At 41.0% G+C, this 144,179-nt stretch overlaps 1 protein-coding gene across 1 annotated transcript; it reads left to right on the forward strand.

Annotated features, from left to right (window-relative positions):
* Nucleotides 1–27,494: 27,494 nt before the first annotated feature.
* SAMD5 (sterile alpha motif domain containing 5) lies at nucleotides 27,495–88,241 on the forward strand. Its single transcript, XM_025861439.2, has 2 exons — nucleotides 27,495–28,193; nucleotides 83,453–88,241. Exons 1-2 carry the CDS (start codon nucleotides 27,738–27,740, stop codon nucleotides 83,513–83,515), a joined length of 519 nt encoding a protein of 172 aa, XP_025717224.1. The 5' UTR covers nucleotides 27,495–27,737; the 3' UTR covers nucleotides 83,516–88,241.
* Nucleotides 88,242–144,179: the final 55,938 nt, after the last annotated feature.

A 144,179-nucleotide genomic window follows, 5' to 3' on the forward strand; every position in this document is an offset into this window, starting at 1 on the left:
ATTTTTGGAATTGTTAGAGAAGAATAGGTATTAATTCTTCTTTTAATGTTTGGTAGAATTCACCTGTGAAGTCATCTGGTCCTGGATTTTTGTTTGTTAGGAGTTTTTTGATTACTGATTCAATTTCCTTATTGGTTATTGGTCTGTTCAAATTTTCTATTTCTTCTTGCTTCAGTTTTGGTGGTTTCTATGTTTCTAGGAATTTATCCATTTCTTCTTGGTTGTCCAACTTGTTGGCATATATTTTCATAATCTTGTATAATTGTTTGTATTTCTGTGATTTTATTTATTTGAATCTTTTCTCTTTTTTTCTTGATAAGTCTGGCTAGAAGTTTATCAATTTTATTGGTTATTTTTCAAAGAAGCAGCTCCTGGTTTCATTGATCCATTCTATGCCTTTTTTTTTTTTTTTAGTTTCTATATAATTTATTTCTGCTCTAAGAAATTATTATTTCCTTCCTCCTGCTGGCTTTAGGTTTTGTTTGTTGTTCTTCTTCTAGCTCCTCTAGGTGTAAGGCTAGGTTGGTTTTGAGATTTTTCTTGCTTCATGAGGTGGGCCTGTGTTGCTATAAATTTTGCTCTTAGAACAGCTTTTACTGCATCCCAGAGTTTTGAGACCATTGTATGTTCATTGTCATTTATGTCCATGTACTTTTTAATTTCTTCTTTGATTTCCTGGTTGACCCATTCATTGTTCAGCAGTGTGTTATTTAACCTCCAGGTATCTGGAGGTTCCAGATTTTTTCTTGTGGTTGTTTTCTGGTTTCATAGCCTTGTGGTCTGAAAAGATGCAGAGTATGACTTCACTGTTACTGAATTTGTTGAGGCTTGTTTTGTGGCTTAACATGCGATTTATTCTGGAGAATGTTCCATGTGCACTTGAATGTGCATTTTGCTGTTTTAGGATGAAAATGTTCTGAATATATCTGTCAAGTCCTTCTAGTTCAGTGTGTCATTCAAAGCCATTATTTCCTTGTTGATCTTCTGTTTAGATGATCTATCCATTGATGTGAGTAGGGTGTTATTGTCCCCTACTATTATTGTATTATTGATTAGTTCCTTTACGTTTTTTATTAACCATTTTATGTATTTGGTTAATGATTTAAACTTCTTAGCTCAATCTAATTTTCTGCTTTTAGTGCTGCCATAGTAGAGAGAAAATATAGGATCATTTATTGTGATAAGTAGTATCATTTAGGCCAACATTTGCTATTTTGCTTTATATATGGGAAGGGTTTTCTTTCTGTTTAAATTTTTAAACTTAGCTTTAATCAGGTATAATTTATATCCAATGACATTCACTCACCAGAATTATCTGGTTCTATGAATTTCATTATACATGTACCATCCTTAAACCTGCACCATGATTAAGATGTAGAACATTTCTCTGACCCCAAAAAGTGCCTCCCTCTTCCTTTGCAGTCAAGCTCTGGTCCTATCCCAGCCCCAGCCCACCACTGACGTGCCCTGTACAATTGATTTCGCCTTTTGTACAATTTCATATAAATGGCTTGAGAGAGCAAGGGAAAGAGGCTGGCTCTGGGTTTTTATTGTGATTGTTGGGTGGGGCTATTGTGAGAATTCTTGCTGGAGGGAAAGGGCTTGTGTGGTTTAAATGTCGCGCTGGATCCGAAGGAGGGAGCACCTGCTCTTTCTGACCAGCTTGTCAGGACGTGGCACACAAAGGAAGGAGAGGTGAGGCCTAAAAGCTGTGGGCAAACATCAAAACTGGAGCCTGGGGCGCCTGGGTGGCTCAGTCGTTAGGCGTCTGCCTTCGGCTCAGGTCATGATCCCAGGGTCCTGGGATCGGGTCCCGCATCGGGCTCCCTGCTCAGCGGGAGGCCTGCTTCTCCCTCTCCCACTCCCCCTGCTTGTGTTCCTGCTCTCGCTGTCTCTCTCTGTCAAATAAATAAAATAAAATCTTAAAAAAAAAATAAAACTATAGAAATTAAAAAAAAAACAAAACTGGAGCCTGACTCTTTATTATAGCTACAAATTCAGTTTTAGAGGAGTAGGGTCCTCTAAACGTTTGGAAGCTTACCTGGAGAAGGTAATGTCAGAAATAACATGATTATTAAGAAAGGAGAATTTTTTTATTCATTTATTATTCCTTGTTTGTGTCTGCCCATAAATACGTTGTAATTGTAGAAAATGGAAAAAATACAGGAAAGTATAAAACAGAAATTAAAGTTCACTTATAACCTAATCATCCTAAAATAATCTCGGTTAACCAGTTAACACTTTTGCCGTCCCTTCCTCTAAGGATTATTTTGATAATTAGAAAAAAATAAATTATCAAAAAAATTAAAACACAAATTTTTTTTCTGGTGTACTTTTCAGTACATTTACCCTTTTCTCATCGAAGTCGTGGTATAATTGTTATTTTCAAACTTTTTAATAGAAAAGTTAACATTTCTTTTTTTAAGATTTATTTATTTATTTGAGAGAGAGAGAGAGAGAGCATGCTCACACATGCAAGCAGGGGGAGGGGCAGAGGGAGAAGGAGAGAGAGGGGGACAGAAGCAGACTCCCTGCTGAGCGCAGAGCCTGACATAAGGCTCCATCTCATGACCCTGAGATCATGACCTAAGCTGAAGTCAAGAGTTGGCTGCTTAACTGCCTGAGCCACCCAGGTGCCTCAAAAAGTTAACATTTCTATCCAACCTCGCTTACTGTCTCTGGTGATGCTTTTATCCTATTTTCCTGTTTTTATAAACATGGCAGATCTGAACCTACTGTATTTTTTAAAAGTTTGCAAATTTAAAAGTTTGTTTCTTTGTTAGAAAAGTGTTAATTTTACCACATCTATTTTCATTTTGCTGCCAAGAAACCGCTGGGATTCCAACTTGACCTTTCCCATTCAGTGCCTCTACCGGAGCTCAGAATCACCAGTGATGGAACAGTTCTACACAGTGCATTTGGATATCCACATTCTCTCACCACTTTCTTCTTTCAGGTGCGTAAAGAACTTGTCAGATTTGAAGGGAAAACCACAAACTTTCATGTTTCAAAGATTTCAAACAGGCTTAGCGATGATGCTTCTAACAGCTGACAGAGTTGGCTCTGTTTATCCCTGTTAATTCTCCCCTTTTCAAATTCCTTCCTGGTATACCTCAAGGTAGTTGCATTGCCCACCACTCAGGGGCAAATAGGAGAAAGAATTCTCTGTCACATCTTGCCTGTCACCTATCCTTCCTTGGTCATATCTCTTTTGCTGTATTCTATTTAGTGAATATCAAGCCGCATGGTTCAACTGTAAAATGAATGAAGTTAGCTTTATCATAAGGCAAAAGCAGCTATGGTCTTGGGTTTTGCAAAGAGAAATGTCAAATGTGCAAGGACACTCTGGTTCTCAAGGTGGTTCCCCGTAAATCCCCTTGTGGCTTATCAGATGAAGGCTGACGGTGCTCATGGAAAGTCTGTGACATGTTGCCCCTTCATATACATCAGAGACCTCTGTTTAAAGTATACTGTATAAATGTATGCAGACTGACAGGTTTTTTTTTTAAAGGGAGAAATTATGGACTCTGGAATCATCAAGCCGAGTATTTTTGGATATTTATGTAGCACACAAAGCCTAAAACATTTACTATTGGCCCTTTACAGAAAAAGTGTGTTAATTCCTGCCCTAATCATCCACGTTCACATAGAGAGAACTGTTGATGCCAGTATTTGTTAAAAATTGGTGGTTAATGTGACATTATAAGTAAATTTTTGCTAGTTACGGACTCATAAAATAATAAGATTATGCCCATTCAAAAATGTCTAGGAACGGGGAATTATCATTCCAGGGCAAGACATTGAAATTTTATGGTACGAAAAAATGAAGCAGATGACTTTGGAAGAAGGCATGTGGGATTGATGTTTAACTTATTCTTAAGGCCTCCTGTACCTAACCTATGTTGTGAGAAAAATAAGCATAAATTCTATATACCATTCAGGTAATACACAAATAAGTTTAAATTCATCAACAGATGTTAAGTGACCTTGGCTTTGTGCTCTGTATACAAAGATATATATAAAATAATATTCACCAACATTTATGGAACTCTTCCTATGTGCCAAATGATATTCTAAGCACTTTATCTGATTTATCTAATTTAATTCTGTAGCAGCCCTATGAAATAGGTACTATAAGCATTATCTCATTTTAAAAAGGAAATCCCATGGCTTCAAGAGGTTCAATAACTTGCCCAAGGCTATGCAACCATAGAGATTCAGGGTCAGGACATGAAACTAGGCAATGTAACTAAAAGCTCAGAGACCTAACTGCTCTGTGTACCACTTCCCCAGAGATTCCAGTCCTATGGGATAAATGCTCTGATCAGGGACCCATAATAAAACACCACGGGGAGGGTGGGGATATGGGCAAGGGCTTCCCAGACAGCAGAGTCTGGAATGACAAGATTTGGTGGTAATGGGAAGACACCTTTCAACCTTCTCAAGTAATTCTTAGCTTCAGACCTGAAGAATTTTGGGCCACAGACTTATCTCTACCTAACCTCTGAACAAATCCTATTCGAATTGGAAGGTATGTTGGGAGCATAGTAGGCTTCCTCTCCGCACCCTTTCTGTACTAAGCCTGTGTGAGACATGCCTCTCCCCCGCCCCGCCACTTCTCAAGTATGCCTCCCATTCTGGAGAGGGCTGCATCCCTACTTCCTCATTTTGTGTCTCCATTAAATGCTGTTGCACCATGTTTTTACCTTTCCCCCTTCCCAATACAAGTAACAGGTTGCTCCCTAGGCCCTATTATCACAAACAACATTGCAAGGAACATCCTTATAGACCCTCGTGAGAGTTTTTGGGGGATACACACACTGGAGTAGAATTGCTGAAGGTTTGAACCAATCTCTGCCCTGCCCCCAAGCAAGGCACGAAGGCTTCTATATACCGATTAATAGCAATATATAGTATAGGTATCAAATTTGACATTTTACTTACTTGGCGAGGTAATACTTGGCATTCTCTAGCTGATTCTTCACTTTGGCGTCAATATAGTCAAGCTGAAAACCACAAGTCAGATAGCTCATCATTACCTATGGCCGCAGGCCCAGATGCTCAGCTTGGAACTGCCTAGGCACCTGCAGCTCTCCATTCTTATAATCAGCTTAGCACTTATTTATTATGTTAATGTCAGCGTTTAGGCCTCGGTGCTTACCATTGTGCAGCAGGGCCTCCAAGGTGGTGAGTGAGTGGCTTTTATGTCCCTAGGGCTTTTCACCACCGCCTGTGTAGGGGTACTTAGTATAAGGTTGTTGACTCAATAAACAGAGAACAGAGGACAAAGAACTAACTTGCAAAGAAAAATGATTCTATTTGTAGCAGATGGAATTAAAGATCAATTTAATTAGTAGTGAGACATTATGTGCACTTGTCCTTCAGCGGAATCTAGAACTTTGGATTTAAAGCAAAAGACATAGTTTGGGGATGGAGCTGAGGATCAGTGAATTGTGTGGGATAGAAGTGTATTGAGTGGGTGAGGGAGCACAGGTTTATTTGGCAATCAGGCAAGGATGGTGGCTGCCAAGTTGGGGAGAGGGGAGGCTCCTAAGACAGGCTTACCAGTGGGAAGGGAATCAGTGCAGTGTTATCGCAGCTACAGGAGGTAGGGATGAGAGGAGGGACCGGTGTCCCATAGGGCAGGCAGTAGGCTCAAAATGAGACTAAGCAGGGCTGCTGGGTCTGAAAATTCGTATTTCATTGGTATCTTTGATAAAGCTCATTAATTTGTACTAATATTAAGAAACGTATGACCTTTTCTCCTACTTACCTACAGAGAATATTTTGAACTTCCTTTTGTCTTAACTGTTGTACGACACTTGAGATAGCTATATTAAAGGGAAATTTGGAATGCAATATTATTATAGGGAAAACGGAATTTTACTAAAAGAAGTCATGTTAAAATATTTGGCTTGTAGATTACTCTGTACTTTGTGAGGCCCTTTTTTAAAAACAAATAATTCCCTGTTTCATAATAGCACATAAGAGTTCCTTTGGAAGTGTAAGGGCTCTGTGTGTTTTGAAGAAAGGCACAGTGGTATTTTCTAGCACAGGCTAACATTGACATCACTGGCTTTAGAGAAATCTGCCTTACCTGAAATTCCATAGGAACTAGAAGATATACAGGCATAAATTCGTGTAGGGTTGCACAATTTATTGTTGTATTCTTATTTATCACCTAGTGTTCTCCTCATAGACTTTCCATTTTTTAATGGGCATACTGAGATTTTTGTCAAAAAAACTTAAACACTTTCTCCATTAATCTCATAGAACTTGTTGGAGAACATAGTTTTTTCAAAGATCCTAAATTTCAGTGTCTTTGGAAAAAGCCTACTTTATAGCTCTTATATTTTATAAATCTTTCATGGTATTTTTGTAAGTTATTCCCCTTCTTCCTACCAAAAGCATAATGTTTCAGAACTTTCTGGAAAGAAAAAAAAATTGCCTTAAGTCATTTTCTCTATTTCTAGGTATAGAATTAAATTAATGTAATAAAATTTAAAGAAGAAACTCTTCCTTTCATGCAGCTTTGATGCTCATTTCTTTTATTTCCTTTGTGCCTGAAGTTTATGTCCCTCTGTGCTCGCAGTGACTTGTAAATCATCTTTCCTTGTCTATGCCACTCATCTCAGGCCCTGGAAAAAAGATTTTTGAGTCCTGTGATTTCCTTCCCTGCAGCGCTTTCAGGGTGGTAGGTTATATTCAGGAATTTCAAATAGAATGTAAGTTGGGTTATCTGGAACTCTATCAAGTATAATCATCTTTTCATTGTCTCTCTAACATCAAGACTAGTACTTCTTTTACTAATACAGCAACTGATGCTCACAGTTATAACCCCAAAGTACCACATTACCTTCTGAATCAAGAAGGTTGCCAGGATGGTTGTGGTAGGTATTTTATTTATAATAATCCATTAAAAATTTATAATCGTAGGGGCACCTGGGTGGCTCAGTCATTAAGAGTCTGCCTTCAGCTCAGGTCATGATCCCAGGGTCCTGGGATCGAGCCCCGCATTGGGCTCCCTGCTCAGCGGGGAGCCTGCTTCTCCCTCTCCCACTCCCCCTGCTTGTGTTCCCTTTCTCGCTGTCTCTCTTTCTGTCAAATAAATAAATAAAATCTTTTTAAAAAAACTTTATAATCCTATACTACAAAGTTTTTTATTAGTCAGATCATTTGATTAACTAGATCAATTCTTTCTTTGCTCTATACCAGATAACAGACTGTTCAACTTCTAAGTTTGATTGTCCCAGTTTCTCATTTCTTATATGTGAATCCTGTATTGCATTTTACTCTTTGTTCTCCTCTTAAGTCCAGGTTTGGTCAAAGCAAATGCTCCACCAGCTCTGCCCCTGCACCTGAGCATCTCGACACAGCTGCAGGAGAACACACGGTCCTGCTGACTGCTCTCGTTACATTGATGACCATCAGCCTCAAATAGGACCCCAGGATTGCTGGCATCCCTGCAATATTTCTCTAGTCAAGTCACACTCCTGCACTCTAGCATGACTGAGTCTACACCATTTCTTAGCTCCCCTGCCTTCCTCCCCTTTCTTATCAGGTGACCTTGCCTTCCGTCCTCAATCAGAACTTCCACATCCCCTCACCACCAAATCTACTCACCTCCCTGTGTCCGTCCCCACAGATGCTGCTTTCACACCTCTAATGAATAAAGTGAACCAGCTGGGCTCCCCTGCAAGGCCAGACTCTCCACTCATGGATTCCTTCCCCCCACCCCGCCGCCAGCCACCCTAGGGCTCTGTTCTGGCATCTGCTGCTTCCCCTCTTGCTGGACCATTTTCTCCATAGTCCCGCATTGTAGCAATGTCTCCTGTCACTGAACAAGACCTTCCTTTACCAGGTATCCTGCTCTAGCCCTAGCCCCATTTGTCAGCTCCCTTACAGTTACACCTCTGAAGCTGCTGTTTACCTTGCCACCTCCACTTTCTTCCCTCAGCCTCTCTGGAGCCCACTTTGGCTGACACTGTTCCCAACAAACCAGAAACCGGCCTCCCAACCTGAGTCGGTTTTGGTTCCCGCCTCTCTGGATCCCTCAGCAGCCCTGGAAATAGTTGCTCATTCCTTTCTCGCAATGGCTTTATTCACAGCTCCCAGAGCTGCACCTCACTGGCTTCTCTCCTGGGGCTCCTCAGAGTCTCTTCCAGATTCTCCATGTTGGGGGGGCCCTAGATTTTCATCCTCCACTTTCCTTAATCCAGTCTCATTTCATGACTTTAAATACCAACCACAGGCTGAAATGGCCCATTTGCTTTGCTTCCCTACTCTTCTCCCCTAGCGACAACTGCCCCCCCCGCCGCGGCCCCCACAACTCCACTTAGATGTGTTAGGTCTCTGAAACTCCATGTGTCCAGACGAAGAGTCTTGCTTCCTCTCCACCACCACTCTCAGACTCACTGCTTTGTCTTCTCCATTTCAGAATGTGGCAACTCGTTCTCTTAGTTGCTCATGTCAAAAATTCAGGAGTCAGCCTTGGTTCCTCTCTCTTTCACAGTCCGCATCCACCAAGTACTACTAGGATATCACAAAGTCTGAACACTTCTGATCATGTTTGCCCCGGTAGTGGCCTAACCCAAGGCCTTGCTGGACCCCTTGAAGTAGTTTCTTGCATGGCCTCACCTCCTCTGCTCTTGGTCCCTGTGGTCTCTACTCCACCGAGCAGCCAGAGTAGTCTGTTAAATCACTAATCAGCTCAAGGTCCCCTGCTCAGAACCCTCCAGTGGCTCTCCATCACTTTGAAACAATCTCCAATGTCCTTGTGGTGATTTGGTCCCATCTCTCTTTCTATTCCAGCGGCCACCACTCTCCCCCACTTTGACTTTGCTCTAGTACACAGACCTTTTTGCTTCTCCCCAAATGCAGTATACTTCGCTGCCTCAGTACCTTTGCATTTGGGGTGCCTTCTATCCTGAACACTCCTTCCTCCAGGTATTTCAGGGTATTTTTTCTTCCTTTCTATATTTTTCTTCATATTATTTATCTTCATCTGAAATATAGAGCTATTGATTCAAGCTTCGTGAGGACAGACACTCTGTCTCTCTTAGGCACTGCTGTATCTCCAAGCTTAGAATGGTGCTTGATACATGACAGGCATTTAAGAAATATTAAATGACAAACGAAATCGTGTCATAAGGTATTTTTCTAATTTTTAAACTCTAGTTCTGCCCTACTGGTACACTGAACATGGACTGTATATAAAGCTTCTTTCAACAGTTCTGGTTCTGGTCCTTAACAAATCTGACCTCGACATAATATCTCTGATCTCTGTCACTGTCATTGCCAATTTCACCCTCCAAGAGATGGTAAGTGTTTTGTTTTAATTACAATAGGTCATCTTGTGTCTGTCTGCAGGGTTGCAGGTCGTCCCACAGGACAGTGTGAAGTTTGTATCACCTGTGTATTTGCTTAACTTGTTATTATGGACATTTGAAAAAATGTAAATAGAAAAGAAAATAATATAATGAACCAAATGTACTATCACCCAGCATCAACAATGAGCTCATGGTTAGTCTTATTTCATGTATTATCACATCTTACCTTTCCAGATTGAAACAAATTCCAGGCTTAATATCATTTCATCTCTAAAATTTTCATCTCTCTAGGATGTCTACATTTAAAAAAAAAAAGGAAAACACACATAACTACAGTACCGATATCACACATAAAAATCATCAATAATTTCTTAATATCAACAAATTTTTTAGTCAGTGTTCACATTTTTCTCATTTTCGTATAACAATATTTAATTGTGCTTACTTGAATCAGGTTCCAGAAAAAAAAATTCCATATTTTAAAATTGGCTGATTTGCTTACTTCCCGTGTCAAATCCTCTCTTTCTCTTTCTCTCTCTCTCTCTCTCTCAATTCCTCTCCCCACCCCAACCCTACGCTGCCATTTTTGTTCAAGGAAACTGGTCATTTTTTTCTGCAGAGTCTCCCTCAATCTGAATTTTGCTGATTGCATCTCCCACATTTTCATGTGGTGCATTTCTTATAAATCGGTAGATGTAGAGGCTCTGATCAAAATCGGGCTCCATATCACTTTTGGCAAGACTACTTCATAGATAGTGTCTACTTTCAATAGGAACTAATAATAATGTCTGAATGTCACTCTTTTAGTGATGTTGTCAGCCATTGACATTACAGAGCTTCTGTTTATGTGAATTTTATCTACTGATATTTCGTGTTAGAATAAAACTAAGAAAACTTAAAAATAGTTATTTGTTTAAAATAACAATAATAAACCCTTACATGTTAGCACAAATAACATCACTTCAAGGGAAATAACTATATTTTCCAAAATAAAAAGTTCATAAGAAAGAGAGCATTGTTTTACATTTTTACAAATCTCTTTAATGTCTAGTTTAATAAAATAGAAGACAATATTCTTCTATCTGCTTCTGTATTCAATCTGTTGCAATATGTTGCTTTAGTTGAAGTACATAAAAAAATCTAACATCACAAAGATGTGTTGTTGGAAGTTGAAGGATTATTTTAATACTTTTTTCAGATAATTGTAGATATTCTTCTTAGACATTATACCAAAATTTGACAAATGGTCATTTTCTAAAGGTTAGTTACAGTGTGAAATCTGAAACCATGTCAATGAGCTTTAAATTTTTATTGGAAAGCTTAAATCTTACCACTGGCCACAGAGTCATTGTCTTGACAACGACTTGTCATTCCTTAAAGTGAAAATAGTGTTCCATGAAGCAAGTGGCTAGTTCAGCTGGCAACTCAAACAATCATACAAGTGGTTTTCAAGGCAATGACCATCAGAGACAGTATTGAGCCTAAGTGCTTTATTTATGTTTCCTGTTTTATTACATGGAATACTTTTTTAAATACTCAAAGTCAAGATTTAATACAATTAATAATTTTTACTGCTTCATTAGGAAATTCTTAAATGAAACTGGCTTATTTTCTTCTTGTAGTGTGTGGTAGTAGGGCATGCAATCACTATTAGTAACGTTGGTGCCACTTCCTTGATAGGTAGGTGCTGAGGCACCAGTAGTTTTGCCCCCTGTTACATTTGGTACCATCAGTGTAAATATTAAGACAGTGAAAAAGGTCAATAATGTCTTCATATTGCCATGAAAATAATACTGAATTTTTGGTCCCCCTAAAAGAGTCTCAGGGAATCTTTGAGATTTACTGGTAAATACATTATTTTATTAGCAGTTACATTAGTGTTATTCTAAATTTTCATAGCTGGGATGCTCTATGAAGAAATTTCCCCCCATCAATTATTTTGTTTCCTGAGGTACAGATCCCATAGGAAAAACAGGAAACTACATTCATTCCCTTTATGTACCCGTTTTTAAAATAATGAAGTGCTTCTCTAACATCCTCTAAAGGCTACCAATTAGTGTTTTATTAAAATATCATAGGAACTTATGAATTTAAACATATTTGATCAGTTTTAATTCATTACACTTATAATCATGGTTATGCTCAAATTATTCCATCTTTGTCTAGTGCGAGCTTATTCAGTTGGTTCCTGAGTCATTTTGGCATGTCTAGCAGTCTTTGATAGATACTTTGCCTTCTGATATGACAAAACGCTCCAGAATAATCTTGATCATTTCCTTCCCCAAATCTGGAATCAGGCTTTTGTTGTTATTGTTGTTGTTTTGTTTTGTTTTGTTTTGATTTTCATGCATTTCTTTAAAGAACCACTGTTCCCTTTAGTGAGAAACAGTATTAGAAAACATAGTTTGGGTTTTAGAGGTCTCATTACTATAGGGTCAGTTTTTTTCTAAACCATTTTGTAGACAGAGCTAAGAAAATATTTTTTTTAAAGATAAAATACATCATGAGTTCATATTGACATTGTAGATAAAAATTTAGGACTACAGAGTTCTTTGGTTTTTTTTTTTAATTTATTGATCTTATAACTGTCTCCTTTCAGTTGTGTCAAAAATATTGGATCTCAACACCAGAAATTACTCATTTGACTTATGCCACATTATACACATAACAATCTCTGCATAATAATTCAAATACAACCAACAACAGTCTCATAACTGAAAACAATTTACTATCTTTGCTGTTCTTTTTTCCTCAGGGTAATCCCATCAGATGTGCATGGTCAAATTACTACTTTTAAAAGACTCCTGGATAGCTCCAGTCTATGTAGTTATGCCACTACAAAACAAACAATTTCATTTATTTTGTTTTATTTCTAATTTGGGGAGGTTACCTTTTAAAATTTAATTTTATGATTATGTTTCATGTTTTCACAGTCAAATCTATGAAACAAAATTATTTAAAGTCTAAGTCTTATTCCTATCCCTTCTACCCTTTCCATCCATCCATCTCTACTTGGGTAACCATTTCTGAAATTATAGGGCATATATTCATGCCTCCTCTTCCTTAAATAAAGAGTAGCATGCTATAAGTACTTTCCTCCACCTTGCTTTTTTTTTTTTTTTTTTCCAACTAGTGATATATCCTGGAGATCACTCTGTGCTAGTGTGTGGAGATAGCCTTCATTCCTTTTAACAGTTGCCAACTACTTCACTGTGTTAACTTATTCCATAGCTTATTCCATCAGTCCCTTATTAATGGACATTTGGCCTGGTTCCAAAATTTAGCTAATAAAAACAGTGCTGGGATGAATAGTCTTATCCATACTTAATTAAAAACACTTTTTCACTAATATTATTTTTGGGTCAGATTCATAAAAGTAGGATTGCTAAATTGAAGGGTAAATGAACATGAGATTTGCTGGACATTGTCAAATCCCCCTCCATTGGGGTTGTGCTGGTTTTTTTGTTTTGTTTTGTTTTTTTCATCTCTCCACCCACCATTTTATCCTCCACTTTGAGATGCCGGCCCTGGGACTCAGCACACCACATTTCTGCTGTACCAGCCGGCACCCTGTCAAGTTTTAGTAACACTGTGGTATAAGTAGACTGCAAGGCAGGAAAAAGGAGAGACTTGCAGCCTCTTCCTGTCAGGGTCACCCACAAACAGTTTTTCATCCAATAAGGATAGGACACAGCTTCTAACTTTCTATACTCCTAGAAGCCTCTCTGAGGTTTCCGCCCCAGCCAGTCTCTAACCCATTCTAGAAACCTAGGCTCTGTGGGGCCTTTTTGAACTCCTGGAGTACCTGCACCAGCCAGACAGTGCCCATTCCTCAGATGTCTGATCCTAGCTTGTGGGGTCCTTTCCCCTAACCAATCAGGTAGCACACCTTCCTCCTAACCAATCAGGCAGCTCGCCTTTCTCCTAACCAATCAGGCAGCATGCCTTTCTTAGGATTCTGGGTCCCAGTTCAGCAGAGCTTCCCCTCCAAGTTTTTGCATTCTAACCATCCCAACCTCTTTCCTTGGTTTCCTCAACTTTTAGGGATAATAGCTACTTCCTGGAGTTACTACATAATGATACTGTAGGGTTTACTTTTTGTCTTTTAGATTCAATAGTTGGTTAACAGTTCTCTTTTAATTAGATAATGTGAACTTTATTTTTCTGAGTCCAACTAACGTAGAAGCTTTATCATCTTGCATTTTTACTCTCAATCTGTGAGAATGTCTGTTTCTCTACAGCCTTGGCAACAGAGTTTTTTCCTAAACTTTCAGGTTTTTGCTACTCTATTAGGTAAGCCATGGTTTCTCAGTGTAGTTTGAATGTGCTTTTCTTTTACTGGGGGAAAGTAGAGAATAGGTTAAATGAATATCCGTTTGCATTATTCCTCAGAATTGTCTGTCCCATTTTCTCATAGGCTTCTGCCTTTTTCTTTCTCTATTTTTAGATTTTTTTTTTTATACTAAGTATATCAGTCTTTGGTTGTCATATAAGTTCTAAATATTTTTCCACAGGGTGTCATTTGTCTTTTTACTTTGCTAATGACAGTTGATTTTTTAATTTTTATTTTGTTTGCCATGCAAATATTTTTTTATATTTATGTAATCAAAGGTATTAGGTTTTTCCCCATTGCTTCTGGAAATTGAAGCAAAATTAAGAAAGTCTTCCCCATGCCTGGGTTATAGAGGAATATACTTATGTTAACTTTCTGATCCATTTGGAATTTCTCCTGGTGTACAACATAATGTGTCATTTATATTGTTTTCTGGGCAGGTCCCTGAAGACCCCCTTTCTTTGCTCATGACACTAGCAAGCTCTCTGAGGTCAGAACACCCTGACTAAGAGCATGCTACCAATACCATGACCATCCAAGGGGGGCTGGGCTCCCTCAGACAAGAGAGCTGAACAACCCCAAGAGAGAATCTGAAACATGACTTTGGTGAAACTGATAAACTGAAAAGTTTTACAGATGTAGTTAGAACATCTACTATTCCTAGATTTGTCAACCATTCTTTTAGGAATGGAGCTTTGCTATTCTAAGGATCTGATGCTCCACTCAGGTTTTATGGTGACATATTCATAAATAAAAGTCTGGGATTTCATACATATATCACAAGTGATCTCAAAGGTCGGAGTTTCAAAACTGCAAAGAACACCACCTATCTCCAAAGCTGGAAAAGTGACAAGATGTTCTAATTATGTGCCAATTTCTTGTAAGTCAAGAATTTAAGAGTTTTAGAGTATATTTTCCAATAGCAAATTTTTTCAAAAAAATTTATTTTTCAGTAATCTCTACACTTGACATGGGGCTCAAATTCACAACCCCAAGATCAAGAGTCACATGCTCTGTCGACTGAGCCAGCCAGACGTCCCCCAATAGCAAATTTAAATCAAATAAGAAGGAATAAAGATTTAAAAAAAACCACACACACACATGAAATTATTTTGCCTCCAAAGAGATGACCTACAACCTCCCAGTCATCTGGCACCAAGTGGATATCAGGAAGTAGTCTCCATCAAATTGTTTGTCCTAAGTCCTGAATGGCAGGCAAGTGTTAAATGGGGCCAACTAATATTTATTCAGTTTGTACACCTGGTCATAAATGGAGTGATTCCATAAATAACTTGCACTTGTCTGAAAGAGCTTTTATCAATATCATTTCACTTGTATGAGATTCTCCAACCTAACTTTAAGGTAATTTTGCTGACTTAGATTAAAAAAAGAAGAAGAAGAAGAAATAAAGAAATAAAGTCCTAAGAGCTGCCTATTGTTATCTACCAAAATACTCCACCTATATCATTTTTACCTTAGGAGACATTTTGTGGGTGCATTTAAAAAAAAAATAGACCGTGTGGAGATTACCAGAGATAAGACGATAAGAATTTTTAAAAACGAGTCTCATTTTATTGTCTATCACTATGAGCTTCTTGCTTGGCTCTCTTTCTGTGAGTGACCTCCCAGTCTCTGACTTTGTGAACATTTTTTCTTTTTACCCTTTGTTCCTTCCTTAAAGAAAGAAAGGCCTGTTATAATAGAAATGAATAATCTAATGGTATCCTGCTGCTATTCCCTACAGCTCAGCTCCTTGTCTCTCCTTCTTGCATGTACGTGTTGTCACACACAAGTATAATGTATACAACTCCGACATCTTAACAGACGCCTCTACCCAGCCTGCCCTGAATGTAGTTGCCAACCCAACACCTCACTCCCGGCCACTGGAGAACAGATTGCCCGTTACATCACTCAAGCTGATTGTTCTCATTTCTCCCTATGGTATATGTTCCTCCTGGATGCTTTTGAGCTCATAGTTGGGGAGAGGCGAAACGTATTCTGCGTTTTAAGATTAATATTATATGTACTTGACTTTTACAAGCCTAGCACACCCTAGGGACTGACGTTTAATAGATGTTAATGGAATTTAATTTTTACACACCCTATATGAGAACATTTATCTTTGAAATAAAATGCTATGAAACCTCACAAGAAAATTTCAAAACACATAATTTTTTACTCTATATCCTTAAATCAAGTTACAGAGTCTGAGCAAAGTGGAAAAGCTGTTTCTTGATATTTAGAATTTAAAACCTGAATATAATGATCATTAATTTATTACACTGAGAGTATCAATAGGCATTTTGCCAGACTTATTACCAACAAAAACAATTCTAAAATGGTGCCTAAAAAGAAAGTTTTTTTCACAATCTACTTTTCCATTGATTTTCTTTAGGCGAGAAGTTCTTTCTGCAATAAGTAAATGAATAAATAAATAAATCTGGCCCCAAACAAATTAAATAATAAACAGCATGATGAATGTTGCATAAATTTCTATGTAAGGAAAAAAACATCTAATAAAGCAATACCACTCAGAAGTACTTGTAAAATTGTAGGTACTTGACAGTGCATGTTGAGTAAATTAATTTGTTCTAAGACTATGCCTAGGAGCATAATAGCCACTTGTTTTTATAAGTACATTTTTGTCTGGATGTGAAATATAGTTTAATTTTAGATTTTTGGTTAATGTTATGATTCATAGAATTTGGATAATTAATTAAAGATATTAGAAAATATCACCTTTGTAATCTTCCTAATTCATGAACTAATATATTAAAAAAACTATCCATTTATCCTCTACATATTTAAAATGCTGAAATCTCTCCAGTTCCAATTAACGAAGAAAACTCATCTCTTTTTACTTCAGTGACTGGCACTGGAATGCCAACCTAATAAACATCTGATGAGTAAATGAATGATTTTGACAGGAGCCAGGCACTTACAGAAAAAATGAGGTAATACAGCAACCTTGCAAAGAGCATATGAGGAAACAGATCTGGTTCTTATCCTGGTTCTGTCATGGGCTAGCTGTGTGATCTTAGGTAAGTAACTTGACCTTCCTGAGCCTTGACCTCCTCCACATAAATGGGGATCTCTGAGATAATCTTGAATGGCCTCCTACCCCTCAAACCCTAGTTTGAGATATTAAAATTAGCCAATCATTCTTGCCAGTTTGACTTTGGACTTTAGCCATAGGTAGCGACACATTCAGGCTAAAAAACCTCTGTGTTTGAAATCACATGTAGTAGCCTCTAGAACTAAATCTGTTTAGGTTCACTATGCTAAGGCAAGTAGTAGAAGGACAGGAGCCTGGGTGCCTGGGTGGCTCAGTAGGTTAAGGGTCTGCCTTCGGCTCTGGTCATGATCTCAGTGACTTGGGGTCGAGTCTCAGATCAGGCTCTCTGCTCAGTGGGAAGTGTGCTTCTCCCTCTCACTTTGTGCTCTCCCCCTCTCTCTCAAAGAAATAAATCAAATCTTAAAAAAAAAAAGACAGCAGGGTGGGGGTGACGGAGCAAGATGGCGGAGGAGTAGGCGACCTGGATTTCATCTGGTCTCAGGAATTCAGCTGAATAGGAAGCAAACCATTCTGAACACCTATGAACTCAACAGGAGATCGAAGAAAAGAATAGCAACAACTCTCTGAACAGAAAAGCAACCACTTACTGGAAGGTAGGACGTGTGGAGAAGTGAATCCAAGGAGATATTTGGGAGGAGAGACGGCGGGGGAGGGGGGGCCTCTGTCGGCCGCTTCCGGCAAGTGCTAGAGCCGCAGAGCACAAAATCGGACCTTTTAGAAGTCGGCTCCGCTGAGGGACATCGCGCCAGTGGCTAAGCGGGGGGTGGAACCCTCACGGGACAGTGTGGTCTCAGGACCCTTGGGGTCACAGGAAGACCAGGGGTGCCTGAGTGCAGCAGAGCTCCCAGGTATCGGAGCGGGGAAGCCGGGGGCAGAGACGGAGCCGAGGTGTGGGCTCTCAGCTTGGGGTTGCCATAAACTGTGATCCGCGGCCCAGTGGGGCCACTGCCCCTCCAGCAGAGACCCAACAAGCGGCAGATCCGGGGAGCCTCCCCTTCCTCCCCAGGGAGGAGCAGCGCGGGAGCACACCGCAGGGATCTGCTGGGTTTGGAGACTCCACACGGGGTCGGGTGCCAGAGATAGAAACACTCGGTCACAGGCCAGGTGAGCACGGAGTGCAGCCGGAGACCGGGGAGACGGGAGTGACTGCTTTTCTCTGGGGGTGCACTGAGGAGCGGGGCCCCGAGTTCTCGGCTCCTCCGGGCGGAGATTGGGAGGCCACCATTTTCACTCTGGTCCTCCAAAGCTGTACCGAGAGCTTGCAGGGAACAAAAGCTCCTGAGAGAAAACCCGAGCAGCTTGCTTAGCCCGGACCGACAAGGGCGGGGCAATTCCCCCTCCGGCAAAGACATTTGGGAACCATGGCAAGAGGCCCCTCCCCCAGAAGATCAGCACGAACAGCCAGCAAGCCAAGACCAAGTTTACCGATCAAGGAGAACGGGAGAACTCCAGCGCTAGGGGAATCCTGCACATAGAATTCATGGCTTTTTTACCATGATTCATTAGTTTTTCAAAGTTAATTTTTTTAACTTTTTTTTAAATTTTATTTTTCCCTTTTTCAACCAACATCTTATCAATCCCTTTTATAAAAAAACATTTTTTATTTTTCATTTTTAGAGACATATTTTATCCCTTCATAGTAGTTACCCTTATTTTTGGCATATATATATATAAGTTGTTCTCTCTTTAAAATTTTGAGATACAGTTTCTTCTAACAGATCAAAATATACCCTAAATCACTAGTGTATGGCTTTGTTAGTCTTCTGCCTGATCACATTCTCTCCCTTTTTTTCTTTACTTTTCATTTTTTAAATCTTCTTCTTTCTTTTTTCAAACAACTTCTTATCTTATCAATTCCCTTTATAAAATCTTTTATAATTTTCATCTTTACACTCATCTTCCATCCTTTCATTGTATCAACCCTTATTTTGTACATATATAAGTCTTTCTTCCTTTTAAAATTTTAGGAGGCACTTTCTTCTAACAGACCAAAATATGCCCAAAATCTAGTGTGTGGCACTGATCTATGCACTAGCCTGATCATATTTGATCATATTCTGTTTTTTTTGTTTTGTTTTGTTCTCTTTTTGTTTGTTTTTGTCTTTTTCTTTTTCTTTTTTTTTCTTTTCTCTTTCTTTTTTCTTTCTTTCCCTTTCTTTTCCCCTGGTTTCAGGTCTTTTCTGATTTGTATAGAGTATATTTGCTGGGGACGTTGTAAACCTGTTAGCATTTTGATCTCTCATTCATCTATTCTCCTCTGGACAAAATGACAAGACGAAAAAAATCACCTCAGCAAAGAGAACAAGAGGTAGTACCGTCTGCCAGGGACCTACTCAATACAGACATTAGTACGATGTCGAACCTAGAGTTCAGAATCATGACTTTAAAGATACTAGCTGGGCTTGAAAAAAGCGTGGAAGTTATTAGAGAAACCCTTTCTGGAAAAATAAAAGAACTAAAATCTAACCAAGTTGAAATAAAAAAGGCTATTAATGAGGTGCAATCAAAAATGGGGGCACTAACTGCTAGGATAAATGAGGCAGAAGAGAGAATCAGTGATATAGAAGACCAAATGATGGAAAATAAAAAAGCTGAGAAAAAGAGAGATAAACAAATACAGGATCACGAGGGCAGAATCCAAGAGATAAGCAATATGATAAGACGAAACAACATTAGAATAATTGGGATCCCAGAAGAAGAAGAAAGAGAGAGAGGGGCAGAAGGCATATTGGAGCAAATTATAGCAGAGAACTTCCCTAATGCGGGGAAGGAAACAGGCATCAAAATCCAGGAGGCACAGAGAACCCCTCTCAAAATCAATAAAAATAGGTCAACACCCCAACATCTAATAGTAAAACTTATGAGTCTCAGAGACAAAGAGAAAATCCTGAAAGCAGCTCAGGAGAAGAGATATGTAACCTACAATGGTAGAAACATTAGATTGGCAACAGACCTATCCACAGAGACCTGGCAGGCCAGAAAGGACTGGCATGATATCTTCAGAGCACTAAACGAGAAAAATCTGCAGCCAAGAATACTATATCCAGCTAGGCTGTCATTGAAAATACAAGGAGAGATAAAAAGCTTCCAGGACAAACAAAAACTAAAGGAATTTACAAACACGAAACCAGCCCTCCAAGAAATATTGAAAGGGGTCCTCTAAGCAAAGAGAGAGCCTAAAAGCAGCATAGATCAGAAAGGAACACAGACAATATACAGTAACGGTCACCTTACAGGCAATACAATGGCACTAAATTCATACCTTTCAATAGTTACCCTGAAGGTAAATGGGCTAAATGCCCCAATCAAAAGACACAGGCTATCAGATTGGATTAAAAAACAAGACCCATCAATATGCTGTCTGCAAGAGACTCATTTTAGACTCAAAGACACCCCCACATTGAAAGTGAGGGGGTGGAAAACCATTTACCATGCTAATGGACACCAAAAGAAAGCTGGGGTGGCAATCCTTATATCAGACAAATTAGATTTTAAAACAAAGACTGAAATAAAAGATGAAGAAGAACACTATATCCTACTTAAAAGGGTCTATCCGACAAGAAGATCTAACAATTGTAAATATCTATGCCCCTAACATGGGAGCAGCCAATTGTATAAGGCAATTAATAACAAAAGCAAAGAAACACAATGACAAAAATACAGTAATAGTGGGGGACTTTAACACCCCCCTGACTGAAATGGACAGATCATCTAAGCAAAAGATCAACAAGGAAATAAAGACTTTAAATGAAACACTGGACCAAATGGACTCCACAGACATATTGAGAACATTCCATCCCAAAGGAATGAAATACACATTCTTCTCTAGTGCCCATGGAACATTCTCCAGAATTGATCACATCCTAGGTCACAAATCAGGTCTCAACTGGTACCAAAAGATTGGGATTACTCCCTGCATATTTTCAGACCACAATGCTTTGAAACTGGAACTCAATCACAAGAGGAAAGTCGGAAAGAACTCAAATACATGGAGGCTAAAGAGCATCCTACTAAGGAATGAATGGGTCACCCAGGAAATTAAAGAAGAATTAAAAAAATTCATGGAAACCAACGAAAATGAAAACACAACTGTTCAAAATCTTTGGGATACAGCAAAGGCAGTCCTGAGAGGAAAGTATATAGCAATAGAAGCCTTTCTCAAGAAACAAGAAAGGTCTCAAATACACAACCTAACTCTACACCTAAAGGAGCTGGAGAAAAAACAGCAAATAAAGCCTAAAAACAGCAGGAGAAGAGAAATAATAAGGATCAGAGCAGAAATCAATGAAATAGAAACCAAAAGAACAGTAGAACAGATCAACGAAACTAGGAGCTGGTTCTTTGAAAGAATTAACAAGATTGATAAACCCTTGGCCAGACTTATCAAAAAGAAAAGAGAAATGACCCAAATCCACAAAATCATGAATGAAAGAGGAGAGATCACAACCAACACCAAAGAAATACAAACAATTATAAGAACATATTATGAGCAACTCTATGCCAGCAAATTAGATAACCTGAAAGAAATGGGTGCATTCCTAGAGATGTATCAACTACCAAAATTGAACCAGGAAGAAACAGAAAACCTGAACAGACCTATAACCACTAAGGAAATTGAAGCAGTCATCAAAAATCTCCCAACAAACAAAACCTCGGGGCCAGATGGCTTCCCAGGGGAACTCTACCAAACATTTAAAGAAGAATTAATACCTATTCTCCTGAAACTGTTCCAAAAAATAGAAATAGAAGGAAAACTTCCAAACTCATTTTATGAGGCCACCATTACCTTGAACCCAAAACCAGACAAAGACCCCATCAAAAAGGAGAATTACAGACCAATATCTTTGATGAACATGGATGCAAAAATTCTTACCAATATACTAGCTAGTAGGATCCAACAGTACATTAAAAGGATTATTCACCACGACCAAGTGGGATTTATCCCTGGGGTGCAAGGTTGGTTCAACATCTACAAATCAATCAATGTGATACAATACATTAATAAAAGAAAGAACAAGAATCATATGATCCTCTCAATGGATGCAGAAAAAGCATTTGACAAAGTACAGCATCTCTTCTTGATCAAAACTCTTCAGAGTATAGGGACTGAGGGTACATACCTCAATATCATAAAAGCCATCTATGAAAAACCTACAGCAAATATCATTCTCAATGGGGAAAAGCTGAGAGATTTTCCCTAAGGTCAGGAACGCGGCAGGGATGTCCACTATCACCACTGCTATTCAACATAGTATTAGAAGTCCTGGCCACAGCAATCAGACAACAAAAAGAAATCAAAGGCATCCGAATCGGCAAAGAGGAAGTCAAATTCTCACTCTTTGCAGATGATATGATACTGTATGTGGAAAACCCAAAAGACTCCACCCCAAATCTGCTAGAACTCCTACAGGAATTCAGTAAAGTAGCAGGATATAAAATCAATGCACAGAAATCAGTGGCATTCCTATACACCAACAACAAGACAGAAGAGAGAGAAATCAAGGAGTCAATCCCATTTACAATTGCACCCAAAAGCATAAGATACCTAGGAATAAATTTAACCAAAGAGGCAAAGGGTCTGTACTCAGAAAACTATAAAATACTCATGAAAGAAATTGAAGAAGACACAAAGAAATGGAAAAACGTTCCATGCTCAAGGATTGGAAGAACAAACATTGTGAAGATGTCAATGCTACCTAGAGCAATCTACACAATCAGTGCAATCCCCATCAATATACCAACCACTTTTTTCAAAGAAATGGAACAAATAATCCTAAAATTTGTATGGAACCAAAAGAGACCCCGAATAGCCAGAGGAATGTTGAAAAAGAAAAGCAAAGCTGGCGGCATCACAATTCCGGACTTCCAGCTCTATTACAAAGCTGTCATCATCAAGACAGTATGGTACTGGTACAAAAACAGACACATAAATCAATGGAACAGAATAGAGAGCCCATAAATGGACCCTCAACTCTATGGTCAACTCATGTTTGACAAAGCAGGAAAGAATGTCCAATGGAAGAAAGACAGTCTCTTCAACAAATGGTGTTGGGAAAATTGGACAGCCACATGCAGAAGAATGAAACTGGACCATTTCCTTACACCACACACAAAAATAGACTCCAAATGGTTGAAAGACCTAAACGTGAGACAGGAGTCCACCAAAATCCTAAAGTAGAACACAGGCAGCAACCTCTTCAACCTCAGCCGCAGCAACTTCTTCCTAGAAACATCGCCAAAGGCAAAGGAAGCAAGGGCAAAAATGAACTATTGGCATTTCATCAAGATCAAAAGCTTTTGCACAGCAAAGGAAACAGTCCACAAAACCAAAAGACAACCGACAGAATGGGAGAAAATATTTGCAAATGACATATCAGATAAAGGGCTACTCTCCAAAATCTATAAAGAACTTATCAAACTCAACACCCAAAGAACAAATAATCCAATCATGAAATGGGCAGAAGACATGAACAGACATTTTTCCAAAGAAGACATTCAAATGGCCAATAGACACACGAAAAAGTGCTCAACATTGTTCGGCATCAGGGAAATCCAAATCAAAACCTGAATGAGATACCACCTCACACCAATCAGAATGGCTAAAATTAACAAGTCAGGAAATGACAGATGTTGGTGGGGATGCAGAGAAAGGGGAACCCTCCTACACTGTTGGTGGGAATGCAAGCTGGTGCAACCCCTCTGGAAAACAGTATGGAGGTTCCTCAAACAGTTGAAAATAGAGCTATCATACGATCCAGCAATTGCACTACTGGGTATTTACCCCAAAGATAAAAATGTAGGGATCCGAAGGGGTACGTGGACCCCAATGTTTATAGCAGCAATGTCCACAATAGCCAAATTGTGGAACGAGCCAAGATGTCCATCGACAGATGAATGGATAAAGAAGAAGTGGTATATATACACAATGGAATATTATGCAGCCATCAAAAGGAATGAGATCTTGCCATTTGCAATGAGGTGGATGGAACTGGAGGGTGTTATGCTGAGTGAAATAAGTCAATTAGAGAAAGACACGTATCATATGACCTCACTGATATGAGGAATTCTTAATCTCAGGAAACAAACTGAGTGTTGCTGGAGTGGTGGGGGGTGGGAGGGATGGGGTGGCTGGGTGATAGACATTGGGGAGGGTATATGCTATGGTGAGCACTGTGAATTGTGCAAGACTGTTGAATCACAGATTTGTACTTCTGAAACAAATAATGCAATATATGTTAAGAAAAAAAAAGAACAGGATAGCAGGAGGGGAGTAAGTAGGAGGGGAAGACAATGGACTCTGAAAAACAAACTAAGGGTTCTAGAGGGGAGGGGGGTGGGGGGATGGTTAGCCTGGTGATGGGTATTAAAGAGGGCACGTTCTGCATGGAGCACTGGGTGTTATGCACAAAATGAATCATGGAACACTACTTCAAAAACTAATGATGTAATGTATGGTGATTAACATAACAATAAAAATGTTTTTAAAAAAGTGCAGGGTGTGGAGTCCCAAGGCTGAGAACCATGTAAAAAAAAAAAAAAAAAAAGACAGAAGCCTGAGGGTTCACACAAAAGAGATGTGAGCAAGTGTAGGAGACAAGAGACCAGAAACGGCATTGTAGTTCACAAGCCTCCAGATACCAGGCTTTCTTAGAGGTAATAGTAAGCTTTATTTATGACTGATTAACAACTGATTAATTTATAAAAGGCTTCCCTTCCAAGGAGAGCACCAGAATGCTTTATTTCCTAATTGGATGGTGACTTTCCCCATAAATAAAAGAGAATCACTGCTTCTTGTTGGGGAGACAGTTTGACATGGCAGGTTTGTTCTTGTCTCTGTCCTGATTTACTGTATGACCTTGGGCCAGTCATTTATCTTCCCCCAAACCAGTTTTACTAATTATAAAATGGAAATAAAAATACTTGCTGCCTTCACAGAGGATTAATGAGACAAGGTGAATGTCTCAGCTCCCAGGGGGTAAAAGGCTGTAGATAAGTAAGCAGAGAACTGTTAAGTAGAAGTGCAGGACTTTCCACACCACTTGGGAAAGAAAAAAATCCACAACAATAAAACCCTGGAGCTGTAAGTTTCCTAGTCTAAAAAAAAGGAGGCATGCCTCTCTTACAAATGGTCCAATTTTCCCTCCAGCATGCACTGGAGCCTGGGAAGGTCAGCCACCAGGAGACAGGCGCTGAATTCATCCCTCCAGAGTTCTAACCCTTGCTCCATCGTGAACAGTGACATCCTGGGGGGAAAATTAGTGTTCTGCTTCCTCAATTTCTTCTTCTGTAAGATACTGGTTATTATACTATTTAGAGACATGGAGACACAGGTATAGATGCCTGACATATAGTGAGTTCCAAATAAATACTTCTGTCTTCAGCAGCATAATTCAAACTGCTGGAATATTTTCCTCCTAAAAATCAAAGGTTCTGATGAAAGACTGTTGGGGAATAAAGGTAGACGTGATGTAACATCTCTGATTTAAAAGGGGCGCAGGGAACTAATATAAAGCTTTGATTCAGCTCACTTTCTTTTTTTTTCTTTTTTTTTTTTTTTAGATTTTATTTATTTGACAGAGAGAGGCACAGTGAGAGAGGGAACACAAGCAGGGAGAGCGGGAGAGGGAGAAGCAGGCTTCCCGCTGAGCAGGGAGCCCCACGTGGGGCTCGATCCCAGGACTCTGGGATCATGACCTGAGCTGAAGGCAGACGCTTAACGACTGAGCCACCCAGGCGCCCCCAGCTCACTTTCTTAAGCTGAATAAAATGTGCTTGGACAACGCCTTAAAATTCGCCTGCGCGACCGCAAGGGGGCACTGTGAGTCTGCTTTGGCGTGGGAGAGGCGCCCGCAGAGCGGAGCGGAAGGGGCTGGACGCTTCTAGCATCCCAGCGCCCAGGAGAAACGCATCCCGTAGCTCGGGCTCCGTAAGGAGTGGCCTTGATGACCCAGCGGGGGCGGAGGACGGAGGGGGTCTACAGGTAGCCCGACAGCTATACGCGCTCGTCCCGCTCCCACTCCGCAACAGGTTCCTTCCTGGCAGGTTCTTCCTGGCGGCTCTCTGTTCTTAATGTGGGATCCGCTAGTGCCTGAGCTTGGGAGCCCAGACACCCTTCCTCCGCCACCCCCCGAACTGTAGGGAACATTTGGGGTGTACCTGCGTCGGGTGTTTTGCTAGGCAAAAGGGTCAAAGGTGTCTGTCGTTTGGTTCTTTAAGGGGTCTGTGACCCTAAAGGGGTTAAGCTCTTCTGATTTAGGAAAAGAGGACCGCCTCTCCCTAAAACCAAAAAAAAAAAAAAAAAAAAAAAAGCCAAATGCGCTGTTCTGGAAACGACTCTGAAATCACCAGTTGTCTGTCGCCAAGGTCCGGGCCAGCGGATGGCACTCCCCACCAGGACTCCTTCAGGAACAGCGCCCAGTTTAGGTCCTGAAATACCTCAGGTGCGAAGTTGAATCGCCCTTCTGCGAAAAGGGAGAAGACGGTGAACCTGCCCCACCGGGTACCTGGACCAAAATTCTCTTGGCCCCAAGAAGAGGTCAGATGATTAGGGAAATTTAGGCCATGTACTCGATCTGTCCCACCTGCCGCTCGGGTCCCCACCCCCAAGCGTTTGCCCAGCCAGGCACCGGCAAGACGGAGAAACTCGACTGATACTGTTCCCTAGAGAGAAAGTGCCGCGGGCGGAGATGTCCGAGCGTCTCCTCTAAAGCGAGCTGGGTGGTGGCGTAGCCATGTTCCCGCGATCCCGGGCGGGAGGAGTGAGCTCTGCTTCCCAGGCTCCGGGACGGAGCGCCTGGAAGCGACCCTGGGGACAGCTGCCCGGCGAGCTCGGGCAGAATTCACGGTAGGCGGACCGGAGTGGAAGCACAGTGGAGACTAGGGTAAAAGAACCCGGCAGATAGTAGGGTGGGGGGCCGGGTGGAACGCGCCAGGCGAGGGGAAAATGTGACCCATCTCAAACTTTCGCAGACTCTGGGGCCCTAGGAAGGGAGAGGCAGGCAGAAGCACCAGCTTCTTCCACCGTCCGGCGCGCCCAGCTGCAGCGAGAAGGGGCGGCAACGCAGCGCCGGCTGGACGCGGGCGGCCCCCTGGTCGCACCCACCCGCCAGGCTAAAGTGCCACCGCGCGGGGCTCTGGGCCGGCGTCCACAGAAGCCAGACCGCTCCGTCCCGCGCTTCGGCTCCGAGGAAGGGGCTGTAACTCGGTTTGGGCCAGGAGGAGGGAAACTTGGCCTCGCAGCCTCGCCTGACCAGGTCGGGCGGGGGGACGTGCCCTTGGGCGGCGAGCGAGCCCGCGGGCTGAAGTCGGGGAGGCTCGGGAAGAAGTGAGCGCAGAGATGTCCACGAGCTAGAGAAATCAGATTAAAAAGAAATGTACAAAGAGATCCAAGGCCACCGCGCGAGCCCGGCAGCTTAGAAGCCACCCCTTGCGCACCAGGAGGACGGCAGACACTAGCACTCGCGAAGACGAGGCGCTCCTGGGCCGCCGCGGGTCTGCGCGGAAGAGCCGCCTCCCCAGCGTCGGGCGCGTATTCAGACGCCGGCGGCGGCCAGAAGCCGAGATGCGGCGCGCGGCTCCCGGCCGGTCCCGGCCCAGCAAACTCCGGGCGGGCCCCGCGCGCCGCTGACCCCGCGCGAGTCCGAGGGCTGTGCCGGCCCCGCCCGCCTCCGCCCCCTCCTGCGCCCGCTGCGCGCCCCTCCCCGCGGCGGCGGTGGCGGCGGCGGCGAATCCAGGGGCGGCGCGGAGCGGCTGGCCCAGCCGCCAGTGCCTGCGAGCTCCAGGCTGCTTGGGGAATTCACTTTGCCGCTTCTCCGCTTCTCCCTCCTAGGGCTTTTCCTGGTGGCTCCCTGGCTCCGGCCCTCTCCTTTCCTCTATACGGAAAACTTCGCTGCTATTTCTCTTTCCCCTTGGAGGAGAGGATTAAAAGTTCCCAGAACTGGTGCCGCCCGTGCCGCTCGGGCGCCGGGACTGTGCTTGCTGGTGGGGCTCGGGTCCCACCATGTGCACCAACATAGTTTACGAGTGGCTGAAAGCGCTGCAGCTCCCGCAGTACGCGGAGTCCTTCGTGGATAACGGCTACGATGATCTGGAGGTGTGCAAGCAGATCGGGGACCCGGACCTGGACGCCATCGGGGTGCTGGCGCCCGCGCACCGCCGCCGCATCCTGGAGGCCGTGCGCCGGCTGCGGGAGCAGGACGCCGCCGCCGCCGGCCTCTACTTCACGCTCGAGCCGCAGCCGCCGCCCGCGCCGCCCGCAGTCGCCGTCCCCACCGGCCGCCGGGGGGAGCCGTGTGGCGGCCCGGCCCCGGGCACCCGCTGGGACCCCCGCGGCCAGACGACGGCCCCCCGCAGCAGGGAGCTGGTGAGCTACCCCAGACTGAAGCTGAAGATCATGATCAGGGATAAACTCGTCCGCGACGGCATCCACCTGAGCAAGCCCCCGTACTCCCGCAAGGTAAGCAGGCGCCGCCCGGACCGCGCGGCGGGAGGAGACTCGGCCCCACCGCTGCAGCCCGTTCCCGGTGACGACGGGGAGGCGAGGATGCTTTGGGTATTTGGGATTCTCTACTCTGTTCTTTCTGTATTCGCTCTTTATTCCTTCTTTCCTGGTGTCACCAGCGGTTGGTTAAGACGAGATCCCACACCCAGATGTCAGTTCTAAACTAGGACCAAGTCTCCGCTTAGTGTCTGGTGCTCTCCTGTCAAGAACTGGATGAGCGGCCCTTCTCCAGGAGCAGCGGGCAACTCCTGATACCCCCGGTAGTAGTAATTAGGTCTGAAGGGTACCAGAATGTTCATGCCACATGGGTTCCCTCTCTTTTTGAGAAACTTCCGAAGGGAAATTGGCTAACTCTTTAAAGTGGGAAATCACGCCCTGTTGCTCTCAGTTCCATACAGTCGAATGCCTTCACTGCTGCACATTTGAAAAGTGAACCACTGACATGGCCATTCTGGGGGAAAAGTTAAATGTCAGTCCTTGGGATGAGTTTCTTCAACTTAAGTGCAGAGAGGGAATGGGTGCTAAAGACATTGGAGGTAATGGGGCCAGTGAGGGTGTACTGCTGAGGTCTTTGCTGGGTCACCAGTTTAGTTTACTATTAATCCAGATGAGACGAAGGAGGTACAACTGTGAGTTCTAGAAAGTCTGAGTGGACTCCTGTTTGGGAGGAGAGAGCACAGCCCAAGGAAGTGAGATTTTCAGTGGCCAGTGAGGAATCCCGGGGAAGGAATCACAGGGAAGGAGCTGGGAGGTTATGGAAAGGACCCTGTGAGGAAAGCTGAAATATGGACTTGGGCGCGGAATAATTAAGTAACAGAAAGTCTTGTTTTCGTAAAGTTCTGTCCCTCCAGTTGAGTGTTGAGTTTAGGTTTCTGGAGCCATCCAAGTAGAGGGTCCTGCCTTGAAAGGGAGAAGTAGGCAGCACAGGTAATCCCCAAGCCTGCTTGGAGTTACCCAGGAAAAGGAGCCCCTCAGCTGGAAATCATGTAGAGAAGCCCAGAGGGAAAAGGTGGTGAAGAAGCTGCAGCCGTGGGTGGGGGTGGGTGTGGGGACAGCTGTAAACAGCACCTGAACAGAGAAATATGGGTTATCTAAATGTTTTGTGCTCATTTTAGTCACTTGAGTTGCTTTATATTTTTAAGTAAAGATCATAATGTCTGGATTTAAGGAAGGGCAAGCGAAAACTTTCTTAAAAAGTGGATAGGTAGATGGGAGTGAAGGGTTTAATATTGTCCGTAGGTTATCTTGCAAGAAAGATAGGCAATTCAGATAACGAACGTGCTTGGGAGTATAAATTTGTTTTATAAAAATGAATAGGGCAGGTCTGAAGGACAGTTTGCCTCAAATTAAACACATATTTCGGTTACCCACGCTGTGTTACCGATGTGTGCCCCAGCCAGGGGAATAGAGAGGAAAGCACACTTTTTCCAGGCAGGTAGCATTAGCCCTGTTTGGTGTAGATAGACGGACTGGACCATTAGTATAAAGGCTCATTCCTGGAGACAGCAGGTCAGAGGAGTTCAGGCGGGTCAGACTCTTGAATTTACATCCCAGGAGGTGAATTGGGTGTGAGCTGAGAAGATGTGAGCACATGGGCACGCAGTGAGGGTGAAGGTCGAGGTCTGGCCAGAAAGGGCTACCGAGAATAAGGTGTGTCCCTAGGGCTTGCTTACCCCTCAGGAATGGAGCCGCGTCCACAGAGCTGCGTCCAGACAAGAGGGTAGAGGAGAGGGCGGGTTGGAGGGGAGAGTGGTGTGCAGGAAGTATCATATTTTGGTTCTGATACTTAAAAACACAGGCATAGATATCAAACTTTAGAGGCTGAGAAGGATTGTTGTGTGGACATGAAATGTGTGGGTGTAGGTTTTGGACCTAGATCAGTGTGGGATATGGTAGTGCGTTTGAGCAAGTGTGATTTACAGAAGACAATTTCACCTTGTGTCGTAATACTGTTTACTTTCCGTGTAAATGATTACTTCAGTCAACTTCTACATAAATCCTCTAACAATGAGAATAAAGATACACCCCATTCACTTCCCATACACATTTAATTCTGGTTCTTGAAGTGATGAAAAGAATAGAGTGGGGATAGAAGTAGTTTTGTACCTCCATTGATACTCCGCCTGTGAACCAGATAAACAGAGATGACAAATTAAATTGTAAAGAAAAAGTTCTATTCCTGTATTTTTATATATTTGTTACAAGAAAAACACACAATAGGAACTGAAATATAATGACTGTATCCCAAAGGGAGCATCTAAGTGTATAGTGCCAGATCGCGTTGGTGATTCTGAATTTGTTGCTTATGTGTGCATTGCTTCTAAAGTTTTGGGTTTTAAATTATTTGAGAATTGTCTTCTGATGCAGCTAGTTTCTGTGCAGATAGCGCTAGGACCTTTCTTTAAAATGTGATCCACATTATAATATCTCCAGGTTCCTTGGCTCTGTCGTGATCAGAATGCGTAGGTGTTCATTACGTGCATTTGGGATTCTGCCTTTTGGAGTGAGCCTCACGTCTCCTTTATAGTCCTTTGCATCATTGATCCCTGTGATTTTTTTTTTTTTTTTGTATATTGGTGAGAATATTAGATGGCTTGAAAGTGAGTTTATACCATGGATGGTCAAGGCAGGAATAGCAAATCTTTATAGAGGAAAATAAATTGAGGAGTTTTCCTAAGAATCATCAGAAAGGGCTTTAGGACTGTAGGATTTGCTTCAGGAACAGTTCATGTTTGGTGTGCTGTTCTGGGCTCACCTTACCAACTGCTGCCACGTTCCCCTCTTAGGTGAGTTGCAGTGTAAGTAAAAGGTAAGTTTCTCTTTGTTTTCCAAAGACAGTAATTAAAATCTAAGTTCAAAGTAAGTTTCCCTTTGTTTTTCCAAAGAAAGTAATTAAAATGTAAGTTCAAAGCAAGTCTGCAGCTTTGGAAAACCAGGAGCCTGGAAAGAACACCACTTGAAATCAAAGAGCATTGGATGAGTCTGTTTTCTGTTCTGTACTTCTGTGACTGCTGTGATTTCTGCCTTAGTGGGAGGGGGATATGTTTTCATAGGGTGGGACTTAGATATAGCTCTAGACATGAGATCTCAGTACTTCACCAGGCTTCCCTACAAGCCTCTAGGCTCCAGGTTGCTGTGCTTGGCAAGATGCAGAAGCCCTGCCCTCAAGGAACTTGGGGTGAAGCAGGGAAGACCTAAAGTGGAACGAACAGTCATACTAAAGCGTGATGATTGCTTCGGTGGGGAGTGCAGAATGCCATGGACAGGTGCATCCAACTTCATTTGTAGGGAGGTGGGTCGGGGCAGGCTTTCCAGAACTGGCGTTTGGTCAGAGAACCAAAGGTTGGAAGGGTTTGGCCTGAGGAAGAGCAGGGTCCTAAGGGGAACAATGTTCTAGACAGACAGTATGTGCAAAGGTCTGGAAGGCAGGAAGTTGAGCAGGAATTCAGTCTGGCTGGAGCACAGAATGCTTGGAGGAAAAGGCAAGAGATGGAGAGACAGGCAGTGGCCGGTTCTGGATGGCCTTGAACTCCTATTTAGGAATTTGGAGTGTATCTTGAAAGGGGGGCTACTGATGGATCCTGAGCAGAAACAGGGTGAACAATTAGGTTGTTGCAGAGTGTGGGGAGATTTGCTGGTGGCAGGGACTGGGTGGTGACTGTGGGGGAGGAGCAGTGGAGGTAACTGATGACTCTCTGGCCGCCAGGGGTGCGAGGGGAGAGCTCGGGGTGACCTGCAGATTTCTGGGTTAGGATTACAATGCTGTTCCCTGACGAGGTAGGAGACCCGAAAGAAGAGCACGTTTGGGGAGAAAGATGTTGCCTTCGGGTATAAACATACAGAGCGTTTTCACTCCCTTAAAAATCCTCCTGTGCTCCACCTATTCCAACTCCCCCCAAACCCCTGGCAACCACTGATCTTTCTCCTGTTTCGATAGTTTTGTCTTTTCTAGAACATCCCACAGTTGGAAGCATATAGTATGCGGTTCTTTCAGATTAACTTCTTTCCCTTGACGATGTGCATTTAAGGTTCCTGCATGTCTCCTTCTGGCTTGACGGCTCATTTCTCTGAGTGCTGAATAACATTCCATTGTCTGGATGTACCACTGACAGTCTTCTAATGAAGTTTGGCTGAGAAGACAGAACTAAGGCAACGGAGAAGAAAGGAGACTAAGTCAAGGGAAGGGTTTTGTGGGGTTATTTATTTATTTATTTTTTTTTTAAGGATGAGAGGAGATGAAACATGTCTGAGGGTTGGTGGTGGGGGGCCAGAGATAGGGAGTCGTCCCATAGGTCAAGGTCTTGGAGGAGGTGGGAGGGAATCGCGCCCAAAGCACTGAAAGGAGAAGGTGGTTTTGCTTTGAGGGGGAGAGGGGTGCCTCCTCCATAGTAGGAGAGAGCAGAGGATGGGGGGGTGACATTGAGGAGCCCTCGTTTGTCTGTTTGACCATCTGATACCAGTGAGGGGGGTAAAGTGGAGGGATTAGAGGTTTATGGAGAAGGTTGTGTTCATATACAAATAGTGGGTGCTATGATCTGGTGCTTATGGCTATGCCTAAACATAAACATCACACAGTAGTGTTTATAGGATATACGTAAGTGCACGTATAGAGACGGTGCCCTTGTCGTTCCTATGTATGGGGCGCAGGTGACAGGCTGTGCACGAGGTAGTATCACATCCTGTGCAGTTTGGCAGTGCTGGAAAATGCAGTGTGGTAGGTGGGAATGCTAGGGGGCTCTAAAGGTATTCTGTTTACTAGCGGACTTGGCAAAGCAGAAAGCAGCCCTTAGGGTGGATAGTGGATGGGGCAGGCTTCTCAACTTTTTCACTTGAAACATATCTCCTTGCCATACATTACCAGTTAACATTGTTTGAGCTAGTATAACCTTATTTAATAACGCTGTAAGAATGTTAGGCCTCATTCCCACCTCCGCGTGAATCTAATTATGTCACAAGACTCCCATGATAATAGGTCTGGGAATGGGTGTTTGGGAGACACGGCCCAGGATGAAGGAGTATGGAGACAGAGGTAGCACGAGGGCATCTATGTCTGTGCCAGGGTGAGGATATAGAAGAAGTATTTAGAAAGACAGAAGTTGGGGAAGAAAACTTTGGAGTTTTGCCTTGGGTCCTGGCAGAGCTGAAATGACAATAAATATTCCTCCCCCAGAATTCCTCTGCCTTCATGGAGTTATCAGGGACAGACTGGAAGCTGGCAAAGTTCAGTTCTCCCGAATCAAATCATCCTCAAGCATCCTCAGCCTAGGCAAATGAAGATCCTTCTAGGCTTTTGTTGTTCTTAGTCTCTGATTGGAACATGGTGGAAAGAAAGGGCCTGGAAGGAGGCGACTTTCCTCATGCTATTTGTAGTTGACTTTCTGGAGAGTTTCCAACATGCAGACTCTTAGCCCATCCACCTACTTCAGGAACACTGAGCACCATGTGCCCGTGTTGGTTCACAGTCTCCAGAGTCCCCAGGTGAAATTGGAAACTGGCCGCTGTCCACTGAGGGCAGAGAGAGACCAGAGAGAGAGAGAGGCAGACCAGGCCAGGCTGACAGGTGGCAGGTTTGGTAAGCAAGGGAACTGATGTGGGAGGCTTGTCTGGGGCGGCTGCACAGTGAGGAGCTCTCTGCACCTGCCTGCCAGAATATTAAAGGTTTATAGAGAGGTTTTTAACCAGGTATAGTCCCGATTGTCATCCAGATAATCTCAGTATCACATTAGGCTCCCAAGGCTGCGTTCTCGAAGTGCCTCCACATGTGGGAACAGTGGGAGTAATACTCATTCCAAGGACAGAGGAGGAGGTGGAGGAGCCTCTGATGGCTGGGGTCCAGCTCTTGGGTCAACTGCTCCCCTCACTGACCTTCTTCAACAGCTAGGCCCTAGCATAACCACAGCAAACCAGACAGACAAATCAGACAGATGAACCAGACAGATGTGGTTCCTGCTTACAGTTAATGGATGTGTCTGCAGAGGGCCTAACCCAGTATCTGATGTACAGGAGGAGTGTCATATGAAAGTTGAATGTAGGATGTGAAGGCGATCTGGCTGCAACATGTCACCCCATTGATCGCCAGGGTTGATTCGGCCACTCTGTCTGGCGAGGCAGGTGTTCCCTCCCCCCCTCACTGCTCCGTGTGCGTCCCTCCTAAAGCCACCTGCACTTGGTCTAAGAGGACGACCTTTCCTGATAGATAAAGGAGAACCGTTCTTTGGTTGAGGGTATACAAAAAGCTGCACTCCCTGCTAGAACCTCCAAACAAGCTCTCAAGGTCCATTTGTAGGAGAAGGTAGGGTAGTCAAGCTTCCAGGACTCCAGACACATGCAAATGAGGCGCTGCACCTGGCAGTCTGCCCTTTGAAACAAACCAAACAGTTGAATGTTGTTTCTACAGATGCCAGAACTGGGGTGCAAAATTTAAGAAGGTGTTCCTCGTCGGGGGTGTGCAAGTCTGGGCCCTGCTCATGGGCCAGCTGCCATTAATGCAATAAATCCATCATCATGAACTGTCAGGTATTCGCAGGCATTGCCGACAGCCCTCCGATCACACACTAGCAGTCCCTTGCCACGCGTCAGACCTGTGGGCAGCAGCAGTGTGCTGTGGGCGGAAATGGGCCAAGCTCCCCCACGAGGCCGGCATGCTTTTCTGTGCATTATGGCAGCTCGGGGGGCTCCTCTGTGCATCCGGATGAGCCCTCTCTGCCAACCCCGTGCGGCGGCGGTGAAGAGCCCAGGCTCTTCACCTGGGTGTACCGGGGTGCAGGTCCCAGCTCTGCTCCATGCTAGGGCACCTCAGGCCCCTCTGCCCAAAGTGGACAACGCTAGTGACTGCTTTATAAGGTCCTTATGGAGATTAGATGAGCTGGGAACTTTCTAGGCTATAATTTGTATCGGGTCCCTGGGGCTACTGTCCTCACGTACCACGAAGTAGGTATATAAAACAACAGAAACGTATTCTCTCACAGTTCTGGAGGCTGCAAGTTGAAACTTAAGGTGTTGATTAGGGTCTTGCGCCAAAATCCCAAGGGTCTGCACTGTGATTTACCAGTAGGGACCACCCAAACCTCCAAAGGCCATCTCTGTATCTGCACCTGCCACTTTAAGCACCCCGGGGTCTGCTGGGGCGTATGGCCCACGTGGCCACATAGCTGTTACAGAGCCTTCTCTGGTTCTGGGCCGCACTCAAAACTAGCAGCTTTTCTAGTGTCTTGGTAAATGGGCTGGGGTAGCACATCCCAATGAGGGATAGGTTGCCTCCAAAGTCCAAAGAGGCCCATTTAGGCGTTGTGCCTCTTTTTTGGGTTGGGGGGCAGATTCAACAACTTATCCTCACTTAAGAAAGGATATCTCAATATGGCCCCCACCACAGGACCCCTGAAAATTTCATCAAGGTAGAAGGCCCCTCAGCTTGTGTCAGATGTCTCACCTTCATGCAAATTTCTTACCATTAAATCCAGCGTAGTTGCTACTTCTTGTTCACTAGGTCCAAGCAGCATAATGTCAATGTAATGAACCAGTGGAAGGGAAAGGTGATCAAGAACCCTCTCAACTAAATTATGACAGAGGCTGGAGAGTTGATATACCCGCTGGAGGTAGGACAGTGAAGGTATGCTGCTGGCCTTGCTTGGTGCATATTGAGACATCGAGGAAATAGCATTGGCCAGATGTATAACCTGGCTCATGGTAAGTGCTCACCTATGTTAGCTCCTATTACACCATACCTAATCGTGTTCAGACATTGCAGCCTCCATTAGAGTAGTCTTATGTCAGCTTTGTTTAGAAAAGTCCATTCGCTCAGGTTTCATTCCTGATGATAGGGGTGTTTAGTGATTAATCAGTGGCAGATTTTTTTTTTTAGATTTTATTTATTTGACAGAGAGAGAGAGCACATAAGCAGGGGGAGTGGCAGAGGGAGAGGGAGAAGCAGGCTCCCTACTGAGCAGGGAGCCCAATGTGGGGCTGGATCCCACGACCCTGGGATCATGACCGGAGCCAAAAGCAGACGCTTAACCGACAGAGCCTGAACCCAGGTGCCCCAGTCAGTGGCAGATTTTTCTTACAAATGATGCCCAATCATTTCTTGCCGGAGGATACAATAATGAAAATAATTTTAAAAAATAAATAAATAAATAAAAATATAAACACTTTAGAATGTAGACATTCAAAATTAGGTTGTAATCTTCAAAACAGTCACTTGGTAGATCACAGTGTTTCCATTACTCAAAACATTTCTGAAGGTCTAGTGCCTGCAGAACACTCTTTAGAACATAGTGGGGACAAGCCTTCATTCTTCTAAGGTAGATCTGGTTTGGGGTAAACACCTAAAGTGATTTGGAATCAAATCTGAGAATTATGACTAAAGACAATCAATAAAATATGAAATGGAAGACAGAAGCTGACAAGAAAATGAATATTTTTTTTTCTTGGTATGACTTCTAAAGTGGTTTTAAATTTTGTGATATTTATAATTCTTTTGCTACTTTTGAATCCTTAAAAACAGGCTCTTACTGTGTATCTACGTCATAAGTGCAGAATACCTCAACAAAACACAAAAGTCAATTCCCTATGTATCTGCAAAGAGCAAGGCACTAGTCATGGACTCTCCCAATAGATAATTAGTGTAAAGGTCCTTATGGTCCTATAGGGCAGGACTTAAGTAAACCGGGCATACGTATTAGTAAACTGCAGCACTCGATGGGTTAATCTGGATTTGGGTGTCTCTTGGTGTTCTTACAGCTTTTCCTTTGCTTCTCCTACTGTTTTTAGAAAGCTCTGCTCTACGCTGCCTTCTCAAGTCTTAACAGAAGTCAGAGTCCTCATTTCCCCTCTCACACTTTAGTGCAAAAAAGATGCTAAAGGCAGGGATACCAGAGTTAAGAATGCCCTCATGAACCTTGTATGCTCTTAGGTAATTGTCTAAGGTATACTGTGACAAAGAAGAATTATGTTTTGATAAAAATGCCATTCTTTTTAGATTATAGAATTGCTCAGATTTCAGTTCACTGGAAGTATGTTCTGAAATGAATTTTCTTAAAATAAGGTGAGTCAGATGACACGGACTTGACCAGAGCCGGTCCTCGAAACAGGTCCTAAGAATATTGCCCATAGCGAGGGAAAGTTCACCAGGAACCATGATAGTCATAGCCTCTCAAGGTTATAGCCTGTTTAGAGTTAGAAGTGGCATTGAGTTCTTGTCTTATTACTGCTACTGCCTGAGCTTGAGTTGATGGTTTTTGAACAGTTATTTTCTAAGTCTGATGAAAAAATGTTATTTCAGATCAACTGCCGATTCGGACTTGGGAGGCCTGGGAGGAACAGGAAGGAAATTCTCGTTTCAGTCAATATAAAAACTATTAAGGTTAAATAACTGTGGATCATGCCAAAAGATATTAAGGATACAATCTGTCTTACATAGAGACTAAATGACATCTAATAGTTTAAAGAGATTTCATTACTGCTGCTAATTGAAATAAATGGTCTGATGAGCTCCAAAAACTTTACTGTTAGGTTTCCATAAAGTTATAAATACAAACAGAATAAGACCTACTTCATTTGGAACATGTTTGAAAGATAAAAAAGACAATTGGTATGCATTTTTTGTTTGCCCAAATCATAACAAATAGCACTTCCAAGTTTTAAGATGGTTTCCCTAGAACTTATAATTCTATAATAAGACTAGAGGTATACCTACTCTATTTGACACCCAGAGTATATAATTTTTAATACTCCCTTCTATTTGACAAAATTTTCTTAAGTAATGGTCATGGGATAAAATACAATAAATATTTTCTTGATTACCTCTTTAGTTTTAAAGCAATTAACAATGAAAATAAGGAATGCATTTTAATATTAAAGTATTCAAACCTAGTAAACGCATTTTATCTATGAAATAGAATTTGCACTTAACCAAACTAAAGTATCATACTTTGCAGTTTGTGCTGTCTCACTGTTTTTGAATTTTCAACACAAATGAAAACTCAAAGTGGTCACAAAAGAATAATAAAACCAAAGTACTTCAAGTTTTGTTTCTTTGTTTTTTGCAAATCATGGTTCTGTCATTGTTTATTTCAAACCTACTGTTTACTAGGAATATATTATCATACTACAAGAAAGATGTGACAACTTTCACAAACTTATTCTAGGAAAGGACTCTTATAAACCAGGTCTGTGGGTTGGTGCTAGCTGTATAACCAGGAGTTCTCTGAATTAACTCTTGTGCAGAACACAGTGCTTATTAAAAGGACAGGTAATAACAAGATAATTAGAAGTGAATACACATACCATTAAAACTCAGCAGTAAGTAACTACAGCATCCACAATTTAGACCAACGATTTTTTTAGGGAGGAGTGTTTTACCAGTCATATTCTTTAGAATTGTCTGTAGGGCATGTTTATAATTAAAAGGTTTATTTTGTTTTTAGGGGCTTTTTTATTGCCTGCAACTGGGGTGAAACATTTCCTCTGCCCTGCCCTGGAAGACATAAAGAAATGTGGTCGATCATTTTAGTTTAAGAGAAGCTATTTCTTCTGTAAAGTGGTGCTGACATCTCTCTCACAGGGTTGTAGAATGAATGAAATGGGATAATATTTATCAAATGGTTTCGTAAGTTCTAAAACAACTTTATAGATTTAAGGTATTCTTATTGATAGTGGATAAGTCATTATGTTTATCATAAAACTTTGAAAATATTTCTGACTGAAAATCAATCATACTGAATTGAGCAAATTTGGAGAACACTGAAGCAGATCTAGAAGAAATTGAAAATGGTCTACATTACAATTTCTAATGCTACAATGTATTTCTTTAAAAATAATTTTTTTAAAGATTTTATTTATTTATTTGAGAGAGAGAGAATGAGAGATAGCACGAGAGGGAAGGGGGTCAGAGGGAGAAGCAGACTCCCTGCCGAGCAGGGAGCCCGATATGGGACTCGATCCCGGGACTCCAGGACCATGACCTGAGCTGAAGGCAGTCGCTTAACCAACTGAGCCACCCAGGCGCCCATAAAAATAATTTATATGTAAGAATATTTGTGCACAAATCTCACAGTACACTGTTAGTGAATAAGGGGAAGCCTGTTCCTAAGTCTCAAGTATCACTTGAAAAATGATTTTAGGGGCGCCTGGGTGGCTCAGTGGTTAAGCGTCTGCCTTTGGCTTGGGTCATGATCCCAGGGTCCTCGGATGGAGAAGCGCACTGGGCTCCCTGCTCCTTGGGAGGCCTACTTCTCCCTCTCCCACACCCCCTGCTTGTGTTCCCTCTCTCGCTGTGTCTCCCTCTGTCAAATAAATAAATAAAATCTTTAAAAAACAAAACAAGGGCGCCTAGGTGGCTCAGTTGGTTAAGCGACTGCCTTCGGCTCAGGTCATGATCCTGGGGTCCCAGGATCGAGTCCCACATCGGGCTCCCTGCTCAGCGGGGAGTCTGCTTCTCCCTCTGACCCTCTTCCCTCTCGTGCTCTCTATCTCTCATTCTCTCTCTCTCAAATAAATAAAAAAAATCTTTAAAAAAATACTAAGACATAGTCTATCTTAGTTTAGCACCACAATTTAACTTCTAATCATTTCTTATTGGGTTGAAACTTTACCCATATGATTATTGATTATTATAATTTTTTATCATTTGAAAATGTCATGTTTGAGAAATAGTATTTCATCATTCTTTGAATTAGATTTCTTAGATTACCAGTTTACATAATTTCATATTTGTGGCTTTTAATATTTATAATTATGTATTGCCTGTTCATGGTGTTTGCCTGTTTTTTTCTGTGGTCTCAGTCTACTCCCAGTTGCTTTGCAAGAGCTCTTTATAGATTGAAGAAAATAATCATGACTGCATAGAGGTTGCAGAAATTTTTCCCAGAATGTGGTTTACCTTAGAATTTTGTTTTGTTTTTTTGTGTGTGCACCGAATTTTATTTATTTTTTTATTTTATTTTTTAAAGATTTTATTTATTTATTTGACAGAGAGAGAGAGACGGCGAGAGAGGGAACACAAGCAAGCGGAGTGGGAGAGGGAGAAGCAGGCTTCCCACTGAGCAGGGAGCCCGATGTGGGGCTCGATCCCAGGACCCTGGGATCATGACCTGAGCCGAAGGCAGACACTTAACGACTGAGCCATGCAGGTGCCCCATGTATGCACCGAATTTTAAAACTCTTATATATTCTATCTTATCAATAATTTTAGCAATTTCTTTCAGACTGGAGGAATAAAAAGGTACAAACTCAGAATTGAGTTTGAATTATTTTTTACCATTTACTTGGACAAGTTATTTAATCATTCTAAACCTGAGTTGTCTCATCTATAAAATGAGTGTAATATTACCTACTTCTTAACCTTATAATTACTACATTCTTGTCAGGATGAAGATCTTATCTTAGATTGTTAGTTCACATCCTTACCATTCTGTTGAGGCTAAATGTTCTTTTTTAATTTCAAAAAGCTCTTGAAATCACCACAACAGATGTAATTTGTTTGCCTGCTATCACCATCAAGAATATTTTGCTCAATTTATCATTTGCTTTTTAGGTTTTCCTTTTTTTTTTAAATAGAGAAATAGAGTTAGTCTCTATTTTTGTGATCACTTTTATCCTTATAAATCCCTTTCTTGAGTCCAAAATCAGTTCATATTTACCTATATCTCCCATTATTCTTTTCTTGTTTGTTTCATTTCTGGATTTTGCTCTCTCACCCACCTGAAAATTTATTTTGGCAGATGGTAGAGCTCTAATGCTCTACGTAATCATACGTGACAGTTATATGCTTTACAGGAATTCCCCAGCCTTTATTTCTGTGTTCTTGTCTTATTCTAAAATTTAACGGAAATGCTGCAAGTATTTTGCTGTTACTCTGCCACTGGCTATCAGTCTAAGATAGTCCACATGACGTTAAAAAATCACCTTCGTTTTTCTAATTTTGTGGGAATTTTTTACTGGGAATGGATATCTGATTCTAGTAAATATCTTTTCAACACCTTAAAAGTTAACTGAGAGCGCTTTTCTTCCTGGGCTTAACGGTGCAGTATTGCGTTAAGAGACTGCCCAACGGTGCACCATCCTTACGTCGCTGAGATGCAGGAAATTGTGAAGCGATGTCTTCCGAAGCAACCAGAGTTTGAGAGGAGGGATCATGTCATCTTACTCCCGGCGTATTATGACATTCTTTTACATTCCATATCTTTTCTCTCATGAACAACGGTTGACATTTACCTTCAGTCTGGTAACCCCTCCGACGGTTATCGTCATGACATTTTTGCATTGACTTTGTGCCCGTAGCTTTGTGGGAGTCGTGGTCTCTGGCTACATAAGCACAGGAGGTGGCCACAGTGGGGAGACGTGGGACAAGCAGAGCAGGCTTGTGGCTCAGTAGGTTGCAGCCACATAGCTGTGAAGACTAGATCTACTCCATCTTCTGGTTTGCATAGACATTTTATGTTTGAACCACAGTGTAGAGACTCTGAGGAGGGTGGGGGGGGTGGGGTTTAACTCAAATCCTTATTGATTTTACCGTTTTTGAAGAGTTCTCCCCCTTGTCTACTCACCGCCCCCCCACACCGACACAAGGCACCTTCTCCCTCCCCGCGCCCCACCCACCCAACACCAGGCCTTTTAGTGGAAAATACAAACGAAGGCTGCTTGCCAGATGCCATGTTAAATTGAAAACCCTTATAAAAGAAATTGATGAGGCATTCATTTTAATTTGAGTCTTTGACTTTGCATAGAAACAACAGCCCCATGTGTAACAAAGATACAATGGGAAGATGCAATAAGAAATATTGTAACAAGTCCTTGATTTACATTTAAACATTCCTTGACAGGTCAAATAGAAGGATTTTTTTAAAAGGTCATTGAAGCAAGAATTAACAGTGGGGTACAGGAATGTTATGTTTCTGGAGAAAATACCTCTATCAGGTGCTGAATTCAGCTGGGTTTGCAGAAATGGATGCACCCAGTGCTTCCCAAGCTAGCCATCAATCTCGCAATAAAGATAGAGCCACTTTAAAGTAACCATGTAGCAACGCAGAATGGAACACTGCTATGTGATGAAACGCTCCTCTGGGAAATTCTTGATTGACAAAAGTAGTGCTGCATTAAGTATTAGCAATATTTTCATGACCAGAAAGTAATAAAGCTATAGATAATCTTTATGAAGAGAAAATATTTTACATAAAGAACTGCCACACAATCTCAAGACTTGCTTCCTGTGGTATCCTGTTCAGGCGAAAAGTAGCTCTACCTAAATATGAAAGAAAAAAACTGGTAATTTGATAAGTTGTTAATTGCATCCAAGGTTGGTGTTCTAGTCCGTGACATTTATAAGTCATCTCAAGAAAAGATGATATTAGGTGCTATCTGGGATCACACAAATCCACTGTATCTCTGGCTTGATTAGGCTTCTATAGTGGGAGAAAATTCAAGAAATGCATATTGCATCCATTATAGATTAGAGTTGTGCCAAAGGGTATGCAAAGTAATTTTACTCCTTTGAGATCTGCTTCATTACAGAGAGGTGGTAGAGAGTTGGAGTTAGGTCGGTGGCATTAACTTTGAGTTTTATTGCTGTGTCATTTTCAATCAGAGTTTTTACTGCCACTTCTTGGCACAGCAGTTTGTACCAGTGTATATTATCTCTGTTAATATGACTCCTTATATTGATATACTTATCTTGAAAATGGTGGTGAGCCGAATCCTGTGATCTGTCTCTGATCATTTATTAAAACACGAGGACAGTAACATACTTTTCCTACTGAACCCTCTCAGTCCCTCTCTCTGACGGGAAGTACAGCATTCTTTGTCACCCCCAGTATTGTGGGAAGAACATGCTAAATTATATTAAAAATGATCTGTGAAGAAAGAGGGGGAGTGATGTTGTTCCTCTGAAGGCAGGAAAATGGAAAAAAGCAAGAGGTCCTAAGGTAGTGAATTCAATCCATACTCTGAAAACCTTTTCATTGCGCTTTGATTTCATTAATAGTGAAAATTAGATTTATTCTTAATCCAACCATATGGTCATTAGTTACGGATATTTTGATTTTACTCTTCACATCTGGAGGAGACTTCTTACTTAAACCTCCTCCCTCATTCTCCCCGTGGAGTTTAAAAGCCAAAACATAATCTTCCATCCTACCGTACTTGTTCATTCAGACTTCCCCAACTTAGGATAAGCTTCTTGCTGTTGGTAACTCTTTCAGATAGAACATAAGGAAACAGCTTTGAAATACACAGACTAATAATAATAACTGATCATGGTCGCTATTTCTTATTTTTGTTGAGTGCTTTACCATAGCATTTCATTCAGTCCTCATTACAACCCTCTGTGGTCATGTTTTTGGCATCTTCAATTTACATATGAGGAAAATGAGGCCTAAAGAGCTTATGTAACTTGTCCAAAGTCACAGCTAGCACATCTTATCTGGAAACCAGGTGTACTGACCCCAGTGCCCATGATCATTATCACTGTGCCATTCTGCCTCAAACCTTGCTTTGGGGATTTGGCAGCTGTCTTTCAGTTGGTGAAAAACAGCTGTGGGGTAGGGAGTGGGTATGTCTGAGATTTTTATTTTTTTAAACTTAATAGCATACCGATTAGTGTAGATTTCAAAGACGTTATGCTAAAATGAATCCATGTTTTATATTTGATTTAAATCAAAGAATTCCTTCATTCTTTCAACATGTATCACAAATAATCATCAACAGAAGGAGACTGGAAAGAAGGTCATATGTAGATTAAGTCACGCCAATTTGGTGAAAAAAGTTCCTGTTAAACTTGGGTATCCAGTGTCTTGTCCTGTATTCTGTTATAGGATGACAAAGTGATTAGCAACCATCAACTGTGTGTGATTGCTGCTTGTGTTGCAAAGTGCAAACAAATACTGGTTCTCTTTGGTTCAGCTCTTCAGGAGTTTTTACCATTTTAGTGTCTTTGCTAAATCCATACCTTGCAATTTTAGTTTAAGATAACTTCTTAAGATCTAAAGCTTTCTATCTTTTAGATGGAAAGGAGAATAATATGGGAACCAGGCATTTAACTGAGTGGTTATTTTCTTACACAGAATACTTCTAGAAGCTAATTGGAGTTGCTTCCTTAGCCTCCAGCAGTTTTTCAGTATCCATAATGGCATATTTGGTGTTTGAGGTAAGATTTGGAAACAGCTGAAAGTTATTTTGGTAGATGATAACTCGTGTGTAGTCCTGTTTTTAGTGCTACATCCCAAACGAGCAAATAAAAATAAAACAAAAATATGGTTACAAAGTGATAAGGCTGGTTTTCTTAGAAGTGGGCATTTCCAGGGGGAGGTGGTTCATTAATATCTTGATCATGTAGGTGGTTTCACTGTTGTAATAAGCATAGTCTCCCAACAAAAAGTACTTTTAGAGATACTTTTTTGGCAAATAAGTCTTGATTTGTTTGCTTAAAAAAACTACTTAACCTTTTGTGATAAGTATCCCCTTTGAATGGTCTTATTTTGCTATTAAAATTAAGAATAAATATTTGAAATTCAGTGGCTAGCAAATATAAACCTGGGACACACGTTCCCTTCTAGGCCTTAATTGTGAGAGGGGGAGTAGCCCTGTTCTGAAGAATTAGTTGCCATATTGTACAGTTCCAATAAGACGGAGGCCCATGCTACATCTATGAACATTGTGCGGGTTTTAGTGGAACTGTATCTAGGATATCTTTAGATCATCTGAGTGTGAACAAAAAGGTCACATGCTGAATAGTGGCTTCATTGTGTTGGGAAGAAAGGAAAGGAGAGTTTCAAAATAATGAGAAAGCGTTTGGTTATACTGTAATGTTCTGTAGAATCAATAATTCCTATAGGATCCTTGTTTTAAATGATCTTGAACAATATAATTCTCCTTTCGCATAGGGGGTAGGAAGCCATAAGAAGACATTGTTCCCACTTTAATCTACAATATGTTGCCTTTTCTCATCCCATCAAAGACCTGAGGTCTAAAAGGGGGCAGGTGATCCAAATTCCAAGAAGAGAAGGGACACATCATTGTTTTGTCTTTGGCAGAGCCCAGGTGAGGGAGGGTTAGCAACCATTAAAACAAATATAAGGAAAACAACTAAAAATTTCTGTGAATTTTTAAAGCCAAGTATGGGCTGGCATGATCATTTCAAATTTTCAGGAACCCCAGACACAAAGAGGGTCTGTATCCACTTGTCAGCTCTTGACCACAGGCCTCCATTAGATGCTCACGAAAGAGATTAGAAGTGGAGTAGGAAGCCAGAGAGAGTCCCTTGGTGGCACAGACTGACTCATGATGACAGCTACCTTTGGGAGGTAGGCACAGAGGCTGCTAGTGTCCCAGAACTTCTATTATAGGACACAGAGGCTGTCACAGACAGGGGGCGGGCAAGAAACCTACCCAGACACCTGGATCCAGGCAAAGGTTGGCAGCTGTTGGGATAGCAATAGAAAACATGCTCTTGCACCCTTCACTGACACTAGATAAATCCCATCTGTACCAGGGGAGGGGTGGGAAATCACTTATGCCTGGGATCTGAACTGATATACCCAGTGATCTGCCATAACTGGGGAAGAGCGGGTTTGAGCCCAACACCCACCAACAATACTAGGTAGAGACTGGCTGTCATTCATGCTTGAATGAGGTAAGAATGCTGAGAAAGCCTTACTGCTGAAGCTCAGGTCCATGAGGTCTATCAAAGACAGAGGCTGCAGCAGAATAAAGAAAACCTCTCTGACCCAACTATGAGACTTGCATGGAGTAACAATCTAAAGCCGAGGGAAGGACATGGGCACTGGCAGAGGCCCCCTCTGTGCTATAAGTGTGGAGGAGGAACACTAAGAAAAACCCTGTGTCACTCCAGGCTTCACATGAAACACAAGGTGGCTGGTATCCACTGCTAGATGAATTCATGGCCTTTGCTGAACTGAAGATGACTATAGCAACCACGAAATCCAAAGCTACCTCAACTACTTTTATTTTGACTCAACCATTCGCAAAAATAGCCTGACAGCAGAAGGGATATGCCCATTCCAGAAGTAAATTCAGTTTACCTCAGTCTTGGCTGTCCATTTACATATGGTGTTTTGTATTTAATAAAAAAATTACAAGACATGCAAAAGAAAAAGGGGAAAAAAAAAAAAGTTGACCTACCAAGAGAAAAAGCAGTCGATAGAACTAGACCCAGGAATGGCGAGGATGTTGAAACTGCCAGACAGAAACTTAAACAATGGCTATGAATTATAAAGAAGTATACCCTACTAATGTGAGATGTTAATAATGGGAGAAACTGGGTGAGGGATTATAAGGGAATCCTCTGTACTATCTTTTCAACTAAATCTAAAACTGTTTGGAAAAATAAAGTTGATTTTAAAAGTATATTGTTAAGGGATACATTTAAAATATATGGTTAAGGAAATAAAAGGTCAAGCCAGAGACCTGGAGAAAGAATTTGCTAAAGCACATATCTGATAAGGGTTGGTAATTAAAAGATATGAAGAACTCTTACAATTTACTAATAAGAAAACCAGGTCCACAGGAAAATGGACAAACATTTGGACCTTCATCAAAGAAGATTCATGGATTTCAGTTGTGCACAAGACACTCAACATCGTTAGTCATTAGAGAAACATAAATTAAAACCACAATGAGATATCATTAGAATCACTAGAATTAAAAAGCCTGTTAAAACCAAGTACTGTTAAGAATATAAAGCAAGTGGAACTCTCACACATTTCTAGTGTGGTTGCAGGATGATCCGACCACTTTGGAAAACAGTTTGGGACCTTCTTATAAAGGTGAACATAAACTTACCAGGCAACCAAGGTGCCCCACTCATGGGCTGTCTACTCAAGAGACACTAAAATAGATGTCGCTACAAAGACTTGATGTGTATATACATCACAGTTTTACTTCTTAAAACAGCCGCAAATTGGAAACGACTCAAACCTCCATCTACTTGTGAATGGAAAAACAGATTGTCATATTGCCATACTATGAAACACTATTGAGCAAAAGAAGGGAACAAATCACTGATATTTACCTAATGTGGATAAACCTCAAAAGCATTGTGCAAAATGAAAGAAGCTAGACACAAAAGAATACATGGGGTATGAGTCCAGTTACAAGATATTCTAGAAAAGACAAAACTATAGTAACAGAAAGGATCCGTTGATTGCCATGGGCTAGGCTAGAGAGAGGGGACTGACTGCAGAAGGGCAGGTGGAAAATTTTTGAGATGTAAATGTTACATATCTTGATTGTGATTATGGTTACTTGAATATATACATTTGTCAAAACTCATTGAGCTGTATAGATAAAACCAGCAAATTATCGTGTGCAAATTATATCAACAAGCCCATCCAAAACATACTATGAAAATATATAGTAGGCTTTCACAAAATGATTTAAAATGGAATTTTAAAAACTTTGCCAATCTCGGATAATGCTGTCATCTCTAAGTGAGCTCGAATAAGTGACTTCACTTATTAGTGCTTTATTTTCCTATCTATAAAATGAGATACCAGTCCTACATCTTGGTTGAATTTTTTTTGAGAGCATTAATTAAATAGTACACTTACAGGGCTTAGGAAAAATTCCCAGAATTTGGCAAGTACTCAAATGATGCCCTCTGTGATGATGTGGATGTTGCTTTATAGCTTCTGTGTGTATGAGCAGGCTGAGTGAGATGCCAGGGCTCCCTGCGTTGTGGATGACTTGAACAAAAAACTTGGATGAATGTTAGTATTTTACTTCAAAATTGATATTTGCTTGTACCATTGCATAGAATCACTTCTGCAATCATTCAAAGTTCAAATAAAAAAAAAGTGTTTTTTAAAAATTTTTTATTAAGCACTCTTTGTATGTCAGACAGTGTGTTAAGTGGTGGAATTACCTTAAATAAGACTCAGTCTGTGCCCTCGGGAAGTTATTGTGAAGACAGACCAAGCAGTAGGGGATTGCAATGCACAGACTGTGATAAGCAGCATGAGTAGGCGTGGGAGCATGTTATGGGAGTCTATGGAATCGGCATCTAATCTGGAGGAAAGATTTTATGGGGGAGGTGATGATGTGGCTGAACCCTAAGGAGTGCGTGTTGGAGGCAAGTTGGCTATCAGTTTGGTCTGTTTGGGAGTGGGAATACTTTTAAAGTCCATGGAACATTAAAACAAAAGGAAAAAAACCAAAAATCCTAAAGAAGGCCCCTGAATCTGTGTAAATAGTATTTGATCTCTTACTCAGTTGATATACAAAGTACAGGTAGCTAGAGGTTCCAAGGGATATGACTCTAACTTTTTCCCATTTGTGACTTGGCATTGTTGTTAGTCACAGTGGAAAGGTCAAACTTAAACCACAGCCATCGACCTCCTAAAGAGAGCCGTTAAGATTTTATTTGAGGTGTGAACCACCATGGTTGGTTCCTATGGAGGCAAAATCAGCCAATCCCTGTGTCACAGTCTGATGAAGACAGAAACATCTGCCGGACTGTGTTAGAGAGAAGCACTGGTGACTGTCAGTGTCCCTGAATGTGCTCCACAAATTCTGCTTCTTGGCGGGATCCATCTGTTGATATGCTTCTCTACAGGTAGATGAAAACACGATGGAGAAAGCCAGCATGCCTTCTGGAAAGCTAGATGGTTTTATGATGGTGATAACACATCCATCTCTAAACCAATCTTAAGTTCCCAACAAGCAGATACAGGTCCAACCTTCTGGCCATTATTCTTGGATATACTACAGAGACTGCACCTGGCTGCTTTTTGACATTTCGTTTGTGTCACCTACACACCACACTCTTCAAATGGCCTGCTAGAAAGGAATTCCCAGGGCAGAGGTCAAGTGTGATGATAAAGGCTTGGCGCAAGTGTTTTGCAGAGAAAACATTGTAAACTTAGAAGTGTTTAGGCTTAGGGGCACTTGGGCGGCTTGGTTGGTTAAGCCTCTACCTTCGGCTCAGGTCCTGATCCTGGGGTCCTGGGATGGAGCCCCAAGTTAGGCTCCCTGCTCAGTGGGGAGTCTGCTTCTCCCTCTCCCTCTGCCCCTACCCCCATTCATGTTCTCTCTCTCTCGCAAATAAATAAAATCTCGAGAAAAAAAAAAAAGAAGTGTTTAGGCTTAGATTTGGGGAGTTTCATATTTTTGTCTAGTTCTGTACCTAAGCATATTACTGCTTATTCTTAATTAATATTACTAATTACATTCAGCAAATACTTATTGACCACAAAGCTTAGGTGTTACATAGGGAATTCAAAGATAACTAAAGTATAATTGTGTCCTAATGGAATTTATAATCTGGAGGGAGATCTTTACCAGTTTCAGTATCTGTATCTAGCCACGTGGGTGCAGACACACAAATACATTCACAGATCCATACATAATAAATATATAAATAAGTAAGTACACATAACATTTCAATATGGAGTGAATGCCAAAGTGAGATATAGACAGAATTCTATGGGAGCACCGGCGGGAAAACCACTTGTTTTGATTGGGGGTTTGGAGGAACTTTGGAGAACAGCTAGAAAGGGAGGGATCGGTGGGGTTTCACTAGGCAGAGCCACAGTGCGGGCTCGGAACTGGAAGCTGAGGGAACTGGACTGAGTTCTACAAGGATCTTGTCTATTTTTATAAACTTTTGTATATTCAGTACCTTGCTGCAAGTATTTGTTGAATGAATGAACGCAGGAGACAGCATAAACAAGTCTCAGAGTAAAGAAAGTATATGATATGGATTGGTGAGTGGTCCACCGTGGGTGGTAGTAGGTTGGGGGCCAGTGGTTATATGGTGTAGAGTGAAGCATAGGGTTGGGCTGAGTTATTGAGGAATGTTCCTGTGGTGCTAGGGGTTTAGAATTTACTCCACTCACTGGGACCTGTCAGATATATTTGACCTGGAGAGTTACTTCATCCTACTTATTTTACCAAGCTCCTTCATACTTTTCATGTTCTTTGAATTCTTTCCCGTTCTCTCCTCAGGAGTTCCTAATCTCTTTTTTTTTCACAGATACCCCATTTATTGTGTCCCACCCAACCCACCATCTTCTGGCTTTGGTTTATAAAAGTTTGGTACGTGGCTCCAGTGGTAATCAAAGTTTTTATTGGTCAAGAGCATGTACTCAGGGAGAAGGTATCCTGCAAAGGTTGAATGTGGATTTACTTGCTGACTGTATTAGTCTGCTAGGGCAGCCATAACAAAATACCATAGTCTAGGTGGCATAAGCAACAGAAGTTTATTTTCTCACTGTTCTGGAGGCTGGAAGTCTGAGATCAAGGTATCAGCAGATCTGGTTTCTTGAGGTCTCTCTCCTCAGTTATGGATGACCATTTTCTTGCTCTGTACTCACATGGTTGCCCCTCAGTCTGTGTGGTCTGTGTCCTAATCTCCTAATTTCTTCTTTTTATAAGGATGCTAGACATATTGTATTAGGACCTACCCGTATGACCTTATTTTACCATAAGTACCTATTTAAGGCCATGTCTCCAATATAGTCACATTCTGAGGCACCAGGTCTTAGGATCTCAACCTATTAATTTTGGAGGGGACACAGTTCAGCCCATTACAGTGACCCAGCGAGTTAATTTCATGCTGTATCACCTGACAGGAAGTCATAAGGTTGGGTTTTAAGCCAGTGGGGGTTACATATGGTTGGAATCTGAGCTTGAATCTAAGACTAAGGGGGCTAGTTGCTCAGAAGTTGATGAAACTAGATTGTTGCCTAGTGAAGGTGGTCCCTTCTGAAAACCCCAGTCTCTACCAAATCCAGGAGCAGTCTGTATTATACTAGTATGAAGTAAGTTTGGAAATGATGAACACAAATCCATAGCATAGTTGTATGACATCTGCTAGAGAATAACCAACTAAACAGGTATGGTTGATGGGATCTCAGGCTCTCCAGTCAGATGCCCCTGGCTCCATCACTTTTGATCTGTATGACCTTGGGCAGGTGGCTTAACCCTTCTCTGCCACTCTTCACTTATCTTTAAATCGAAGATAATAATGCTTTCTACCTCATAGGATTGTTCTGAGTATTAAATGAGAAAATCCACAGTGCATAATACATAGTAAGCACTAAGTAAGTTAACTAATCTAATGTGTATTCAGTGTTGGTTATTAAAGACAAAATGGTAGATCTGTTCACAATCATGTTAGCTATAGAACTATAGCAAAGTATTAGTCTTTGGCAGTTATGTTGATGCAAATTGAAGAAATAGTTTTTCTCAAGTTGTCAATCATATATTCTAGGTGTTTAAAAAATATCATAAGCTATTCTATAGCTTCATCAAATAAAGTGTACTTTTTATTCCTGTGTACACCCCAGTAATATTCAAGAATACTTGCCTCTGCCTTAATCCAACAGTTCGATGAATAGCAATTTAAATGTAATTTAGGTGGATTTATCTTCTAGAATTGAACATTTTACTCTCTTAATGGTATAAACTTTAACTGTCTTATGAGGTGTTAACTTTGTATCAAAGTTAACTTCCTCGTGTCAAGATAGAGTGTTTGGAAGCCATTATTACTTCACTGTAGATAACTCTTAGGAAGCCTGACAAGAGTTTCCTGTAAAGAAGGGGTAGCATTCGTAGAAAATGTTGAATAAATTCATCAGTAATGATTTTATTGGACCTTTTGTGCTTTCTGCCTACTCCATCTCTACCTTGAATAAAGCGATTTATTATTAATGCTTTCCTTACCATTTTGCTAGTACTAATGCTCATTTTGGAATATTTTGAAGTATCCAATAAAACCAAATTGGGCACTTAGAAACATGTTGTAATATAAGGCTGTTTGCATATTGTCATAAACTAATTCTTTCAAGGTTTGCCAGTTTATACAATGCACATGGTAGCTGAAATACGATTTATCTTGCCTGTTTAAAGGAATAAAGTTAGTAAAAAAAGATTTATTAGTTAGAGTTGTGTTGAGAGGACATTTAAAAATATATACCGTTGGGATTTTTCAGCATTTTTTCTTATTGTGGTCTTTCTTTTTTTCTTTGAAGTGGATTAGTTTTTACATATGCGGGGAAGATATTTTTCCGATATTTAGGTTCTGTTCAAAAAACTACAGACAGACCTATCAAGCATATTAAGAAGTTTTGCTGCAGGAAGGGAAATATTTGTTGTTTGTATTTGAGAGTTCTCTCTAGTCATAATTAACCTTAGGATTTTAATTATACATAGTGGCGTCATGGATAGGAATCGCATTAATACTAGTGGAGGAATGTTTGTTGGCGATGCAGTCACTGACTACCATGCCGTGTGCACACGTGCGCTCACACACACGCACACACGCACGCACAGTTGACTTGTTGGCATTTACCTGGGAGCAGAGCTTGTGTGCAGTAGGAGGAGGCAGGTGCAGACAGCTTTTTCTAAGTGATAGGGCATGTCAGCTCTCATTTCCTTTCCGCAGGGAAGTACAAAGTGAAGCAGCCCACGGTGCCCTGTGGCGCCAGGCAACTCCTTCCTCTAGCTGGGATCTTCCACACATGCCATGGAGCCCCAGCCTCCGCCTCCTCAACCACAACTGGCTTGTGGTTTTGTTTTTGTTTTGTTTTAAAATCCCTGTGGTTATTATTGAGGATCGCGTAATCAATTTAATAAGCAGAACAGCCAGTGAGATGCAAACCTTGCAGACAAAGGCCTTGCTGTAAATGCTGAGAAGGACCAACTGAAAGGCAGAGAGTAGGCGTGCCAAGTGTTTGGGTGGAGGTGAGGTCTTAGTGAGATGCAGGCCAGCCCAGTGGTTCCCAAACACTGGGAGAAGCATCAGGTTCTGGGCTCAGAGCCCTGGGCGTTTTGCATAATCAGCCTTCTTTGCAGTTTTCTGCTATGTGATGTCTTAATCTGTTATTCTGAGAACTACAAAGTCATGGTACACAGATCCAAGTTAATCCAAGTTAACCTCTGAACTTGGCCTACTTTCATCCAGAATTAGTCTTATTTAAAATTGTAAACTGTCTTGACTACGGCACATTAAATAGTGCTCTGTTTATAACACATAGGCCTTTTTTCTTTTCCTGCTATAGGTCATTTCTGGCTTGAGAAGTCTATGTAAGAAAAGCAGAATATATATTTCAATTATCCCAGACATTTAAACTTTGAGGGATTTAAAAATACTTTCCTTCCTTTCTTTTCTTTTCTTTTCTTTTCTTTTCTTTTTTTTTCCTTCCTTCCTTCCTTCCATTTTAGAACTCAAAGAGGATCTTTAGGCTCTAAAATGCTCAATTCATTTTTTTCTAATGTCTTAGAAAATACTTTAATACTTGTTTATGTGAATAAAGTTCAGTCCACATGTGAGTTCTACACTAAAGTCATAATAGTCAGTTATGATCATGTAAATTATAGGAGTGAATTTGGCCAAGCATTTATAATATTCTGCCTGAAATTGCAGGTAATTATAATCTTAGATTATTAGCAGGATAATTGCTTTTTTAAGTCTTCTTAGTTCCTTAAGATGTGAAGGCAGGCCCATGTCTCCTTCATCTCTTCAGTTCCAAGGCCAGACACTGTGCCTGATACTTGGCAGACACCCCATGAGTGTCACACTGAGTGGAATGTATACTAAGAGGACACTTGTGTCCATTTTCATCTTGCTCATTAGTGTGAACAAACATGTCAACCAATATTCATGTCACAACTATTCTCATTGTCACAGAGGTTGGCTTCTAATACAAGAGTTCAGCCCAAATCAACAAAAGCACTCTGTGGGAATCAGTTGGAGATATGGACTTCACAGTAAAGGGTATTCTATAGTTTATTATATGTTTTGTCAATTGTGTGTTACACACCCTTTATATCAGTAAAATTTATAAATAAGTGAACATGTATATGTGCATATACCCCCTCCCTCAGCAAGTCAGTTTTCAAATATTTAGCAGTGCCCCACTGAGGAGGTCTTATTATTATAGTTACTTCTAGGATTTTGGGTCATAAAGGTTAACTTTCGTTCTTCTGAGCTGAAATTCAAAGGAGTGGTCTTATTTTATTCTCCTTGCTGTATGCATCTACAGTAGAGCCTGGCCCCAGGAATGGTCAGGCCTTGGGCAGGCAAGGAGTCCAGCAGCACTGCCAGAGGCAAGTTTGTCCCATTCATAGCTCAGACGCCAGTGTGAGAGCCCACATCAAGCCACTGATCCCAGCGTTGGAGCCAGGTCCTGTGGAGATGAAGCTTATAAATTGAGGGAGCCCTGTTTAAGGAACAGAGTATGCAGTGAGGCAAATGGCCTGGGAAAAGCCCAGGTAAGAAGCCCTGAGGCTTCAACTTCATGGCAGACCTGACTTTGATCAAGGAAACAGAGCATTTAAGAGAGCAAACAAGCTTGCAGACTGAGATAGGAAGACAGACCAGCAGGATTCTCAGGAACATCAGTGGTGGCAAAAGACTGTGAGGGAGTCACAGTGAATCCAGCAGGAGGGAGGGCCCTTATTACAGAAACAGAACCAGTAGGGTGGGGGTGGGGGTGCGTGGAGAGAGAGAGAAAGGTAGAAAGAGAGATTGACTGATTTTAAGAAATAGGCTCACACCACTGTCGGGGCTGGCAAGTCTGAAATCTGTGGGGCAGGCCAGCAAGCTGGAGGCCCAGAGAAGAGGTGATATTGAAGTTTTGTCTCCAAATGCTGTCCAGAGGCAGAATCCCTCCCTTTTCCCTCTTCAGTCTTTGCTCTTCAGGCCTTCAACTGGTTGGATAAGGCCCACCCACATGCAAAAAATACCTTCACAGCAACATCTCCAGTTTTTTGACCAAAAACCTGGGTACCATAGTCAAGCCAAGTTGATACATAGAATTAACCATCACAAGCCCAAGGGCAAGTTCTCTGCCTAGACCATGACAAAGGGCTGGGGGGGGGCAGCTCAGCTCCTGACACACTGTGGAGGTGGCCTGCTGCACCCAGAATGGAGGAGAAGGACTGTAGGCAGAGTATGGTGGTCAGATCCCTGCTCTGCCATTGGCTACTTTAATTTTGGGTCCTGAGGGAGATCAGTCCTTTTACTTTTCCAGCCTGTGTTTTGTGCTATGTAAAATGAGAGCATTTGCAGAAACATGCATGTCAGAGGTGAAAAGACTGGAGTTTTCAGTTGTTTTTTGTTTTTGTTTTTCCCGTAGATATGTTTTTTGAGGCAGAATCTCACAAGGAATCTCAACCTTGAAAACAGAGTTAGAAGGAGCTTGTCTGAGTGACTGGTGAGGACAAGCAACAGGAACGACCTTCTCCCCCCGTTTCACTCCCCCTCTCCCCGCCAGCATGTATGAGAATCATCGATTTTGGTTCTAACCCTGCTCTCCCATCCGAGTTCTTTAAGCCAATGAACCAGTGTCCCAAGATCATAGAATGACAAAAGCAAGGTTTGAAGTCACATTGCTTCTGGCTGCAACATTATTTTTCTCCATTGAATGGCATAGTTTGCCCTTGCTTGCATTGCTTTGCTTTAACACATGCATACATTTTAACATCTAGAAACATTTTTACAGTTTCAAATGAGAACTCATGGCAGAGAAGACTGCTCTGGAGAAAGTTCTAATGCAGCAAAATCTGAATTAAAGACATTAATTGAACTTATATGTAAGCAAGAAAATTTTAATTTTTAAAAGTTACTCTCTAAATCTTTGTACTGGTGTTGGTGTGTTTGATTTCTTTGAAGCCAGATTGTGTCTAATGACCAGAATACACAATAGTTAGGTCTAAATACTTGAGAAAGGTTACTTAGATCTGAAATTATGCAAGTGTTAAGTAGTTAGTATTATGGACAGTTTTTTTTAATATTTTGATACAAAGATATGGTCTCTGTTGATGAACTTATAATCGACAAGGAAAGACAGAAATTTGTGAAATATTAAATGCATAAGTCAAAAGAGAGCTTAGGCAGCAAAGACGGGGGATCAGGATGGTTGTTAAATGAAAAGTTTAGAATAAGGAGAAGAGGCGTCATCTGACTGTCAGTTGGTAGAGCATGTGGCTCTTGATCGCGGGGTTGTGAGTTCAAGCCCCATGTTGGGGGGTGTGGAGATAATTAAAAAATAAAAAATCTTTAGAATAAGGAGAATGAATTTTTTAGGATTGGGGAGATCTGGGCATTATAACAGAAAGAGTGGAATTTGAGCCAGAGGTAGATACGAGTGTGGAGGCACAGTGGAGGCAACCTGCAGAGTGTAAAATATAAGCACACGTGCAGAGTGGGGTAGGAATGTTCAAAGGAGTGAAATCCTCTCTTTTTAAAAAGTAATAGAAAAGGAATATGTAAAATTCAGATACTTAAAGGAGATTAAGGCCCTTAAGATTTCAGCATACTGTGAATAGAAAATTATAAGACGTATAATTTACAGAAAGACTCCCTATGGTCACGCAACCTTATTATAAGGAAATTTTTGGTTTGGCAGGGCTGTAACCTCTATTGTGGACATCAGGCAAATTAGTAAGAGTCAATGTATAGAAAATTTGATGTTAATAGGCTGTTTACATTGTGTGTTCAGCCAGGTGATGTAAATAGTAAATATCTGCATACCTATACTCACGTGAACTCGAATACGTATGGAACATAAAAGAGGCAGATATTACATCATTAGCCATTAACCTTGCACAGAAAGTTATGTGCGTGGTATTTTCACCCCTCACAGTGGCTAGTGGTCCATCCTGTGTTCATTTCTCATATGCACACAGATAATGTTGCCATTATTACCCTTTCATGAATTTAGTGACATACCTTTGTCATTTTTAGTAAGGAGATTAATGCTGATGTTGCAGGGTCTGTTATAATCCCCGTTGTCCCATCGGGAGAGTGTTTCATTGGCTGAAGGTGGGTGTGGCACTAATTAATATTTTTTTGTGGTTGGTATTTTCTATTTTATTTTTCTATTTTTTTTTTTTTGGTATATTATGGTTTGCTCAAGAAATGTAAAATCCTGAATGAATAAGAAAGCATCCACAGAGTTTTGCTTCAGAACCGACTTCCCAGATTTGGCAGTATAAAATGCTCTTACTTATTGCTCTAGATAAAGCAAATGCTTTCAAAGTTAATTCTGAATAGCTGAAATTCTTTGGCAATTCTGAATACTAGTAGAAAATTTATGGATTTCAATTAGAGTTTGTAGGGTATCATAATTCCTGTTTTATGTTCCATTCAGTTCAGTGTTTTGGATTTTTAATGGGGCTAGTACAGTAATAATAAAAGTGATTCAAAATGCACCCAGTAATTACAGAGATTTGCTGTTGCCTTTGCATTAAAAATGATGATGATTTATGCTCAGTGAAATTGCGGTCTATGGTTCTATTTAGGGTATTCTTGCTACTAAGCTGCTTATTAGTTATGGTCAGTGATTTAAAGCTTGAGAACTACATTAGAGGGCTGTAAAATTATTTATTCTTTAATAGATAATAGTAAATTTGAAACAGAGGTTAGGTTAATTATAATCTTGTACATTAAAGAATATGTATTAGCCCTTTGTCACTTCCTAGGTCTTTTGAAATTCATTTCAAGTAAGTGGAGAAATGGGCGATTGGGTTGGACAGCCTGGTGTATTCACTTCTGCTTCCTGGTGTATAAATAGTTAACGCTTTTCTGAATGTTCAGGAAGATAATTTTTACTTCTCATTGTGAGTCCTCCTCCCTGCTAAACAAATGCTTGTGTTCATTTTAAACTCGTCCTTGTTCCTGGTTTACATTGCTGAAATTAGTCTGAAAAGATCAAAGAGGTAGGCCCCTCTCCTGATTGGGAGGTGGGAGCCATGGGAGACAATGAGGTAGTTAAGGATGAGCTCACTTTTTTTTTTTTAATTCATTTGACAGAGAGAGAAACAGAGAGAGAGGGAACGCAAGCAGGGGGAGAGGGAGAGGGTGAAGCAGGCTTCCCTCAGAGCAGGGAGCCCGATGCGGGGCTCGATCCCAGGACTCTGGGATCATGACCTGAGCTGAAGGCAGACGCTTAATGACTGAGCCACCCAGGCGCCCCTGGATGAGCTCACTTTCATTTGGCATTGCAAGGAGTTCATCATTGTTTCTATTGTTATTCCATTATTCCTATCTTTAATAATTCTTGTAAATGTGTAAATTTATGTATGTGTATACACCTATGTCAATATACACATATATATACAAAAGATCAGAATTTATACGCTTCTCATTATAGTTCTATGTAAGACAGAAATCATCCAGTGTAAATATCAGATGTGTCAGAATATGAATCTCCTGTTACAGTAATTAAATATGATATTCAAATTCCTGTGTTAACATTCTTGTGTACTGCTTGAGTGTTGTACCAAATCAAGAAAAAGCCGAAGATAAAGAGACTCTGTCTAGACCTGTTAAATCGAGTCAAGTGAGAAAATATACGTGTATTATTTGGGATGAGTTAAGACAGTAGTCTTCCCCTCATCTGTGGCTTTGCTTTTTGCGGTTTCAGTTACCTGAGGTTAGCCATGGTCTGGAGGCAGATGATCCTCCTTCAGACGTAGCTTCAGGAGGTCAGTAGCCATTCCCCTCACTTCGCCTCCTCACACAGGCATTTTAGCATCTCACTTCATCACAAGACGGGTGAGCACAGTAGAATAAGGTCCCATGAGAGAGGGGGGAGACCACATCCACATAATGGATAGAAGGACTGCTGTATTATTAAGCTATGCCGTAAGAAGAAAATACCCCTCCTTCTCCCGCCCCAAATCTCAAAACCTGAATATAACCAGTACTTATTTCTGGCTCCTGCAAAGTCCAGTGTATGTTGGTGGAGGCTTTTTTCCATCCAGTGATTCCACGATCCAGGCTCCCTCCGTCTCCTGACCTATCACCTCAACACATGGCCTCTTCAGAACAAGAGAACTGGATACTGACTCATGATAAATATATATTTTTAAAAATTTTATTTATCTACCTGACAGAGAGACGGCGAGAGAGGGAACACAAGCAGGGGGAGTGAGAGAGGGAGAAGCAGGCTTCCCCACGGAGCAGGGAGCCAGATGCGGGGCTCGATCCCAGGACCTTGGGATCATGACCTGAGCCGAAGGCAGCCGCTTAACCACTGAGCCACCCAGGCGCCCTGACTCACGATATTTTTTTAAAAGTGTGGCCTGGAGATGACTTCTGTTATCTCTACTTCCATCCCATTGGCCAGAATGCCGTCAAATGCCCCCCGCCTATTTGTAGGGGACCCTGAGCATGATAGCCTTCCTTTGTGCCAAGAAAAAGGAAAATAAGAGGGTATTAGGTGAACACTCAGCGTTTCCCCTGCTGCATCATGTAAATGCTTTTGAACTCTTTGCATGTAATCATGTGAATTTATAACTGGAAAAATGCCGTAAAGGCATGACAAAGATGTCAGGGTAAACGATGTCAAGATCTCCCCCTCTCCCCTCCACCGCATGTGCTAAGAATTGGAAAGAAGATCAGTTGGTTGTATCCAAATCCCTATCACCTGTGGTTTGGTGCATTTTAGTTTATCCTGTTGCTCTATACCTTTCCTTTCTTGAGGGTAGTCGGTGGCCCAGCAGAAGTGTAGGCAACTGGGCAGATAAAATGATACAATGTTTCCCATTGGTCTGTTCTGCTTTGGGTTCTGGTTTTCCATCACTGACCCTTCTCCTCTTTTCTCCCAGAGAATTCCCTTCCTTTTAGTCGAGTGAACTGCACACATCCTGAAGGCTGGACAAGTCATACAGCTGTTTACCAGTAGAACACTTCAGCTGATAAATCTGGAAATTAATTTCCTATTGCCATGTGACCAATTACCACAAACTTAAAGGCTAAAAATAACACGCTTTTATTATCCCAGAGTTCTGTAGGTCAACAGTTCTGCAAGCCAGACTGGGTTCTCTGCCCAGGATCTTATAAGGCCAGCCTGGGACCCTCTCTTTGGGGGAGAATCTGTTTCTAAGCTTAATTAAGTTGTTGAGAGAATTCAGTTCCTTGCAGCGGTAGATCCAAGGTCCCCATTTTTTTTTTTTTTTTCCTGGCCATTAAGCGTGGGACCACTCGGCATTGAGAGGCTAAGTGCTTTTCTTCTCAGGTAGCCTCTCCGTCTTCAAGCCAGCAGTGGTGGCTCAGGGCCTTCTTGGGCTCTCAATCTCTCTGACTTCCTGTCTTCCAGCCAGAAAAACACTAGGATTAGATTAAGCCAACCCGAAGCATCTGCCTTTTGTCTTATAATGTAACCTAATCTTGGGAGTGACCTCCCATGTATGCACAGGGTCCACCCATACTTGGAAGGGAGGGCACTGGACAAAGGCACAGGTCATCGGAGTCCTTAGAATTCTGTGTCCTCTTATGTGTTTTGCCCAGGGGAGGTTAGAAAGGACATTTTTGTTTAGCAGAACCTGAATTTTTGCCCAACTACTGTTTTGAAAGGTAAGAAATCTTTCTACAACAAGAATTAGATGTGGGCTGGGGAAGGGGGTGGCTGGGGTTTATGAGGAGAGAAGATGAATTTTCTTTCAAAGGCTTTGTGATATACAGAAAATACTTAAAAAGCAACTTAATTTAGATAATGGGCATATAAAAAGCACATTTGCTTGATTTTTAAATTAAGAACGATAATCATAAAATTGCATTTAATAAATAGAACAAGAAAAAAATAGAGTAATGGCTAATTAAGTGAGAGCTTTGGTGGGGAATGGGAAGTGGAGAGAAAGCGCAGAAGGTAAAATTCATTCAAGGATCTTAATAGAGTAACAATAGCCCTTATGGGATAATGCTGCTAACTCCTTCCGAAAACCATGTTGTGATTTTAGGTAAATGATTTCATAATTTTCTTATATATTGCCTGCTCAGAGAGAACATGATTTAACAGCTTGGCACCCCACCCCTCACTACCGTGTCACTGCTTTATTATATTTACAGACATGTTGCAATTTGTAATCATCTTGGTTATTTGCATGTCTAATTGTCTAGCCTCTGCTCTCCCTACCCCTCCCTAAAGGGCACACTCTGTGAGGGGTGGAGGGGGGGACGTTGGAGGCCTCTGATTTCCCAGCCCAGTGGCTAGAACTGGGCCGTGCACATGGTGGGCACTCAGCGTGGACTGAATAAATACAGGAATGCAGTGGTTTGCCCCCCTTTCCTCATTGGCCTGTGAGGCGGATCAAGTTAGGGGAAGGCCTGGAGGGTTACATTTTTCTTTCCCAAATATGGACTCCCTTTATTTCAGTGAGGCCCGTCTAACCTTTTCCCTCTTGGTCATTTCATCTGACACAATTCTGATACTTCCTGAGTGTCTGCCAAGAGCTTGATGTCTCTGGTCAACCCGCTGGTAGATAAGCGCTCTGGCTGTAGCTGCGAACTCACAGTAATACTTCTTCATAAAGTAGGCTGGACTTTGTCTTGTCAGTGTAGTGCTAACCTAGCTATTTAAAATTGTCTCATTGTTTTGGCTAGGTTGTTAAATTTGAAAAAAAAAAGATATTTTCTGTGAAATATATATGCTTTTCAGGGAACTTGAATATAAAGTTATAGCCATAATGTTTTCTACCAACTTTGCCCTGAAAAGGGAATATGGGTAACTGAGGCCTAGTCTCAGCTCTGTCATTAACCTGCTCAGAAGTCACTTCATTTGTGATTTCTGAGAGCTGACCCATCTCAGCCTCTATGAAATGAAAAAAAAAAAAATATGGCATAAGAAGTCGAGGATTTCTAATGCTTCCCCCTGAGGAATCACCCATTCTCTTTTTCCCCCCTCTCTCTCATTGGTGAAAGATGTGCTTTCTTTGATTGGGACTTAGCCTTTCTAAATACTGGCTGGCCATATGCTCGAAGAAAAGATGGTGCGTAAAAGAATTTGCATAGGGTTCCCTGCAGTGATTTCCTCCTCCTACCCCTGGCTTTTCTCCCATGAAAATTAAAGCAGAGTATGAGAGATCGTATTACTCTACTTTAAATCATCCCTCCTGCATTGCACCCCCCCCAACCCCCCGCCCCACGGGAGTATTACATACTCCAGCCCTCTGAACTGAGCACAGGCATATGACCTGTTTGGGCCAATGAAAGGTGAGTAGAAGGTGGATCTCTTCCAGGCAGAAGCTTTACAAAGCTGTGCATGGTTCACAAACGTAATCTTTCGGGCCTGGAGCGAAGAACATGGTACAGAACCATAGCAGGCCCACACTGGATTTGTGGCGTGGCTGAAAAATAAACCTTTGTGGTTGTAAGCCATTGAAATTGTGGGGTCATTTGTTATTGTAGCATAACTGGCCCCACCTGACTGATACACATGCCTGATACTTGTGTGTGCCAGTTCCCATCATCTTGGCCTGAGTTTGCATTCCAGCCACTGCTAAGCAAACAGTTATGCCCAGGCTTCTGCTAGCAGCACTTCGGTGCAGCCTGACGGCTCATTGGCTGAAGCCTGAGCATCTTCCTTTATGTCCAGGGACTCCTCTGGTTTTGTCATGCACTGCTGAGGGAGCTGACTCAGGACTCACGTGTGGAGACAGAAATTGCAGGGAAATGAACACCCAGGAGGCAAACCTTGACAAATGGCCAATAAACTCTGAGGGATGAACGTTTCCCTCTTTCTTCTCAACATGCATGGTTCTGAGATGCATTTCCATTGCAGAATTGAACCTAAGTGGACAGCTCCGTGGTGAAATTTCCTGTTGGCTTTCCTTCCTTTATTTCCCTTTCCCCTGGCTCTTACTTCTACTCTCTGGAATCACATTCCCAAATAAACTACCAGCTTGCAAGCCTTTGTGTCAGGCTCTGTTTGGTGGGGGAACAGGACTCCTCACCCATCAGACCTTCATTTAATCGAACCAGTCAGAACACTGTCCACCACTGGAGTGAATTATTTAAGTAATTCAGCAGTGTAAAGGGTTATACTGTGCATTTATAGGAACTTGCAAGGCACAGACACTTTGTTACTCAGCCTGGAAGTTATTGTTAGATTTGCTGATCCAAAAATAAGACCTTCCCCCCCCCCCCAGATTAACCTCTTGTTATTAGTTCTCAGTCCACCCAGGTGCCGTAACATGCGGGTCTTGGTTGGGAGGAATCCGTGTTTTTTTGAGATTTGGTGATTTGTGGAATAGCATATCGTGAGGCAATGTTTAAGTGGTAAAACAGAGTTAAGGTTTGGGTGTCTCTCTTGTTCTCGGGGGGCCTTGTTGCCCTTCAGCCTGGGTTCAGTCCCCTGACGGTGCCCTGTGGGACATCTGTCTGGCATCAGGAGAAATATCACCTTGTTTAGGAATCAAACTGGCTGGGTTTCCCATAGCATGTTGGCTCTGTTTCCTCTTGGCCTTCTCATCAGCCTGTTCCTTAGAAATCTTAAAATTACAGCCTGATAGAACCAGAGGCTATCTTAAAATCATCTAACCAAATAGGTCAGAAAACAAGTCCATAGAGGTTAAGGAAAATGATCCATTTTAGTTGGGGGGTGGGGAGAAATGGAGGGGAATATAATCTTGCCTGTTAAGAAGATACCATTCTTTTTTTTTTTTGACATAATTAAATTCTTGATTGTGATGCTTTTAAATGAACCATGAAAATCCAAGCACTTACAATGCAAGTGTGATTTTTAACTAAGGCTTTTTCCCCCCCCAATCTGAATGTGAAGGTGGCAGATGCATAACTAATCTTAGCTGAATCTATATTAAGAAATCAGCAAGGTGTCTTTATTTAACTTTCATGATCTGTGAATATAATGTCGTGTTAAATAGCATGATTTTGCCCATTATGTCCTAAAATAAAAACAACTCCTCCTTTAAAGTGATAGCAAAGTGCAGTAATGTGAAAGGTTATTTTCCATTTGGTCTCAAAGAGAATGAGCAGCACATAAGAAAAGAAGCTGTTCCTAAACATGATTTCAGCAGATGTGTATGTCTATTTTAAATACTGTTTTATCTGGGGGATAAAATTCAGCTCTTGGACTTGCATTCCGGGTCATGTAGGGGAAACTCCTATCAGCAGAGGGGGAGAGGGAGTACTAAAAACCCCTGTTATCCTGGTTTTGAGTTTTCTGAAAAATATCCAATCCGTTGAGCCCTGTGTTTTTGCTTGGGGATGTTTCCATGGAACTGTATTAGTTCCAGGAAATTTGGGTCCTTTCTATTATCTCTGGAAACAGGCACGGTTCCTGCAGAAACTACATGGGATTATCTGTTTCTCTGTTGAACGTCTTTGCTGCAGTGGGTTGGATGCCTGAAGGAGTAAACAATGAAAAATTGTAAGGCCCAACTGTGGAAGATTGTGTGGAGAGGAAAGCAAGCTACTCTGATTTAAGACATAAAAAATGTTGCCCTTTTTCCTTCTTGAAATACTGCTCTATATCTTGCCTGGCATATGGTAACCGAGGCAAGAATGTGGCGACCCCCAGTGTTACACGGAAGTTGCGTTTCTGGGGGTTGACTTTCCTTTGGTTAGCCAATTTTCGTTCTAATATATTTGAGTCTTTTCAAGAATGCGATTTTAGTTTCTAAAGATTCTAAGTGGCTCCTGATTCAAAGAACGCAGACCCTTGAGGAATTAATACAAGAGTCTTGGGACCTCTTTGGGTACCAAACATACTCAGTGGATCTCTACATAAATAGTATGTTTTGTTTAAATGTATTTGAAGGTGTTCTTAAATTCTTGGTCACCTTTAGAGCAATATTTTTTCTCAATCAAAAGGTAGTAGGAAAGTAAGAAAAATATAACAGTAAGATTACTCTTTTTTTATTCACATGCCTTGTGTGTGGGGGGTATTATGTTTTTAAAATAATTAAAGATGTCTTTATGCTTGAACAAGCTAAGAACTACTACTATGGTAGTTATGTTCTATAGGGCATGCTTCACAAAGCTAAATGAAATATTTAAAAGTTAATGGCTAGACAGTGCTTAAAGCATACACACTATTCATGATTTATTCTAATAACATTTGTGGATGACTAACTTAATGCCACCACACATCCATTCTGTTTTTTTCCTGGAGATGTGCCTAAGTATCTGTGCCCCCTTAGGGGTGGGTTTATATGACCCAGTGATTAAATGGAGAAATAGAATTCCATGCCTTTTATGAGGTAGGTGTTAGAAAAAACACCCAGGCACTTATATGGGCTTACTTTGTGCCAGATACTGTTCTGAAATCATCTTAAAATATTAGTTTGTTTAATGCTTATAACAAAACTCTGAGCTGTAGGTACTACTGTTGTTCCCATTTTATAGATGGGAAACTGAAGCACAGAGTGGTTAGGTTCTGTGCCCAAGGCCACCCATCCAGGAAGTGGCAAATCTGGGGTTTCATTTCAGGTTCTGACTCTGGTCCTGCACTATTTCCCTCCCCCACCCCCGCCCCACCCCCACAGAAGATGTCACTTCTTTCCTGGAAGAAAGGGAAAGATGGCTACTGAGGAATACCTGAAGTGCAGGCTGGTTTGGTTTGAGGTAGGATACCCTCATGTGTTCTCCATCCCCCATCCCTAACCTTCAACATCACACACACACACACGCACGCACACAGCCACCTGGGCTTTCTGGACACAGTGACATTAGGCTACCTTGTACTATAACTGTGAGGTCCTTTGGTCTGGGCTTTGTTCCCAAACCTTCTGGAACAATCACTTCACATAGCAAGTATGTTGTGGTAAAAGACCTCCAGTGTATGATGGAACTCAGTTCTGCTGACATATTTTGCTGCGTCAGGTAACCCATTTATATGTGTCTTCAGAGTTCATTTGGACAAGGCCAGCATCTTGAGGATTATTCCGATGACTTTATAAGTCCTGTTCCTTTAAAGCAATCAGCTGATGGTCATGGAGACTCTGAATGATGGCATCAGAGCATGTGGCCTTCGTGAAACATTTGAAAGCATCCCTCTTTTCCCTTGCCAAAACCAGAGGAGAGGTAGAGCAATAGCAAACAGCACAGATGCCCTGGGTAGTCCGTCATTCTGGCTGCCACTAAACATGCAAATATGCTTTGCAAGGAATTGCTAAAGAGGATTATGACAATTGCCTTGTTTCCCTGCCCATTCCAATTTGGCAGGTGAGGTCAGGGCCCAGTGGAGGGCACGCTTCAGTGTTCGGGAAGCCAGGATGGGATGCCAGGAGACCGCAGCTATTTTGATGCGGCAGGCTGGCTGTATTCACAATTGCCCTAGTCACTTCAAAAGCTCTTGTGGTGAAAGCTGGCAGGCACAGTCCCTTAGAGATGCCCCCCCCCCCCCGGCCCCCTCAGGCCAGCTATCTTTGCGATCTCTCTCACCAGACAGGAGAGGAAAGTCAACTTGCTTTCATGGCAGGAAGGCTCCGGTCTTTCCAGTTTCATGGGGCTGAGGCCAGTGAGGAGCCAGGAGAATAAATACGGAGCAATTATTAGGAAGGAGCTTTTATTTCAAAAGGCGGAATTCGATTCCAACGGCTGAGTTGGTCAGAGATTTGCCGGTGCTGATTTTGTGATATCTACCTTGTCTCTTGCATCTGCAAGGGGTATAGGATAGTGATTCTCAAAGTGTGGCCCACAGACCCCAAGGGGTCTCTGAGACCCTTTTAGGGGTCTGCGAGGTAATAATTATTTCAAAGCAACACTGTGACCATCTTTGTCCTTTTCACCTTGTACCAGTAGCACAAAAGCAATAGTGAGTAAAAATGCTGGCACATTAGTGCCAATCAAGGCAGGGGCACCAAACTGTATTATTAGGGTTTATTGTGTTCCTTGACTATACATACCCCCCAAAAGCCCCTTTTCCTTAAAATATCCTTGATGAAGCCATAGAAATTAACAAGTTTATTAAATCACACTCTCTGAGTACATTTAAAAAAAATATTCTGTGTAACAAAAGGGGAACTGTTTGATGGCAAAGTGCCCCAAAATAGTACCGTGTTGGCATATTGATTACTCTGAATTAAAGTTCCATAAGAAACAGCTGATGCAAGAAGGATGCTCTGATGCTGTGAATTGTGCAAGACTGTTGAATCACAGATCTGTACTTCTGAAACAAATAATGCAATATATGTTAAGAAAAAAGAAAAAGAAGATAGCAGGAGGGGAAGAATGAAGGGGAGTAAGTCGGACAGGGAGACGAACCATGAGAGACGATGGACTCTGAAAAACAAACTGAGGGTTCTAGAGGGGAGGGGGGTGGGGGGAATGGGTTAGCCTGGTGATGGGTATTAAAGAGGGCACATTCTGCGTGGAGCACTGGGTATTATGCACAAACAATGAATCATGGAACACTACATCAAAAACTAATGATGTAATATATGGTGATTAACATAACAATAAAAAATTAAAAAAAAAAAGGATGCTCTGAGGGTCCTTTGTCTCTCTGAAAGCAGAAAATAAATCTCCATGTGAATAGTCCCCTCTCTGTGCCAGGAGGAAAAGAGCCATCCTTATCACCAGAGATTGGGAGTTCAAGGCCAGGAGACTCTATAAACAAACCTTGTTACTTCTTTACTAAGTTTCTACCCTAAGCCCAAACTTCTTTGCCTTGTCAATTCTTTACACGTTTTTTGTTTCTTTGTCTAAAAGGTATAAAAGCTGCCTGCTTTTGTCACTTCTTTGGGTCTCATATCTTTGGGGCCTTCATACACACAAAATTAAGTTAAATTAGTTTTTCTCTCATTAGTCTCTCTTTTATTACAGGGGGTTTCTCAGCCAAGAGCCTAGAAGGTAGGAGTAAATTTATTTTCTCTCCCCGCCATACCCATAAAGCCTTCTTCTGCAAATGGAAGTATACGTGAACCTTGTCTCTTTGCAAACCACATCTGCTGTTGTTGGAGTTGCTAGACTAGCTGGCTGCTATAGAACATCATTTTCAGTTGAAAGAGTAACTAAGAAACAAACCATGGTTATTTAGACTTGGGTATTTAGCAGACAGCTTCTGAAGAATATTTGTTGTTAATGATAAAATTTGAATATTCAAGTAAAAATTCCATTTTGGAACACCTGTATCTGTTATAGTGAGGTTGACAGTTTCCCAATACTTGAAGGCTTTTTTTGATGACATGGGCAGTAACATTAACAAATTTACTTTTTTAATATCGAATAATGTTATGTGTTAACGTTTGGAAGATCTGAGTAACCCAGGACCCCGCCATTTTCCAAATGACCAACGCATGATGTGGGAAATCATATGTGGAAAGAGATCCGTCAATAGAAAATAGACCAAGGATGTTAATGTAGGAGACAGAATCCAAAATTTCGTTGATGTGGTTTCAGATTTCACATTGCAACTGACTTTTAAGAATTTGCTTGACAACTATCTGTTGTCAAGTTTTGGCATGTCATCAAAAATAATACCTACAATTGTCTTTCTAAAACTATGAAAATAATCTTCCTTTTTCTGGTGACACATCTGTGTGATGCTAGATTTTGTGTAGATACTTCACCTAAAAAAACATAGCCACAGATCAAATGTGGAAGACGTGAGAATCCAGTAGTCTGTCAAACCAGCCATTAAAGAAGTATCCAAAATGCAAAATAATGCCATGCTTCTTATTAATTTGGAGGGAGGGGAATGTATTTTTCATAAAAATCTTATGGAGGTTAACATGTAATGCATTTACTATTTTCATTTTTAAATGAATTAAATATTTTGAACATTTCTCAGTTATCTCAAATACAATAAACATCAGTAGATATAACCCACATAAGCAAAACCTCTTTGGAATCCTCAATGGTTTTTTTTTTTTTAATTAATTAATTTTTTTTGATGTAGTGTTCCATGATTCATCGTTTGTGTATAACACCCAGTGCTCCCTGCAATATGTGCCCTCTTTAATACCCATCACCAGGCTAACCCATCCCCCCACCACTCTCCCCTCTAGAGCCTCAGTTTATTTCTCAGAGTCCATAGTCTCTCATGGTTCGTCTCCTCCTCCAATTTCCCCCCCTTCATTTCTCCCTTCCTACTATCTTTTTTTTTTTTAAACATAATGTATTACTTGTTTCAGAGGTACAGTTCTGTGATTCAACAGTCTTACGCAATTCACACTGCTCACCATAACACATACTCTCCCCAATGTCTATCACCCAGCCACCCCATCCCTCCCACCCCCCACCACTCCAGCAACCCTCAGTTTGTTTCCTGAGATTAAGAATTCCTTATATCAGTGAGATCATAGGATACATGTCTTTCTCTGATTGACTTATTTCGCTCAGCATACCATCCAGTTCCATCCACGTCGTTGCAAATGGCAAGATTTCATTCCTTTTCATGGCTGCATAATGTTCCATTGTGTATATATACCACCTCTTCTTTATCCATTCATCTGTCGATGGACATCTTGGCTCTTTCCATACTTTGGCTATTGTGGACATTGCTGCTATAAACTTTGGGGTGCATGTACCCCTTCGGATCCCTACATTTGTATCTTTGTGGTAAATACCCAGTAGTGCAATTGCTGGGTCAGGGTCATAGGGTAGCTCTATTTTCAACTTTTTGAGGAACCTCCGTACTGTTTTCCAGAGTGGCTGTACCAGCTTGCGTTCCCACCAACAGTGTAGGAGGGTTCCCCTTTCTCCACATCCCCGCCAAAGTCTGTCATTTCCTGACTTGTTAATTTTAGCCATTCTGGCTGGTGTGAGGTGGTATCTCATTCAGGTTTTGATTTGGATTTCCCTGATGCTGAGTGATGTTGAGCACTTTTTCGTGTGTCTGTTGGCCATTTGGATGTCTTCTTCGGAAAACTGTCTGTTCATGTCTTCTGCCCATTTCTTGATTGGATTATTTGTTCTTTGGGTGTTGAGTTTCATAAATTCTTTATAGATTTTGGATACTAGCCCTTTATCTGATATGTCATTTGCAAATATCTTCTCCCATTCTGTCGGTTGTCTTTTGGCTTTGTTGACTGTTTCCTTTGCTGTGCAAAAGCTTTTTATCTTGATGAAGTCCCAACAGTTCATGTTTGCCCTTGCTTCCCTTGCCTTTGGCAATGTTTCTAGGAAGAAGTTGCTGCGGCTGAGGTCGAAGAGGTTGCTGCCTGTGTTCTCCTCGAGGATTTTGAAGGATTCCTGTCTCACATTTTGGTCTTTCATCCATTTTGAGTCTCTTTTTGTGTGTGGTGTAAGGAAATGGTCCAGTTTCTTTCTGCTGCATGTGGCTGTCCAATTTTCCCAACACCATTTGTTGAAGAGACTTTCTTCCATTGGACATTCTTTCCTACTTTGTCGAAGATTAGTTGACCATAGAGTTGAAGGTCCATTTCTGGTCTCTCTATTCTGTTCCACTGATCTATGTGTCTGTTCTTGTGCCAGTACCATACTGTCTTGATGATGACAGCTTTGTAATAGAGCTTGAAGTCCAGAATTGTGATGCCACCAACTTTGCTTTTCTTTTTCAACATTCCTCTGGCTATTCGGGGTCTCTTCTGGTTCCATACAAATTTTAGGATTATTTGTTCCATTTCTTTGAAAAAAGTGGATGGTATGTTGACAGGGATTGCATTGAATGTGTAGATTGCTCTAGGTAGCATTGACATCTTCACAATATTTGTTCTTCCAATCTTTGAGCATAGAACGTTTTTCCATTTCTTTGTGTCTTCCTCAATTTCTTTCATGAGTATTCTATAGTTTTTTGAGTACAGATTCTTTGCCTCTTTGGTTAGATTTATTCCTAGTTATCTTATGGTCTTGGGTGCAATTGTAAATGGGATCAACTCCTTAATTTGTCTCTCTTCTGTCTTGTTGTTGGTGTATAGGAATGCCACTGATTTCTGTGCATTGATTTTATATCCTGCCACTTTACTGAATTCCTGTATGAGTTCTAGCAGTTTGGGGGTAGGTTCTTTTGGGTTTTCCACATAAAGTATCATATCATCTGCAAAGAGTGAGAGTTTGACTTCTTCTTTGCTGATTCGGATGCCTTTGATTTCTTTTTGTTGTCTGATTGCTGTGGCTAGGACTTCTAATACTATGTTGAATAGCACTGGTGATAGTGGACATCCCGTTCGTGTTCCTGACCTTAGGGAGAAAGCTCTCAGTTTTTCCCCATTGAGAATGATATTTGCTGTAGGTTTTTCATAGATGGCTTTTATGATATTGAGGTATGTACCCTCTATCCCTATACTCTGAAGAGTTTTGGTCAGGAAAGGGTGCTCTACTTTGTCAAATGCTTTTTCTGCATCTATTGAGAGGATCATATGATTCTTGTTCTTTCTTTTATTAATGTACTGTATCACATTGATTGATTTGCGGATGTTGAACCAACCTTGCAGCCCAGGGATAAATCCCACTTGGTCGTGGTGAATAATCCTTTTAATGTACTGTTGGATCCTATTGGCTAGTATTTGGGTGAGAATTTTTGCATCCATGTTCATCAAGGATATTGGTCTCTAATCCTCCTTTTTGATGGGGTCTTTGTCTGGTTTGGGGATCAAGGTAATGGTGGCCTCATAAACCGAGTTTGGAAGTTTTCCTTCCATTTCTATTTTTTGGAACCATTTCAGGAGAATAGGTATTAATTCTTCTTTAAATGTCTGATAGAATTCCCCTGGGAAGCCATCTGGCCCTGGGATTTTGTTTTTTGGGAAATTTTTGATGACTGCTTCAATTTCTTTAGTGGCTATAGGTCTGTTCAGGTTTTCTATTTCTTCCTGGTTCAGTTTTGGTAGTTGATACATCTCTAGGAATGCACCCATTTCTTTCAGGTTATCTAATTTGCTGGCATTTGTTGCTCATAATATGTTCTTATAATTGTTTGTATTTCTTTGCTGTTGGTTCCTCTTTCATTTATGATTTTTTTTTATTTGGGTCATTTCTCTTTTCTTTATGATAAGTCTGGCCAGGGGTTTATCAATCTTGTTAATTCTTTCAAAGAACCAGCTCCTAGTTTCATTGATCTACTGTTCTTTTGGTTTCTATTTCATTGATTTCTGCTCTGATCTTTATTATTTCTCTTCTTCTGGTTTTAGGCTTTATTTGCTCTTCTTTCTCCAGCTCCTTTAGGTGTAGGGTTAGGTTGTGTATTTGAGACCTTTCTTGTTTCTTGAAAAAGGCTTGTATTGCTATATACTTTCCTCTTAGGACTGCCTTTGCTGCATCCCAAAGATTTTGAACAGTTGTGTTTTCATTCTCATTGGTTTCCATGAATTTTTTAAAATCTTCTTTAATGTCCTGGTTGACCCATTTATTCTTTAGTAGGATGCTCGTTAGCCCCCATCGATTTGAGTTCTTTCCAACTTTCCTCTTGTGACTGAGTTCTAGTTTCAAAGCATTGTGGTCTGAAAATATGCAGGGAATAATCCCAATCTTTTGGTACCAGTTGAGACCTGATTTGTGACCTAGGATGTGATCTATTCTGGAGAATGTTCCATGGGCACTAGAGAAGAATGTGTATTCTGTTGCCTTGGGATGGAATGTTCTGAATATATCTGTGAAGTCCATTTGGTCCAGTGTTTCATTTAAAGTCTTTATTTCCTTGTAGATCTTTTGCTTAGATGATCTGTCCATTTCAGTCAGGGAGGTGTTAACGTCCCCCACTATTATTGTATTGTTGTCAATGTGTTTCTTTGTTTTTGTTATTAATTGCCTTATATAAGTGGGTGTTCCCATGTTAGGGGCATAGATATTTACAATTGTTAGATCTTCTTGTTGGATAGACCCTTTAAGTAGGATATAGTGTCCTTCCTCATCTCTTCAACAGTCTTTGGTTTCAAATCTAATTTTTCTGATATAAGGATTGCCAGCCCAGCTTTCTTTTGGTGTCCGTTAGCATGGTAAATCGTTTTCCACCCCCTCACTTTCAATGTGGGGATGTCTTTGGGTCTAAAATGGGTCTCTTGCAGACAGCATATTGATGGGTCTTGTTTTTTTATCCAGTCTGATACCCTGTGTCTTTTGATTGGGGCATTTAGCCCATTTACCTTCAGGGTAACTATTGAAAGGCATGAATTTAGTGCCATTGTATTGCCTGTAAGGTGACTGTTACTGTATATTGTCTGTCTTCCTTTCTGGTCTATGTTACTCTTAGGCTCTCTCTTTGCTTAGAGGACCCCTTTCAATATTTCTGGTAGGGCTGGCTTTGTGTTTGCAAATTCCTTTAGTTTTTGTTTGTCCTGGAAGCTTTTTATCTCTCTTTCTATTTTCAGTGACCGCCTAGCTGGATATAGTATTCTTGGCTGCATATTTTTCTCATTTAGTGCTCTGAAGATATCATGCCAGTCCTTTCTGGCCTGTCAGGTCTCTGTGGATAGGTCTGTTGCCAGTCTAATATTTCTACCATTGTAGGTCACAGATCTCTTCTCCCGAGCTGCTTTCAGGATTTTCTCTTTGTCTCTGAGACTTGTAAGTTTTACTATTAGATGTCAGGGTGTTGGCCTGTTTTTATTGATTTTGAGGGGGGGTTCTCTGTATCTCCTGGATTTTGATGCCTGTTTCCTTCCCCAAATTTGGGAAGTTCTCTGCTATAATTTGCTCCAATATGCCTTCTGCCCCTCTCTCTCTTTCTTCTTCTTCTGGGATCCCAATTCTTCTAATATTGTTTCGTCTTATGGTATCACTTATCTCCCGAATTCTACCCTCGTGATCCAGTAGTTGTTTAGCTCTCTTTTTCTCAGCTTCTTTATAGAAGACCATCATTTGGTCTTCTATATCACTAATTCTCTCTTCTGCCTCATTTATCCTAGCAGTTAGAGCCTCCTTTTTTTATTGCACCTCATTAATAGCCTTTTTGATTTCGACTTGGTTAGATTTTAGCTCTTTTATTTCTCCGGAAAGGGTTTCTCTAGTATCTTCCCTGCTTTTTTCAAGCCCAGCTAGTGTCTTTATAATCGTCATTCTGAACTCTAGTTCCGACATCTTACTAATGTCCGTATTGATTAGGTCCCTGGCAGTTAGTACTGCCTCTTGTTCTTTTTTCTGGGGTGAGTTTTTCTGTCTTGTCATTTTGTCCAGAGGAGAATAGATGAAAGAGAGAACAAAATGCTAACAGGGTAACAACGACCCCAGAAAAATATATACTAAACAAATCAGAAGAGACCCGAAACTGGGGGAAAAGAAAGAATGAAAGAAAAAAGAAAAAAAGGATATGATCAATGTGATCAGGCTGGTGAATAGATCAGTGCCACACATGAGATTTTGGGCATATTTTGGTCTGTTAGAAGAAAGTGCCTCCCAAAATTTTAAAGAAAGAAAAGCTTATATATGTACAAAAATAAGGGTAAATATGATGAAGGGATGGAATATGGCTGTAACGATGAAAATTATAAAAGATTTTATAAAAGGAATTGATAAGAAGTTGGTTGAAAAAAGAAAGAGAAATTAAAAAAAAAAAGAGAGAGAATGTGATCAGGCAGGAGACTAGAACAAAGCCACACCCTAGAGATTTAGGGTATATTTTGGTATGTTAGAAGAAGCTGTATCCCAAAATTTTAAAGAGAGAACAACTTATATATATACCAAAAATAAGGTTAACTACAGTGAAGGGATAGAATATGACTCTTCCAGAAAGTGGTCACTTTTCCGTTCAGAGAGTTGCTGCTACTCTCTTCTTCGATCTCCTGTTGAGTTTGTAGGTGTTCAGAATGGTTTGATCCCTATCCAGCTGAATTCTTGCGACCAGACGAAATTTAGGTCTCCTACTCCTCCACCATCTTGCTCTCCTCCTCCTCAATGGTTTTTTAAATTGCAGATGGATCATAGAACCAAATGTTTTGAGAACTGCTAATATAGAATATTGTAGGGTTTTCCAGCTAAAGAGTTCTGAGCTGTAAGAGGAGTCAAAAGTCTTGTAGGTTAGGAATAGTGATTGTTTCGAAACATATCTTTAAATGTATTGATGAGGGGCACCTGGGTGGCTCAGTCATTTAGCATCTGCCTTTGGCTCAGGTCATAATCCTGGAGTCCTGGGATTGAGCCCCACATCGGGCTCCATGCTTGGCTGGAAGCCTGATTCTTCCTCTCCCGCTCTCTCTGCTTGTGTTCCCTCTCTCTCTCTCTGTCTCTCTCTGTCAAATAAATAAATAAAATCTTTAAAAAAATGTATTGATGAAAATTATTTAAATATCTTCCCCTTTAAATGAAAACCTCGTAGAGATCAAATATGCTTACCTTGCACATTAAATTCTCATTCATCAATAACTGATATCAAAACAGAAAAACATGGGCAATTATATTCAATTTGAACTTACTAGAAATACAAATATCCACATACGTAGTGTGTTGTTAGTAGAGAAGTGTTTGCAAATAGCCACTGAAACCTTCTCTTGTTCTGTAATTTAAAGCAAATCATAAATATTCAGATAAATAATAAGTCTTGGACATTAAGCAAAAGGAAAGCAATCATTTCAAATTCTGATTTTTTTCTATTTTTGATGCTGTAGCAAACAATGGTTAAATCTCATTCTGCTTTTTAATATATATGGAGTCCATGTTTAAACACAGTGTATAGTTTTTAATGTATTTTTTATAAGTCCTATTTTTCTTACATAGTTAATTTACTTTGCATCATTTATTTAATATGAAGAAGTAAAATTTTCCTTGTATGTTATGAATGACATTAAATATAACATTTAAGTAAGCATTCTGCACAGCGTTTAATATTCTGAATAAAAATACCTTTTGCCTGGAGTCACATTTGCATGTAATGCCAAAAACAATGAAGTGATTAAGAATATTCCTGAGAAGATTTGAGAAATTATGTATTTCTGCGAAAGGGTTCTCTATTAGTTTCTGAGAGCTGCTATGAAGTGCCAGAAACAGAGTGGCTTAAATCAACAGAAATTTATTCTCTCATTGTTCTGGAGTCCAGAAGAATGACATCAAGGTCTTAGTGGGGCCATGTTCCCTGCAAAGCCTCTAGGAGAGAATCCGTCTTCACCCCTTCCGGCTTCAGGTGGCTCCTGGAGTGACTTGGTTTATGGCTGCAGAACTCTGTTCTCTCCCTCTGTCTTCACATGAGCTTCTCCTCTGATGTCGCTCTGTGTACTGTCCTCATCTTAAAAGGACACAGTGACTGGGTGTAGGGTCCACCCTAAATCCAGGATGATTTTATGTTATGAGCCTGAACTTTCTGCAGAGGCCATATTTCTCAGTTCACGTTCTGAGTGATCTGAACTTTGGGGAACACTATTCATTTATTACACATTCCTAATCAAAAGTGATGGGGAGTTCAGACATACTTTGATAAGGGTAGGCTTTGCTGTTGGACAGACCCCATCTGCCACCGATGATCCCTTTGACCCTGCCAGGTTATCTATACTTTAAAGCCTCAGATTCCTCATCTGTAAAACTGGGTCCATGTTAGGCATCACATTGGCTTATGGTGAGAAGTAATGGAGATCATGCCTAATGTTCTCAGCACAGTGCCTGGCACAGAGGAAGGTCACTTAAAAAATATTAGTAGTTGCTCACTGTTGCCAGGACAGGAAGGTAATAATAATAATCATAGTATTTACTATAAACCTACTGTTAAAGGCAACTGTATTGGTGATAACTGTAATAAAAGGTTAGCAGATTACAGCTAATGGTGTCTTCGGAGACCATCAGTACATAATCATGGATGGTTTTACTGTGACATGGTAGATGAGACAGAGAGACAGAGAGATGAAAACCCTTAAATGAGCAGCTCGTGAGTTTGGTTAGAGACAGACATTACTGTAGACTGGATGTGTTCTCCAAAATTCCTGTGTTGAAACCTAATACCCACTATGATGGCATTTGGAGGTGGGGTCCTTTGGGAGGTGGTTGGGTGATGAGGGTAAAGCACCTATGATGGGACGGGTGCCTTTATAAAAGGTCCCCCATAAAGCTCCCTCACCTCTTCTGCCATGTGAGGCCGTGGTAAGAAGATGGTGTCTGTGAACCAAGAAGAGGGCCTTCACCAGACACTGAATCTGTGGGCGCCTTGCTCTTCTACTTTCTAGCCCCCAGAAGTGTGAGAAATTTCTTCTGTTCATGAACTACCCAGTCTCTGGTATTCTGTTCTATCGGCCCACTCGGACTGAAAGAGTCATCAACAGGACTTTCATCAAGAGACCCACCAAAGGGGCACCTGGGTGACTCAGTCAGCTAAGCGTCTGCTTTCAGCTCAGGTCATGATCCCGGGCTCCTGGGATCCAGCCCCGCATCAGGCTCCCTGCTCAGCCGGGAGCCTGCTTCTCCTTTTCCCTCTGCCTGCTGCTCCCCCTGCTTGTGCTCTCCCTCCCTTTCTCTCTCTCTGCCAAAGAAATAAAAATAAATAAATAAAGTCTTCAAAAGGAAAGACCCACCAAATGTGTTTGGAAGAGTTGCACTGGAGGACAGAATGCTGATACTCCGCACATTCTAGCATTTATCCTTATTTCTGTTCTGGATTTGTATCACTCATTTCTAGGCCTGTGTCTTGATCACTATTTGGGGTGATATTTGGAGACTTTGAAGCATAAACAGAAAAATTCTAAAAGCCTGTTTTGCTCTAATTCCATATATAGTCCAATCCCGCTGAGCCTGCCCTCCTGCAGCTCTCATGCTGACCTCATGTCACAGTCCCCCCTGGTGGCTGTCTCCGACTTCTCCCCTCTCCTTACAGCCCTACCCTTGCCCCCTCAACCCCTTGCTCCTCAGATAGCCTTGCCTTGGTCCTTCCTGAGAACTAGTAGTCCATCTGCACGTGAGCGCCTTCCCTTGCTGTCCTTCCCATCAGAATGTACTGGCATCTTTGCCCATCTGTTCTTTCCCTCTATTTCTGATGAGGAGTGACCCCTCTCCCCTCTAATCCCTCCCCTGGGTATCTACTCTTATCCCAAGTAATAATTTTGATCCATAATATCCTTTTGTTTTGGGGCATTTGGTCTCTCTCCACGGAATCCTTCTACTCAGTCTGTAAATATGCCTAAGCTCCTTCTTTGTTCTTAAAAACAGTCCCCCTCTAGCTACCATTTCTCCTTCTTTAGCTGTACTCGTCAACCTCTTCAAAGTGCAGTGACCTAACCCTAGCTGCATGTTGTGATAGCTGTTAATGATTATAAAATTATTGAAAGAATAATACAGAACTCCCAATAGTTAAATCTTGATAATTTCTTCCTGGTAGAGATAAGATGTGGCTCTAACTCTAAGCAGTGGGGAGGTCTAGAGCCTCTGAACCTGGTCTCCAGGGGCTTGCTACCACCCTGCAGACCACAACCCTGTGGGTTGTTCTCAGTGTGTGGGAATTTAGCATATTCAGAACATTCAGTGATGAGTCTCACAAAGTGCTTTTAAGAAATTGGGAGTTTACATAGCTGTTCTCTTGGAAAATTTATAAAATCGGTAATGCCCTGAGGCTAGGATAAACAAAGACACTTTTGTGTTTTAACCTCTGAGTTTGTTCCTGAGAGTTTGCTGACTAATAGGCAGGTAAGAAAATTTCAAGCCTCTCTGGCATACTTTCCATTTGCTGAAAACCTGCAGATAAGTCCTGAGTGAAGTTTAGAACCCACGTGGGTCAGTGGAGGGAGTGAGAAGCATGCTTGTGCAGTTTATTGTATCCCACTGAATTTTTTCCAGGGGCTAGATGGTAAATCGGTTCTTCACAAGGACACACCACAGATGAAGACAAATAGGAAAACTGTACAGAAGAGTTTATATAGCATTTGGGTGTTTGTGTTTAAAGTCAAAAAAAGAAAGTATATGTAGATCATTCTGGAGTAGGTCAAACATTTTTTTTGTCTTGGACAAAAGTCTCTGGGAAATCTGCCCTGTAAGACTCCTCTAGCAGAAAAAGGACATGGATGCCAGCTAATTTTATAACATCAGAGTGCATCCTCTGGCTTATTGGGGTCTGGGAGGCAACCTTGGCCTTACTTAAGGGACCCTCAGAAGCCTTTTGAGGAACTGAAAGGTGACCGTTAAAGATACATACTGGTAGAGTGGATATATATTGAAAAGTTTTTCTCTGTTGGATAGGCAAAGGAAAATATACTCCCAGCTGACTTGCTAGACTGATATTTTCCAATAGGAACTTATTTTACTGAGAAATTATACATAAAAATTATACTGTGGATGATTCAATCAATCAGCAGTAGTAGTGTATGTGACTATGTGTGTGTGTGTGTGTGTGCATGCGTGTGTGTGTGTGTGTGTGTGTGTGTGTGTGTATTCCCACTGGAGATACAAAGAAGTATGAAATGTGGTTTCTGCCCTTGGAGAAGTTTACAGTTAAAATGAGGCTGAATTTAAGCGCCCTCTCTCTAAAGAAATTCTAACCTCTCTCTAAAGGAAATTCTAACTATTCCATAATGAGAGACAATGTGATGTGGCTGAATGTTGGTAAGCTTAGCTTGAGAAAGTCATGACCTAAAAAATCCTTTTTATCTTGTCACCGGACCACCCATAGATTCAGCTTTGTGCCCCTTGTGTCATCCAGAAGGAGAGAAAGTAGTATTTGTACCATGAATCTTAACTTTTCCCTATGAGACAGTTGTCCCCAACCCCCCCATTGTAAGGAATTATGTGGGCTATTAACGTACACTCAGTAGTTGTGTGTGTTTATCCCAGCAACCAAATGTAGAGATTTTCTGTCTCTTGATTCTACATCTGCAATGGAGCTATGTCCTTTAGAATAATAACACAACAGAGAAATACTTTTTATATGGGGTAGCTTCCATATAACTCTGATTGTCTTTAATTGGGGGGGGAATCACAAGCTAAAAAGAATAACAGACTTGAAATCAGTTAAAACTCAGAATAATCAACTGAGAAAAAAAAATGTAATCTCAGAAATCTTCATTGTTAACCACAGGACAAGAGTCTCTTTATTCATTCAATAACTTTTGCTGCCCCTCTCTGTTTCTCAGATTGGAACTCTAACATAGACGAGAATTGCCAAATATCTGTGAAATGAAAGACTTTCCACCTACCCTTCCCATTCCCCATAATAGCCTAAAACAAATAAAACTGAGAAAGTCACAGTTCAGTTCGAGAATTAGGTTTATGTGGCTCTAATGTAAGAACTCTGATTGAGACTGGTCTTGATCAAAGGCAGGAAGGGGGAGAATTAGGCCAACTAAGACACCTTTTTTTTGGTTTGTTTTAGCAGTGTTTCCCTAGAAATAGGGAGATATGATTTGGCACATTACAAACAAACGACTGGCCTTCATTTTTCACATAATAATAGCAAAACCGCAGGAGCATTAATAGAACCAAAAACATAACCTGCTATTTATTGTACCCGAGGTTGGCTTTCATGATTTTCGAGAAAGGACCAGAGTTGAGACAATGCCATGAATGATTTTTTTGTCAGCCTAGCCCTGTATCTAAAGAAGCCGATAGATACATATAAGCAGATTATTCTTTTTCTTGGTGGAGTGAAGAAAGAGCTTCTCTCTTGGTAGGCATATGCCAGACAATTTAGGGGGGAAGGGAAATATGAAAAAAGCATGGTGGAGGGGAGAGCAGCTCTGTGAAATGAGGCCAGACTGGCGATGCCTGTGTACTGTCCTCATCTTAAAAGGATACAGTGACTGGATGTATTACAGCCGCTTTCTCCTTAAAGCTGACCAGAACTTTACAAATCTGTTCATTTCTATTTGACACGAGGAGTGGGATCTCTCAGGAGCAGGAGCAGGGATGTCACGATGCCTGTCGTCTGCCAGAGCAGGAAGCCGCATTTGTAATGGGGAGCTCAGCGATGTTTCCTTGCGAGCATGAAGCCACCCGTGCTGGGCTAATCCCCGCTCCCCGCGACGGCCGTCGCATCGGGAAACTCTCCGTGACTCAGCGGCAGCAATCCCGTTTGTCTGCCTCCTACCTTCTCCCCCAAAGAACGGAAAATAGCAGAACTGCAAGGCTGGGCTTGTTTAATGAATGTGATTTGTTTTTGTTGAACTGAAGGCACAGGAGGTTTCGGAAGTTGTCATCTTGATGCTAGATTTGTGAATGATTCCGTGCTCCACATCTTTGGAGGCTTTTAATACGGAGGGTGAGCTTGCAGGTGATAACCTGTTCAAAGGCATTTTCTTTACTTTCAGAAGTTCCTTGAATAAAAATGACCTTTAAAGGTAGCTGAGGCCATCTCTGTGACTTGCAGAGCTGTATCTAGCATAGGCAGGCATCTGAGAATCTTCCGTTCTGATAAGATTGTCCTCATGATGCGGCCTCCTCCTTCCCTCTGTGACTCTTCCTTGAGCCTGGCTGTGGTCCTCCTGCCATCTCAGAAACCTGTAACGCTGTAACCTGAGGCACTTTCTGCTTTTTCAGTTTGAAATGCATTCTCTTGCACTATATAGTCCGTATAGTTTTTGGTGGAATGCCTTTTCGTTCATTCACCTGTTTCAGCATTAGAAACCAACTGTCTTGGGGCGCTTGGGTGGCTCAGTGGGTGAAACCTCCGACTCTTGATTTTGGCTCAGGTCATGATCTCAGGGTCATGGGATCGAGTCCTGCATCAGGCTCTGCACTCAGTGTGGAGTCTCTCTCTCTCTCCCTCTTCCTCTGCCCCTCCCCCTGCTCGTATGCCCTTTCTGTTTCTCTCAAATAAATAAATAAATAAATAAATAAATAAATAAATAAATCGTAAAAAAACAGTCTTGCCTTCTTTATATTAGCGTGACTTCCCTCCTCTACAAACTTCCCCGCCAAAAAAAGTTAATTTGTCAAAACAGATTGAACATTACTTTTCCACAGTTTGTAACAGAAGGCAATTTTAATAGAGGCATTGGCTTAGATATGAGTTTACTTGAGGGACTATTTGCATTTAGTAATTAGTGGTACGATATTATTATTTAGTAATATAGAAAAAAAAAGGCCCAGAGAGAGCTTGATTCCCTGGAGAAACAAACTTCCTGAACAAGGATAGTAACACTTTTTCTCCATTTAGATGTAATTGTTGGATGATATTACCCAAACTAATTAATAATGACACATTAGTTAACATATTGCCATCAGCAGGTGGCTATTTGAGCAGGGATGAAAATGGCATGTGCTAAAACAAATTGTTGTACCCTAGAGAAATGTGCAGAATTATTTTTTAAAACAGTCTTTTAATGACGTGTGCAACATGATTTTTTTTTTTTTTTTTTTACTTAATACAGCTTTGAGAGATGAAACTGGGGGTAAGGCTGGAGAGATAGAGACTGAGAAAAACAAAATGAAAGAAAACAAAATTGATTCAACCTTTACCAAAAGCTTTTCGAATTGATAAACCAAACAAAACAAGTCAACAGTTGAATCCAAGGGGCACAGTCGGTCTGTCAGATCAGAAATCACACAGAAGACTCGGGGACCCTCCTTCTTCCTTTGCTTCTCTCTTTCTTCCTCCCCTCTGTCTGTTGTAGATCTGTCAGGGGATTTGGGGCAGACGGCAACGTATGGGCAGGAAACTGTAATCTGTGACTGGCTTTCAGTTTCAGAGGCATCACTGTGACAACAAAGGGGTTAAAACTGTCAACACCTATCAGAGCTCGGCGATAATTAGTGTAATAGCAGTCCCAGAACATTGGCACAGATGACCACACCACAATAGATGAATTCTACCAGGGTCCTGCTTCGTAGAGAATCCTTCGTCTCTTCCAGCTCAGGCACAGCTATGTTTTTTAAATGCCTATGTGAAGAAAGTTATTGTTTGTGCATACAGATGATTCTGGTTAAAGATGATTGTGAATCTTTTTTATTTCAGAAAGTGCTTTTTGAATTAGCACTTGCAGATACAAGTTGTATAGATCTGTACCCTCTGAGCACCAGATGGGTGGCCTGTAGAATGTCTCCAAGTGTGTCAACTATTACTCTGTTACAAAGGATGCTCAAGTATGGTAGGGAGTGGTGTGATTTAGGGAGACAAACTGTTGCAAGATATACTTTCATTAATTTTTTTTTTTACTTGTTCTTACAAGAAACATAAAAGGAAAAACAGAACGTTTTTAAACAAGACAGCCTGGAGAAGAATAAAATACATTTTTCATTTAGTAGCTTCAAGGAAAAAAATGGATAAATAAATAGCAGAGACTTAAAGGTATTTTTTCAGGGATGCCTGGGTGGCTCAGTCGGTTAAGTGTCTGCCTTCGGCTCAGGTCGTGATCTCAGGGTCCTGGGATCGAGCCCCACATCAGGCTCCTTCCTCAGCGGGGAGCCTGCTTCTCCCTCTGCCTGCCGTTCCCCCTGCTTGTTCTCTCTCTCTCTCTCTCTCTCTGACAAATAAATAAAATCCTTTAAAAAGATATTTTTTTCAGAAGTCCATGTGGTAACCAGAAAAGGACAATTGTGACTTAAATATAGGAGCAGCAGTTGGTAGAGCATGTGACTCTTGATCTCGGGGTCGTGAATTCGAGCCCCACATTAGGAGTCGAGTTTACTTAAAAAAAAATAGGAGCAGGAATCCATGATGGACTAGGGGAAGAATGGGTAAAGGAGAACCTCAATAACCCCGATATGTTCAAATCCACAGGTCCCAATGGCTGGCATCCTAGAGTACTTAATGAATTGGCCGAAGTCATCACAGAACCGCTAGATATCATTTTTGAGAACTCGTGGAGGACTCATGAGGTGCCTGAAGACTGGAAATGGGCATATTTAGAACCTTCTTTCACAAAGGGAAATGGATGATGACCCTGGAAATACTCATCAGCTTAACTTTTTTCTTGGAAAAATTCTGGAATAATCAACTTAGTACACTGGGTAACTAACTTATAATAGCTAGAAACGAGGCAGTGAAACATCATACATAAAGAAATACTGAGTCTGGTTTTGAGATCAGGTCTCGTGCCTATTTTGGGGATCCTCCCCTCCATTCTCTGAATTCTTGATGAAAATAAATGAGGTTGGCCGAGGCATTTGGGTGATAACTAATTTTAAGTGTAATACAAGACAAAAAGCAGGTTTATGGCATTAGCTCATCATTGCATCCTTTCCATATGAGCCTTTAACTTGAGAATTAGGAGCTTTAATTTAATATTTTAGCATACATCTTTTTTTTTTCCACTTCATATGGGACCATGTTTTTATGGGCTGAAATATTTTATATAATTCTCCATAGAATAGTTTGGTGATGGAATTCCCTTATTTTAAGGTGCTTTTCATAGTTACTTCGTATATAGGTAGGATCATCAAGCTGAATAATCTGAGGAACATCAGCAAGGGGAGAGAGATTTTTCTAACTTCTCATGTTTAATTTAACCTGGCTGAAGTGTAGTATTAGCACCAGGAAGGGTGTCTTGCTCTCACTGACAACTGAGCAAGATCTGCTATGTAACTTGATCTCTAGTTTTCCTCACTCCCTGGGGACTGTCTTGACCAGTGCTGTGCCGGATCCCACCTCTGCCCACCCCAGGATTCTGATGTCAGGCCTGTGGGGGCAGGGAAGTTGGCAGTGGCAGCGACCATTACAAACCTTACATAACCACAGCCCAAAAGGAGAGTAGGATCGAGTGGGGGAAGGAAATCAAGACACATCTGGAGTCTTTCTAATTCTTACTGTTCTTGCCTTTGGCTGCGGGTAGTTTTATTTCCTGCTTAGAAAATACAACCAAGTTGATGGGACCAAACATTTAATTGAAAGGAAATTATCAAAGAAGGTCCAAGTCTGCCACAGGCTTTGGGGGCAGGCAGCTTCTGAGAGCCCATGAGCCGTCAGTCCTGTTACAGAATCTTTCTTGCACTACTTGGAAGTACACAGGATCTGCTAAAGTTTGCCTCAGCATTGTGATGCTCAAGAGTAGGAAACTCTCAGAGGAAAAGCAGTTTACGTGCATTTTCTTCCTGGTGCATGCTGGTCCCTAGGTGAGCAGTTAAGATCTCCAAGGACAATTTTATTACAATACTGCTTTAAAAATCTAAGGTTTACATAGTTTATCTACTTCTAGAGATTAATTTCGATACTGTAAAATCAGTCTCACTCTTAAATGCAAATGCAAGGAAATTAAGCTTGCGAGCATGTATAAATTTTCCTTTAAACTATATGTAGCTTGCAGATAAGTAAGGATTAGACTCCAATCAACCTTTCATCATTTTTTTTTTCAAGTGAACCAGAGTCTTTCAAATTTCCAAGCTAGATTTTTCTTAAGGAGTGGGGGGTCTGGATAGATTACAGATCGAATTTATTGTGATAATAAATGGCTTCCTGTTCAAGACCTCATTTCCAGATGCAGCATCTGAGGCAGATTTATTTCACAGATGTGCATTTCCATGCATTTGTTGAACTGTTATTAGAAAGAACCCAATGTCTGAAAAATCTATTATTTTCACCGTTGGCATTATAATGCAATCTACTGCGACCAAAAAAAAGGGACTCTGTTCATTTCAAGTTTTATTTTCTATTTGTGTAATGTCTAACTTCAATTAGCTTGATGAATTTAAATTTATTGGTGTCTGCTATTGGAATTTGAAAATAATGATATCCTACCTAAATTAAGAGTCACAGTCTAGAACAGTGAGAAAACCAAAGGACTTGAAAGACTTCTTACCTAAAGCCAGAGAGAGAAAGCTTTAAGCAGAGAGGTATTAAAGGAACCCCTTAATTCTTTTTCATTAAATCAAGGTCAGGTAAGAGCTTAGAATATAAGAGAAAGGAAGTAGTCTTACCATGAATTGTATCTGAAGACAGTTACTCTTAGGATGAGTAATTTTTTATAGTATTTTTAAATTTTACCTAACATTCATAATATCCTTAATAGGTAAAGGTAAAGGAAGTAGCTAAGGGACAACTATGTTATCAGAACTAGAGGAGTATCTTGATTTGTATTTCCTAGAACTTCAAGAGACATTAAGTAGAGACTTTTACTTCATAACACTGAGGAATTTGGAGGAGTATAGCAAAATTTTTCTTCAGTTCATCTTTTAACAAAATTTTGGGGGTGAGGAAAGAAAGATTTTCTTTACATAAAATATTTCTTGGTTCAGGCAATGCAAGGGCTCCTTCCCACCAAGGGAACTGAAGCAAATTAGAATAGCTGTACTCAAGCAGTTTCTCAGTCCCGAGAAATTTACAGCATCTTGGTGGTATGAAATCAACGACAAAAACAGTAAGCCTTGAGTTCTGACTTTCTGAGTCCAAATTTTGGAATCATGTCAATTGCCTCTTCAGGTAGTGAATCTGTTTAGAACATAAGCTATAATGTAGCATGGGGAATGGTCTTGAACAGTTGTTGAACTCATCAAAAGCTTTTTATCCCTGCCTATTAAATGGGGAAAATGAATACTTACTATAGTTCTGCATCAAACTACATCAAACAGCTGCAGAGTTCTTGGCCTGGTGCTTGACACATAGTGGGTGCTGAGCACCTTCCTCCCTTCCCTTCTTTACCATGACCTTCTTTCTTTCCTCCTACGTGAAAGAGATTACCTTAAAACTGACTAGAAAACTCAAGCATAAATTGATGTGTCCTTATTGCTGCCTTAAACCCACTAAATAAAGCCCCTTTGCTTTCTTTTAGAAAGGATAGAAAGGTTACAGTGGCCACTTTCAGCAGGAGTTCTCTAAATGTTTATTGATTGAATGAAAGGAATGTGATTTTTAAAAACAGTGAGCAAATGTGTAAAGCCAGCACTTTTCAAGGCTGGGGAAATAGTCGCATAGATACATATGAAGGTATTTCTTCAACTTTCTTCTTTCTTACAGCTTTAGATTGATAAGTTTGGTGTACAAATTAGTGAGTAGTATATGTGCATTTTCATCGGATTTTATGACTGTGATTTACAAATTAGGAGTGCAAGTCGGCATTCCCGCATAGGTTCTTCTGCGATAAACCCAGCCAAGATACCAAGCAGATGATGGTGGATCAGCAGACTTTTCTATGTGAAGAGAAACCAGATGTACCAGTGACTAGGAAGCACCTGCCAGAAAACTGAGATGAATATATCTGGATTGTTCTCTGTGAAGAGTCGAGCACCGTAAACAGGTTCCTTGCATGGGCATTGAAGAATAACAAAAAGAGAGGTTAAAGAGAATTACATTTTTAGACAAAATATTTGATTCATATAACTTTTTACATGTAATATTAAATTAGGTATCAAAATGTCATGTTCAGGCAGGCAGAAGATTTCTGAATTTCAAGTAAATAAAGGACAAAGAATAGAATAATGTGTCCAGAGACATATACAAGACATGAGCAAGAATCTGACGAAATTGCCAGTTCTCTGTTCAGACCAAGGACCAAGTTCAGGGGATGCTTAGAAGTCAGCTGACAACTTGTGCTTTGAATAAAGCTATAATAGATGCTGTATTAAACAAAGTAAGTTGTGCAGAGCAAAGCAAATCAGCTAGGTTTTCTCTTTTAGAATCTTCTAATTTTACTCTTAGCAGTCTCTGTGGTCATCGGTTAGATATTCCTACGTCATATGTTTTACACTATTAGATTCTTTGGAAAATACTCTTTAGCTCCATATTATTAATCTCTAAGAATATAAAATCAAATTTCTACTCCATGATCACTGTTTTAGATATGTACGTGAAAGGCAAACAAACCAAAACGAAACAAAAAACCCACAGTAGTTCAGAAAAATGAATAACATAACTTTTTTTCTTTTTGCTTACCAACATGGAAATTTTCCTTTAAGTTGTTTAAATGCCTGGCAATGACATTTTGTTTTTTTATTGTTGCTGTTAAAAGATAACTTTTAGAGGAAAATGGGAGGTTAAATTCCACATTAAGAGCTGCTGCGTGGTATTTTTTTGACAATTTGGCCAACATTTCTTCCATTGGAACAAAAGAAAGTCAACTTTTCAACATTAAGATGAGAAATGTCTTTTATAGAAGCATTCTGTATCATGCCCTTTGTCTGATGAATTTTCCTTTATTACTCCAAAAATAAAATGCTGAATGGAATATCTTGAGGGCAAAGTGGTATAGTAATTGGGGCAAATGGTAGAAATTCTATTGCAGTTGTTGCCCTGTTCTCTAAGCTTGAGACTATTCTGAGATACTCTTTGGGTTCCTAAAGCCATCATTAATGGAAAAGTTCTGCCTTACAGAGATGTGTGCATAGGTCCAAATAATTAACATGTGTACATCTAAGTAGCCGAGCACAGATTGATTCTAAATAAAAGCTGCAGTTTGGTTTTTTGTAAATATAATTGCAACTGACACCTTTTCCCCCTTTCATTAGTTGTTTTTAAAAGGGACTATATGAGAAGGCTCTATTAAACGCTTACTTGGAACAGCATTAGGAACCATGGATCATACGCCCATGCAGTGCTGTGATTTACAAACATATGTCCGCTCTTCAATAAATGTTATGGCTTTCACAGCAGTTCCGCCTTGGCCTCTTTTGTGATCGTTTTCCATTCCGATGAATGGCATAGAGTATGTGTGTTGTTTAAATGGATGGTGTATAAATGTTTACAGTAATGGAGCATTATGGTTAACATGGGAAATCAGAGTTCCAACTTGAAAGAAAGGAGAAGGCAAGGCTCCCCATACTCCATGCAAAATGCAAATAAATCATTACGATGTGTGTTTGGATGCTTTCGTGTGATTGTTACATGTGTATATGTTGTGGCTTTCTCCTCCCCAGCCCATCCCACTTCTGACTAAAAAGTCCTCCCGAGGGTGATAGGCTGCAATTTTGTACCAGTAGTTTCTGCTCGCCGGGGGGGGGGGGGGGGTAGGGTAGTGAGATATATTAGGTGATAGGCGGGGTCACACGTGGAGTTTCTGCCGTGGCTCCTGCAGCCTTGAATAGCCATCACCCAAACGTGGTCATGATTTGTCTACAGATAAGTGGCATCTCAGGGGTCACTAGATCTGGAATCTACCTCTGGAAAGAGGTGGGAAGCCTCACCACTTTCTGGCTTCTGGACCTTGAGCAAATGGAATAAATATAGACCTTAGCACAATAATTAGCTCAGGCTAAGCAGCCCCCAAATGTTAATTCAAAACGGTTTTGTAGTAATGTTGTGGGTTCTGTGTAAAGGGCATCCCGTATGATTGGTGATGACGAAAGGCTGTTTTTACTCCCACCGAATTCAAGGTGAGCAGAATGTAAATTTAAAGCAAGAAAGATGTAAGTATTAGGAAGAAATATGTAAAAATGAGGATTTTAGAAGTAAAAAGGTACTCTGGGATAACATCATCTGATTCAGAAATTGTGTAGTTAAGACACTGAGCAGCCAAGAGTTTGTGGCCTGCCCGCAATCACACGCTGAATTGTGACAGACCCTCTAAATCCTGGCTTTTTGTCTCAGATTCTAGAGGGTATACCGAACGGGATTTGTGGCATTTTTCAAAAGAGACCCATCTTTCTAGTCCGGCCTTAATTTCAACTTAGATCCATGGTTTTCGAGTCACAGCCTCAGAAGGCTGATTCATACCCTGAAACTCCAAGCAGCCCGGGGGCTCTGCATGAGCCCACAGCACACGATGAAAACCTCAGCTTTCAGCCCGGAGATCTGATGTCTTCCTTGATCTATCAAGCATATTTAGAAAAGTCAATGATATTGGCAGGCAGCACTAAAATGTATTTTTTAAAATGGGGAGTTGCATGCATGACGTAGAGAAAGGAGTGTTTGATAAGGAATGGGATGGTTTATATCATTAATAAAATCACTTCACATAAGGCAGCTTTTAAAGTCTTTCATCTGAATCTGGAAAATGAATACCTTCCAGTCTCATTCCAGGCCATATGCTGCTCCACTGAGGATTTTTTGATTTTAAAAGAGGACTCTTGAACAATTTTAAATGAAAAACTTACCTTTTCCCCCTCCTAAGAGTTACCCTGAGGACAGAGTGTATTCGTGTACTTATGGACACTTTTTTGGCCAACCTCCTCCACTTTAAAATATCTCTATGTACCATTAACAGGATGTCTGCATAATGTCATCTGTTTCCCTATTGAATAATGAGCGCTGATTGCAAACTGTATATAGTCAGCATGCATTCTTTCACATCCATTGAGCTCCATCAATTTAACTTCAACTTCATTTTGGAAATTAATCAATCTACATAACCACCTTTATAAAAATAGCCATTTTGAGTGAAGAGGATACATTCAAAATTCATTTTTTTTCTTTTTTTTTTTTAGTATACATTTAATTTTTTCTAAAGTCTGACCTATAAATCAGAAGCCCTCAAGGCAAGCTTGGCTTTCCTGGTGAGTAGCTGTCTGGTCATGCGCTTTTAAACCTTTGGGGCTGTCCTGTTTGTGAAAGTGACCAGTGCACAGCATTGTCTAGACACACCCGGGAAAGGCTTGGGCAACCGAATCTGAGTAACTTCACCTTCTCCCGAAGAAAGTCACAGAGTGCTATGATCTGGTTTTTACTGTGACTCACATGAGGCCCTGAGCCCATGTGGTTTGCCCCCACTCATTTGGTTCCCCACTTAGTCCTTCCTTAATTCCTGGTGCATTTTCTGGCACATTGCAGGCGCTCTATAATATTGTCGAATGAGCGAAGGTCTAAATGAACTTTCTCACATGCCTGAGGAAGGTGAACCCTGAAGCTGTGTGAGTTGGTTCTAGCAGGGCATTTCCTGGTTTCAGAAAACCCGGAGGAATGCTGTGGCCTTTGTGTTTGTGCTTTTCATCTCAAAACCCTGCCAACCAAGTTTCTCTTGATCAGAATTTCACCTTGGGACGTGGTTGTGTTGTTAGTCAGGTCCTCTGACTTTTCCGTTGTCTTTCATATAAAATTATAAATGCAAATAATTTATAAAATAAAAGTTTACATACTCATGTAGGTTTTCTTTTACAGGATTGTATTAAGTGTTGTAATGTGTGAAGGCACGTGAAAATACTAAAATGATACACTTGTTTGAATTACAATTTTCTTTTGGCCGTATTTTCCTCATCTGAATTGTGAGAGGGATATCATCTATTCCTGCAATTAAAGCTAATAAAATAGCAATCAATTCCTGTAATTAAAACTAATCAAACAGTGATTAATGTATTTGTGGCATACATGCTGGCAGATGGTAATGCTGCCCGACAAAATACAAACATATTTGGATACACTCCCTATGCAAACATTAACTTCTCTCTTTGATTGCATTTTAGACACACTCCCTTGTAGATATTTTTAACATAAATATATGAACCCATGATTTTGTCCCTGGAAATACTTATTTCTTCTTAAATAATTCCACTTTCTAACCAAAGCAATGGCAAAAAAAGAGCGGAGAAATGAAGAAGTGTCTGTCCAAGGTGTTCAGACCCGGGATGGAATCCCACAGGGCTGCCGGGTGTTGCCATGATGGCTTGACGTGAGGAAACTGGCAAGTGTGCGGTGATTACATGCCTTGTCTTTCTTTATGCATTCCCTATCCGAACTCCCAGAATCTGGAATGCAAATCCCAACCCCCAGCACCTGGCGGAGTGACTTTAGACAGGTTACTAAATCCTTTCCAGTCTGTTTCACCACCAGAAAAGTGAGGTTGATAACGCCCCCTCGAAGAAGTCTTGTGGAAGTTGAACACACTAACAAGTAAGATAACCCATAGAGGGTCTTATATAAGTTGGAGCAACAGGAGTTCTTGCCACGTATCAGCTAGGCAATATGGGCAGGTTGGAAGGGGGGAGATGGGAGAGAGGGGACAGATTTGGGACTCATGAGCTTGATTTGTTTTCAAGATATGTTAGAAAAAAAGCTGACCTTCCTGAATGTATTACAAAACAACAATATCAAAAAGTAGAGTTGCCAACGCTTAAAAAGACATTTAATGTGTGCCCGGGGCCGTTTAAGACACTTTACATGTATTTTTCTCATTTAATCTTCAAAACAACCCTGTGAAGGAGAGGCCATCATTCTTTCCATTCTACAGATGAGGAAGCTGAGGTGAAGATGGGTTTTGTTGATTAACCCAAGGCCATGCAGCCATTAATCAGGGAAGCTGGAATTTGAATCTCAACAGTATAACTTTAAGCCTGTCCTCTTTCTTTTTTTTTTTTTAAGATGTTTGTTTATTTGAGAGAGAGAGGGAAAGAGAGAGAGAGCAGGAGTGGGGGGAGGGGTAAGGGAGAGGGAGAAGCAGACTCCCCACTGAGCAGGGAGCCCATTGTGGGATTCCATCCCAGGACCCTGAGGTCACGGACCTGAGCCAAAGGCAGATGCTTAACCCACTGAGCCAACCAAGTGCTTCAAGCCTGTTCTCTTAACTTGTATTTCCGTTTTATGGGGCCACATTCAGTATGGGACCAAACATAAGGATCACAAATTAAGAAGTAGGAGAGGGCAATAGAAGTCCTAGCCTCAGCAATCAGACAACAAAAAGAAGTAAAAGGCATCCAAATCGGCAAAGAAGAAGTCAAACTCTCACTCTTTGCAGATGATATGATACTTTATGTGGACTACCCAAAGGACTCCACCCTAAAACTGCTAGAACTCATACAGGAATTCAGCAAAGTGGCAGGATATAAAATCAATGCCCAGAAATCAGTTGCATTTCTATACACCAACAACAAGATAGAAGAAAGAGAAATTAAAGAGTTGCTCCCATTTATAATTGCACCCAAAACCATAAGATACCTAGGAATAAATCCAACCAAAGAGGCAAAAATCTGTACTCAGAAAACTATGAAATACTCATGAAAGAAATTGAGGAAGACACAAAGAAATGGAAAAATGTTCCATGCTCAAGGATTGGAAGAACAAATATTGTGAAGGTGTCAATGCTTCCTAGAGTAATCTACACATTTAATGCAATCCTTATCAAAATACCATCCACTTTTTTCAAAGAAATGGAACAAATAATCCTAAAATTTGTATGGAACCAGAAGAGACCCCGAATAGCCAGAGGAATGTTGAAAAAGAAAAGCAAAGCTGGTGGCATCACAATTCCAGACTTCCAGCTCTATTACAAAGCTGTCATCATCAAGACAGTACGGTACTGGCACAAAAACAGACACATAAATCAATGGAACGGAATAGAGAGCCCAGAAATGGACCTTCAGCTCTATGATCCACTAATCTTCGACAAAGCAGGAAAGAATGTCCAGTGGAAAAAAGACAGTCTCTTCAACAAATGGTGTTGGGAAAATTGGACAGCCACATGCAGCAGAATGAAACTGGACCATTTCCTTACACCACACACAAAAAGAGACTCAAAATGGATGAAAGACCAAAATGTGAGACAGGAATCCTTCAAAATCCTTGAGGAGAACACAGGCAGCAACTTCTTCGACCTCAGCCGCAGCAACTTCTTCCTAGAAACATTGCCAAAGGCAAGGGAAGCAAGGGCAAAAATGAACTGTTGGGACTTACTTCATCAAGATAAAAAGCTTTTGCACAGCAAAGGAAACAGTCAACAAAGCCAAAAGACAACCGACAGAATGGGAGAAAATATTTGGAAATGACATATCAGATAAAGGGCTAGTGTCCAAAATCTATAAAGAATTTATGAAACTCAACACCCAAAGAACAAATGATCCAAACACGAAATGGGCAGAAGACGTGAACAGACAGTTTTCCGAAGAAGACATCCAAATGGCCAACAGACACATGAAAAAGTGCTCAACATCGCTCGGCATCAGGGAAATACAAATCAAAACCTGAATGAGACACCACCTCACACCCGTCAGAATGGCTAAAATTAACAAGTCAGGGAACGATAGATGTTGGCGGGGATGTGGAGAAAGGGGAACCCTCCTACACTGTTGGTGGGAATGCAAGCTGGTGCAGCCACTCTGGAAAACAGTATGGAGGTTCCTCAAACAGTTGAAAATAGAGCTACCCTATGACCCTGACCCAGCAATTGCACTACTGAGTATTTACCCCAAAGATACAAATGTAGTGATCTGAAGGGGCATAGGCACCCCAATGTTTATAGCAGCAATGTCCACAGTAGCCAAATTATGGAAAGAGCCTAGATGTCTATTAACAGATGAATGGATAAGGAAGATGTGGTATATATATATATATATATATATATATATATATATACACAATGGAATATTATGCAGCCATCAAAAAATGAAATCTTGCCATTTGCAACAACGTGGATGGAACTAGAAGGTATTATGCTAAGTGAAATAAGTCAATCAGAGAAAGACAAGTATCATATAATCTCACTGATATGAGGAATTTGAGAAACAAGACAGAGGAACATAGGCGAGGGGAGGGAAAAATGAAACAAGATGAAACCGGAGAGGGAGACAAACCATAAGAAACTCTTGATCTCCGGAAACAAACTGAGGGTTGCTGGAGTGGTGGGGGGTGGGAGGGATGGGGTGGCTGGGTGATAGACATTGGGGAGGGTGTGTGCTATGGTGAGCGCTGTGAATTGTGTAAGACTGATGAATCACAGACCTGTACCCCTGAAACAAATAATACATTATTTGTTAATAAAGAAAAAAAATAAAAAGTAAAAAAAATTAAATAAAAAATTTTAAAAAAGAAGTAGGAGAGGGCAGATTGACAAGGGTAGGGTTTGTCCTAAAAGAGGGTTTGAGATGTCAGCAGAGCATGAAATATATTCCATTCCATCAAGTCTAAGAGACCCTAGAGGGCAAGACCACCAGTGAGCAAGAAGAATGCTTCCAATTCAACTCTTACACAACGTGGTTTTCAATTAGGATTCTTGTTTTCAACTTCTCGAAAGAACCATCTTAGACGTATTTATATACAGGTGTTTATGGTTTATCACTCAGACATACATAAAAACAAAAGAACACTAAATAAACGTGAGGTAATCCTATGATTTGTTTTAGGTAGAGTCTTCTGAATCACTTTTGACTCCAGTCCCTCTCATCCCTGCTCCTGTGGTCCCCAAGGTGTCACCATCTGGCCAGCAGGAGCACTGCTAATGCAGTGGTCCCAGAGCACCTCCTCATCTCTGGATCTCATCCAAACCATTCTGTGAGTTTGGATGCTGGCGTTTTCCGGGTCTTACCTGAAGTTGTCTACAGGTTTTCAGGCAGGAACTCATTCTTTCTTCAAATGGTCGTGACGTGGTTTGTTAGCTGCAATGTTGTGGGCTCGCAGCTCAGCCGTCCTGCCACCAGGAATGGCAGCCACATTTGCCACCATAATGGCAGCCACATTTGCACCCGTGCACGCATGGTAACAACATCACTGGCTGTCAGTCAAAATCAACTATAGTTCTCCACCTCTTGTTCTCCACCCTGGTTTCACACGTGTTTAGATGTAAAAATGTGTGCATTCAAATCCATGAAATATGCTTGCCTGTCAAGTTACAAGGGAGTTGGGGCCACCCATCTCATTTTACCTTCTGTCCTTCTACTTTGTTGATAATTACGTAGTAGTGATTTTGTCTCCAACCACCTTGGACTCAGAATAAGCATTTGTTTTGTTTCTTTTTGTGGGTGAGTTTGTGCTAGCATTATCCTCCAGTGGGTCTCTGACATGATTTATCCCTTAGACACATATTACATATTGGTAATACTTGGCTCACTGTATTCTGTCTTTCATGGAGATCCCTGGCTTGTGGAGAGTCTTTAAACAATGATTTAAATATTATTTTATGGAATTTAGCCCCTTGCCCCAGCAAATGATAATAATTTATTTTGGTATTTTAATTTAAAAAAATTATATTTGAGTATAGTTGACACACGGTGTTACATTAGTTTCAGGTGATTCAACATAGTGATTCAATTTCTCTATATGTGTGCAGTGCTCACCACAAGTGCAGCTACCCTCTGTCACCGTACGGTGGTATGTTAATATCATTGGCTATCTTCCTTGTGCTGGGCCTTTATTCCTGTGACTTATTCATTCCATAGTTGGAAGCCTGTGTATCTCAGTCTCCTCCAACTGTTTTACCCATTCCCTTAACCCCTTCCTTCTGGCAATCGTTAGTTTGTTCTCTCTATTTATAGGCTTGATTCTGCTTTTCATTTGTTTATTCATTTGTTTTTTAGATTCTACATATGAGTGAAATCATATGGTATTTGTCTTTCTCAGTATGACTTATTTCATTTAGCATAATACCCTCTAAGTCTATCCATATTGTTGTAAATGTCAAGATTTCATTTTTATGGCTGTGTAATACTCCTGTGTGTGTGTGTGTGTGTGTGTGCGCGCGCGCGCGCATGCACATGCACTCACACATGCGCGCATGCATGCGTGTGTTAGGTATTTTAATTTTTCATAATGATGCTTGATCACAGAGCACCAGTATACCTGCCCAGTGTTGGAAGCAGGAATTGTCATTAGTGCTTTAGGGTAAGAGAAACTCTATAATGTAATTAGAATTCCAGGGGACAGCTAAAAATTTATTATTTGGCCTTTAAATATTGGAATCCTTGTTAAGGTATTTGAGGTTTCTAAATGTCTTCAGGAGTTGAGGTTCCCATTCCTTGTGCTCAGAGTATGTGTGGTATAGTGGAAAGAGGGTGGCCCTTGAGACCAGTAAGAAAGAAACTCTATAATCCTCACTACTAGGTGGCCTTGGTAAAAAAAAAAAAAAAACACAAAAAAACAAAACAAAAAAAACAAGTACATTCACAAGTCAGAGCAAGTTTTATACAAATTTCACGTGTTACTGTTACCACTCCGTTTTACAAGTAAGGAACTAAGGCTCAAAGTATAAATACCATATAAGTTGACTTCACCTCTGTTATCCTAGGTGTCTTTATAATTGTGAGAGGTAGACTTGCCATGGGTATCAGCACAATTATAGATATAGCATATTGCATAGATCAGGTGCTGGAAATGGAAACCAATTTTTATCACACTGATTTTAAATTACTTTCTCTTCTTCTCTTCTCTAATGAGTATTAAATTTCCATTTGAAATTGCCTTATAGATTCCAAGAGGAAAATTAACATTTTGGAATTTTTGAAACCCCTCCCCACCCCCAATCAATATCTGTTACACAAATTGAATCTCCCTGTTTTGTCTTAAATGATAATGTTTAAAAGTTTGGTTTTTGTTTTTGTTTTTTTCATGGAACACTACATCAAAAACTAATGATGTAATGTATGGTGATTAACATAACATAATAAAAAAAAGAAAAAAAACAAGTAATGAAAGAGAAAAAAATAAAAGTTTTTTTTTTTTTTTTTTTTTAAGTAGAAAAACCAGTAGGCAGATTCATACTGATGCCTAATGCTTCCTACTGCCTGGAAATATTCTCCATGATGACTAAACTGAAGGAATTTAGTGGCCAAATATTTTTTAGTGGACCTCTGGGTGAGGCAACCTAATATCTTCTGTACTTTTAAAAATCATAATCATCCAGTTGGATACATGACAAACCATAACTGTCTGATCTGAATAGAATCCCAGTGTCTGCATTAGACATATTCCCTTTGGAAGATTATTACATTGCCTTCACTAAATACAAAATAGGGTAATACTTTTCTATGTATTAAGACAAAGAAGTTCATTCAATAATTTGATGGATATAATTGATTAAGGCAGTGTTTTGAGAAACATTAGAATTGCTGCCTCAGACTATGGAGCCCTTCCTCCCTCCCTCCCTCCCTCTCTCCCTCCCTCTCTCCCTTCCTTCCTTCCTTCCTTCCTTCCTTCCTTCCTTCCTTCCTTCCTTCCTTCCTTCCTTCCTTCCTTCCTTCCTTCCCTTTTTTCCCCTCTTTCTTTCTTGGAACTGACAACAAAATGAATTAACTATATCTCTTTTAGCCCACAAGTCCTATTCATCTGCTTTTATTTTTCCATGCTTTAATCTCCTTCCAAGTACATTCCAAGAATAATTAAATATATTTTCTGAAAATCTTGGCAATTTCCTGAATTTGAGAGGTGTGAGGAAAGGTTTGGCACAAAAGTGATTTTTGAATGAAAAATTAAATCTGTACTTACATTTAAAATCCCCAGAGACAGCATTGATATAAACCAAAGTAGCCATTTTCAGTAAAGAAAATAGCCAGGTTGTATGTAATTTTGATGAATGAGTTAGAAAACAAGTGTAACAGCTGAATGTGTATGTAAATCTAATGGTTAGTGTTTTTATTATCATAAACCACGTTGTAATCTCAACTAATAATTAGAAAAAAATGAACCGAGGGCTATGCTCTAGCATCAACTACACTATTACAGAAGGCCAATCTACCAGAATAATAGATCTATTAAATGCAGTGTTAGGAATAAGGCAAAGCCTTTGACCGTGTCACATACAATTGGGTGAAGCTGAAGCACTGTACAAAGCCTGCTCCATGGAGTAAATTTATATACAAACAAGAGAATAAGAAAAGACAAGAAAGAGCCATGCCTGTCAGGCATTTATTACCCTATTGCTTTATAAGATTTTATTTTTTTTAAAGATTTTTGTTTATTTGACAGAGAGAGACACAGCAAGAGAGGGAACACAAGCAGGGGGAGTGGGAGAGGGAGAAGCCGACGTCCTGCTGAGCAGGGAGCCCGATGCGGGGCTCGATCCCAGGACCCTGGGATCATGACCTGAGCCAAAGGCAGATGCTTAACAGACTGAGCCACCCAGGTGCCCCAAGATTTTATTTTATTTCATTTTATTTTTTATTTTTTAAAATATTTTATTTATTTATGTGACAGAGAGAGACACAGCGAGAGAGGGAACACAAGCAGGGGGAGTGGGAGAGGGAGAAGCAGGCTTCCCAAGGAGCAGGGAGCCCAACTTGGGGCTTGATCCCAGGACCCTGGGATCATGACCTGAGCTGAAGGCGGATACTTAATGACTGAGCCACCCAGGTGCCCCCCCAAGATTTTATTTTTAAGTAATCTTTATACCCAGTATGGAACTCAAACTTACAACCCTGAGATCGGGAGTCTCATGCTCTACTGACTGAGACAGCCAGGCACCCCAAGTTTTTAAAATCTTTCCTTTGGATCTTTTGAAGATTTTATTTATTTATTTGACAGAGAGAAAGAAAGTGCGTGCGTGCAGGGGGAGGGGCAGACTCCCCCACTGAGCAGGGAGCTTGACGTGGGGTTCAATCCCAGGACCCTGGGACCTTTGGATCTTTTGACTCAAGTTAATAGTTGCTTAAGGTTTAATTTTTTTTTTTTTTTAAGAAAGAGAGAGAGAGAGAGTGAGAGGGGGTGGGGGAGGGGCAAAGAGAGACAGAGAATTCCAAGCAGGCTCCACACCTACATGCAATCGGATGCGGTGCTTGATCTCATCACTCTGAGATCATTACCTGAGTGGAAATCAACAGACATTTAACCAACTGAGCCACCCAGGTGCCCCACCAGTTTAATTATTTTGATACTATGCAGCTTAGTTGTGTTGTTAGCATAATGTTTTGGGTCTATTTATACATAATTTATGTGGCTTCATAAATAGTAAATAATACTGAGCAACAAATATACTGTACACATTTCCATTCCCCGTTTCCCAAAGAATGCTTTTAAGTTAGGAGGGTAACTTGCTCTGGGCAATATTCCTCTTTGCTCACCTTGGACAGGCCGAGAGAGCTTTTAAAGCATATCAGTTATAAAAAAATTATATGAGAATAAATGTATAATAAAAGATGAGTTTATTCTTTGCGTGATTCAAAAATAATTCTGAAGCATTATCTAGGTATAGAAAAAAATCTAGTTTAATCTTTCCCTAGATGGTAAAATTGCTTATAGTACACATGGCAAATGATAAAATATTAATAGGTTGTAGCCCACGTTTTGTAGTAAAAATGCTTCCAAAAATTTGGGAGTTAATAATCATAGGAAAACAAATGGCAGAGATTGAAAGTTATTTGTGGGTAATAATCATTCATATCTTATACATAGCATCAAGAATAATGTTTGCAAAATGAAAACAAATAAACCAGTCCATACTTACTACAGATGATAACACAGTGCATCAGTGGAAAGGAAAGAGTTGGATATGGGTTTGAATTGCTTTCTACCACCTAAATCATGTGGACTTGGGCAAGTTACCTCACCTATCTGAGGCTTATATGAACTATTTGTGTAGTGCTTTGCATACAGTAAATGCCCAATAAATGGTTGCATTTCTTATCATAATGCATTTTCATATTTCATGCTATTAAGACTATGTGATGGACCAAGGCCCAACGAACTTCTAAATGATCCAATTTGAGAAGAAATTATTGGGTAGTGTGCCCTGCAGGTACCGTACTGGTCTCCAAGGGCACCCAAGGAGGAATGAACGAAAAATTTACCATGTGTAGGAGGAGACAGATGTGCAGAGAACTCAAGCTCTATCAAAACACGATGATGCTAGTGCCAACCAAATCCTTAGTACTCATGGCAAAAGTAAAGAGAAAATGCATAGAACATTGGTGAACAGTCTTCCAAGATGGATGGATTGTGATTATGGGAGCTGGGAGTGGACTGAAGGAGGGAGGGATTCCCAGATGGGGGAGCCACATGGGCAAAGGCCTCAAGGGATAGAATTGCATGGTGTTTTGTGGCAGAAGGGACATGGGCCAGTGGCTCTGGAGTCTATGATGAGTAGGAGAGTAAAAGGGAAGATACATCTCTCATAGCTTGGAAACAGGCCTCCGATTCTTTAATTATACTAAGAGGACATACTTAATTTTATAGGCTCGGCATTATTAAACTTTTTTTTCTTAAGGTATAGGACTGATGGCATTCTCATGCCCAAAGTATTTTCATGTGACAGATATGTATAGAATCCTTACTTGTGCCAGGCACTATTCTGAGTACTAGGAAAAACTAGACCTCAATCCTGCCATCATGGAGATTGCATTTCTAATGAAATATAGATGTGGGCCATTTAGTGCTGGCTACTACTTTCTCTTTCACTCAAGAAGACACATCAGGATGCAAATCCATGGTAGTCTGGTTACGATAGAAGAGCTGAATGCATAAAATTGCCAATCATACACACTCTGCCTCCTTAGGTATACTTGTCAGCAGATTATCCATACACTCAAAACCACTACGTATGTGACTATTGAGCATTTGGAATGTGGCTAGCGCAACTGCAGAATGCAATTTTAAATTACATTTAATTAAATTAATTTTAATCTAAATAGATTTGTTTTTAAAGATTTTATTTATTTATTTGAGAGAGAGAGTCAGAGATAATGACAGCACGAGTGGGGAGGAGAAGGAGAAGCAGACTCCTGGCTGAGCAGGGAGCTCGACTCGGGGCTCAATCCCAGGACCCTGGGATCATGAGCTGAAGGCAGATGCTTAACTGACTGAGCCATCCAGGTACCCCAATTTAAATAGATTTTTGTAGCTAGTGGTAATAGCACAGATCTAAATGTTCATAAAAAATACCCAATTTTGTATTCTTTTTTTCCTTGAAATCATCTATCTGACAAATTCTTACATTTAATTTTTGTACTTTTTAAAGTATCTAGCTTTTTTTTGCAACAAATCTATGATTATTATTATTATTTTTTTAAATTCTCACCTAGATCTAGAAGCAAGAAAGTGGCAAACTGATCACCCTTGGTCTCCATATGGCTTTCTAGTCATAGCAGCAGGGAGGAAAGAGATGCCATTGTGGGGGTAAAACTCCACTGTGGCCTTTTTATTTTAATCTACCTCTTGCCATTCTCTAGTCAAGGAAAAGAACAGTTTCTTTGCCATCTCTCTCCAAACAGGCTGCCTGAGGATAAGAACTGCAAGAGAGAAGAGGTAGCTCTGTTTAGACAGAAGTGTACCCTGAAAAGTAATATGGCTCCCCATCACTGACTCCAGGTTGTTAATGGATGTGGGGTGAATGAGAGGGAGGGATCATCTATGACCTGGCAGTCAGCTCCGTGAATGGTGCGTTCGTTCATGAATGGTACACAGGAGAAGGAATCTGTTTGCCAGGAAGGGGAGGTGATGAGCTCCATTTTGGCCACATTGAGTGTGAGGTCCTCATGGTGAGATGTGTGGTTAGAAGTGGGCTATATGTCTCCACCTTTGGAGAATGATCTGTCCTGGAGATAAATATTTGGGGGTAATTGGCATGTGCAAATTCAAGCCGCAGGAATGGATAAGATGGTTCAGGGATGATGTGCAGAGAGGAAAGAGGAAAGGATGAGTGACACAACATAGCCCTCGCATCAGTGTTTATGTGATGGGTGAGGAATAGGAGCTTTGAACGAGGAGGAAAAGCCCAAGAGAAGATATTCATCAAAAACAGAAGAAAAGACAATCCTATGAAGAAGAATATTGGATGGTGTCACATGCGGCAGGAAGGTGAAGGGAAGATAAGAAATGAAGAATATCCAGTAGATTAAGCCCTGTGACGTGGAAAGCACAGACTCTGGGGAGAAGAGGTGACATGGCTTTGAGGGCTGGGCGGTCGGTGAGGAAAAGAGACAGTAAGTAGAGTCAACCTCTTAGGAAATGTTGGCTGTGGAGGGGAGGGAGCTGGAGTAGCCACAGCTGGAGAAGGCGAGAGACAGGTGGAGAGGTTTGTGGATTTTGTTTTGAAGGTAGGTTAGATTTGGATCAAGTTGAGGAGTCCACAGAGAGTGAGGAGATCGTCCAGAGATGGGGCTCCTGAGAAGGGGTGGTTGGGGTCCAAGAACAGGTGGAGGGGAGACATGGACCTTGGGCAGAGGGAGGGGTGCCTTTCAGTTTAAGGTGGAAAGGACTAGTGCGCCCGCAGGTTAAATTAATGGGCTAAGCAGATGGTGGCTGAGTGGCAGAGACAGGTGCTCCTTGCTGGCTTTGCCAAACCTAGTTTTATCTCAAAAATCCTACATCTTTCGAAACTGACCTTTATGTGAGGATAGAGCTAATATAAATATGCTTATAAAAAGGGTCACAGTGCAAATCAGCTGTGCTTCTGAAGTTGGTACCAGGCTTTGGAAAAGTTGCCCTGTCCCCCGTCCCCAGCAGGACTTCCAGCAGCAGAGCAGCTTCGAAGCTCTAGAACGGAGAGGAGCTTTAGGTGTCCCTCTTGACTAAATTAAGAGCAGGAAGCAAGCACAGTAATCATTTTGGCTTTTCTGCTCTGCAGTTTACATTGCAAGCGTGTGGTCTTAATTTTTAAGAATCTATGAAAACATCTCCTTGCATTTCTAAGGTGCAGAAGCCCTACCCTGGGAGTGAGGATGCAGGTCAGATCAGCACTGCATCCAGAGGCGAAGTGTTAGCAGCACCTCTTTGGGCGAAAAGGGTCCACAGTCCCTGCCTGCCTGCCCTCGTATGCAGCTGAAACACAATCTTTGCAGGTGCTAGAAAACACACTTGCTTCCGGACTTTGGGCTGTGTTGTGTTGGGATCTGGGTGGCATCGGCCCCTGAGAAAATCTTGTTATGCAAAAGGAACGTAGGACTAAACAATAAAATACCTAATGATTTCTTAAAGTAACATAGCCATCCATTAAATGGGACCAGGATGTATAAAATCCATATCGAGTTTTAAACATAAACCTTTCATTGTATGACTGTTCCTCCAATATGAAACTGAGCAGCTGCTTCTCCAGATGCCACATCAGGGCTCTGAGGGAATAGTTGCTGAATCCAATACCATAGTCAGCTAGATATTGAAAGAAATACTGCAAGATGTCTCTGGTCTAATCAGCAAGCCTCGGTGAACTAAAATTTAAACATGCGGCATGGAATTAATGTGAGAATTTGGATTATAATCTCAACAAGGGAAATGTAATTGCTATGCTTTGGAGCTTACCACGTTCTAATTTTTATTATTTAAAACCTATTAAGGATCCATGACAAGAAACTCTCTTTGTTTGTCCTACAATCAGTTGTCATCGTGACAGCCAATTGTTTTGAGAGAGAAAGTACAACATTATTATTTATGAGAAAGAGCTGACACACGCAATCCATATATTTAGATGACTCTAATATGCCTGGGCCAGCATATTAAATCATATGCATAACTACTTGAAAGATAGATCCAGAAGGTTATAGGTAATTTTTATGCAGGAACCATCAGCCCTATACTGAAATGAAAAAGTGCTCATAAACTAGTTCATAACCTATTGCCATTCTGCACCATAGAGTGGTAAAAGGAAGAGCAGGAGAAATTTATGGAAGGTTCTCTTGCTCTAGAATGAATTACTTGCTAATTGTGTTAAAAAGTAGAATTAAAACACACACACACACACACACACACACACACACACACACACAAATACTCATTTACCTAGAATAAATATATTAGGGGGAAGAAAACCCATTTGATTCTTTTGACAAATGAAAAATAAGTCTCTTAAATATTCTTCTAAAAGTCTTTACTCAAAAATACTTCAAAGAGTATATAATTTTAGTAAAAATATATATGTAGTCTGTACATGTAGGAACATACTGGAAGGTCAAATGGCCGTATGTTAACATTTCTAATCTCTGATTGGTATGGTTATGGGCATTTTTATTACTTTTATTTTATTGATGATTAGCAGCACTGAGGATGTATTGCTTCCATGATCACTAAAACACAATGCACCAAAAAAACCCCTAAGTGTTTCATACCCATTTATGGAGTGTTCATAACCATCATTCAGACATTCTTAACAAAGGATTTCCTTTTATTTCTCAAAGAACTGTCCTTTGTCTTTGCATTATATTAATAAAGGAATTCTTTAATCGCTCTAATTTGATCTACTGTTTCTTTAATTCTCTGCCATCATGTTCCTCATCTTAGGATGCCAAAGACCCTAGCGCTAGTCCTGGACAGTGCTCACTTAGACCAAAACTGCCCTGAGCCCATGTCCTCCACCTGCATTTGCAGCCCAGCCAAGGCTGCTCTCATCTGGCCCGTTCCTGGCCTACATCCTTTCTGCTTATTTCTGGGTAATGAGGCACAGGGACCAGGCCAGGCAGTGTGGGAACATGGCTTTGGGTGGCATTCATCCCCCTGATCCTACATAACATCTTATCATTGATGAATTAATATATACATTATAGTTATATACATGATTTTTTTAGTGTAATATATAACCTCTTGGAACAAGTGAATGAGGACACATAATTTGCTTTAGAGGGTTTCAGGCCACTAATTAGATTAGCTCTGCAAGTGCCTAGCAAAATGTAACTTGGGTGTTTTCCTTGGCAGACTTTATATCAGCTATAAAACCTTTATTAGAAAACGTGACCTAGGGGCGCCTGGGTTGCTCAGTCAGTTAAGCGATCAACTCTGGGTTTCAGCTCAGGTCAGGTTCTCAGGGTCAGGGGATTAGGCCGTGATGGGTTCCAAATCAGCAGAGAGTCTGAGATTCTCTCTCTTCCTCTCCCTCTGCCCCTCCCACCCCCTCACCCTCTCTCTCTCTCTAAAATAAACAAATCTTCAAAAAAAGAAAAGAAAGAAAACGTGACAGAAAGAAGGAGCTTGAGACAAAATCGTTGTTGATTTCACAAAAGTGGCTGTTGGTAAAAGTAGATATAACCAATCAGTGGTTTTTAATATATCAAGGATATATAAATGTATGGTTTTATAACATCAGTGGTTTTTAATATATCAAAGATACATAAATGTATGGTTCTATTACATCAGTGGTTTTTAATATATCAAGGATACATAAATGTCTAATTCTATTACAAGTATTTGGGGGATTTAGGAGCTTCTCCAAATTGCTCCCGTCCGTGTTCACTCTATATGCTTCACCCCCAACCTCGGATGCCCCAGCCAATTGAACGAGCCTTGCCTATTTATGGGAGGTGTACTGGTGTAGACAAAAGGTTGAGGACCATTGATGGTGATATAAGAATCTGGAGAATGTCATGGCAACTAGATGGAGGACCTATTAATGGAGAGGGATGGAAGCCAGTAGAGGATTTTTAAACATTGACGGTTTCAAATGAAAAGCTCTAGAGATAACTCCAAATGCCGCTGTAAATATTATCAGAGGGAATGGAGGCGGGAGGGGGAAGGCTGATGGAGTTATAGCATGAACATTTTCCCAGTGATTGTTAAGTCAGAAAACATGCCCCCAAAGTCAATAATTAATCTCACCAAAGAGAATAAGATTTTGCTCTTAAGGGCTGTGATGGGCTCACCACTGCCTCTTAGAAACTTTATGCAACAGGCAAGAGCTGCGGATGAGGAGGCAGCGAGGTACTCCTATTCAGTGGGTGCATTAAGTCGCTCAGGCCACTAGGAATTCATTTAATAAATTACTACTCTCGCATAAGAAATCACTCTCGAATGGCCTGAAAAGAATATTCCAAAAGAGTAGCAATTTACTCCCGTCTTTGCAGGGAGAACCGGCCCCACGTACAGTTTTAAGAACGTGCCATTTCTTTGTCATTTAAAGGATTCTTATTGGGGGCTTTATGAATTTCTAAAGAACTTTGATTTTCTTAAATCCTAATGCCATCTCAGGTTGAGAGAGAAAATATATACATATGTTCACACCATGAATGCTAAAAACAGCTAGGGAAAAAGTAAAAAATTCAGTGTTGACATAAATCCTGTTGGAAAGACTACAAAAAGATAAGGGTTGTAATTTAAATCAAATTTTCTTGGTGTCTCAGTTCAGAATGACGTGGTCATGACAAAAAGAAATGGGTCACATCAAAGAATGGGGTGGGAAGTGAATATTAGCTCAGAGCCGAAATAGCGGTCGTCCTTAAGGATGGCCATCACGTGGCGCCATGATTAATTAAGGTATCTGCCAGTCATATGGGCTTGAATCATTGCTTTAGAAAGGGCAGAAAGCCGCTCTATTTACACAGGGATCATCCGCTTATATTCAGAGCGCTGTCGCTACTTCTCTTGGCAGCCTCTGACTTGTTGGCAAAATGTCTTCAATTATGGGCAAACTGCCTAGTCTCGTGTCATCGCAAACCAATTTGTCAGGATGTGTGTATTTGGAAAGCTTTGGAAACAAATACTTTACTTATTTTTAAAGGGTGGGGGGAAACCCTGTGTACATACAGTCAAAAATACCAAATTTTATGAAATTTCACTCTCAGATATTTAATAAAAATGCTTATGCCTTCCACAAGGCAAACAAACTAGAGAAGAAATACCTGTGTTAATGTTGATGTTAAATAGCTCTGTGGGTGTTTACAGAGGGATTGTGGAATGGAAAGATTAAAATATTTCTGCCTGAACCCCACATTGAAATTCATCAACATTACCATGGTCTTTCTTTGAGCACTGCCTCCATGTCTTTTTTAAAATTCATTGTTTCCAGGCACCTGGGTGGCTCAGTCGTTAAGCGTCTGCCTTCGGCTCAGGTCATGATCCCAGGGTCCTGGGATCGAGCCCCTCATTGGGCTCCCTGCTCCTCGGGAAGCCTGCTTCTCCCTCTCCCTCTCCCCCTGCTTGTGTTCCCTCTCTCGCTGTGTCTCCCTCTGTCAAATAAATGAATAAAATCTTTAAAAAAATAAAAATAAAAATCATTGTTTCCTCCTTGCTTTGTGATAAAGGGGGGATTAAAGTGTTAGCTAAGATAATAAAGGTATAAATGATGTAAAGGTAAATATAACCATACAGGGAGTGTGGAAAAGAACCTACGGCAGCAAAAATAAAACAAAGGCCAATTAATGAAGTAAAAGCTGAAATGAAGAAATACATTAACATTCTTCCATTTTTCTTGCTCCTCGCCTTTCTCTTTCCCTGATATGCTGTAAGAAAAATTCTCGAGTTATGGGAACCAGTAAATAATTATTAGTACATAAATTATGTTGACGTTAATTCTGTTGCTCCTCATCTATGGTTTTATGTTATTCTAAGCTTTGAAGAAAACAGCTGCTTTCCTGTAAAGTTGATTGTAACGTGAATGCCAATAAAACAAGTGTGATTTTCCTATTAGATTTGGTTACCGAGTTTTAGAGTATTTGTCTGTTTGTGTGTTTACTTGTTTAATCCTTGTCTTCCCTGCTAGATTGTGACCTTCAAAAGGGTAAGGCCCATGACCTTTTCACTGCTATATTCCCAGCACTTACAATAACAGTAAAATTCTTTTTTTTTAAGATTTATTTATTTGAGAGAGAGAGAGAGAGCAAAAGCAGGGGGAGGGGCAGAGGGAGAAAATCTCAAGCAGACTGTGTTGAGTGTGGAGCATGACGCAGGGCTCGATGCCACGACCCCGAGACCATGACCTGAGCTGAAACCAAGAGTCAGCCACTTACCGACTGAGCCACCCAGGCACTCCAACAACTGTAAAATTCTTAAAATATTCTAAAAATATTTTTTCAGTGACTCTTTAAGACTTGCTATTCAGAAAAAGTATCATCCAGTATAACACATCTAATACTTTATAAAATATTTATTTAAGAGATCTATACTCACGTCATAATGAATATATTAGTATACCAACAGGGATCCACCTGCAGGCCACTGAATTTGCCATCAAGTTATACTTTTCCTTTTGCAGCATTTCAGGAGTTGGTAGGACTTCTCCAGTTCTGGGCTGTCCCTTCCACTGTCTGACAGTTTGCCTTTCCCAGTCTGCTGGAGCGATTACTTTTTGTGTTCTTTAAGCTCCTAGAATGTATCCCCCCTCCTCTGTTTCATTTCTAAGTTTTTAATAACAAATAGAGCTGGATTGTGAGGATTCATTTCCTCGAAGGACATTCTACAACCTGGAAACTTCCTATGTTTGAAGCTTTGCATTTTTCAAAAAGCGAATGTGGATCTGCTGTTTCTACTCTTCGAATTTAAACCTCCTAGATAGACTTCTTACAATGAGAGATACTTATTCTTACACGGGTTTCCAAAACGGAAGCAAAGAAATTAAGATGAAATAAGCAATAACGTGGGGTACTAGGGGCAGAAGGACGAGGAGCAAAGACCAGGATAAAGTTGCTTTAAATTTCCCTCATTTTTATTCTTAAGAGGAATCACTGTATACTAATTAACAAATCTTGGTAGGAGCCTGAAAACATAGATATGTCTCGAATCTGTTTCAAGCATTTTGGATAAATATACAATATGAATAATATTGCCTGGTTTCACACAATCATTTCAGTTCCCCGAATAAAATGTTTCTTGCTCTGCGATGTGAAGTTGAATAGATTTTGGAGGATTCCTAAAACCTAGCTTTTTCAAGGTAATATTATTAATATTTCAAGGTAATATTATACTTTCGTTTGATAAGGATCATTTAACTTAAAGAAAATGGTATATATTTTTCCCCCATGTGTCTTTTTATTCATTTCAACTATTAAGTCAATTCACAGACATATAGGCATGATTTTCCCAGAGCCCTGTTGCATGACCATACCTCCTGTTCTGTGCTTGTTGTCCTGGCATTATTATTTTTTTTATTATTATGTTCAGTTAGCCACTGTATAATACATAATTAGTTTTTGATGTAGTGTTCAATGAATCATTAGTTAAGTATAACACTCAGTGCTCATCACAGCTCGTGCCCTCCTCGATATGCATCACCCTGTTCCACCACCCCTCTGAAACCCCCAGATTGTTTCTCGGGGTCCATAGTCTCTCATGGTTCATCTCCCTCTCTGATTTCTTCCCCTTTGGATTTCCCTCCCTTCCCCTGTGGTCCTCCATGCTATTGCTTATGTTCCACATATGAGTGAGACCATAAGATAATTGTCTTTCTCTGCTTGACTTACTTCACTTAACATAATCCCCTCCAGTCCCATCCATGTTGATGCAAATGGTGTGTATTTCTCCTCTCTGATGGCTGAGTAATATTCCATTGTACATATGGACCACATCTTCTTTTTTTAAAATTATTTTCTTTAAATTTTTTTATTGTTATGTTAATCACCATACATTACATCATTAGTTTTTGATGTAGTGTTCCATGATTCATTGTTGGTGCATAACACCCTGTGCTCCACACAGAACGTGCCCTCTTTAATGTCCATCACTGGGCTAACCCCTCTCCTCACCTGCCTCCCCTCTAGAACCCTCAGCTTGTTTCTCAGAGTCCATCGTCTCTCATGGTTTGTTTCCCCCCCCTTCATTTTTCCCTTCCTACTAACTTCTTCTTTTTTTTTTAACATATTATATATTATTTGTTTCAGAGGTACAGGTCTGTGATTCATCAATCTTGCACCATTCACAGCATTCACCATAGCACATACCCTCCCCAATGTCTATCACCCAGCCACCCCATCCCTCCCACTCCCCACCACTCCAGCAACCCTCAGTTTGTTTCCTGAGATTAAGAATTCCTCATATCAGTGAGATCATATGATACATGTCTTTCTCTGATTGACTTATTTCACTCAGCATAACACCCTCCAGTTCCATCCACGTCGTTGCAAATGGCAAGATTGCATTCCTTTTGATGGCTGCATAATATTCCATTGTGTGTGTATGTATATGTGTATATATATATATATATATATATATATATATATATATATACCACATCTTCTTTATCCATTCATCTGTCATTTGACATCTTGGCTCTTTCCACAGTTTGGCTATTGTGGACATTGCTGCTATAAACATTGGGGTGCACGTACCCCTTCAGATCCCTACATTTGTATCTTTGTGGTAATACCCAGCAGTGCAATTGCTGGATCATATGGTCGCTCTATTTTCAACTGTTTGAGGAACCTCCATACTGTTTTCCAGAGGGGTTGCACCAGCTTGCATTCCCACCAACAGTGTAGGAGGGTTCCCCTTTCTCCACATCCCCGCCAACGTCTGCCGTTTCCTGACTTGTTAATTTTAGCCATTCTGATTGGTGTGAGGTGGTATCTCACTGAGGTTTTGATTTGGATTTCCCTGATGCTGAGCGATGTTGAGCACTTTTTCGTGTGTCTGTTGGCCATTGGATGTCTTGTTTGGAAAAATGTCTGTTCATGTCTTCTGCCCATTTCTTGATTGGATTATTTGTTCTTTGGGTGTTGAGTTTGATAAGTTCTTTATAGATTTTGGATACTAGCCCTTATCTGATTTGTCATTTGAAATTATTTTCTCCCATTCTGTCGGTTGTCTTTTGGTTTTGTGGACTGTTTCTTCTGCTGTGCAAAAGCTTTTGATCTTGATGAAATCCCAATAGTTCATTTTTGCCCTTGCTTCCCTTGCCTTTGGCTATGTTTCTAGGAAGAAGTTGCTGCGGCTGAGGTCGAAGAGGTTGCTACCTGTGTTCTCCTTTAGGATTTTGATGGACTCCTGTTTCATGTTTAGGTCTTTCAACCATTTGGAGTCTATTTTTGTGTGTGGTGTAAGGAAATGGTCCAGTTTCATTCTGCCGCATGTGGCTGTCCAATTTTCCCAACACCATTTGTTGAAGAGACTGTCTTTATTCCATTGGATATTCTTCCTGCTTTGTCAAAGATTAGTTGACCATAGAGTTGAGGGTCCATTTCTGGGCTCTCTATTTTGTTCCATTGATCTGTGTGTCTGTTTTTGTGCCAGTACCCTACTGTCTTGATGATGACAGCTTTGTAATAGAGCTGGAAGTCTGGATTGTGATGTCGCCAGCTTTGCTTTTCTTTTTCAACATTCCTCTGGCTATTCGGGGTCTCTTCTGGTTCCATACAAATTTTAGGATTATTTGTTCCATTTCTTTGAAAAAAGTGGATGGTATTTTGATGGGGATTGCATTGAATGTGTAGATTGCTCTAGGAAGCATTGACATCTTCACAATGTTTGTTCTTCCAATCCATGAGCATGGAACGTTTTTCCATTTCTTTGTGTCTTCCTCAATTTCTTTCATGAGTATTCTAGTTTTCTGAGTACAGATCCTTTGCCTCTTTGGTTAGATTTATTCCTAGGTATCTTATGGTTTTGGGTGCAATTGTAAATGGGACTGACTCCTTGATTTGTCTCTCTTCTGTCTTGTTGTTGGTGTGTAGGAATGCCACTGATTTCTGTGCATTGATTTTATATCCTGACACTTTACTGAATTCCTGTATGAGTTCTAGCAGTTTTGGGGTGGAGTCTTTTGGGTTTTCCACATAAAGTATCATATCATCTGCAAAGAGTGAGAGTTTGACTTCCTCTTTGCCGATTCGGATGCCTTTGGTTTCTTTTTCTTGTTTGATTGCTGTGGCTAAGACTTCTAACACTATGTTGAATAGCAGTGGTGACAGTGGACATCCCTGCCGCGTTCCTGACCTTAGGGGAAAAGCTCTCAGAGTTTCCCCATTGAGAATGATATTCGCTGTAGGTTTTTCATAGATGGCTTTTATGATATTGAGGTATGTACCCTCTATCCCTATACTCTGAAGAGTTTTGATCAAGAAAGGATGCTGTACTTTGTCAAATGCTTTTTCTGCATCCATTGAGAGGATCATATGATTTTTGTTCTTTCTTTTTTAATATAGTGTATCACATTGATTGATTTGCGGATGTTGAACCAACCTTGCAGCCCAGGGATAAATCCCACTTGGTCATGGTGAATAATCCTTTTAATGTACTGTTGGATCCTATTGGCTAGTATATTGGTGAGAATTTTTGCATCCATCTTCATCAAGGATATTGGTCTGTAAGTCTCCTTTTTGATGGGGTCTTTGTCTGGTTTTGGGATCAAGGTAATGGTGGCCTCATAAAATAAGTTTGGAAGTTTTCCTTCCATTTCTATTTTTTGGAACCGTTTCAGGAGAATAGGTATTAATTCTTCTTTAAATGTTTGGTAGAATTCCCCTGGGAAGCCATCTGGTCCTGGGCTTTATGTTCGTTGCAAGATTTTTGATGACTGCTTCAATTTCCTTAGTGGATATAGATCTGTTCAGGTTTTCTATTTCTTCCTGGTTCAGTTTTGGCAGTTGATACATCTCTACGAATGCATCCATTTCTTCCAGATTATCTAATTTGCTGGCATAGAGTTGCTCATAATATGTTCTTATAATTGTTTGTATTTCTTTAGTGTTGGTTGTGATCTCTCCTCTTTCATTCATGATATTGTTGATTTGGGTCATTTCTCTTTTCTTTTTGATAAGTCTGGCCACGGGTTTATCAATCCTGTTAATTCTTTCAAAGAACCAGCTCCTAGTTTCATTGATCTTTTCTACTGCTCTTTTGGTTTCTATTTCACTTATTTCTGTTCTGATCTTTATTATTTCTCTTCTCCTGCTGGGTTTAGGCTTTATTTGCTGTTTTTTCTCTAGCTCCTTTAGGTGTAGGGTTAGGTTGTGTGTTTGAGACCTTTCTTGTTTCTTGAGAAAGGCTTGTATTGCTATATACTTTCCTCTTAGAACTACCTTTGCTGCATCCCAAAGATTTTGGACAGTTGTGTTTTCATTTTCATTGATTTCCATGAATTTTTTAAATTCTTCTTTAATGTCCTGGTTGACCCATTCATTCTTTAGTAGGATGCTCATTAGCCCCCATCAGTTTGAGTTCTTTCTGACTTTCCTCTTGTGATTGAGTTCCAGTTTCAAAGCATTGTGGTCTGAAAATATGCAGGGAATAATCCCAATCTTTTGGTACCAGTTGAGACCTGATTTGTGACCTAGGATGTGATCTATTCTGGAGAATGTTCCATGGGCACTAGAGAAGAATGTGTATTCTGTTGCTTTGGGATGGAATGTTCTGAATATGTCTGTGAAGTCCATTTGGTCCAGTGTGTCATTTAAAGTCTTTATTTCCTTATTGATCTTTTGCTTAGATGATCTGTCCATTTCAGTCAGGGGGGTGTTAAAGTCCCCCACTACTATTGTATTGTTGTCAATGTGCTTCTTTGCTTTTGTTATTAATTGCCTTATATAAGTGGGTGCTCCCACGTTAGGGGCATAGATATTTACAATTGTTAGATCTTCTTGTTGGATAGACCCTTTAAGTAGGATATAGTGTCCTTCCTCATCTCTTATTACAGTCTTTGTTTTAAAATCTAATTTGTCTGATATAAGGATTGCCAGCCCAGCTTTCTTTTGGTGTCCATTAGCATGGTAAATGGTTTTCCACTCCCTCACTTTCAATGTGGGGATGTCTTTGGGTCTAAAATGAGTCTCTTTCAGACAGCATATTGATGGGTCTTGTTTTTTAATCCAATCTGATAGCCTGTGTCTTTTGATTGGGGCATTTAGCCCATTTACATTCAGGGTAACTATTGAAAGATATGAATTTAGTGCCACTGTATTGCCTGTAAGGTGACTGTTACTGTATATTGTCTGTGTTCCTTTCTGGTCTATGCTGCTTTTAGGCTCTCTCTTTGCTTAGAGGACCCCTTTCAATATTTCTGGTAGGGCTGGCTTTGTGTTTGCAAATTCCTTTAGTTTTTGTTTGTCCTGGAAGCTTTTTATCTCTCCTTGTATTTTCAATGACAGCCTAGCTGGATATAGTATTCTTGGCTGCAGATTTTTCTCGTTTAGTGCTCTGAAGATATCATGCCAGTCCTTTCTGGCCTGCCAGGTCTCTGTGGATAGGTCTGTTGTCAATCTAATGTTTCTACCATTGTAGGTTACATATCTCTTCTCCCGAGCTGCTTTCAAGAGTTTCTCTTTGTCTCTGAGACTCATAAGTTTTACTATTAGATGTTAGGGTGTTGACCTATTTTTATTGATTTTGAGAGGGGTTCTCTGTGCCTCCTGGATTTTGATGCCTGTTTCCTTCCCCACATTAGGGAAGTTCTCTGCTATAATTTGCTCCAATATACCTTGTGCCTCTCTCTCTCTTTCTTCTTCTTCTGGGATCCCAATTATTCTAATGTTTTTTGTCTTATCGTATCGCTTATTTCTCGAATTCTGCCCTCGTGATGCAGTAGTTGTTTATCTCTCTTTTTCTCAGCTTTTTTATTTTCCATCATTTGGTCTTCTATATCACTAATTCTCTCTTCTGCCTTATTTATCCTAGCAGTTAGTGCCCCCAGTTTTGATTGAACCTCATTAATAGCCTTTTTCATTTCGACTTGGTTAGATTTTAGTTCTTTTATTTCTCCAGGAAGGGTTTCTCTAATAACTTCCACGTTTTTTTCAAGCCCCAGCTAGTATCTTTAAAATCATGATTCTCAACTCTAGGTCCAATATCATACTAATGTCCGTATTGAGTAGGTCCCTGGCAGATGGTACTACCTCTTGTTCTTTTTGCTGAGGTGATTTTTTTCATCTTGTCATTTTGTCCAGAGGAGAAAAGATGAATGAGAGAACAAAATATTAACAGGTTAACAACGTCCCCAGAAAATATACTCTAAACAAATCAGAAAAGACCTGAAAGCAGGGGAAAAGAAAGGGAAAGAAAGAGAGAAAAAAAAGAAAAAGAAAAAGATAAAAACAAACAAAAACAGAACAAAACCAATGAAACAGAATATGATCAAATATGATCAGGCTAGTGCCCAGATCAGTGCCACAGACTAGATTTTGGGTGTATTTTGGTCTGTTAGAAGAAAGTGCCTCCTAAAATTTTAAAGAAAGAAAGACTTATATATGTACAAAATAAGGTTGATACAATTAAGGGACGGAATATGACTGTAAAGATGAAAATTATAAAAGATTCTATAAAAGGAATTGATAAGATAAGAAGTTGTTTGGAAAAAGAAAGAGAAGATTTTTTTAAAAAAAAGGAGAGAATGTGATCAAGCAGGAGCCTAGGACAAAGCCATACACTAGTGATTTAGGGTATCTTTTGATCTGTTAGAAGAAACTGTATCTCAAAATTTTAAAGAGAGAACAACTTATATATATATGCCAAAAATGAGGGTAACTACTATGAAGGGATAGAATATGACTCTAAAAATGAAAAATAAAAATGTTTTTTTAAAAAAGGGATTGATAAGATGTTGGTTGAAAAAGGGAAAAAGAAAAATTAAAAAACACTTAAAAAAATTAACTTTGAAAGACTAATGAATCATGGTAAAAAAGCCATGAATTCTATGTGCAGTATTCCCCTAGCTCTGGAGTTCTCCCGTTCTCATTGATCCATAAACTTGGTCTTGGCTGGCTGTTCTTGCTGACCTTCTGGGCGAGGGGCCTTTTGCCGTGGTTCCCAAATGTCTTTGCCGGAGGCGGAATTGCCCCGCCCTTGTCGGTCCGGGCTAAGCAAGCAGCTCGGGTTTGCTCTCAGGAGCTTTTGTTCCCTGCAAGCTCTGGGTACAGCTTTGGAGGATGAGAGTGAAAATGGTGCCTCCCAATCTCCGCCCGGAGGAGCCGAGAACTTGGGGCCCCGCTCCTCAGTTCGCCCCCAGAGAAAAGCAGTCACTCCCGTGTCCCCGGTCTCCGGCCGCACTCCGTGCTCACCCGGCCTGTGACCGAGTGTTTCTATCTCTGGCACCCGACCCCGTGTGGAGTCTCCAAACCCAGCAGATCCCTGCGGTGCGCTCCCACGCCGCTCCTCCCGGGGGAGGAAGGGGAGTGTCCCCGGATCTGCCGCTTGTTGGGTCCCTGCTGGAGAAGCAGTGGCCCAACTGGGCCACGGATCACGGTTTATGGCCACCCCAAGCTGAGAGCCCGCGCCTCGGCTCCATCTCTGCAGCCGGCTTCCCCCTCCAATACCTGGGAGCTCTGCTGCACTCAGGCACCCCCGGACTTTCTGTGACCCCGAGGGTCCTGAGACCACACTGTCCCATGAGGGTTCCACCCCCCACTTAGCCACTGGAGCGACGTCCCTCAGCGGAGCCGACTTCTAAAAGTTCCGAGTTTGTGCTCCGCGGCTCTAGCACTTGCCAGAAGCGGCCAACGGAGGCCCCCTCCCCCACCGCCTATCCTCCCAAATATCGCCTCAGATTCACTTCTCCGCACGTCCTACCTTCCAGAAAGTGGTCGCTTTTCTGTTCAGAGAGTTGTTGCTATTCTTTTCTTCGATCTCCTGTTGAGTTCGTAGGTGTTCAGAATGGTTTGCTCCCTATTCAGCTGAATTCCTGAGACCAGATGAAATCCAGGTCTTCTACTCCTTCACCATCTTGCTCCGCCCCCCGGACCACATCTTCTTTATCCATTCATCTGTTGAAGGGCATCTCAGCTCCTTCCACAGTTTGGCTATTGTGGACATTGCTGCCATGAACATTGGGGTGCACGTGCCCCTTCTCACTACATCTGTGTCTTTGGGGCAAATACCCAGTAGTGCAATTGCTGGGTCATAGGGTAGCTCTATTCTTAATGTCTTGAGGAACCTCCATACTGGTTTCCAGAGTGGCTGCTGGTGCCTTCCCACCAACAGTGTAAGAGGGTTCCCTTTTCTTCACAGCCTCGCCAACATCTGTTGTTTCCTGTCTTGTTAATTTTTGCCATTCTAACTGGTATAAGGTGGTATCTCATTGTGTCCTGGCATTATTAATGGTGCCCATTTCACTTTGAAAAGTTTGGATGGTAACTTACATGGTCAGTTGATCTAGAAGGACTGTCAGAGCACCCGCCTCATACTTTGAACATTTCCCACTTTTCCCCACCTCTGCTTCTCAAACACCAAGATTTCCTTTCTCATATATGCCACAGACACCAATATAGCGTGGCCATTATATCGTGAGCCATAAAGGATTGGGAGTTCAAGCCAGATGTCCCGGGTCCAAATCCACTTTGGCCACTTGCTGGCTCTGTAAGCCTCTCCACTGACTATGTCAGTGTCCCCATCTCTGCCTGGGCTATCAATAACTCTTCTTAAAAAGGCAGTAAAGTGTAGCAGTTGCAAGTCTGCACTTCGACGCCCAGCCACCTGGGTGTGAGTCCCAGCTCTGCCACAACTTGCGGCCATCGGTGCTTTGAACAACCTGACACATAAAAAAAGTTCTTCAAATAAAAGCCTGGCATGTGGAGAATTGGAAGGGATATGAGGGGAATTTTTGAGGTGATGATAGTGTATATCTTTCTAAAAATGTTTATTACTAATAAATAAATAAATAAATGTTTATTACTGAAGTGTAGTTGACATATGATGTTATATTAGTTTCAGGCGCACAATATAGTGATTCAACAATTCCATACATAATAAATAAATGAAAGCCTGGCACATGGAAAGTGCTCAGTAAGTGTTAGTAACTGTTATTAGTGCTCTGAGAATTAAACATGATATCAATGCAAGTGTCTGACCTAACACACAGTCAGCACTCAATAAATGAGATCTCATAATATTATTTGATACTGGCCTGGCACGTCTCTGGTTTCTATCTGTGCCTAACGCCAGCACTAATATATGCATCATAGATATTCTAAATATGTGTATACATATGTATGTGTATATGGGCCCAGAATTAGACACTCTGAGCAGATATTGCTTTATATCTGCAAATAGATGGTTCAGAGCTGCCGAACTGCAGTTAAAACATCTAGCAAAATGCCAGCACATTTCGAATAAGATGTAAATATGAAATAAACTTGCTCTTAGGATTTGCTAAATTAGAAATGCAGAGAAGGGAGGGTTTATTTATCCTGTTTATTTGAAGTCAGAGCCAGAATCGTGATGGTTTAATGGTCCTAAATATTTCGCTGGGTTTTTCCAGGAGAGAGCAATTGTATTTATCTCTTAAACGGCCCATAGCTGTTTCCACATATGAACTGGGAGAAATGTTATTTCTTTAGCATTCCTCGAAGATGGTGTAACTCCAGTGGAATATAAGCTCCTTCAGGGAATGAAGGACCAGACGGGCCTGTGACCCTCCCATGCCCGGTGTAGGTCCTGCACCTGTCAGCGCTAGTGAGTGTTTGCTGAATTGAAGGGGGGTCACACCCCACCAGAGGGGGTCAGTCACTGCTGGATTTCAGTTTCCTTTCTTTCCACTTCTTATTTACTAGGGACAAAGTTTAGTAAGTTTTCTTGGGGTGCCTGGGTGGCCCAGTTGGTTGAGCTGACTCGTGATTTTAGCTCAGGTCATGATCTTGGGGTCCTGGGATCGAGCCCTATGTCAGGCTCTGTCTGCTTGAGGATTTGCTCTCACCTCTCCCTCTGCCCACTCCCCCAACAAATAAATAAATCTTAAAAAAAAAGTTTTCTTGACCTCACTAGGTGACACTTTAAGCAAAGTTTTCAACTTTTCTTTGTGCCAGCTTACATTTTATGGCTTGCAACATAAGGGTCAATATTCTAGCACACATTGACTTCAGTCATATACCATGTGCCGCTCAGTTTTCCTTTGAAATGGGGATTTTCATTAACTTAGAAATAGGAGATCACCACTAATTTGGCTTACGGTACTTAGAATAAAGTTATAAAGATTGCTGTGACATTTTTGGAAAATGACAAGCTGTGACAAGCATTAGCACCCACATTTATGGGTCCCCTCTTCTTCCTGGGGCAGCACATGCTCCAGAACTCTGAGAAGGGGGTCTTCTGTCTACAAGGTCCCTTTGATTTCTCCCTGCTCTGTGGAGGTCAGCCTTAGGGCCATTGGGAAAAGCAGGTCAGATGTTGGACTGAGAAGTAGTAGAGCCTTCCTTTCTTTACGTCCTGGAGAGCCTCACCTGTTCTATTCAAGGAGATGTCCAAGATGTCCAGATATTTCCTAAACAAAGCCCAACCTTGGCTAATACAAATATGTCCTCTCCTCCAGTTGCTGCGTTTCGCTCGTTTGAAGACAAAATACTTTCCTCCCCACCCCACCCCCGTACAAATGCAGAAGCATCGGCAATAGGGTTGGGTCAGGCATAGGAAGGAGTGGGTCCAGGCTGCATGGGAATGCAGGAGAGGCCCCTGACATGGTCTCAGGCATTCAGGGAAGGCTCCCAGGGGAGGCAGCATGCAGGTTAAATTGTCAGCACCTCCAGAACCAGGAGATTGGTTCCTGGTGATTTAAAGAATGAAATCCAGATACTTAAAGCTCCACTCAATCCATTCCCCATCCATATTTCTAGACCTTTTTCTTACTCTGCCCCCATCCAACCTTCCATGACTATCACCATTCCCCTTGGTTTCCAAACACTTTGGGTCCTATCGACATCTGCCTTCTTCTTCTCTGACTCATAAAGTCCTCGCCCTCGCTCAGGTCCAAGATTGCCAATCTACAATGCGTAGAGCAAACACAGCTTACCACTTCCGTTCTCTTTTTTCAAATCGACTCGAAGTTCCTGGAAGACCGGATCCATGTGTTAATAATACCCAGCACCATGGGTACAAAGTGGTTGATGATGATGAACTTGAGTTAGCTGCTAAGCACTGGGCGAAATGCTTAACTTTTCTGCACAGCAGAGTGCTCATTTGGAAAGCAGAGCTAATAATACCCATATTGAAAGGTTCCTTGAAGAACAAGAGAGAGAACGTGTGACAGGTACCCGCCTGGTATGTTGCACTGAGTGGGCATTCGGGGGTGGTTGTAATAGCTGTTAGCATGATTGATGTTTCTCATGCTGTATTCAGGATTTGTAACACCAAGCCAGTGTTAAGATCTTGAACCTCTTTCAGGCAGAGGTAGAACCAAAGCCTCCTGAAGCAGGATGAGACCTTCTATATCATGTGGTCTGCTCAGTTGATTTTTTAAAAAAATTATGTAATAGAGTCCTGGGATTCTATCTGGTGAGTAAAGATTTGGGGTGTTTTGTGTTGGTGTCCACGGGCCAGGGAAAATAAGCTGTGGTTGAGGAGAACGACTTTGCTAGGTCATGTCAGACATTAGTGGCCAGGACTGAATTTAGCACCCATGCATTTGTCATTCATTCATTCACTCCCTCATTCATTCATTCATTTTATTGGCTGTTGACCCCCTACTCGATATCACGCTGAAAAATATCCAGATTTATAGTGGCAAACAAAACAGACCTGGCTCCCCTGCCCTCACAGAGACTGAAAGCTCTGTATACGAATAAATACTTCTTTTTTTAAAAAAAGATTTTATTTATTTATTTGACAGAGAGAAAGAGAGAGGAGAGAGAGACAGAACAAGCAGGGGGAGTGGCAGGCAGAGGGAGAGGGAGAGGGAGAACCAGACTCCCCACTGAGCAGGGAGTCCGATGCGGGGCTCAATCCCAGGACCCTGAGATTACACCCTGAGCCGAAGGCAGACGCTTAACTATCTGAGCCACCCAGGCGCCCCATGAATAAATATTTAAATAAATGTATGATCACAACACTGAAGCAAAAGGATAGGAAGACCAAGGAGAAAGGGTGGAGAACCTCCTTTCGACTGAGGGAACAAAAAGTCCTTGTATACAAAAAGTAATGATTTAATGGCGTCTATATTAGTACTATAAAATGTTTGGTCAATTCATGTGGCATATTCTTCATAGTTAATGTGTTTGACATTAGCTAATAGCTAATGTCCAGCTTTGCACAGAGGTGTTGGGTAGCATGCATTTACAGTGGGCTAAATGCAGCATTTTTCAGGCTACTTGTATGTGAAGGCTTTTCACAGACACTGACATGACTTGAACATGGATTTCAAAATAACTGCAAAATCATGGAACACTACATCAAAAAAAATAAATTAAAAAAAAATCCTGCATAGGCATTGGACCCCACTGTGCTCTCTTCTCCATAAGCATCTCTTGCATTTACTTTCTTTCTCCAAGACTGAAGTCCAAGAGAACGCATCGATTGTAGGAGCTCTACTTGGTCTTTATGCAAACGGATTCCCAGGAAAGGAAAGTAAAAAGCAATAGGAACAAAAGAGTAAAGCGCAAACATGAGCGCTTCCATTTCCTATCCTTAATTAGTCCGTTTGTACGTTGTCTCGGCACTTTGATCTCTTTTTTCTTCCCTCTTTTGACCATGTTTGCTCATTTTTTTGCTTGTTAAGTCTCCATCGGAGGTTAGGTAAGAGCAGAAAGAGGAGAATGCAATAGACTCTTTTCCTTTTTATTAACAGCTCCTATAAAAAATTTGGTGGCCAAGAAGATTGAAGGTTTCTTTTCATTCATTCTTCACATTTATGAATAATGCCACTGACTTTAATTATGCCAAGTTCTGAGCAGCAGGGATCATTGAGACTGAGTTCATTTGACAAGTTTTCATCTAATCTAGTATGTTACAAAAGCAGGTTTTGATAAATAGCCATTTCCACTTTAAGGTATATAATTAAATAGATTTTGTAACGTTATTATGATGACCAGTTTTTTTTTTTTTTAATAGTGAAAGCAGAAAGATACTAGGTGGGAGGATGGGGCAGGGGGGAGTTCTGAGCCCATCCTAACAACAGCCTTATCTCTGAACACATAACTGTAAACAGTGTCCACTAACAGTTGGTGAATGGTGAATCAGAAGTGGTCACCAGTTGATGCGTCTCCCAACTTTGGCCACGCAAGGTAAGTTGGGGTTCAGTCCGATGCTATTCAGGTAATTCACAAGCTTGAAACACCATCTGAAGCCTCAGAGGAAAATGGAAGTAACTTCAGTGTCCTTTTGTTAAGTATCCGGCTATGCTTTCCTTAGGAGTTGGTGATGTGTGCACCTTAAATGGGATAGTTCTGTTTATTGGAGTATCCACTCAACTGGTACATTGGCTCTCCACCCCCTGCAGGGAAACAGAACTTATTCTGCTTGCCAAAAGCTATAGAAGAAAAGCCTGATGAAGCTATTAATTTTATATGGTAGAATCATTTTCATTAACTGCCTTAGAACTTGGTCTACCTGTGAAGACCATCGCATAATGTCATCCTGAGAATTGATCTAGCTCTGAGACTCACTCCATCTTGAGCAGCCCCTTAAAATATTCCCAATATATTTGGAATGTTTACACACACCGTGAAACCTGCTTTTCATAATGACAATAATAAGTATTACTATTATTAGCACAGTGCAAAAAGCTTTGTATGCAAGAAACAACTTAATGCTCACATGAGGGAGGTACTATTATTTCCCCCATTTAACCCTTTGCAGCTTGGAATAACATTCCCGAGTGTTGGCCAGTGGGGTCCAGACTCCAAAACAGGTCTCTAGGGTATCCTTTATCCCCTTGCTGTTCTGACACTCTTAGAATAAATATGCTCTGGGCTAGGTGCTCCCCACTTCCCACCCATCTTTAGTAGTGGTGAGCTTCACTACTAAATCTTAATTTGTGGGCAATGCATTCGTACTCTTCATGCCTCTGATTTCTTATCCAGAAAGTGACAACTGCCCTTTATATAGCTCAGTATTATTATTTTATCATCATGACACAGATGAATGTGATACAGACTTATGGAAGTATAGCTTTTGATGGCCAGGGATATTGAAGGCAAATATATTTGGACTATATCCGGTGTACACTGTGTGTGCAGCTATGAGCCCTTCTGTGTTTGCCAGATTCCCAGTTAGGTAAGATACTCAAGGCCATGTAAAAATAACTAAAAGTTATCCAAAGAACCAGATTATTTTAGTATTTCTTGTATCTTCATTAATCTTTTCCTTCTTGCTAGGATTATGTATTTGATTTTTCTCTCGGTATGGTTTTTTTTTTTTTAAAGTGGCCCCTCTACTTTGTCAAACAGTACATCATCACATAGTTGGATTTTATTGATTCATGACTGTGTCTTTATCTCAGTATGTTTGGTACTATAAACTTTCTTCTAAAATATTTTCAAGTTTTTATTTATTTTTTTTTTTAAAGATTTTATTTATTTATTTGACAGAGAGAGAGAGAGAGACAATGAGAGAGGAAACACAAGCAGGGGGAGTGGGAGAGGGAGAAACAGGCTTTCCCCTGAGTAGGGAGCCCGATGTGGGGCTTGATCCCAGGACCCTGGGACTGAGCCACCCATGCACCCCTAAAATATTTTCAAGTTTTTAAATCTAATATGCTTTGAAAAAAGTTGATTAAAAGGCTTATTTTCTGGTTGCATTTTTTTTTTAAACTTCTGGTATTTAATTGTGGTAATAATTGCTACACTGGCGAAATTTTGGTTTGTGTGTGTATGCAAATGGTAATTGGAGACTAATGTCCATTTTCTAAACATAAATTTTCCAGAGAAATGGAATTATTATTTGCTGCTAAGAATGTCACTTAAAAATTCTACTTGAATAATGAGTTATCAAACACTCCATTGTTTCTCTTTCCCTAATTATTAATGAGCTGCTACCCCAAACTCCTTAAAGTTACAAGAATGATTTATAAACATCATTTAGATTTACTATGGTCACTTACATTTCATAAAATAATATTTCTTTACAAGTATAATTTTTTTATTTATTTGCCAAACATGCCATTTACTGATATTGGTACATTTCTGCTTTGTCTGTTAGGTCCTATGGCAGAAGGGTCTGTCTGCCTTTATTTCATTTTGAAAAATGTCATGCAGACCAGCCATATCAGCTGGTGGTGATCTTTCTTTACATTTATTAAGAGCCTTATTTCTGGGAAATAACTTACTTTTTGGTGCCACATGCTTCAAGTTTCAAATAAATACCATCTGAAGACTTTCCCATTCATGCCTTAAGGGCTGGTGGGGCTGGATTGTGATGGTGGTGGTGAAGGGGTGGAGGTGAGGGGGTGAGAGGGATGACCCAACCAAAAGATCACCCGGATTCCTGATGTCGCTCAGTGTCCTGGATGCCACCGTCTAGTTAGCCGGTAAGTAATGGAGAAGGATATTTATCATACAGACGATTCTTTACAAAATCAGCATTCTCTCAACTGTAAGGTTGTTGATTTTTAGGATTAATTAGTAGGGTTATTAATCCAAACAATTAAATTCTCTCCTAAGAGTACAGCTGTCTGATTAATTAATCTATTAATTAATCAGTGGCTTCTCCAGATGTCTGTTGAGATACTGTCCCTTGAGCACTGCTGAGATGTGTTTTCAGACCATGAATTAATCCCTTTCACTTATTCAACTTTACAGTAAAAGGAGACTATTTATTAAGAGAGCTTGTTGTGGGTTTGCTGTGAGCAAAAATCTATTTGTAATTATTTCAGGTTATCCTTCTCACTCACGTATGTGACACACTTCTGTGTCATGAATTGATAACGTTTGATAAAATCTTAATAGCTTTTCAGATGCGTTTCCTCTCACCATTCTGGAAAGTGTACTTACAAAATTAAACATTTCAGCTCAAAAGAGAAGAGTCATCACCTTCTAAAACATGATTCATTTATTTCAATAAAGCAAGAAAATTATACCAATATTTCTAGTCATATAAATTTCATGATCTGTTCGAGAGCCACTGTTTTCAAAAGGCAGAACTTTGTGTGGCAAACTCTTTCTTCCTGCATCTTGCTTCAAGCTCATGTGGGACTCTAGGTCCCCTGAACAAGTCCTTCTGTGGTGATATTTGGGAACCCCCAGGAAGTCGTTGTCTAATAGGTTAAGAAGTGATTTCCTCCTCTGGGAGGAATTCTGGTCACCTAAATACCACCGACATAGAACCACCTTCTCTCTCCCCTGCAGGCCACCCAGCACTTCAGCCTTACTTAGCCAGTCCTTCTTTTGATAGCTGTCTTCTTCCTGGAGCCATATTACTTTGGCTGGATTATGCCAAGCCTCACCACTCCACTGATACAGTAGAGTCCTTGAGGTGACGAAGCTGCAAGGTATTCTTTTGAAAAGTGAGAAGAATGATTCTCTCTCCCCACTCTTGTGTGTGTGTGTGTGTGTGTGTGTGCCAATATAATATAGCAGAACACAACATCAATTTTACAATCAGAAAGACCTGAATTTGAATCATTTATCAATCCAATATCTACATAGATTAAACAAGAGGATGATGATGATGATGATGATATTGACTTCACAGAGTAGTTCTGAGATACTGCACTTGAAAGACTGAATGTAATCCAGGCTTCTCCTTCAGGAACCCAGCCCTTGGATCTCCCAGCAGAGTTAAGAACACTTCTGTACATCAGATGTATACATTCATTTATTCATTCATTCACTCATCAGTTGGTACTTACTATGTTTCATTATGTGTCCAACACTGTGTTGACTTATGTCTTGAAAGTGTGTTCCAAGCACATAGGATGGTGAAGAAGATGGGAGAGAAGAAAAAGCTCTGGGCAACAGTTAAGACTGTGGACCCATTTGAACTCACCAACATGATTGTGTGCACATTAAAAAGACAAGAGTTGAGCATGAACCTCTGGTGAACAGATACCATTAAAGGGAGAGCAGAAGGACAGTTGTCAGTACTGAACATGGAGGAGGTGTGATCAGTGGAGTGGGAGGAGAACCAGGAGAGGGAGAAGAGCCACAGTGGGTGGTGTCATAGAAGACAATGGAGGAGTTCCAAGGAGCAAGTGGACAATGTGACAAATGGATCTAAGTATCTCTGGGCTTGGGCAAGGCTAAGACATCGGTGACCTTGATGGAGTCATGGCAAAAAATGCCAAAAATTGCCATTGGTGGGGAGTGAAGATGAAGGAGAAAATAAAGATTTCTTGAAAGAAGCGTGGGTTTGAAGGGAATAAGTCAACAAAGGAGGCAAGAAGTGTTAAGGCAGGTTTACTTTTTAAGAGGGAGGAGACTGAACGTGTTGTGATATGTTCCAGATAGTTTTACTTGCCAAAAAAATTGAAAATTTGCAATGAAATGAGGTTTCAAAAACTATAAAAATGGAAGTTAATCTGTCACTTCAATTTTAATTATTAAAGTTAGGCCTAAATTCTAGTATAATATAGCTCTAGTGTTGGTCAGAAATGGAGGAGAGATGCATTATTTGAATTTTTTTAATGCTCTTTTTTCCAGATTAAACCTGATATTTTGACTAGTGAAATACTTTGGAAGAAAAAGAACCAATCCAAACACTTTCTTATGAACATCTTTGATGCCTCAACATTCAGTTCAGTTGTTTCCTTCCTGAGTAAGCACTCAAAGCAATGAGAACCAGACCCATTGTCAGATCGCATTTCAGTCAGTTTCTCTCGTCACAGGAAATTTGTAAAAATGAGCACATCTTTGCCGGACTGCTTGGTAAAACTGAAAATCCCACCACATACATCAAGCCAGGCCTGGACTATTTCTTTCAGTCATTTGTTTAAAGGCCTTATTTCCATGTATTTTACTAGACTGGCCTGACCTGTGAGGCAACAACGGATGATGAACCCAGGGGGCCTCCCGATCCTTCCACCTGCTTGGGTTTTTTTGAAGTCTTCTATTTTTTGGAGGGAGAGCCACTCCGATTAGCAGAGAGTGGAAGTAAAGTGACAAGGGAATATGGACTCTTCCTCTTCACAGTATGGCCAGAAGTGGTGCTACAGAGTCACCTCTGGGGTCCTTGAGAAGCTCCCTTAAGGCGGGGAGAGCCACGGGGAATGGCTCCCCTTGGATGCTCCATCTAGCAGTGGAGTGTAATGAGTTTTGCAGTGATTCTCCATGATCCCTCCTTTCTAGCTCTCTCTGCTTTCACTCCAACCCTGCTTTGCAGAGTTCATCTACGAGTCAGTGTGTTCCTGCATGGGAATGAACCAAGAGTCTATAGTTGGGGGTTGCCAAACTTTTCTTTCTTTTTTTTTTCTTGGATTCAGACAGATTCTCTATTCCTTGATAGATAAAGGAAGTAACTAAACAGAACTGAGAGATGATTAGCCCCCCATTTCCTTCTTTTTGGGGAGTTTCACTTGGAATTCCTCCACCCCACCCTTCCCTCCCCCCACACCTCCCATCTGGCTCACAGCACCCCCTGCCCTCAGGTTTGTCTCTCTTTCTCTTTAATTTCAACATTAGATGAATAAACATATCTATTCTCGGAGTACATTACTTTCCCCCACTTTCCCTCTCCTCATTTAGAATCCTATGTTTTGACATGATTTATCATGGGTTGTCACCCCTGATGATTAGAAAAGGCACTAATGAGATGGAGCTTGTCAAGACTTGATCACAGGGTCTCTATGTTCTGTGGGATGGTAATAGGATACCTTCGAGAGACTTGGAGAAAGCAGAAAGTGTGAGAACAAATTATGGATTCTTGTGGATGAGGGCAGAGGTGAGGTGAGGCTCCTCCAAATCAGAATTCCTTAAGGAAATCAAATACTACCATAGCAGCTCTGTTCTTGACAGTGTAAACAGTTCACCCAGTGATAAAGGTGAAATGCTAAAACTTAAAACAAGCTATTCACAAGACCAGAATTTTCAAAAATAGATGAGGGTGTTTCTTGCTGTGAAGATTGTTTTATTTGTGTGATAAACATAACGTGAAAAACCGGCAGATCGATTAGTTTTCCGTAGGTTTCCTGTGGAACGCATGAGCTGACCCCAGACAGATGAGACTGAATTTATGGGCTCCTCCAACAGGATTTCTTGTTTAAGATCCAGCTCTTATTCTGGATCATTGTGGTGTAGCTAACAAGTTGGCAGCAGTGCATTAGGAAATGAGTATCCAAAAATAAACACATCGGGAAATCCATCAGTTTTCTGCCATATGAATTTACAGATTATAGATTTACAATATTGCACATACACTGAATGCCATAAATTGGAAATCTTCTGTTGGTCTGCATGCAACTATGTTGTTCAGATGTTTAGATAATCAGGTTCTTTTTATATCCAGAACAACTTCTCTAACTCAGGTAAGAACTTACTTTAGTGTAAAGCTTATATTCAACCCTAACTTGTAATTTATTATTAAAAAAATACCATTGGACACGTGTCTGTTTAATACTGTTTTGAGAGAGTTAGAACTTCAGTACATCCAAGGACACACTCCAAACCTTCATTGAACACATGTCCACATTTTATGAACATAAACTTACTTTAGATTATAATCCTCAGTCTTCGTCATAAATCAGAAAACTCATTAGGAAGGTATACAATTTTTTAAATTAAATAAGCTAAAGCATTGTTTTTGTCTTGCATTACTGTTATCCTGGTCTCATACGGTACTAAAGGATTAATCATGGTCTATTGCTGGTCGACCAGTAGATTTGACACAGCTAACTCCACCGTGAATGCGATTATGCATTTCAGAATTTTCATGAAGAAGCAGCTGCCAGAAGGAACATGTGCTAGGGAGTGTTCATATTTTATGAAAACTATCTTGGTCCATTGCCTCCTTCCCTTGAATTAGCACTCAATTATCCTAAAGGAAGAGGCTGAAGACTCAGCAGAGCTGGAAGATAACCTCCAATCTCGTTAGCCCAGCAGCAGCTGCCCGGATTTGCTCGCACCAAATTGCAGCACCTCGTTTCATTTCATTTGTGCTGTCTTACTTTGTAAAAGACACAAATGTATTTTACATTTTTAAATGTCTTAGCACAGATTGAGTGCTACATAGCAGCCTGAAAATTGGTAAAAATCTCTCACTTAGGAAATATCTTTCATATACCCATTTGAGATTGGACAGGCTAAAGGCTGCATGCTCTCTCTCTCTCTTTTTCCCTTAACTTCTGGACTGCAAAGGATGACAGTACCATTAATTCTGTAGTTTTTTTTTAATTATACTAACCTTTTTTTTTTTAAATGATGGAGATAGTCAATTAGGTCATATTTGGGAAGTGTGTCTTCCCAATGTTTGAAGGGATTCTTGTGGAAACAAGCATAATCACAAAAAATTGTCACCCAGTAGAATAAGAGTAGTTCCAGAATAAGGTAAATTATTAGGTAATTTAAAATAGAGAAGGAGAAGAGAAATATTTGGTCACAGATACTGAAACAAAATGGTGTGCCTGGGGCTGGGGGGCGGTTCTGAAATTATGTGATTGAGGAGAACCACTGGAAAACAGACTACATTATTTGAGGCTGATAAGCATCAACCAGAATGCATGTAACGGAAATACATTTTCTAAGTATGAAACAAGTTACGGTGCTATAATTTTAAAGTCACACAACTGTAAAGATGAAATTGAAAGATAAGACTGCTTAAGTTCAAGATTCACATTCCTTAAAAAAGAAACTGATCTTATGTTTCTTCCAGGGGGATTACATCAGATATGTTAACTGAAGTGATTTCTAGGTGATTACAACAGAAATTAAATTGAGTTTTAGGGAGGAAAAGATTGCAGGTTATTAATAAAACAGAGTCTCTTGTCAGCATAATTTTAGGCCCACTGATACATGACCCAGGCAAGTGTAATATTTTTAGTGCTCTATACAATCATTCTTTTGTGTGTGGAGGTCTATATGTAGATGTTAATATAAATTTATATTGACAAACATAGAGATATTGTTCATTAGGTTTCTGGTTTTAGCCTGTCTTTTTTTTATTAGAGTCAGGAATTTCCCAAAGGTAATCCTGACTTTAAAACTCCAGGAATCCAGGGGCCCCTGGGTGGTTCAGTCGGTTTAGCGTCTGCCTTCCGCTCAGGTCGTGATCTCCAGGTCCTGGGATCGAGTTCCCCATCAGGCTCCCTGCTCAGTGGGGAGTCTGCTCTCTCCCTCTGCCTCTCCCCATGCTTCTGTTCTCTCTCTCAAATAAATAAATGAAACCTTTAAAAAAATTTTAAAAATTATAGGAATCGAAGTCAAGATCTCGAAGATCTGCACTCCCGTGTTCATTGCCACATTATTCACAATAGCCAAGATATGGAAAGAACTTAAGTGTCCATCAGTGGATGAACGGATAAACAAAATGTGCTAGATACATCCAATGGAGTATTATTCAACCTTAAAAAAGGGGGAAATCCTACAGTATGTGACAAAACGGATGAAGCTGGAGGACATCATGCTAGGTGAACTGGGTGGATCCCACAAGGTCAAACACTGCACGATTCCACTCCTGTGTGGTATCTAAGATAGTCTCGTACTCACGGAAGCAGAGATTAGAGCCGTGGTTGCTGGAGCTGGACAGAGGGAGAAATGGCAGCTGCTAATCCATAGGTATAAAATTTCAACCATGCAAAATGGAAAAGTTCTAGAGATCTGTTGTTCAACATCATAACTGTAGTTAAGAATAGTGTATTGTAAACTTAAAACTTTGTTAAAAGGGTAGGACTCAGCTTAAAAGTTCTTACTACATATAATTTAAAAAAAAAAAACCCTGCAGGAATCAATGTTTCAAATTTGCTCCAGTTAGAAACTGACAATAATATGTAGATTGAGTTGAGGGAATAATGAATGCTCTCATACCCACCTGGCCGGGTGTCTCTGTTGCTGTCTGCTCTTTGGTGCTTTGGGGACCCAGCAGGAGTGTGTGACTTACTGTGTCACAAAACTAGTTACATGGAAAGCCAGGTCTGGGATACAGGTTTCCCAATTCCCTGGCCAATATCTTTCCACTAAGCTGTTGTACAAAGATTTCCGATAAACTGACATTTAGCGTATTTATGAATGGAGCAAACACATTTGATATGATAAACTATCTTGCTGGGAGGTGGAGGTTTCGATTTTCCCATGTGTACAAAGGAATTGAAACCTGGACAGTAGCTTATGAAGCTATATATATATATATAGGCCTTAGTTTTCCAAAGTGGCTAGATTAAAATGCACAGGTTTAAATTTAATAGCTTTGGTTCTTTAATCTGGGGTATCCACTTAATATTAGAGAATAATGTTTTGTTTCTAACATGAAGATGGACAACTGGAGAAATTTTGGTGGCTTAATGAAACCACCAAAGTGACTTATGACAGACTGACAAAATTGCTTTTTACATAATACGGACCCACTGGTTTTTCACTACATCATGCTTAAATCTCTACATCTCAACTTAATGCTTGTGGTAGTGCTTAGATCATTTTTAATTCTGCCCTTAATTTTTCCTACTATAAAGTCCTGGCAGTTCCTGGTGAATATAGTTTAAAAAGACAACAAGTGTTCAGCTGTTGGTATGATATTGTGAGGAAATTACGCCCTTTTCCCCCCACCAAGTAAATCTGAGCCAGGAGATAGTTTCCCTGTTAGGTTAAGTGCTATGTAATTATAAAATTATTTTCAAGAGCGGGGAGAGACAGTTGGCAGATTTGGGGAGTTTTGAAACACAGGAGACTCTACCAGCAGTATTAGACGGGGATCCAATTTCAATTCTGGTTTTCAAGAAGGGAACTAGTTTTGACTCATCTTGCCTTGAAGTGCCAAGGATCCTTTACTCAGCTTGGTTGGAAGAATTCTTTTGATCCTCTGACATGTTGACTTAATTAAGCTTCAGCATCATGGAATTTGTGAACCAAGTTTGGCAAATTAACCAAATGAATTCACCTAGTACGTAATTGCCTTAAGGATAGCTTTCCATGTAGGTCTAGAATAACTTTTGTCCACGTGTGCTGATGTTAGGAAACTATCAGGCTATATCTATTGGAAGACTGGAGCATGGACAGTAGGATAGTTATTTAAACAAGCAAGCAAACAAATAAGTTTATAATGGGGAACTTAAAATGTTTTGCTAGAAGAACTTCTGAAGCTCTAAACTGTGGTCAATGATTTATATCTTGCGTGGGATAAAACAGACCCTTGACTGCTAAAATATGGTCTGGTTGCATTTCCACCTTTAAGATTTCTCTGACACTGTCTTGCTCTCACTCTCAGGGTTAGGTCAATGTCCTGCTCATATTGCTGTTTTTAGCAGCATTTTTAATTTGATAAAATGTATTGGTAGGAATGGATGGTGAAGAATCTGCAAATCATCTTTGCACTTTTAATCCTATTCTAGAAACCAAAGAATCATGTAAGCTACTTGAAATAGAAATATTTTGTCAGATTTTTTCTTAATAAAGCAACTTATAGAAGGTGGGGTGAACATGAAGGATGTTTTAAAAAATATTAACTCATTTTTAAAAATCTGTTAAAATTTCATTAAAATCAACCATTTACTCCTTTATGTCTTCTTAAATTCAACAGAATTTATAATAATTAGATTGCAACATTTTGCAAGTTTATCTAGCAATAATCTAAGATGGAATGATGAGTTGAACACCAAAAATAAAAAAAATAATCAATAAGATTGTATCTGGTTCTGGGCAAACATACTTTAAGGGGAGAAAAAAAAATTCTTCTTTTGAACAGAGAAGCCAAAATGGTAAAGGGAAGAAAATTTTTTTCCCATGAGGGATGTTTGAGGCACAAGAATATTTATCATAGAGAAGACTCGAGTCGGTCTAGGGCTATGTCTCCCACATAGTACATACACAGCTAATACTTACTGAATGTCTGAATGAATCACAGGCTTCAAATACTAGGGGTATCATCCTGTGAAAGTGGAATTAGATTCTGTTTGGCCTCATAGATGGAATTATGAGCCACTTTGCTGAATACAAGGAAGAACTTTCTACCTCCCAGCTATTTAAAGGAGGATGGACGTTCTCTAGGATGGGTCTGCTGCCTGGCATGGACTGGATGAGTCTCTGGTGTGGGTGCTTTGGGGAGGACTCAAGAAATGTATGGAAGGTTGGGTCAGGTGACTTTGGTGGCTCCTTTTGATTCTGACATGCTGTAAAGCAATCTTTTTTATTTGTTTTTCTTGGATTCCTACTCCATATCCTCATTCTGTTATGGGAAATGTTGAGGATTTAATAATGCCCTGGACTTATTAAATCAAGACCAAAAGCCATGAGTGAGAGAAGGCAGGCTTGATGGCTCAAGGTGGGTCTTCCATCACAAAACTCTGTGCATTTCTGGCACAAGGGGCATTTGTTGACCCTGCATTTTAGTTTTTAGAATTATTCTTATTAACTCTGATGGAATTTTGAAATTCCTTTTGAAATAGAAAGCAATTACTTTTTTTTCTTTTTTTAAATTTTATTATGTTATGTTAGTCACCATACAATACATCATTAGTTTTGATGTAGTGATCCACGATCCATTGTTTTCGTATAACGCCCAGTGCTCCATGCAGTACGTGCCCTCCTTAATGCCCAGCACCGGGCTAGCCCATCCCCCCACCCCCTCCCCTCTAGAACCCTCAGTTTGTTTCTTAGAGTCCTTAGTCTCTCATGGTTCGTCTCCCCCTCCGATTCCCCCCACCTTCATTTTCCCTTCCTTCTCCTAATGTCCTCCATGCTGTTCCTTATGTTCCACAAATAAGTGAAACCATAGGATAATTGACTTTCTCTGCTTGACTTATTTCACTGAGCATCATCTCCTCCACCCCATCCATGTTGATGTATTCATCCTTTCTGATGGCTGAGTAATATTCCATCATTAGCCATCAGAGAAATTCAAATCAAAATCACATTGAGATACCACCTCACACCAGGTAGAATGGCAAAAATGGACAGGGAAAGAAACAACAAATGTTGGAGAGGTTGTGGAGAAAGGGGAACCCCCTTACACTGTTGGTGGGAATGCAAGGTGGTACAGCCACTTTGGAAAACAGTGTGGAGGTTCCTCAAAAAATTAAAAGTAGAGCTACCCTATGACCCAGCAATTGCACTCCTGGGTATTTACCCCAAAGACACAGATGTAGTGAAAAGAAGGGCTGTATGCACCCCAATGTTCATAGCAGCAATGTCCACAATAGCCAAACTGTGGAAAGAACCGAGATGCCCTTCAACAGATGAATGGATAAAGAAGATGGGGTCCATATATAGAATGGAATATTACTCAGAAAGCAATTACTTTTTAAAGGAAGCTTGTTTTCCTATAGCAAACAGGTGAGAGCTATCTTTAACAGCTATTATTTTTTAAACCTCTCATTGTGGGTTTCACGGTGTTCCCCCAAAATTCATATGCTGAAGTCCTAATCCCTAGTACCTCTGAATGTAACCTTATTTGGAAATAGAGGTTTACAGAATGAGGGGCCCTTTGGGTAGGCCCAATCCAATATGACTGGTATCCTTATAAAAAGGGGAAATTTGGAGACAGACACACATACAGGGAGAATGTTGCATGAACATGAAGATGGCCATCTACAAGCCAAGGAAAGAGGCCAGAAACAGATCCCTCCCTCACAGCCTGCAGAAGGAACCTACCCTGTCAACACCTTGATCTTGGCCTTGTAGCCTCCAGAACGATGAGACAGTAAATCTCAGGCCACTCAGTTTGTGCTACTTTGTTATGGCAGCCCTAGCAAACTAATACACTCTTTAAAAGACTTTACATATCTATCGGGTTGCTAAAAGGAGAACATATTTAGTAGATCAGAGGAAACAGTTGCCTCATATAAAACATTTTCTTTGGTGCACATGGGCTTCGTTTTCCTAGCAGTCCAGTTCAAGTCCACACAACTTGTGGCTCTCGCTGCTTTCATTAAACAGTTGGGAGATGAGCCATCAGCAAAGCATGAAGATCCCACATTATGTTGTATGCTGTGCTCTGTAAACGGTGAACATAATTTTCTCACTTATGAGATACTTTCTATGCTGGGCACATACCTCTTGTTACACATTTTACATTGCACGTGTTCTGGATTTCCATTTCCATTTATATGTGAAAAATATTTGGGCTGGCTGCTAAACACACAGGGAAAGGAAGGAAATGGATAATTTACCTGAAGCATTTAGCCCGTTTCAACTTTTATTATCCCGAGCTACCCCACTGGAGTAAAAAGAGGAGAAAAATGTCCCTTTAAACAGACTTTATTCAAGACATGCCTGGCTTTGGGGGCAGTGACTACACTCCTGGGAGTAGTTGTCATGCTGGGTGATGCTGTGTATAAGCAGACCTCCAGGGGTACGATTCCTAGCCGTCTCTCTCCCCACCACCATCTGTTGTGCAATATATTTCCTGCAAAATCGTATTCAAGCGTGGAATTGAAATTTGTATCATTACCAGTAGTTTACTACGAACGAGTAAGACATTTGCCGGACATGTCAAAAGAACATCAGAATAGCTTCTTTGAAATTCAAATCACCTGCTACTCCTTTCAGTCAGACCTGTACACACTCGCTTAGAGCATCAGGGTCGGCCTCCATCTTTAAAGATTGACCAATGTTCTTCAATCAGTGATGTCGGTGAAGGTTTGGCCTTCATTTCCCTCATTGTTGCAGAAGGTTTGACCAGGATTTTGGGTTGGGCCCAGAAGGATGGTCTAGGATGGGTGACTGACTGGAGAGGGACTGAGTCAGGAAGAACCAGTGGGGGGGGGGGTGGTCAATAAAAGCCAGAGTTCTTTATAAGAAGGTAAGCCTAGTTCTGGGAATGGCCAGATACATTCTCCTGGATGGGAAGTGAAAGAAGAGAAAGAGAATGGATTAATGTGGAAAAACTAGTCAGAAATAACCAGGGAGAGTGAGGGGCAACTGCTGTGACCTCCAGTGGGGTTTTCCGTGATGCAAAATGGGAAGGGTGCTTTGGACTCCTCTGAAGATTTGGAATCGAGCCAGATAGTCCTCAGCTTTTCTGCTGGTTGAAATCTTCAGTTAAGAGGAACAGACTCCCCAAAGTCACCTGAAGTAGTACAGTCTGATCATAAGGACTCACGGCAGGAATCTCACACAGGTCACCTAGAGCCCTGGGAACAGTCAGACATCTGAGCCCCATGGCGCTGAAAATGTCACCTGGGGAAAAGCCTGTCATCAGGGCTCTCAGACAGCTGCAACTTCTATCTTCCCAGCGCCTCAGCACAACAGGTACCTGCCAACGCGCTGGCCGCTGGTGTCGTTCACCTCTCTCTGATCCTGCTTTCCTATGCCTACGTTTTGGCTTTTACTCCCACCACCAATTGCGTATCTACCCCTGTTTGTCTCAAGTTCAAGCTCTCACAAAGCAAGGGAAGTATTGGTTTAGTTGGCTGGACTATCGCCTAAGTGCTATAGGGCCGGGCCAGTGACAGGACTCAGCGCTCTTTCCTCTTTTCCCAAGTCATTGCATTTAAAGTCTCAGAACTTTCTTGAAAGTTCATTAGGTCCTGTAATCTGCTCCCTTCCTCCCGCATGCCCCAAAGTGGCCAGGAAAGTGCACGGGGAGGGTGCCTAGTTAATGGATCCTATCCTGGGAAGCTACAGCTTGCCTTCCTTATCGAGCTCCCGATTCTCCCATGTGCATTCTTATAGGGTGTACATGGGGAGAACAGCTGTGAGCCCCCTCCTGGCTAGCCAAGCCCTTGGGCACTTACCTCGTTTCCCACCAGGAATTATTCTTGACCCCCAACAGCCCTCTTGGACTGACACACTTGAGTCAGTGATTTTCTCCTCCTGATATCCTGTTCAAGACCACCGTCGCCCGTTGTCTTGGCAGAAGAATAATGAAATTTATGGGAACTCAGTAGCCTGATATTCCATTACATGAACATACAATGTAAAGAAAGCAACGAGAAGGAGACTAAGAGAAACAGGGGGAGCTGGAAGGAATAAGGAAGTGAGGAGGCAGAAGAGCTAGAGGAGGAGGGGGAGGGATGGAGACAGCAGAGGAAGAAGAGGTGGCAGAAGAGGAAGGAGGGAAGGAACATCTTGAGAACAGGTCTTGGCCAAATAAATATTTTTCTCAATCAGCTGTCCCTGGCGGCACCCGTTTACACTCATCCACTGAGTGCCCATCCATCTTTTCTCCTTTCCTTCTCCCGGCAAATCTCTGTGGAATGGGGGCACCACGCCACAGGAAGCAGACTGGGACAGGCTTGAGAACAGGAGAGGGACTGCTAATTTTGCCTGGGAAGATCCAGAAACAGGGCTGGAGGAGTTGGAACTGACTGAACTCCGTAAGATGGGCTGGTTGGTTAAGCAAATAGGTGGCCTCTAAGCCTGACGGGACCGCGTGTAAAATGATACACAGATCAAAGGAGAAACTACTGATTCAGGCAACAATGTGGAAGAAGAGCAGGAACACTGTGCCGAGTCCAAGAAGCCAGACACAAGGAGCAGGAGACACGCTTCCGACCCCGTCTCTGTGAAGACGAAGAAGAGGCAAAAAGAATCTATGGTTTTAGAAGCTGAAAAGTGATCACCTAGGATTAGAGGGTAGGTTTGTGTGGGAAGGGACACAAGGGAATTTTCTGGGATGTTGTAAGTTTGTTCTGTGCCAATTTGGAGAGTGAGTAAATGGGAGTGTGCACATGCAAAGACTCATCAAGGTACACACTCCCGATTTTTGTACTTTACCATAAAAAATATCCTGCAATTGAAAAGAAAAAAGCTGGGGTGCCTGGGTGGCTCAGTCAGGTAAGCCACGGACTTGATTTCAGTTCAGGTCATGATCTCAGGGTTCTGAGATCAAGCCCCCTGTTGGGCTCCGTGCTCAGCGGGGAGTCTGCTTGAGGATTTCTCCCTCTCTCTCCCCACCTCTGCTCCTCCCCCAGCTTGTGCGCACTCTCTCTCTCTCTCTCTCTCTCCCCCTCCCTCCCTTTGCCCCTCCCCCCGACTCATGCTGTCTCTTGCTCTCTCCCTCTCTCAAACGAATAAATAAAATCTGTTAAAAAAAAAAAAGAAAGAAAAGTAAAAAGCAAAAGCTAAGCGGAAGTAAGTATACATACAGAACGGTATATTTAAAATACCAACAAAGGCAAACAAAGCCTACTAGACACTAGCCCTGATTTTACAATTTATATTTATGTTTTTAAAAAGCTTGTTGAAATTTAAAATTAGGCTCTGTTAACACCATGTGAATACATTATAGGTCTGATTTTAAGATGAGATTTAATAAATGTGTACCTTTAAATATTTATTAACTTAAAAATAGATCACAGGTAGTTTTTGTCTCATGCCTTTTTGGCATCTATTTTTCTATGACTTGGGAAAAAGCATTGATTTTTATTTTTATCAAAAATAAATAAAATTAAGAAAAACTGAGATTTTATTTATTTGAGGGGAAAAGTACCCACTATTTTATTCATGACTGTGAACTTGTTTCTAAAAGCCCTCCAGAAATCGCTGAAAAATTTGCTGTGCATACTCTACTAGCAAAATAAGTGTTCAGATCTTTGAAATATGCCTGAAGTGTGTGTTCATATAAACAGACCTTCCTTAACTGAGTGATATGAAAATATTGGCTGGAATGATTCATACTTTTTTGTGAGCCAAAATGTATGTATGAGTATTGTTTGACTAAATTATGTTAACCACAGTTTGAAATATACCAAAGACATCAACAGTTTCTTTACGGTAACTGCTATTCTGGACCAGAGGTCATGACTTTCATCTTGGCTTTTATGTTGTTAAGAGAAAATGCTGCAGGGGGCCCAGGAAGTTGGTCACAAGGCGGAGTTAAGTTCAGACACCACTCTGAGGCTCAGTATCCTCATCTGTAGAAGTCTATCTAGTTGTATCTGCCTCAGTGTGTAGCCCTGTGGAGTGAATGATAGGACACTGAAAGCCCAAGGTCTGGCATATAATAGTTGCCCAATAAGTGCTTCCCTCCTCCTCCCTCTTTTCCGGGGGATTCTCTGGTCGCTGCGATCCTTCTGTTAGGCGGTAGCACCTTACAAAGTTCTGTTTACTTGCTAGCTGGTAATTTCATAATAAGTAAGAAGAGAGGGAGTGATCTTTGGGTCAGATTATTTTTCCCCTTGTTCTCGGTCTTAAGAAATATTCTAGTTGGACAGAGCAGGTTGAAATTAGGAGATAAAAGTGTCTTGCCTGTGAATTTGAACTATTAGGATCTGCCTGGTTGAGGCTCTTCTCTACCTGCGGATCTCTCTGTTATAGGAGGGGTTTGCCGATAGTCTTTCTCTAGGTGAATCTTATACCTGCTACGAAAGGATGCGATCTTCTGGATGGGAGATTTGCACAGGCTTATGGAAACCTGAAGGGATATTAAGAAAAATTAATGGTATGTCTTGAGGAGCACGTGGGAAATAGGAGCTTCAGGAAGAGCAGGATCTCTTGGGAAGGTTGTGTGCTCCGCCCTGGTCGCCATGCCGCCAGGTCCCACAGGACTGTAGAGATGCCTGAGAAAAGCAACTTTTCTGATTCATTGGCCTTTGGGATTGGTTTGTGACTTATAAACTCAACTTAGAATATAATTATGTCATTTTCCTCTTCGCAAATGTGGCATCCTCTCGAATCTAAGCTGCAGGGATAGCTTTATGAAATGAAATTGCTCCATAGTGCTTTCAATGGAAATTGCTGCATCAGCTACATGGCAGTGTCTATTCTGGAAGCTAATTGAAATTGCTCTGGCAGATGCCGGAAACAAATGCTGGGTAACATTCCCTTATGGGGGTCACTTTCTCCACCGTGTCACATGTTACACTTGTTACACTGGCCTGGAATCTAAAAAAGAGCACAGGGCTGGGAGAAAGGAGATTTTGCCCCTGCCTTCCCTACAGTCCACACTTCCGGGGGCATTCCAGTTCTGTCTGTGATGGGCATGTGCCCAGTACAGAACAATACAGTACTTGTGTCTCTTCACCGCCACCCAGGTTTGTTGACGTAAATTCAATGTGAGAGTGTTTAAAAGACAAAACTTACTGGGCAAGTGAATCATTTAACTTTGAATATTGATTTTGTCATTATATCCATATTTATTTAGTCTTTTATTCAACAAACACTTAATGTATGCCTGATAATGGTTAAATTTTATTGAATGCTTAGAATACGTCAAAACACTTTTTGTGTTTTAACTGATTCAATCCTCATGGTAGCCCTATAATCTCTGTTTTAGGGGTAAGAAGACGGACATAACAGAGGCATCTGAGTGCTCTGAATATGCTGGGCATTGCTGGATGTCAGGAGCACACAGATCGCTAAGATACAGCTGAAGTGCAATGACATCAAAGTCCAGTTGAAGGGGGGATGAGAACAGAGAAATTGGCCTCTGTTTAAGCCTCAAGGGGGACAAATGGCTGAGTGCTGGGGGAGCCCTATGGAGGGACGCCTGGTAGCACTTCAGACTGCGTGCTGGGAGGTGGGACAGATTCCAAGATGATGGGAGGGAGGTGGGACTAAATAGAGCCTGGGGCATCGACTGGGCAGCTGGCTTGGAAGCCAGCTGGACCTACGAGAGTTTTGAAAGCGGTTAAGATATCAGAAGTCAATGTAAAGCAAGTTATCAGGAACTGAACACACAGAGCAAGGTGGGGTCAGAGACTCAGCGAGACGGTCCACCCCAAACAGCCAGATGTGAGGAGACAAAGAGCACTAATGCTCAATCCTTAATAGAAGCCCATGATCTAGTCAGCTTTAGTTTCTGCTGAAGCTCAGACCAATTACCCACTTGAACAATGTAGGGCATCTCCTGAGTACAGAAAGGATATTTTAAGAAACCATCTAAGCTTGTTCTTGGGAGCATTGCATTTCTCACTAGGTCATTTGAACAACACATGGTTACCTATGGGATTCATCTCTTCATAGGATTATGCTCCTTTGGTATATTCGGATGGTTCACCGATGTTTTTAAGTTACTTCATCTTTTGAGGAGAAGGTGTCTCTACCTAGGAAGTTGAAACTCTTAGCAAAAAAAAAAAAAAAAAAAAGTAAAATGAGAGGCTTTCAAACCATTCAGAAATAACACCCTCTCCATCCTTATTCAAAAGAAATAGGAAATAGGAACTCTAAAGTCAAAAAAATAATAGAAAAGCACAATGTCCTTGAAATGAAGTACTCAAGTAGAACACTGAGTTTATACTGAATTTCCTAGTAGCCAAGCTAAAAAGGGAAATGCATCGGGTTATTCAGTTTTGATATCCTGACAGAAAAGAAGCACACACTTTGATCTGGAGAGAAACTTTCCTGACCCCTATACGTGACAGACGCGTTACTCCTAAGGAAATAGTTAAGATGCTCCTTGCTACTCCTACAGTCACAAATTAATACAAGAAGAGATCCTTGATTTCTGTCTCTAAATAAATGAATTGGAGGGGGAATTTGTACCATTTATGCTTCACTGTGATTTCTGAGAGTGAGAAGAATTGCCCCTTCAGAAGTTTCTGAGAAACACAGTCGGGAGAAACCTGTTGGCAGCGTCAGGAGGTAGAGGTGGTCTCAAGAGTGTTTGGACCACAGTCATTGTGATCCAGCGTCTCTGGCCTGCCTCCCAAAGTGGAGCTAGGCTCTCTGACATCTAGTGGTGATTACCCCTAAATGACTGACACCCAGGTCCTTAGGATTCCATAAGTCCCTGCAGATGTGCCCAATTAGATCTATTACAGAAGGTCTCCTGGAGTCCTAGGAGACTGAGGGAAGCTTCAGCTGCGTTCTTTGCTGGCTAATGGTCTAGTGATACTTTAGTACCGTTTGAGTTGTTATGGATTCTATATGAAGTATAACGTATTTGATCAAAATCTGTGGAACGTTGGTGTTTCGTCCTTGGAACCATGTTTAACCCTTACTGCAAAGAGTGAAGACCTTGCTCTTCCTCATCACCAGGCAGCCCTGTGGATATCATTCCTTCCTTCTTCCACTTCAGCAACTCAGAGCACCAGTCTGCAAGTTCGCTTGTTCCTTCCCTTCTCTGTGACTTTATGGCCCTTCTCCTGCCCGTGTAATGCCTCACAAATTTCAGCTTGAGCCTTACCCTTGGAGGACACCTTCACCTCTAACTTTGACCATGTCTCTCCTTAGCTCCACTCTCGGAACAAAGATCACAGGTCACAGCATTTACTGTGCCCCAATTATAGGCAGAGCTTGGGCAGGAATTCCACCTGCCAGGAATTCACGGTATGGGGGAAATGAGACACAGGCATACTTAATTCATCTTCAAGACCGACGTAGTAAATGTTGTAAGAGCCGTAAGATCCTTCCAGCAGGACCCAGAGAGATTTCATGAAGGAGACTGTGTTCCTGCAGCGGGGGCTCCCTTACGGGTGCGCTGGGGATAGGATGCTGCTGAACTAAGCCACCATCCCCTTAGCCGAAAGCCGGCGGGAGGACGTGGCCAGCCAGAGGTCACCAGTGGCTCTGTTCACCTCGCGGGCCCTGCAAGTAGCATCGTTTCCCACGCGTGCCCTGAGAAGATGGTGAGTACACTTTCTTAAAGACGGGTTAGATTTGGACGTTGAGATTGTGTGTGTGAGGGGGAATTCAGGGGGAGACAGGTTGGAAGAAGGAACCATGTACATTTCTATGTTTGTATGTGTTTGGGTGCGTGCGTGTTGGGGGGAGCCCATGGGCAATAAGGCTGAAAAATGGATTGGAGAGCCGTCACACGGGGTCTTATATGCCAGGCTACTGAATTTTCTTCTGGAATCTGGGTGGTTGGTGAAGGTTTATGTGTAGCAGAGTAATACAATGTGAGTGAGGCTTCTTATGTACTTCTATGTACTTCTGAGGTTAAAAAGGGGGAGAGGCTGGGAAAGGAAATTCTAGGGAAAGATCTAGAATTGTTAAATTCTAAATTGTTAAATTGTGAATTGTTAAAGGTTTTTTGCTTTTGTTAATTGTTAAAGGTAAATTGCTAAATGTTTTTCTGTCTCTCCTCCTGGTGTCGATTGGCTTTCTTCACTTCATAGGCCATATAGCGGGAAGGTGACCCAGCAACACCTCTTGTTTGGGAGACCAACCCGAAATGAGTACAGTCGTTTGGTCACAATCTCACATTCTTGGGTGGATGGTCTGCCCTGGTTTAATTAGCTGCCCAGGATTGTGAGATTATGGTTTACAAGCATGGCAGCTGTGCGTGTGTGGATGTGGGGGGGCAGGGGGCAATCAAGAGAGCTCCTTATGAGCTGCATAGACTCCTCAGACCATGCCTACTACTCTTATTGCTTATTTAGCTATTATTCCCAGTAAGTTCTCACACACAATAGGATTAATGAATAGTTAGCCACATAGGACAAATGTTAAAAATCATTCGCATACTGAGAGACTTTGACACAAAAATCGTATGTCCGTATTTGAGGACCTCTGCTATGCTATTGCACTGTAGCAAATATTAAATTAGCCTTGTAAGAGGTGGAATAGGGTAGATGGAGTAATCTGATATTTGCCATTTCCATGATATATTTTCCCATTAGAACATTTTCATTGAAGAAAATAATATAACTCAGCAGCTACTTGCAACAGTTCTTCCCCAAGACCGAGTATATTGTGAAAAAATAAGCTTTTGCTCATCGTAACTCTAACCGCGTTATGCCTAGTGTATCTGAAAACTTAAGATCTTAAAGGGCCATTAAATTTAAGTAAGATTGAATGCATCAGAGAAATGAAGAATTGGCAAATGGTAAATGCCAGTTAAGATGTTTCAATTAGACTGAAATTTCACCAATGGCCTTATACATTTGTTTTTTATTGTATTTATTTCCTGGGTACATTTATTTTACATTCCAAATTTCTGTAATTCTAAAATCAAAGGTAGAAAATCTAAACCCCTCCAGTTAAGGCTCATAAGGAACCTAAAATTGAAGCTTGGCCAGCAGGCCTAGCAGTGGGTCCTGGCTGGGCCACGCACGCCTCCCCACCGCCCAGGATGTGTGGGGGTTCTTCGGGAACACAGACTCATCTTCCTGGAGCATCAGTTTTGCTTAATGTGAAGTAATTAAAAACATTATTTTCATGTTAAAGCAAACAGAGGAAGATTATGGAAAGAATTCAAGAGGAGCTTGATTTCTTTAATTAGTTTTTGTTTTTGTTTTTGTTTTATTAAAAACTGCCTGTTTAGGGCAGTTCTCCTCTGGCTGGGCATCTAATCATTGTGGGGAAGGGGGCGGGGTGTTGTTGGAAGACAGAGTGAAGATCAAGTCTGGAGACCAAGAAGCGAGTAACTTCTTTCCAGACCAGTCATTCCATTGGCGAGGGTTTTAGGTGGGGGCTGGGGGGTCCACGTGACTGTCAGTGACTATCCCTTGCCTGCCAAGGGCTCAGGGTCTCCCGGGACTATAGGTTCAATTGCTAATATTCTGTGGTTCAGAGGGATGCAGTGCACCCACTGTTTGGGCTTTTAGTCATTGTGAAAAATGCTGTTTTCCTGTTTTATGTTTTCCCGATGTTCGAATCACTCGGTGTTAGAGCTGGCAAGGGCTTGGGGCTCAGCAAGTTGACCTTTCTTTCCTCTGTAGAACTCAGCCTGGCTGAAAGAACTAAATTTAATAGGGGAGTTACTGAAATGACTTTCCTTAGTTATTAATTCGCACATTTAT

This window comes from Callorhinus ursinus, unplaced genomic scaffold, assembly GCF_003265705.2.
Source record: "Callorhinus ursinus isolate GAN/ISIS: 27379988/994484 unplaced genomic scaffold, GSC_fseal_2.0 scaffold6, whole genome shotgun sequence".
Lineage (NCBI taxonomy): Eukaryota > Metazoa > Chordata > Mammalia > Carnivora > Otariidae > Callorhinus > Callorhinus ursinus.

Coding starts and splice junctions, on each gene's coding strand:
- SAMD5 (XM_025861439.2), top strand. CDS start 27,738: ATGTGCACCAACATAGTTTACGAGTGGCTGAAAGCGCTGCAGCTCCCG. Junction 28,194..83,452: donor AGCCCCCGTACTCCCGCAAG/GTAAGCAGGCGC, acceptor TCAAATCCACAG/GTCCCAATGGCTGGCATCCT.